The sequence below is a fragment of the Chenopodium album genome, chromosome 25 (genome assembly GCF_948465745.1).
Source record: "Chenopodium album chromosome 25, dcCheAlbu1.1, whole genome shotgun sequence".
NCBI lineage: Eukaryota > Viridiplantae > Streptophyta > Magnoliopsida > Caryophyllales > Amaranthaceae > Chenopodium > Chenopodium album.
Window position 1 is genome coordinate 34,734,120 of NC_137858.1, and position 144,179 is coordinate 34,878,298.

The 144,179-nt window shown below is 36.5% G+C and overlaps 7 protein-coding genes across 8 annotated transcripts in view; 4 read left to right on the forward strand and 3 right to left on the reverse strand.

The window, feature by feature from the left end:
* The window catches only part of LOC145614040 (uncharacterized), a 2,027-nt gene extending 1,854 nt beyond the window's left edge, over positions 1–173 (reverse strand). The window contains exon 1 of the mRNA XM_081669047.1: positions 72–173. Within this exon, the coding sequence (XP_081525173.1) occupies positions 72–173 (102 nt within the window). The remainder of the gene's footprint in view (positions 1–71) is intronic.
* Positions 174–8,313: 8,140 nt separating this feature from the next.
* On the reverse strand, positions 8,314–25,906 carry LOC145613421 (uncharacterized). Of its 2 annotated transcripts, none has more exons than XM_081668522.1 (18): positions 25,722–25,906; positions 25,046–25,168; positions 23,691–23,808; positions 23,266–23,373; positions 23,010–23,128; positions 22,815–22,895; positions 16,067–16,237; positions 15,861–15,930; positions 15,616–15,770; positions 14,359–14,523; positions 14,197–14,268; positions 13,321–13,447; positions 12,888–13,214; positions 12,636–12,790; positions 12,166–12,333; positions 10,194–10,823; positions 9,490–9,627; positions 8,314–8,640 (listed from the first exon to the last, which is right to left on the reverse strand). In XM_081668522.1, the coding sequence occupies exons 2-18, from the start codon at positions 25,160–25,162 to the stop codon at positions 8,581–8,583; spliced, it is 2,781 nt and encodes a 926-aa protein (XP_081524648.1). In that variant the 5' UTR covers positions 25,163–25,168; positions 25,722–25,906; the 3' UTR covers positions 8,314–8,580. The 2 variants fall into 2 exon arrangements, with proteins under 2 accessions (XP_081524648.1, XP_081524647.1); XM_081668521.1 differs by having other exon boundaries at positions 9,490–9,639; positions 25,722–25,905.
* A 33,494-nt stretch (positions 25,907–59,400) lies between these two features.
* On the forward strand, positions 59,401–72,707 carry LOC145615574 (alcohol dehydrogenase-like 7). Its single transcript, XM_081670649.1, has 10 exons — positions 59,401–59,613; positions 59,882–60,018; positions 63,932–63,978; positions 64,171–64,496; positions 65,808–65,890; positions 66,014–66,089; positions 66,191–66,258; positions 66,379–66,474; positions 67,174–67,338; positions 72,465–72,707. The coding sequence occupies exons 1-10, from the start codon at positions 59,565–59,567 to the stop codon at positions 72,576–72,578; spliced, it is 1,161 nt and encodes a 386-aa protein (XP_081526775.1). The 5' UTR covers positions 59,401–59,564; the 3' UTR covers positions 72,579–72,707.
* A 5,212-nt stretch (positions 72,708–77,919) lies between these two features.
* On the forward strand, positions 77,920–82,023 carry LOC145615573 (alcohol dehydrogenase-like 7). The gene is made up of 10 exons (XM_081670648.1): positions 77,920–78,154; positions 78,537–78,673; positions 79,360–79,406; positions 79,972–80,297; positions 80,428–80,510; positions 80,635–80,710; positions 80,812–80,879; positions 81,006–81,101; positions 81,374–81,538; positions 81,788–82,023. The coding sequence occupies exons 1-10, from the start codon at positions 78,106–78,108 to the stop codon at positions 81,899–81,901; spliced, it is 1,161 nt and encodes a 386-aa protein (XP_081526774.1). The 5' UTR covers positions 77,920–78,105; the 3' UTR covers positions 81,902–82,023.
* Positions 82,024–85,487: 3,464 nt separating this feature from the next.
* LOC145614505 (alcohol dehydrogenase-like 7) lies at positions 85,488–93,992 on the forward strand. The gene is made up of 10 exons (XM_081669561.1): positions 85,488–85,581; positions 85,765–85,901; positions 86,053–86,099; positions 90,676–91,001; positions 92,237–92,319; positions 92,403–92,478; positions 92,579–92,643; positions 92,822–92,917; positions 93,312–93,476; positions 93,603–93,992. Exons 1-10 carry the CDS (start codon positions 85,539–85,541, stop codon positions 93,726–93,728), a joined length of 1,164 nt encoding a protein of 387 aa, XP_081525687.1. The 5' UTR covers positions 85,488–85,538; the 3' UTR covers positions 93,729–93,992.
* Positions 93,993–95,911: 1,919 nt separating this feature from the next.
* Positions 95,912–109,313, forward strand: LOC145614388 (glycerol-3-phosphate dehydrogenase SDP6, mitochondrial-like). The gene is made up of 6 exons (XM_081669439.1): positions 95,912–96,313; positions 100,893–101,366; positions 102,820–103,151; positions 105,605–105,765; positions 107,730–107,985; positions 108,452–109,313. The coding sequence occupies exons 1-6, from the start codon at positions 95,965–95,967 to the stop codon at positions 108,749–108,751; spliced, it is 1,872 nt and encodes a 623-aa protein (XP_081525565.1). The 5' UTR covers positions 95,912–95,964; the 3' UTR covers positions 108,752–109,313.
* A 3,788-nt stretch (positions 109,314–113,101) lies between these two features.
* On the reverse strand, positions 113,102–114,785 carry LOC145614490 (dehydrin COR410-like). The gene is made up of 2 exons (XM_081669544.1): positions 114,361–114,785; positions 113,102–113,857 (listed from the first exon to the last, which is right to left on the reverse strand). Exons 1-2 carry the CDS (start codon positions 114,592–114,594, stop codon positions 113,408–113,410), a joined length of 684 nt encoding a protein of 227 aa, XP_081525670.1. The 5' UTR covers positions 114,595–114,785; the 3' UTR covers positions 113,102–113,407.
* Between the last annotated feature and the right edge of the window lie 29,394 nt (positions 114,786–144,179).

A 144,179-nucleotide genomic window follows, 5' to 3' on the forward strand; every position in this document is an offset into this window, starting at 1 on the left:
CCTTCTCTTTATTCTTCTACTTTTGATAATTCCCTGCTTTCTCCTTCTCTGTGTGAAAATGAGCAACAAACCTCGGTCCAAACCTTCATCTCCTCCCCAAAAATTAGTGATTCGAACAATGCTAGAAGCATCATAAGCCCCTTTGTTAACTTACAAAAGGAAGTTGCCTCCATTACCCCCTCCATCTCCCTCGATGACTGAACATGTCCTTCCCTCATCGCCGAGGTCACCTCCAGTGACTTTGGGAATTCCAAATTACAGAGCTATAGCCACTCCCCTCATGCAATCCCTGAGACAGCAGAAATTGGGCTTCAATGCTCAAACCTTGCCTCTTTTTCCAGAAAAACCTCTGATTTCGCCAGCTCTGCCCCCATTAGTGACTCCTCCATCTCCACCGGTGGTGAGACGGTCCCGATCAACATTGGAGGAGCTCCCAAATGCTCTAGTCCTACTGGATGCTTTGAAAAGGAAGGAAGAGGAGTGGATTCTTCCAAAAAGAGTGATCCACAAATCCCTTCCAATTCCAAGAAGAATGCTAGTCACTTCCTTGCGATTCGTAACTCAAGGATTCAACATGGGAGTTCCAAATCGTCGTATATCTCTGTTTTACTCCAAGGAAGAAGTGGTGGGAACACAAGTTCAAGTGACATTCTTCAATCGTCCGAATTGCTTTCGGGAAGTACATGCACTACTAACTCCAATCAAGTTGGAGGATTTGGGACTAATGAACCTCATTGAACATTGGAGGGATTGGGATAGTTACTTTACCCTGACCCATGCAGGGCCGAAGGATATTCCCCAAGTTACTTTACAGCGTCCTATTCCCAATCTGAACATGAAAATCATTCTCTGGAATGTTCGTGGTGCTGCTAAAGATAAATTTGTGCCCATGCAAGGCATATTGTCGATATGTAAAAGCCTAATGTCTTTATTTTTCTTGAGTCTAAAGCAAGTGCAATGCGTGCTAGACAAGTCATGATTCAATTGTCCTTTTCTGATTACAGAACTATTGAGCCAAACGGCACCTGGGGGGTCCGGGTTTTCTGGGAAGGAAATGTCGATTTACTTATCTCCAATGCTATCGATAATATGTTTAATGCTCTTTTCCACTTTAGGAATGATAATCCTGAAGTTCTGCTTACTGCCATGCATGCTCCCTCAGTTCCGAATGTTAGACATGCTCTTTGGAAAAAATTGAAGGATAATATCCCTCCTAAGGATGTCCCTTGGCTGTGTCTTGGGGATCTTAATGAGGTCACTAAGCAAAGTGAAAAATCAGGTGGTTGTATCTTCAAGCAGGGTCAATGCAAAGAGTTTATTGAGTTCATTAAGGATGCTGGGCTCGTGGATTCAGGGTTTAGTGGTAACCCTTTCACGTGGACTAATTGTAGAGAGGGAGCCGATCTTATTCAACAGCGCCTTGATCGTGCTATGAGTAATGTCTCTTGGCTGAATGCCTTTCCTCACACCGAAGTACATCACTTACCTAGATTTCATTCTGATCATTGTTCTATTTTTATTGATGTGATTAATCCTAGAGTTGCTAGCCCCTTTCCCCTTCGTTGTAAAGAGGTGTGGCTCGAGCACCCTTTATTTCATGATTTTTTTCATCAATAGTTGGTCGCCTCCTAATAATAACTTAATACCTGGAATAAACGCTTTCTGTAACAATGTTAAATCTTGGAATCATAATGTCTTTGGAAATTTAAGAAAAGAAAAAAAAAAAAAGAGAATTCTTGCTAGGATTGACGGCGTTCAAATTTCTTTAGCAAAAAATTATTCGAGTTTCCTTGTTAATCTTGAGAAAGAGCTAATTCAAGAATTAGAATCTATTTATAAAAAGGAAAGAATTGTTTGGGCGCAGAAAGCGGGTCTTAATTGGAGAAAATATAGCGATCTTTACACTAAATATTTTCATATTATGGCTAAAGTTAAAAAAATCTAGAGGAAAGATTCTTGCGTTAAAAGATAATAATGGTAGTTGTGACTAATGATGTGGAGTTAAAAGATATGGCTTCTTCCTTTTTCAAAGATATCTTTACCTCCAGAAATTACTGATGATAGCATTCATGATAATTTTGTCCCTAGCTTTTGTATTTCCAGTAAGGATTTTGTCTCTCTTAGTAGAATTCCTATTTTGATGAGATTAAGGAGTGTCTGTTCGTAAGGAACCCATGAACTGTCCTGGTCCTGATAGGATACATGCTAAATTTTTTCAGCATTTTTGGGAAAAGTTGGGAGGGTCTATTTTTGGCTTTGTGGATAATTGCTTTCGCAATAGCTGCATCCCCCTTGAAATTAATCATTCTTATATTTCCCTTATTCCTAAGATTGATGTTCCCTCACATATCTGAGTTTAGACCTATTGGGTTGTGTAACACTGTCTATAAGCTCATTACTAAGCTGAATTCTGATAAATTAAAACCTTTTCTTAATAAGCTTATTGGCCCCTTGCAGTCTAGTTTTGTTACAGGAAGAGGAATTGAGGATAATGTAATTGTCATCAAAGAAATAGCTCATCTGTTTAATAAGGCTAAGAAAGGAAAAAAATATTGCTGCTCTCAAACTTGATCTGTCCAAAGCTTATGATAGATAGCTTGGAATGGAGCTTCATACAAAGTACCCTTTTGAGTTTTAAATTCCCTATAGTCCTTTAGTCAATTTCATAATGTGTTGCATTACCACTCCTAAAATCTCAGTTTTATGAAATGGGGAAATTACTAATGAGTTCACTCCTTCTCGAGATATTAGGCAAGGTGATCCCATGTCTTCATATATTTTAGTCTTATGCCTTGAAAGACTCTCCTCTTTGATTGATAGTAGTGTTTTGAATAAGAAATGGAAGCCCCTCAAGATCTCTCACTCTATAAGCATCTCTCATATCTTTTATGCTGATGATGTTTTTCTTTTTGGTCAAGCTTCTTCGAATAATATTAAAGAAATGATGGATGTTTTGAATTATTTTGGTGATATGTCAGGATTGAGAATAAATCTTAAAAAATCTTCTATCATCTTCCCCAATAAAATGTGTCACAACAAAAGAAGGGAGATAGGGCATCAATTTAATCTCAAGCATTCCTCTTCTTTTGGAAAATATCTTGGAATTGAGATAAGTCCTAATAGACTCAAAGCTGCTCACTATCATTCTCTCCTTGATAAAAGCATGAGTAGAATAAAAGGGTGGCAATCTAAGATGTTGAATCTTGCTGGTAGGAATACCCTAATTAAATCTGTGCTCAACTCTTATCATGTTTATCATATGCATACCAATAATCTTTTTCCTATTTCTGTTATCACTGCTATTGATAAAAGATGCAGGAAGTTCTTATGGAACAAAGTGGATAATATCCATTATTCCCCAAGAATTAAATGGTCTCACATCACCAAACCAAATGGTATTGGTGGCTTGGGCATTAGAAGGCTCAGGGAATGGAATTTGGCATTCATGGCTAACCTAGGGTGGTCTATCTTGACCAAACCTGACAAGCTTTGAGTTAGAATTCTCACAGATAAATATTTCAGAAATAGTGCCTTTTTTATACTGTTTTGCTAACAATTCTCAGTCTCCTATTTGGAGAGATATTATAAAGGGAAGGCATCTTCTTGCTTCTGGGTTGAAAGTTGGTATTAGTAATGGAAATACTACCTCCCTTTAGTTACATCATAGGGTGGGAGAGAATCCTATTTACCTTTATCTTGATAGAGATGTTCCTAATTCCAAGGCTCACTAGTATGTTTGTGACATTAAGGGTGGCAAATGGTGTCTTGATGGTATTTCTTATCTTCTTCCTCAATTTTTAATGCACTTTGATGATGTTGTTTTGCTTAATACATAATTCCATTAAAAAAAAGTCTAGAAAACAATAATGTACTCTATAGTAAATTAAACATTTGTGCATAATTTGATTTCATTTAAAATTCCTTTTAAGGTGATTTTAATCTTCCCTTTATATTTAGCGGTTTGTAAATGGTTTGATTTATAAGAGTTTCGGTTCATAAACGATTCAGTTTGTAAGTGGTTTGGTTTATAAACGGTTCGGTATAAACAAGTTGCAGTTTGTTAACGGTTCGGTGTATACGGTTTTTATCTTGGTTCAAACGGTTTCGAGTTAGATTCAGTTTCGGGTAAGAAACGGTTCGGCTTAATTTCAGTTGGGTTTATAATTGGTTCGGTTTTGATACAGTTTAACATTATTCGGATCGCTTCGATTTCGGGATTACTAAATAACCGTCCAGGTCGGTTTCGATTTCACAAATCAGTTTTTAAACGGTTCGGTTCTCATTCGAGTCGGTTGGTTTTGGACAGTTAAACTGTTTCGGTTTGAAATTTAACAATGTTACTTTTCTCATACTAAGTATTATATAATTCTATGTTAAATAACTTATTATACCGGGTGTTTTGGACGGAATTTTTCCGTCGGAAATAAATGGGCTGTTTTCTAGTAGTGATCAAGAAGACGATGACGAAGGCGAAACCTGTGCGAGTTTGTAATGTACTTCAACCTCGTTCATTTTTGACACAATCTTTCTACACTGCCAAGAGTTTAGATCAACTGCGAAGTAGCAACAAGATTGGAAGAAATTTGTAGGAGCATCCACATTTGAAGTGATAGCATAGCGAAGAAATTCTACTTTACTATTCAAAGGTACAGTCGGTTGTAGGGGACAACGATGACGTGCCCGAGATGAATTGAAAATCCGATACATAGTTATGGTAATGTTGTGTGGTTGATGATGTGCTTCATCTTCTCCATTATAAACCCTGACTTTTGACTTTAACCCTTGAGATCTACACGTACCATGTGTACTTTCGTATATTGCAGCTTCAATGCCTTCTTGATGCAATGGAACCCTCCGAGTATACATTATTGTAGGTTGAAGTTTTTGCTTCTTTCCATGGGCGGAGCTACATGGGGGGCTGGCAAGTGCCTGACCCCCGTAGCCCATTCCCGCGGCCTTTAAAATTTCTATTTGGCCCCTATAAACTTTTACATCATATACAAATTAACTAACTTGATATTTCCTTGGCTTAGTAGTTAACATCTATCCTTGTGTTAAGTATGTTTGGTCTGAGCCTCTTAGGTTCAAGTCCCCTAAACAGTAATTTTTAGTTTAATTTTTTAAAGCAAATTATTTAATCGTTCCTCAAATTCAAAGTAACGAGTTCTTTGGGTTCTTCTCACGCTTAAATATGTTCTTTTGCTCTTCCAATATTGTCTTTTTTTCCTCTTCAATGTTTTTTTTTAATGGTCTTTCCTCTATCAATTCAGTGTTGAAAAAAATAAAACGCATTGTAGTATTCTACTAAAAATATCAAAATATTATCACACCAACCCATACATTGATCAAAGAGGATTGGTTTGAGTGGTAAGTAACTTATTACCGCTAATAAATATAATAAGTTTTAAGTCTGAGCCTAACCGAATGCAAAAAATCCTCATTGGAAAACTACAAGTCAGGTGTTTAACTAGGGTCGCATTTGGAACTAAACTATACAAAATTTGGCCGCCGTAGGTTCCAAATCTATGCAGTTCTTTGCCACTTCTTTCTAAATTTCTATAAAAACTCTTATTTGTTAAGAATTGTCGTTTCCTACTTGTTGTAATTCGATTGAAGGTATGCGTTATTCAGTCTGTTTTATTGTATACGTCCTTTTTTTTTTTTTTTATCGCAACGTTTGAAATTACTCTTGGATCGTTTTTTTTTGTTGGTATACACTGTTGTTTGGCTGTTAATAATATTTGCAATGGTTTTTAGGGATTACATGGAAGAAGAGAATGAATTTGGTGAGCCAAAGATTAGTATTTAGTCTATACCAGAAGCAATTTGTGATAACTCGGGCGAATGCTAATATCGACACATCTCTACATTGCCTACCTTGTTTCCAAGGAGACAAAGGAATTTATGGTCACATAATCAATTCTAGCAATGGGTTGATATTATGCTCGAATTGCCTCGAATGTGATAGATCAATGTGTTATGTTTGTAAACCTGCCACCAAAAAACGGGCCTCGATTCCACATGCCCCGCTTCCTTCCATTTATTCAAGCACCGCTCACACACCCATTGGATTTGTTTGTGATGCTAACTATCTTTTAGATGATCATTCTAGTTAATGGGTTAGTCTAATGTTACTGATGAAATCGCTACATTATTGCAGATTTAGGATCATACGAGCTTTTGGATCTTCTTGGATATCTAGTGCTGAATCGGATATAGACATCTTCTCATCGGAGACTGGGGAATGGACAAGTACAAAAATATCTTGTCAACGCGAATTTGTGGGCTTAGGAAAGCTACGATAGTACATGTGTTGTTGTTTATGATGGGAAGCTTTGTTTGCAAGTAGGACTAAGGGTCTGTTCTCAGTGACTGAACTCAGCTGAACTGAACTGAACTTAGCTGAACTGAACTGAATATTTTATAAGAGAAGGAAATTAGGAGCCGAGCTGAGCTGAATTGAATTTCAACATAAGTGAACAGGGCCTAAGTGTTGTTTTCTATGATCCTTACACTAATAAGATTCATGCTGACATCGATCCACTAAAGGGCTTTCCCTACAAGGATCGTCAGTGTCTAGACGGCATCTGTTGTTCTCGCGGTTATTTGTGGGCTTCTCTGATGCACAACACAAGTCGTACCCTCTTCATATGGAGGCTTAAACAAGATGAAGTCAATCAGTGTTATTGGATTCTCCAAAGACGAGTTAGTTTATCGGACATATTCATGAATGATGCGTTGGCTAACAATTGCCTCGAGTTTGGTGGAGTGCTGATGCTTCACCCTGATTATCCAGCCATCGTGTGTGTTTGTCTTGGATTTCAAGGAGTGATTGTTTTGTGGAACTTGGAAACTGAAACAGCACAAGTAATATGCGTTTCTCCTTGAAACTCCTGTTGTGCCATATCCAATCTCAGATTTCCCGCATCAGGTTGACAAACAGAAAGACAACGAGCACGAGTATACTTGCTACTAGAACTAGCTCAAGGAAAGAAGATTCCAATTCAATGCCTTCGGAACAATGCAAAACTTAATATTATGAAGCTCTTACACTGTAACATCTTTTTAGTTTCCAGATTTAATACTTCTCTTCAATTAGTTAAATTAAACTTTTTTTTTTTTTTTTTTTTTTGCAAGAAAGCGGATTAGTGCATTAATTCAAAACAAGAGAGTTCATGAGTACATATGAGGAAACCTCACAAGGAATAAGGTTTTCCCAAATTTCTTCTCTACCATAAGACACTAATCTAGCTAAATGGAGGGCTACATAATTCCCATCTCTCTTAGTGTGAGACCAAGTAATCGAGTGGAAGCAAGAGCAAGTCTGAGCTATACCTTCAAGGATACTATCCACTGCCGCAAAGGCGAAGGAGTTCTTGTGAGCTTGGAGATCAATTGCAGCGAGTCTGACTCAATGATAGCATCTTGGATGCCATGGTTTTTGGCCAACTGGATACCAAAAAGGGCTGCTATACTCTCGGCAATCAGAGGCTCCCAGCGTGCTTTCAATCTTCTCACAGCAGAAAAAATAGCATGCCCCCTGTAATCTTGAGCTACAGCCCAACCCACCCTTCAAAACTAATGGAGGCATCAACATTGATTTTTAGAGCACCAACGGGAAATGGAGGCATCAACATTGATTTTTAGAGCACCAACGGGGGGGTGGGGGTGGGGGAGGCCAGGTCCGATTACCAGGTTCCTAAGAACAACTAGTACCCCCATAAATCTTTTCCATGTACTCACCAAAATCAACAACCAACCTGCAATGTCTGTAAAGGAGCACCTCTTCCAACTCCCAGGAGTTTTCAAAGACCCATTTGTTGCGCCTAAACCATACAAACCAAGCTAGTAAAAGACTCTTCTGATAAACGTCAGCAGCAAGCCCATGTTTCCAGTAAAGCAGAACATCCCCAAAAGTATCTAAGTTATGCTTAACTTAGTTGCACTTTGTGATCTAATATTATAGTCAATTAATTTTTATGCTAAAAACAATAAAATTAATCGTCTATTAAAAATGATTTCCTTATCACAAAGGTTTATATGTGGCTAGCTACATGGTGTAGCCACTTCACATAATCACATATAAACAATTATTTAAGCAAATGAGGTTACCTTAACTTAGGTAGGTTACTTAAATGAGAAAAAAAAAGTTACTCTAAGTGAAAATTATTCTTTCATTTTTTACTCGAATGAATAAATAGGGTTACTTATTTCTAAATTACTTGATTTCACCAGTATAATAAATTACAAAAAGTTGATTTTTCTTTTTTTTGGAAATTAAATTGATAAGAACAAATCATCCCAAGCCGTACCTTCAACAAAGGCTAATTGTTCATCAAAATATTGATATTTAATTACCGCTCATGGATATACACATGATCTATAATTAGCTGCATGTACTTTGGTACTCGAATTTGTATGAAGTTTTGAACAGCTATTCTAAAGAAAGACTTTCTCACAGATATCAGACTTTCTCACAGATATCATCAGCGAAATTTCAATTAACATCAAAATTCACATCCACTCTTTGGGGGAAAGGAATTGATAGTATTTCACAAACTGACTGAAGACGAGCGCACCTCAAGCAGAATTATCCTGAAGACGGCGACGCAAATCGCAGCGAAGCATTTCCACAAATTGCTACAAAAGGAAAATGTTGCAGGTAAGCAAAGTGTCATTTAGACCATCCATAGATTTACTTAAAAATAAAAAAAAAAAATGCAACAGAAAATATTAAGTTTAAATTAAACACAAAACAAAATGGATCTACGTCGCAGCAAACAAGACAATGGTTCCTAGTTGGTTCATTATAAAAAGGCACAAGGGACAGGTTGCCTATAGTACAAACCTACTGAATACATACACAAACTGAGGTAGAAGGGATCCTTCCTTATTTTTCAGCACCTCATTTGAGCGATACATGCTTGATAAAAGTCAAATTTTGGTGAACAATTTCAGTTGTTTGCCTCTGGTGCACCTTAGTTCTTAGGTTCGTATTAAATGTTAGCCTGAACCACAACATGGAATGGAATAACCTATGTTAAGAGTATGAGGACTTAAGGGGATGACTGGAATGATCTCTTATTATCATTGCCATGGTTAATTGACCTATAAGTCTAAGGACATAAGGCGTTGACAGGGATGATTACCCTTTTTATCACTACCATGCTTAATTGACTACTTGCCTAAGCAAACGTGAAAGTATATTACTTTACATAAATGCAGGTTAGCAATGTAGAAGGTCAGAGAGATGCTTTACAATTTATTCATTAAAACAAGCTATTGAGATAAACATTAAATAAGTTAGAAGTCTCTCTCGGATGATCCACGTAACCCCCTAGAATAGATGTAAATTAGCTTGCTAGAATACTGACTTTCCTTGGTAGTTATCACGGAAAGAAAAAAAAAAAATTCAACATATACTAGAATTTTGACTTCTTAAGAAAATGCTTGGGAATAATTAATAATAATAAAAAAAATGGTACTTACATTAACAAGGTCTTGATTGCTACACAATTCATCTATAACATTTCTTCCAGTAGTTTCAGCAATCTCAGCAGCATTCTGAGCCATGGAACGAAATATATCTTGAGATGGACTGTGAAGGTCAATCCTCTGTACCGCCTCCTGAATATTATTCTGATAGGTATCAGGAGAAAAAAAAAAATTAAATAAAAAATTGCACAATAATAAGTTCCAAAGAATCATAATTTATGAAAAAAGATCATGACACTAATAAGAACAAAAATCAAAATGCAGCAAGCTCCGACACCTTTACTCTATACAAAAGAAAATATTGTTTCAAAGGTGTGAAGATTTGAAGTGTTCTACCCCACTAGAACCAATAAATGAGCATGAAACCAAATTTTGAAAGGAATAAAGAGCAAACTTCAAAAACTACAAATTTCAACACAATAATAGGAAAAATTCGACTTGGAAGACAAATTCAGATAAAGCTTTTAAACTCATCAAACATTACAAGAACTGAGAGCAAATGCCACATAAATCACAAATATAACAAGTGTTTGTAAAATAATACAAGACTTTTATGGCATAATCTGAAGAGAGAGGGGGGGGGGGGGGGGGGGGGAATCTAAGAAATTTAATTTAATTGAGAACAAGCTCATAAATCACAATTACATGCATGATACAACGCACTGACAACTTATGATTATACTTGAAAGAAGATTTACCTGAGATACTGGACGAAATGAACTGTCTTCTAAACTTCTATCATTAGGCTGTGGCATCAGTTGAGGCATCAAGTTTCGCAGCTGTTCATTCTGGACCGAACCACCACCCAGAACTTGAGAAACAACCGGCATCATTTGCTGAATCATACTAGAGAAATCAAGAGTACCATCTTCACCACTCCCCATGCCAGAAAACATATTCCTCATTTCTTCTGTATCAACTTGTTGAGCAAGTTGGTTGACAGTGTTTCTCATTGCTGGGTTTTGTGTGAACTGTTGTAGCATATTCCTCAGAACATCAGGAGAACCAACCCCTGTCTGCTGAGCAACCCCAGACAGAAGTCCATTTAAAGCTGGACTTTGAAGAAGCTGTGACATGGTGCCTGTCACATCTAACTGCCCATCAGAGCCCTGTGCACTAGTTTGCATGCCAGTCATGGACTGCTCAAATCCTTGCCCAGTCTGCCCACTACTAGGATCAGCTAAGCTACTCCTACCAGCAATGCTTCGAGAAGCAAGAGACTGAAGAATCTGCTGGCCACTGATTCTAGCTTCTTGACTCTGATCAGGACTACTAGAAGTTCCAGCTTCACCACTCACAGGATGCATCTGTAATTGCCGACTTCGTCTCTGATCAAAGAAATAATTAATAATGTCAGAAGTATATCTAAAGCAACATACTATAGTTCCTAACCAAAGAGGAAAAGCTCATAAAACTACAACAAAAATGTCAGAAACTCTAAGTAAACTCACTGCCAACAAAATAAAAGTCATAAGATACCAAGGCATTAGGATTGATATAGCATCATAGACTAACCATCAATCACAATCTGTTACACACTAACATTGTCAAAGCGTCCCAATGTCATTGGCACAGACAAAACGCAAATCTAATGACAGACAGTAACAAGATAGCATCAAAAAAATCCATTCTGCTGTGGATAGAAAAAAAGATAGATTTCTCATCAAAGTTAGTTCATTGACAAACTTTCAAACATTTAGTTGATCCAACATTTTGATCAGCAGAAGATACAAGATAAAATCTTCTGATATTTAATGCACCTTGGGTCTCAACTTCATGTTACTATGAATTAAAACCAGCTGAATTAGACCTGGCAAATGGGTCATTCGGGTCGGGTCTGGGTCACGTCATTTCGGGTCAGCTAACATTCGGGTCGGGTCAATTTTGGGTCAAGTATGTTCGGGTCATATTCGGGTCAGGTCAAAATCTGTTCGGGTTGTTTCGTTTGTGAATCAAGCTCAAATCAATAATTTTATACGTTGTATATATTTTGTTATTGTTTTAACAACACTACCAATTCAGTTTATGAGCTTATCTACGATTAAAGATGAACAATTTGAGTTATTTTTGGCATAAAATATTTTAAGTTCAATTATAAGGTAATCTTAGTTCATGTTATTTCAGGTATTGGGTTAGTTCGGGTCAATTTCGGGTATTGGGTCTGTTCGGGTCAAACAATTCGGGTTTTGGTTCGGGTCAGGATCGAGTCAACTCCATTTCGGGTCGGGTATGGGTCGGGTCGGGTCATTTTTGGGTCATGGGTCTGGTCATCGGGTCTGGGTCAGGATTGCTAGGTCTAGGCATCACCGGATTTATTTCAGCAAAGGTTGAATATAAGGTTGAAGGTCATTGTCTTATATAATAATACATTAATACATAAAGAAGGCTCAGCTAATAATCCAAATTATGGAATAAAGGCTTATGTATCACTCATCAGTTCTTTGGAGCATAAATTGAAAAGATAAGAACATACTCTGCAAGATATATTTTTCTTTACAGGAAAAGGCATGCTGTAGAAATTTTTCTGTAATGAAGCTAACAAATAGCAAGAAAGGTGATATTGCTAGCAAATACTTCAGATGCTGGCATTGACATTCAATATATTGGTTCATCACTCGAGAACGAGAAGTTATCACTTCCTTTCAAATGATTAAGAAACGAGCACTTTACCTTGGGCTGCAGACCTCCACCTAAACCAAGTGGAACTTCTTTGGCACCAGTAGACTTGTCAGCTAGCTCTCCACTTTTGCAACTTGGAGAGCGTTCAGCCAAATACGCAGATTCCTCATTTGATTTTGAAGAATCACTTTGAACATTTTCCCTCCTTTCAGTTGGATCCTAAAACACACAAATAACAAATCAACTTTGATAAAACCTCAAAACTCCTCACATTTTCAAATCTAAACAATGCCAGCGGAAACTAAAATTCCTTTAACAGAGCTCCAGACTAAGGTAGACACTAATGTAAGGAGCTTTAACCATACGATTGCATGAAAGATGTATTTAAAATATTTCAAGGAAAGACACGAGTATAATACATGAGGGTCGTTCCTATTATATTTAATTGATGAAAATTTTAAGATGATTCAACTCAATATCTAGCACATTTTATTGAAAGAGACAGTCAAGAATCATGATACCTTTTCAGCCAGTTGTCCAGATACAGATCCCAGGTGTGATTCATGCGACTCCCCACTACTCTCAGAATGAATGGTTTGAGATGGATCAGTAGTATCAGCATTATCTCCACCTGATCCAGCAGCAGAATTTGGGACAACAGGATTCTCTTGCTGTCCTACAAGTTAAAAAAATAATTAAAAAAGAAAACACCTTTGTACGCCAAGCTTAATACGGACCATTAACAGTACAATAACTAGTATTAAGAAAGTTACCAGGAGTAGTCTGATTGTCTCTGCGCATGTTTTCAAGGAGATTTCTGATCTGGGAATTTACTTGAGAAATAACTGATGAAAATGAAGCAGCATCAGGAGATGAGGATGTGGAAACAACACCTATAGGTTGTGACGTAGTAGGAATTGGGGAAACAGCAACAGCTGCAGTACGAGATGGTACAGTAGCAGCAATAACATTCCTCACAGGGAATACTCGGGTTGCACCAGAATCACCAGAGGCACTAACACCACCACGCTCACCCTGTGCTCCTTCTCCACCAGCAGCTCTTGCACCAACCGCAGAGACTACTGGAGAGAGTGATGTCCCTGTATCATGAGCAATCCCATATTAACCAACCTAGATTATGTTTATGTACTGCAGCAGATCAAAATCTCAAGCAGCCTATTTATAAAATAATAGGAATCTTCTTACCAGCATGTATGTGAATGTTAATCTGCCTGGGAGCACTTCCAATTATCCCGACTGGAACAGAAGTTCCCGTATTTGGAGCAGCAACAGCAGGAGCACTGAAAAGTGGGCTGGTCTGATGGGGAAAAGGCTGCATATATATAATAATAATTAAAATAATTTAATGGAAGACCCTAGCAACATACAACAGCCCTGTCAGCATCCAGCTAAACAAAAAATATTTCAAGCAGCAGCTAAGCTATAGATCCAAGCAATTTACATAGATAAATAAAGAAATACTATAGTCTTATAGACGAACAAAATGTAGCAACTAGCAAGTAGTGGTGGAATGCTTTTGAATGACAATTTTGATCTGAGGCATTCCTTTACAAGCATAAAGCACCAAAAGACAAACAAGCAAACCAGCACTTTAGGAATAACTAATCGACAACTATCATCTCTGAACACATCATTATATCACCAACTACTACTAAAAAAATAAACTTAAAAATATAAAAGTTAGGGCTTGTTTGGCATCATTTTTGGTTTTCAGTTTTCTGTTTTTTTGAAAACCAAAAACAGGAAACAAGAAAAAGGTGTTTCCACTTTTCTGTTGTCAGTTTTCAAAATTATCATGATTTTAATAAGTCTATATAATTTTTGTTTCATTATGTGACATATATAATACACTTTTAAAAAACAAAAAATCAAAAAACAGAAAACCACAACGATGCCAAACGAACCAATAAATTATTTCACTCAATTTTAGCAGAGATCAGCTCCAAAGAAGTAAAACACTAACGTCATAAGCCAGGAAAATAACACCAATTCCGCCCTCTTATCAAACCAGTTTCACTAGAAGAGTCACCATCTTAAAACATAATAATTGAAACAACTAACCTGAACCATTATAGGATTCGGTCCCGATGGTGATATGTAGACTGCATGTCCAGCATTAACCACAGCCTCTGCCTGTAAACCAAACCAAGAAAAATGAGGATAAAGCACTCTATCAATTAAATTTGTAATATCAGCTAAGTGTATATGATTGAGAGCACGTACAGGAGACTGCCCCATTCGCAACATTAATATGGTCCGACCAAGTTCTAGCAAAAGAGCACCTAAATGCTGCATTGTTAGACCTACTTGTACTGACTCACTCTGGATCTGACTCCTCACAGAAGCATCAGTTGATCCAGATTCTTGCTCCAACCGTCCTGCAATGTGCTAAATGCATACAATTGCAACAAACTGGTATCAGCATAACAAGTTGGATTTCATAGAAAGAAGGCAAACATGTCACATCTATAATCATCACTTCATCAGTTTATCAATCTTGCACATAGATATACAGAAACTTAGCAAACAACAAATCAAGAGAAGGCAAGAAACAACCAGTGCCACAACGATTGAATTTCATCAAAAATGTAATTCAAAAGTTCACAAAGCCAAAAAGATAAAAATCAGTGTCAGTATGTAATTACAATACAAACACATCGACATCACACAAGATGACATTCTTCACATGGCTTGCAAAGAAAGTTGTATGGAAGAGGGAAACAACAAGCTTCCTTAGGAAATAGCTAGAGAGAACTGAGAGCAGCAAGGGAACGTGATTCAATCCTCAAACTTAAATCAGCTGAAGCTGCGTATTTGGCACATCTAGAATACAAATCAAGGAAACAGACATCCAGAAATCACTGCAACCTAAAGTTCTGCGTGGGGTGAGTGGATGAGAGAGAGAGAGAGAGAGGGGGGGGGGGGGGGGGGGCTAAAAATATATTCTATGATATTACAACCCATAATGACTTATGCTATTAATTTTCTCACATTTTTGTTTCCAGGGAAGCTCGATGGATACCATCTCATCCAAAATCCAATAATAAAGAACACAAGTGATATGTGTGCTTTAGGAGACAGTGGATCCATTATGTGGAATCTTTCATCCAATGTATGGATAATTTAGAATTTAAAATGTTAAATGTGTGTTAAGCTGCTCACTATCACATAATTAATTGTTTTACTATCTACATGAAGCATCATCCTAGTAGGTAATAGCATGTTTTTAATAGAAAAAGTAAAGGGAAACACAAATGTGTATGGTGAAGTGATGAGCTATTTAAAAGCCAACATTGTAGTCCATAAATGTTTAGAAATCAAAATAAGACAATATATCACTACAATCAGCCACCTTCTTCATTGAAAAATCTTACATCTTTTAATCAACTTAGCCCACGACACTAATCTATTCTCAATAAGAAAAAATATACTAGTATATGCAACTTTAAGCAAACAAGAGTACTAAGGTATGCAGCGTACAGAAAGTGATGCAGCAGCTAGACCACTCAGAAGCCGTTCTGCACGTCTCAAAACTATGCTTAACGCTTCGGGTGTAGGCAATCCTCTGGAATTCGAGGGTAATTCCGTAGCTGGTTGATCTGCCAGGCCACTTGGAGATACAGAGGGTTGATATCCTACAGTTATGATGAGATAAGGTTAACAAGGAAAACCAAAATGGAAAAATAGAAAGAAACGATTCAGCAAAAGGTCTTTTGAAATGTCACCATTTTGAGAGAGAAACCCCTCCATGCGACTTATAAACTCAGAAAGTGTGTTGAGTGAATCTGGAATTGGCTGAGACACCAATTATAACAAGCAAGATTATATAGGCTATAAAAATAAAATACGTAGTAATAATAATAAAAAGCAAAGTAACGAGCGATAAAATTAAACAGGCACAAAAAGATAGCGCAAACAGAGAAACCAGTACCATGTTTAGTGAAGGTGGTGGGATTGAGATTCCGGCTAAGGGAACATGGAATGGTTGACTCAAGAATGGCTGCCCAAACTGTGTTTGATTGCCAGCTTGGCTTTGACTCCCATTGCCACCTTGGCTTTGTTCTGTATCATTTCCCTGAGGAAGTGGGCCAGAAGGATTTGCCTACAGTTAAAACAGAAAAATCAACTAACTTTTCAAATTAATCATGCACTATGACATTACATATAAAATTATATTCCATTTGCATTTCAGTCAGTCACATCGCTGAACGTGGCTATTAATTAAAAGTATTGCAAGACCTAGTACAAGAACAGGACACAAGAGCTACCACCTAATTGGCACTGAGACAAGGAAAGAGCGGAAAGCCTGGTGTGAAGGCTTTGTAAGTTGCTGCTCCTCATCCCAACTATCTTGTCTCCCTTATCAAACTTCTAATGTTGTATTCATTTCAAGCCTCCACGGAGTCCACCCCCCATCTTTCCGATATGTACTTATCCCTCTACCTTCATTCCTTTCCGCCCGCCCCTCTAATTCAATTTTGGATGGAGCTGGTTTTGTGTAGTGCTAGTGTAAAACAAGGAGATGCTTATGATGATTCTATGTAAGTAGAATATAGTAAAAAGAGTTTGGTATCTCAAAGTAGTAAATCTGGTGACCGAGCCACCGAGGTGGCATGTGTGTTTTCTAGATGTCCATGAAGGATAACGAATATTTGTTAGCCACTGTGAGTCCAAGGCAAAAAAAACAAAAAAAAGTTACCAATTCACCATTGTTTTCTCATTTGTTTTCTTGGATTCTTCTTTTTAAACCCCAAAGGACAAGCTTAATTACTTAGATCATGCATAACAAGCTCCAGAAATCGAGTTGGATCACATTGTCCCACAATCGTCGGCCAACCTCCCAAGGGTGAGCAATTCATGTATAAACCTATACCCTCCTCTCTAAACAAAAGACCAAGACACATTATCAAAACTATTACACAAAGCAAGGTCGCAAGGATACTCTCAAGAATTATATGCAAGGAGCTGGAACTAGCCACCCAATTGCGAAGAGCTTGGATCAACTTCTGAATGCCCATGTCCAGTGCAAGCTGCACCCCAAAATCAACTTCTAGATCACAATCTTTTTTTTCTCATTTTCAATCACCATTTTCCCAATTTGTTTAACCAAAACCACTCTTTCAATCATTTTTCTTAGGGTTTTCATTTGAATAAGATGGCATGAAAATGTCTTTAATCTTATAGTCTGAGATTGTGAAGTTACAAGTACTCAACCAGTCAACCATTAATGATGATAGCAATTTAAGATGAGATCAGAATAAATAATCAGGTGAGGAAGAAAGAAAAGGAGAGATAATTGTCAAAAAAAATCTTCCATTTCATTCCAAATGAATGTGATTATCTCAAAAGGAGAAAATGAATAATAAATGCTAGCAAATTAATAAACGGAGAGAGCGACGTGCTCAAAATGAGCCAACCTTCGCGTAATGAGGGTACAATCTCATCTTTGCCCCCTATTTTTTCAAAACCGTCCCTTCACAAGCTTAAAAGTTGGTACCAAGTTTTAGAAGGTGACTTGCTACGTGTCACCTTCTAATTGATCCTGTTTTTTTAATTAGCAAATGTTTTTGCATGAGAATGAGGTATTTTATTGTAAGGGATGGAGGAAGAAGACTTTTGTGGAGGACTGTACAGAATAATCACTTTTGGTTCATGTAGCTGACCCTATTTATGGGATTAAGGCTTTGATTGATGATTGAATTGAATTAAAAAAAAAAAAAAAAAATTCGACAACCAACCTTGTCCCACGCCACCCTCCCTTCTCGTTCCTCCACCTGAATGCCACCCCCTTCCCCACCCCCGCCATCTCGTAATTTATACTTACAGAACAACATAGTCATATTGGATCTTATTAGATTTGTCCCAATGATAACAAATGGGAAAAACAAAAATGTCGCAAGTATAAAATAGATATATGAATGAAAGTGTAGGCACAAAAATTTTATGTAAGTGCCACATCTGATCATATATAGGTAAAAAGTCAAAATATTGCCTTAGGTTTATTTGACTATTAATTAAATTCAATTAAATTAGCCCATTTTAATTATTTTAATTAAATTGTTTATTTAATAGTGAAAACCAACTAATGGGTTAAGCTTTTATAAATGAGTCGTGATAACCAAGTCAAAAGCCTAACTCCAATATACATCAAACCCTACCCTAGGGTACCATCACTCTATAAATAAAGCTCTCTCTATTTTATTTAGGGGGAAGAGGAAAACAATTAGAATAAAAATACAAAAAAAGCCTCACAAATAGTCTAAACCTCTCCGGTGAAAACCTCTCATCAAATACTCTAACCCTTTCTAGAGAAAATATCTCAAAACCTAGAAGATCATTCGATGTGTCGTTTTACTCTAGAAGATCACCCGTGGAAGAGATCAAGCCTCAACGCGAAGGAAAGGACTTCAAATCATCAAGAACATCGAAAATCAGTTCAACCTTGACATCAAATGGTCATTAATAGAGATCAGCCCTCAATCAAGAATTCAGGTCAAAGGTCTAAATCAACGTAAGTCAAAGTTCTGCGTCAAATCTTCGAGATCAAGCTTCGACGGCCCTTGTTCGTGAATTACGTCAAAGTCAAGGTGAAGATCGAATCAGAGGATCAAAATTAGAGGTTGAACACAAAATAATCAAATTAATAAAATTAACATTTTTGTTTCATTCATTTTAAATCTACATTTTGTAAATTTAAAATTTGTGTTTACATAAAATATGAAATTTTAATCTTATTACCGAGTAATATTTAGGTATCATACTATAATACAATTACTAATAAGGAAATTATCATACTATTACTATATTTAGGTAAAATACTATCACAATATTATTATACCTGATAATATAATTGTTACTATAATAACTAAAAAGGAAATTATCATTTCAAAATAGCTAATTCAGTGTCAATTAATACACTTAATACTAAATTCAGTCACTTAATTTAGTACAACGGTATACCTCCGATCCATTTTTTACTTTAAAGTTTACACTATACCTTTTAATGCTTGCCAATGCAAATTTTTTATTATAAATATTCTACCGTTCCTTTCATTTTTAGTTTTTAGACTTTACCTTTTTGTTTTTATGCTTGCCAATGTAAACGTTTAATCATAATTCTCCCTCCATTCTTTATAGCCTACTCACTTGCTTTAATTTATTTTAAATCTACCACATATACAATCTTACCCCTTTTACCCAACAATTATAAAACATTTTCACACTCTCTCTTATTTTATCCACCTTTATCTTACACCCACCAATCTTTTGCATTCTCTCCTTTACTTTATCCTACTTTATCTAACCACCATTCTTTTTTAAAAAAATATATTTGGCATGAAGTAACTTTAACAAATTTAACCCCCAGCTTACTAAGCAACTCAAAAGATGATATCTTCCTGGCCTAAACATTTCATCTATATAAATTAAGTGTGTCTCGAGCAAAGTTATCAAAATCGGGATTCTACTTTGAATCGGTGGGTGGGGTAGAATCGAATTGGTAAAATCGAATCGTAGAATCGTACGATTCTACCAAATGTAAAATTGGGCTTCAAAATGTTACAAATGACTACATACATAATTTTATAGCAATGAGAATGATAATAATATATATTGTTAATAACATAATAGTGACATACAAACATAAAATAGTTTTTCAAGTAATTTCTCATGCACATAACTCAAACAATACACTATAAACTATAAAGTCGGATTATTGGTACACATTCTTAACCATGAGAGTACACGACAGTTGTTAAATTATGAAAAAAATAATGTTGTTGACTCGTAAACTTGTTTTCCCTAGACCCATGAATAATAAAAAAAATCCAATAAAGATAGAAAACTAAGTGGCAAGTTAGTTCATTTAACGAGATAGCTAAAGAATGACAACTAGAACAAACTCATGTTATAAAAGTGTTTTTTATATGCCCAACGTTGAGTGCATGAGACTCATGAATACATTCTCATGCCCAAGATATAAATGGTTGGATAGAATCTTAAAAGCTATTTAAATTAATGTTTCATAAGCTTTATTATGATTTAGATTGAATAATATGTAAGTACTCAAGTTAGTTTCAACTATGACACCCTTACACTCTTTACTCTATAACATAAAATATATAAATGATAAAGGTACGAAACCAATTTTATCAGAAAGTAGACTTCAAGAGCTTTCCAATGATATATTATAAGCCTAATTCCGACTTCGAAATCAAAAGTTATGGGTTTCCAAAAATCAGGTTTTTTGTAGGAGTAGAATCGGTAGAATCAGTATAGAATCGTAGAACCGGTACTGATTCCACCGATTCTAACCGATTCTACCGATTCTATGAGCGATTCTACAACATAACGATTCTACTAGCGATTTACATCGTTTAGGTGGATTAGTATTGTAGAATCGTACGATTCTACGATCTGAATCGCGATTTTAATAACATTAGTCTCGAGTATCACCATATAAGTAAACCCTTATAGCCAATGATAGGTTCTAAAACTTCTAATTTATAAATGCTTGTCAAAGATAAGTGGATTGCAATATTTCATAAATTTTAGAACTATCAGCAGGGAGATTATACAAGCTCAAAGAAGGGGAAAATAATGAAAATTTAATATTTTTAGAAGTGACTATGTCCCTCATATTACTTACAATCTTACTTGTCATCGACATCATAGTATGTCACAGATCTTAATATATTACTATAATACTACGTATGTAGTTAGGTACTACCCCCCATTTCACAATGTCCTTGAAAAATACTTTTTGCATAAGAATTAGATGAAGATGAGTGAATACATGTAAATTGTCATTCGGTGTAGGATAGGAGAATAAAATTTGAATATCATTACCAAAAATGAAAAAAGAAAAAGTGTAAAGGGCTAAAATAAGTTGCCAAATGAGGGAGAGTAAAAATAAGAAGGAACAAAAGTAATATTATGCTTTTTGAAATTTAATAGGTCAATTGGCTTAGAACAATACCAACCATCAATGACGTGTGTAAAATAATACGAATTTTACTGTTTGCTATTAGTGGTACCACCTTTTGTACTATATGTACAAAATAGTACGTTGATCACTGAAAGTATTGCGAGCTGTCTATATTTATTATTATTTTTTTGTTATTAATTTTCTGCTTTCTTTTCAAATTTTATATAATGTTAACAATTTCCTTTACAGTACCATCTAAATTAATAATATCCCACACCTTTGTTAGGCTTTTTTTTTAATTGTCAATATGTATTAATTTTTTTTTTTTCAAAATACATGTAGTAATTTTTACTATCACATAGTAGTAAATAGGGTATTTAAATGCATTATTATTTTGACATAATTAGTTTAAAAAATCCAAAAAAAAAAATCCCCACATTGTTTTGGTCGGTGAATGTGGGGAATTTTGAATTTTTGAAACAATTTTTTACACTATTTATATCAACATAACAATCCATTTATATACCTTATATACTATTGTGTGATAGAAGAAATTAATACAAGTACTTTGAAAAAAAAATATTTAAACACATATAAACAATTCAAAAAAAAAAAAAAAAGAAGTCTAACAAAGAGGCGAGGCATTATTAATTTGGATTAAAAAGAAAATTGTTAGCATAATATATTAATATGTATTTTGAAAATAAAACATAAAATTAATAAAAAAAAATAATAATAACTATAGATAGAATAATATTCCTCGCAATACTTTTTGGGTAACTGGCCCTCGAAATACTTTTTGGGTAACTGGCGTACTATAGCAAGTAGTTGAGTTCGTATTATTTTGCACCCACCGTTAATAGTTGGTATTATTTACAATTTTCCAATTTAATATTGTATTAATATTACAAATTGAAAAGCAATCACTTTGTGCCATATTAGTTTATACACTTTCTTTTTTTCCACTTGTCCTATATCAGTTTTTACAATTACATTTTAGTTCAAGACCCCATTATTATTTTACTACAGCCATTTTTCCAATATCAAAATTAGGGTTCTAACACTCTCACATTGAATAAAAGATACTCCAAAACCATTTATCAAATTAATACCACGCTATTTCCTTCCACATCTACCTTTGTAATAAAATTACAATAATACAAACAACTTATCACCTCATACATGGAATGATAAATGGCACACCTTATTCTTACCCAATAAACCCTAGCCTCAGGGCCGATATTGGACATTAATAGTAGTTGCTATATTTATTTGTGATTGTCATTCTGTTTTACTTTTGATATATTAGACTCCACCACTTGTAACCCATTAGAATTTAAAAACAAAAGTAATATCATTGATTATCATTAATATTCAAGAATAGACCACAAAATTGCACTCAACCAGTTTAACTGGAAATTGTAAACTAAACTGCTAAACTAGGATCTTTAGACCTATCTACATCTATTTACATATCATCCAATTGTCACATGATTCTTTATTGCTAGAAATTGTTATGATCACCAAATAGTTAAATTAATTTCTTAATGTAAAAGATACTACTGTTTAGCTCATAACCCTTGTAATTATTATCCCTTTGCCAGAACGGTTCCTGACATAGGTCATCATCAGCAATGCATTGCAAAGAGCCAAAGATGTATTAAAAGTAAAGGATTTCATACAGAATATACATAAACTCATGAGAATCATATACAAACAGATAAAAAAAAAAAAAACAGATAAAAATTCTCACAGCAGCAGTGTTTGGAGCACCAAATGTAGCATTTGTAGTTTGATTGCCAACACCTAATGAATTCAAAACTGCTCCAATAACCTACAAAAGAAAGAGCAGATTTTTTTGTAAACTTCTTGATTACTAACCAAAAGAGAGGGGAAAAAGGCAATGTAAACACAGTATACATTCCACTATTATTTAGATTATACGCACCCGACTGAGATCAGAAGCACCTCCTTCACCTTGATCACCAACATTGAGGGTACCAAGAACAACACTATGGGAAATTTGACCAAAACGATTCCGAGGAAGCCCAGCACTACCATCGATTCCTTATAATACATAAAAAAATATAAAATAAAAAAACAAAAAGTGAACCGACAATGTTGGTCATGCTTCATAGAGATACACTCTTCCCACGAAATACAGAAAGAATATGTAGGATGCAGAATAGAATAACATTACATACCTTGAGTGCCAATGTTACCAGCAGCATCAGTAGAACCAGTACCAGATGAAGTTTGTGGTTGGGTTGGTTGCCTTTCAACTAAATGCAAGGTATCCCCACTTTCCACATCTAAAAATAGTCAAGGAAACACCATAGCAGAAGATATATTAACTCAGCAACACAAATTAGATTCCGACGACAAGGCCACAACGAACTCTTCAACACTTGCCTCGCAAGCGATGATGCTAAACATCAAACAGCAGGTCATACATAGAAAGCATAAAGATAGATTTATCAAATTCACACAATCAAATCTCATCTAGACAACAAGAAAAATATGTTTGGATCTATCTAGACAACAAAGGAAAAACACCTCATGGGGATTCTGCTGCTAGCATAAGATGGAATTTTATAGAAACTAGATATTACAACTAATTGCAGGATACGGTACTCAGAGAGTACGTGTTCATCCTTTAAAACCTTTCCCCTGAATATAAGCCGTTGCTGCCCCACAGGAACACCAACTTTATCAGCAATGAGTCCCTTAAATGAGGACACAAGCATCTGAAACATCAAGATTACAAATATATCAGATCACTGCGTATGTATGCTTAATTTTAAAGACCATATTAAGATAACACCTTATATATATAAATAAGCAACATTAACATTCCAGAAATCTAGACTTCTCATTCCATAAGCCATTTTGGAAAAAGAAAAAATTAAAATTGAACAACCACCATTCTATAATTTTGACAGAAAGAAATAATTCAAATAGAGTCAATCTTACATGATAACAAATCAACAATCAATTTGTTACTGAATACGACACACTTATTCTGGTCTTGCAGCCAACTCAAATAGCTGAGAATAGTTTTACTGGGAACGTGATACAAATTCCAGCTTCGTGAACCAAATTTGTGCAATCAAAACACAATTCTATTCAGTGAACCTCACATGTTTAACAAACTTTAAGACCCAAATAGCCAAGTCACTACAGGTAGCGTTATCCTCTTATTCATGTATCATGAAATGTATCGTACTTCGTACCACAAACCATATAACATTGCTTCCAAATCAATATATACATATAAAAATTAGCAACCAACCTAATACCTTTTCTAGATAATTACATACATAATTACATAAGATAGTGTATTTACTGATGTTATAAATGTGCAAGCTCTTGCAAGACTGGCATAAAATACTTTCAATTCATGAGCAAGAAAAGGTGCGTAGAATTTAAGAAAACCTTCCGTTTCACATAATTATACTCCACACAACAATCTTGAAACCCTCCACTCCAGCCGTTCTCAAAATAAGTTTTTCAAAGGTGAGACAAATAAGTACACAATAAGCTTTGCCAGATATAGAATATAGAGTAAAACTTACCTGAATTATCATTAGTCCTAACCCCAAAATAAGATTTACAGCCAAGCCTTAATAAACTACATGATGAAGACTATCGATGCAAAATCATCAAGTAGATGTTTTTCCAAAAGAATCTTTTCAAGCCTACAGTCAGGTTTTGTATTTGATTTTACAAAAATAATTCTATGTCCACATTGATTCGTTAAGTTAGTTTAATAATGACAGTATTTCAAAACCTATAGCTAAGACAACATTGAAATAACACGATGAGATCTCAATATTTAAATTTTTTAACTTGGAATGTAGAGTCATAAAGCGCGATGATGACATGTAGATAAACATTCCTTTCCCCAGAGAAAAAATTAAGTTAACAGGAAAATAAGCAAGAAGAGTAAAAAGAGGTCAAGATGAAAACAGTTAAGACACCTACATTCTTGTCGACCTGAAAATTATACATCTGAGAGTCCAAAGTCTTGATGTTGAGATCCAAAGTTGAATCAGGCGCGCCACTTGTGCTGGCACCCTCTGTAGATGGCTGCTCCGCCATTATAGTCTACAACGCAAATGGCACCATAACAATTAATCAACTTGCACAAGCTATATAATGATCATGGATATCCAAGACAACCTAAATGCGCACACGACAACAATAGTTCCAGGCGCCAAACAATCGCTTAAAGCATAAATAGACGCTCGAATAACAGATAGAGCAACAACAAATTTCGAGCCATATGTTAGACAAAACCTAAGCCCGACCCTGAGCAAGGGCGGGAGAGGCGGCCGCCGTAAACCGGAGGAAATGAAGTCCATTTTCATGGTAAGGGTCATATAAACCTAAGCCAGCAACACATTAGCAATCAAACTAGATTCAATTATCAAATTAGGTTCCAAAAATCAAGTTAAATTCTACTTGATTAGACATTTGAACACCAAAATTCTGGCAAAAAGATCGTCAGTTATAATCATTCATAAATTGAGTATTTCTAACCAATAATTCAATAATTAAAATAAGAAGAACCCTAAATTGACTATACTGACGATCAAATGAAAAATTAACACTAGATTGTGAAATTAATGTTCGATGATTAAAAGCAAACACATTTTACCTTTAACTCAAAAGCTGGTTGAATGGAGGAGATGGAGGAGAGAAAGCTTAGAAGCAGCTTTAATGGAGATATCAGAGTACGCTTCAATGGAGGGGGGAGAGAGAGAGAGAGAGAGAGGGGTGAAGCGAGACAGAAGAAACGTGAAAAAGGGTCTTCCGGGGAAAAGGAAAATATAGATCTATTAGGACCAAATTTAATCAAGGACACCCATAATAATGTCAGTACAAAATAAACTAAATGCAGGAATTTATTATTAATATGGAAATAATAAAAGACTAAAATATCTTTATTCAATTTTTATAACCCAATATACCTTTTCAACTTGAACGTAAAATTCAACTTAAAAAATCTCCATTTCTAATCCCGTGAAATTTTGCTAATCCCACAAATTTATGCTAATCCCACAAAATTTACATTTATCATCCCTCCCATCTAAGGTAATTTATATGCATAATTTCGTTCTTATTTTTTTATATATAATAATTTTTTATATATAATATTTCGTTCTTTTTTTAGGGGGTTACTGTTGACCCCCCGGAAAACTGATCCGGGGGTACTATTAACCTTAGGAAATCTCAACCAAGGGGTACTATTGACCCCCGAAAATCTCAACCGGGGGTACAGTTGACCCCCGGAAATCTCATCTGGGGGGTAATGTTAACCCCCCGGATTCTTATCCGAGGGGTACTGTTAACCCCCGGAAACACATCCCGACACCCTGTTATGCCCCAAATTAAATGATCCTTACAATACGGAAATTTTATTTTGTTTGATTTTTCATCTATAAATTAGATTTTGTGGGGGGAAAAAATTACAGCACATACCTCAAAAAAATCGTCGTCTTCATTAATGTCCATGAATTTGTATAATATTGAATATTACATAGGATGAAAGGTTGAATACGTTAGAACGTGGTTGTAAATTAAACGGTAGGGATGATTATATAGTTAGGATAGTACAGGATTAAATCAAAACAAGGGCAAAATTGGAATATAATGTTTTTAAAAAATTAACTTATTCTGCATTTAGGTAAAATTGTGCCTACATTTAGTATCTCCCTTAAAAAAATACAAATGTACGTATTCGAGTTAGAAAGAAAGAAAAGGTAGTTGGTAATTATTGAATAGATGGAAAGAGAAAGTATTGGAAAATGATGTCAAAAGTACAAAAAAAAAATAAAGAAAATTGATGACAACTCATCAAAAAGATGGAATATTGTCAAAAAGTATATTCCTTAAATAGAAATAGGCATGTACTCTTTAGTTTTGAACCCCAAAAGGAAAATAGTGAAGGAGTTTATGAGTACTAATTGCGGAATAAACATGAATCATATTCATAAAGCACCTAAACCAAGGATCTCATGCATAACACATAAAGAATAAGAAATTATACCTTTGAAGCGTGATTCCACGTATGATTGAGCATGAACAAGGGAGACAAAGAACCTCAAGTGTGATTCCTCTACTTGGTCCACGGGCACGGATTAAGACCTCCACTAATGCTAGTTAGTTGCAATTGAACCCTTCAACTGACCTTCTACGGAGAAGAGTGAGCAACGAACCAACCACGAACCACCACACGCGCCACTAAGGGTGGCCGGCCGTGGGTCCAAAGGGGGGAGGAGAGAGAGCTGTGAGTTTGAGAGAGAATTAGGGTTTTGGGATTAGGTTGCCTTGTTTCACAATCTACCGTAAGTTGATTATGACTTACATTTTGCAACCCTAGGCATGATCTTATTTATAGATCTCATCTCCAAATAAGAGTCTATGACAAAGCTCAAATCCTAATTCTAATCTAACTGTACTAGGCCAATCCATTTCATAATTAGTTAATTGTTCATGAGGCCCATTAATGGGCGGCCTCTAACTTGCTTAACCCAATACCCTTGTTGTGTGACCTCATAGGATCTATTCTAGCGGGCTTTGGACTATTTGACTAGCACAAAGATCATTGATCATAGTCTAGCAACAGATAATGACGACCCAAAAGAATGAACTTATTATCTCCACAATAGTGATCCTTGATATATCTAGTAATTGCACTTATCGAAGACACAATTCCTTCAAATATGCATGTAGATAAGGACGGAGGGAGTAGAAAGCTATATCCAATTTGTGATAATGTGTGATTTAAAAATAAAACAAAACTAGTTATTGGTTCGGGCAATGTTTGACTCCCGAATCACTATAAATTTGTAAGTTTAAAAAAAATATATAATTCGCGTGACGATGGAACTATTACAGGACGATGGTTCCATCGCGAAACGGCAGGCTTATCGCGTTGCGATGGTCACCATTGTTTCGGGGTTTTTTGTGATTCCCTCGGATACTGGTCACGCTCTGCTGACAATGAGACTCGGACACCTGCAAAATAACGAATATTCCGGTGATCGGAATATCGCCTCCGACGATCAAGTTAGTGATCGGAAACCGGAAAAGGCTAGAGAGATAAAGTAGAGAGAAGTTGGAGCTTTTAGTGCTCTATATTTATGTTACGTCCAAATCCACCCCTCCCATCATAAATGATTGGGGTATTTATAGGGGTGGGAACATGTGCCCCTCTAGGGTTTATGCCCTAGAATCTCGTGACATGATTGGCTGCGCAATCAGAGGTCGCCACGTGTCATGGGGGGCGCCGTTTTACGGCTTTCAAGGGTTTCTCGGGATTTGGGCCTGAGGTCATCAGGGCCTTTTTCTCTTTCTGATGTTGTATTAGGGTATTTAGAGATGGCTGACATGTGTCACCCTGACAGGTGGACACGTGTCTCACTCTCATAGGGCCACGTGTCGCCTTTTTACTAGGCCACGTGTCACTATGAGATTGGGCCACGTACCTGGGGTATTTTTACCCTAAACATTTGCCCCTCAGAGGGGGTGGCTCGTACACTTAATGGCCGCCTCCTCTGATCTTGCATTCTGGACGTCCTGGTACTCTGGGTTGGGTTTGCCTCCCATCTGCCCTGGACGTCCATATACTTTTGATTCAAGGCTCTTTTTGCTACATGGACGTCCATATATTTTGCTCTGGACGTCCTCGTAGTCTGGAATGAGCTTGGCTTCTTGCTCATTTGGACGTCCATACTTTTTACTGGACGTTCTCGTACTCTGAGAGAGGCTTAACCTCTGAGTTCATTTGGACGTCCACTTACTTTGGGCTGGACGTCCTCATACTCTGGGAGGAGTTGATCTCCTAACTACCCAGAGCGGCCACAGCAATGAGGCTGGACGCTCTGATACTCTGGGAGGAGCTTATCTCCTAACTACCCAGAGCGGCCACAACAATGAGGCTGGACGTTCTGATACTCTGGGAGGAGCTTATCTCCTAACTACCCAGAGCGGCCACAGCAATGAGGCTGGACGTTCTGATACTCTGGGAGGAGCTTATCTCCTAACTACCCAGAGCGGCCACAACAATGAGGCTGGACGTTCTAATACTCTGGGAGGAGCTTATCTCCTAACTACCCAGAGCGGCCACAGCAATGAGGCTGGACGTTCTGATACTCTGGGAGGAGCTTATCTCCTAACTACCCAGAGCGGCCACAGCAATGAGGCTGGACGTTCTGATACTCTGGGAGGAGCTTATCTCCTAACTACCCAGAGCGGCCACAGCAATGAGGCTGGACGTTCTGATACTCTGGGAGGAGCTTATCTCCTAACTACCCAGAGCGTCCACATATTTTCTTTGAGATAAACTGGGCTTCCATGATTTCAGACGTACTCTCTAGCTCTTTAATCATGCTGCGTACGTCTGCATTTTTTCTTTTGGACTAAACGTCTGAGAACTGGGCGGACACTTTTTCCTCTTAGATATTCTTCGAGTTTTGGAGACTAAGTGTTGAAGGTGTAAAACTCTTGAATTCGTCACTTAACTCATTTCAACTCACTTTGACGTGCCGTCAATTGTCCGTCTGATTTTTTTCACAAGTTAACAAAACCCTAACGTCGTTCTGTCCCTTTCTTCGAGTAATTTCTCAAGAAATTACCGTTTGAATGTTTAGGCGGGAAAAATGATTTTACCATTTTGCCCCCATGAGTTCATTCTATAAATATGGGAAGTGAATTCTCATTTTCACACTTTACCCAATTGTGAATTCTAGAGAGAAGTCAGAGAATTCTAGTGAGAGAAAGTTATTTTTCCCTTAATCTTCAAGAGCGCCGCCGTAAGTTTGAGTTTTCGGGCATTTTTTGAGTTTTCCGGTCAACCTTCAAGAACTTCACCACCACCTTCAAAGTTTTCAGAACGTACAAAGGTAGGCCGTCTACTTTTTTCTCATTTTACTTTTACTTGTTTTCTTTTTCTTTTACTTCAATTCTGGATCCATACTCGGCTTCGTCCGACTCTCCTCATGAGGCCGGCCGTTCGCCTGGGACTGAGGAGTCTAGAGTGGACGGAGAAGAGTTGTCTCCTCCTTGGAGTGAGTCTAGGTCTGATGTGTACATACTCACCTCCACTTATTCTTCTCTGTCCCAACAGGCAATGGCAAGAACAATGCGTACGCGTGAGCGTCATGCGGCCAGGAACCCAGACGGCAGTCTGGTTCACCCTAGGGTCCCCTATGACCCTAGTAACCAGAGTACAATGGTGGAGACTAACTCCACCACCCAAACAACGACCGCCTCCACTGGCTCTCATCACTTGGCCGTGGAGGTCACTTCTTCCTTCGAGGAACACCTACAAGCTGAAGGCGCCTCGTCCGCTCCTGCTCCGGAACTTAGGTTCCCTCAATTTGCCAGTTCAGTCATGGATGGGGCCGAACTGGTAGCCTGCAAAGATAATCCTTCCAATCCTGGGGCGGACGCTTCTGGTTCGTCCGTCCCCTCTTCTTCTCAACCTCTGCTTCAACTGGGCGGGGCGGACAGACCCTTGACGGGAATTTAATTAGAGAACCGACCGTCCTGCCTATTCGCAGCGCCCTTCCTTCGGGAAATCAGGCGGACGCTGCCAAGGACAAAGGCAAGCGTCCATTAGTTGAGGAGGGCGTTCCTTCTTCCATGGGCGTACAAAGCTCAAGAGGCCGAAGCTCGGCCGAGGCAGTAGACCTGGACAGGGTGCTGTCTTCAGAGTTTGGGAGTGCTCCTTCTCACCAAATGGAAGAAGAAGAAGTTGAGAAAGAGGCCGTGGGTGAGACGGCCGAAGGTGAGGCGGCAGCCGAGGAAAACGTCGCCAATATTGACAACTTCAGGGACCCGTACGCCTGTACAGTTGGGGAGACAGCCCTGAAGTTTTTGAAGAAAGATTTTGAGAAGTACAAGGAGTCCCTCCATTTGGGGGAGGGATTTGAAATACAAGTACCCAGGAAAGCCATTGCTGTGGCTACCTGGGATGAGGAGAGGCCGCGCAAACGGGCGTTTTGCGTTTACAGGGCCGCCTTGGACGTGGGACTTCGCTTCCCTCTTCATCCATTCGTCCGGACAGTTCTGGACGAATATGACATCGGCCACTTCCAACTGACGCCAAACAGTTGGATGAACATTTTTGGGTACTTAGTGACGTGCATCTGCAAGGGTTTCACGCCAGACTTTGCGGTCTTCTGTGAGATGCATTCACTTACTCGGCTGGAGAAGGATGTGGATGGTTGGCTCATCTTGAGTGCGACCAGGGATTACATGGTCGTGGTCGACCGTGTCAGCAAATGGAGGGACTGGAAGCACCGCTTTTACCGCGTCAAAACTCAAGATGCGGAGTTCAACCTCCGCATGAACAAGTGCCGTCCAGCACCTATTCAGCTCGGACGCGGAGACCATAAGCCTGACAAGCCGCCCATCCATCCAAGCCACGAGCACCAGCTTGAGTACTTCAAAGTCAACCGAGTCAAGCAGGGTAACAAAACTGAACGGGTCCCTAGCCATTGGGTTCCTCTTGCCAATTGGCTTAGGGACCCTATCTTCATGTCTGCGTACGGCCTGTACCAGAACATGCCCCAAGGTGGACACTTAGATATATAAACTTTTTGTACGCACGTAGAGTTTTTTAGAAAAATATTCTAACACTTTTGCTTTTTTCTCTTTGCAGCGGAGGCGTACGCAATGCTTGACTCGGCCCAGAAAGGGGAAGTGGAGATGTCCGAGGTGGACTTGGCTAGATACAAGGCTCGTTTCAAGATGTACGAGCAACTCAAGGAGGTAAACACTTAGTTTATTTTTTTTGAGTTTTTCTTTCCTTATTGTTCGTTCTGCTATATTGGGAGGAGCCTGCTTCCTGAGTTTGCACGGACGCTTTACGTCCGTTCAAGCATGCTGGAAGGGAGCTCCTTCCCCATTTCACACGGACGCCAGCATACTCTTTGTCTTGTAAAATTTTTCTAACTTTGATTGTGTTTCTTGCAGTCCTCCTCAACTCCGAAGGCTAGGAGGAAGCAGCCGGCCACGCCCACTCCTGATGCGAACGCATCTAAAAGGAGGAAGACGGTTGCTTCCAAGACATCTTCTAAATCCGCGGCTAAGGCGAAGTCGCAGACTGCTACAACGCAGTCTCAAGGAGAACAGCCCCGGCTGACACAAAGCGGGGTCTCCAAGCCCGTGGAACCTGTTGCTGATCAGGTCCACGATGAGTCCGTCCCTTCGGACGGTGGGGATAAGTCAACCCCAGAAAAAATGACCGGCCCCTTCACGATTGCGGGGGTCGAGATAGTCAAAAAATCTGACTGGCTACATGCCAGTCAGTCGGCCAGCGATGCTGATGCTGGTCGTCCAGAAAACGACGGGGAGGCCTCTTTGCCGCCTCCTCCCATCAATCTCTCTCCTCCAAGCTTCTCCACTAGTTAGCCTTTCTTCTTTCTTTATTTTTGTACATCTTTATTTACTTGTACTTGTAAATTTTAGCTAACTCTTCTTGCACGGTCGTCCGCAGATATATCAGAGGAGATGCAACTGAGGATGCCCGGCCAGTCACTGACTGGTGCGGACAGGAAGGCCATGCGCGAGGCCATGGTTCGCGCGGTCCCCCAAGCGCAGCGTGACAAGCTGCGGGGGATCAATGAGGGGTTCCTCGGCCCCATGCTTAACTATAGTGCCGAGGTACGCTTCTATTTCATCACATTTTCCTTTCCAACACTTAGCGTATTTTCTTGTTATTTGACTAATTTTCCTTCTACTGTCCGCAGCTTTTCCTCCGCTTGAACGCCTTCCTTGACTGGAAGGATAAAGAGAACAAGCGGTTGAAGCAAGCTTGGCTCGAAATCAGGAAGGCCGAGGATGCTGTAACTGGGACGGCCGCCGTCCAAAGGGTACATTTTGAGACCCAAATAACCGCGCTGTCCGACAAAGCGGCGCGGCAAACAGAGGACCTGGTCAAACTGGGCAAGGCACTCGAACAAGAGTCCTTGGCTAGGGAGGCCTTGAGGGTTGAAAGGGACGAGGCCGTCCTGGAGAAGGAGAAGTGGAGGTTGGGCTTCGAGGCGTCTGAAGCCTTGAAGAGTGAGCTGAAGTTGGACCAAGCCAACCTTAAGTCTGCTCTAGATGAAGCGGACGCGCTGAAGGTCGAGGTTGAGACCTTAAAGAAGTCCATTGCGGACTATGAGGAGCAACTTAAAACTCCTCGGCCACCCAGCGCGGAAGAAGTCGTCCGCATAGAGCAAAATGCTGAAGACAGACTTAAGGCATACTTCTTCGATGCCTTTGACTTGATGGTGGACGAAGGTGAAGCCGCCTATTATGAGGAACGCTTCAAGAAGCGGCTTCAGTACGTCTGCCTCAGAGAAGAGGCAAAGAAGGCCGGCATGCCTCCTCCTGAGCTAGTAGTTACTTCCCCCGAGTCCGGAGAGGACGGGGATGATGAGGAGGAGGAGGCGAACGATGGGGCTGCCAAGGCCGAGGATGCCAAAAATGCGGAGGAGCCTGCCAAAGATAATACGGCTAAGTGGAGCTCAGGTCCTCCAGCAGCCGTCTGCTCAGCTTTCAAGCTTTCCTTCTTTTTTCCGCTTACTTTGTACTTAGCTTATTCTGTACCTTTTTTTTTGTTTTTAATTTGAAGCCGCCTGTTAGAGCGGTATTGTAAACATTTCCGGCCGCCTTTAGAGCGGTCTAATCAATGAGAATTTTGTCCGCTTTTTGAGCGGTTTTTCAACTCTGTTTCATACTTGGCAATTTTTTTTTTTTGCAATTTTGTGTTTTTTGAATGATTTTCGTACGTCTCAATATTATGCCTTTTCGTACGTTCCTAGGGGTATGCCCCTTTATTCGGTGTTCGCCTAGTCCATTCTCTAAGTGGTTTGATTAACTTGGTAGTTTTTATGCCTTAAAGGGTATGACGACTAGCAAGTTAATCAAATCATAGTAATGATTGCCCTTGGACTAGGTGAAGCACCGAATCAATTTAATTGGCCGTTCGGCTATCATTGTACGAGTAGTCCGTTGAATCTATCGCTCGGACGCACCCTAGAAATCCTAAGTATTATCTCAACTTAGAGATTCCTTGCTCGGCCGGGCCAAACGCCTATGTATACCCTTGCCCTATTTGTAAAGGACACTTGCTTTCTACACAAGTTCGGAATACCTTGCCTCAGTCGTCCGCCTAGAATTGGGCGGACGCATTGTTGTCTGAATTAAATCAGTTTTTTTTTTTTTTTTTTTTTTTTTGTGGCCGAATTGCTATATTGGGAGCAACCTTGCTTCCTTTTCACTTCGGCCATTTAGTAAGAATGATAAGTCGTGTTGCTATATTGGAAGCAACTTAGTAAATCATTTCATTCGGCCTTTAATCATAAATAATAATATGCAAATAAATACAAGTAAGACAACAAATAGTTCAACAATGCCTGACTTTTCATTAATTTTGTCAAAAGTACATTGTTGTGGCCGTATGGCTTTAATTACAAGGCTCGGTTAGTAGACCTAGCTGTATACACAGCTTTTTGGCTAAGTACTTAAAGAAATAAAAACTTAAACATGATATTTCTTCAGATTGTCAGTGTTCCATGTCCGTGGGATCTGACGGCCATCAATTGCTTCAAGGCGATATGTGTCGTCTCGGACTTCTTCCCTGATTCGGTACGGCCCCTCCCAGTTTGGAGTCAACTTGCCGTCCTCATTGGCTCGGCCAACAGCTTCCATTTTTCTCAACACTAGATCCCCCATTTTGAGCGGCCGCTTAGACACTCGGCGGTTATATGCCCTTGTCATCCTTAAGCGATAAATTTCATGCCTAAGCGCCGCATTGCCCCTAACTTCTGGAAGAAAGTCTAGGGCGGTCTTCATGGCCTCCCAATTGGCCGATTCATCATAAAGCATTACCCGCAAAGTGGGCTCGTACATTTCAATTGGGAGTACAGCCTCAGCTCCATAGACCAAAAAGAATGGAGTCTCTCCTGTAGAACTCTTTGCTGTTGTCCGTATGGACCATAGCACATTGACCAACTCGTCTGCCCATAGGCCGCCTGCCTTTTCAAGCTTGCGCTTGATCCCATTTGAAATCAACTTGTTATAGGCCTCAACTTGACCATTGGCTTGTGGACGGCCGACTGAGGCAAAACAATGAGTAATACCTTGGTCTCCCAACCATTCCTTGAGTTGGCACGTCTCAAACTGGGGTCCATTGTCGAACACCATTGACTGAGGTACCCCATACCGAGTGATTATGCTCTTCCAAATGAAGGCTGACACATCCGTCCATTTAATACCCCGGACGGCCTCAGCTTCAACCCATTTAGTGAAGTAGTCTACTACCACTAGTACATATCGTCTCTGGCCAGATGCAGGAGTATATGGCCCCAAAATGTCCATGCCCCATTTAGCAAAAGGAAGCGGACTACTGATGGCTGATAGACAATTTACTGGACGATGAATAAGGGTTGAAAATCTCTGGCATTTGTCACATTTTTTCACCATTCTCATGGCGTCCGCATTCAAGCTCGGCCAGTAATATCCCAAATGTGTCGCTTTTTTAGCTAAGGCTCGTCCTCCAATATGTGAGCCACAATGTCCCTGATGAAGGTCGTCCAACACTTCATGCCCTCTTTCAGGAGTTATACACTTAAGGTAAGGCTTCACAAAGGCTCTTTTGAATAGCTCCCCATCCTTCATCTCGAACCAGGCCGCTCTCTCTTCATTAGCCAACTCTCTTTTGGATCGTCCGGAAGTATTCCATCCCTTAAGTAGGAAATAATTCCGTCCATTTAGGTTTAACTTCTATCTATTATCTGAACGGGCTCGGCATCAATGCTCCTTTTCTCCTTTACTTCCCAAAACACTGATCTCGGAGTATCACATGATGCCGAGGAAGCCAATTTGGAGAGGGCGTCCGCTTGATGATTTTCTGAACGAGGAACTTGTTTGAGAGAGAAATGTTCTAGGCCCTCGGCCTCATCCTTAACTAGATGCATGTACTTCATCATGGCCGGCTCTCTGGCTTCGAAGCCACCATTGACTTGGTGAACTATTAGCCGGGAGTCCGAGCATACTTCAACTTCGGTTGCCCCGGCCGCTTTACACATCCTTAGGCCGGCCAACAATGCTTCGTACTCAGCTTCATTGTTTGACGCTTGGAACTGAAATCTCAATGCATACTCATACTTGTCTCCCTCAGGAGATTCACATATAATACCAGCACCACATCCGGTCGCTGTTGCACTACCATCCACAAACACTTTCCAGACTTGGTCCCCGGCCGGCTGAAGATCAGGCCGTGTCATTTCAGCCAAAAAATCCGCAAAGGCTTGCCCCTTGATTGCCTTCCTTGGTTCAAACACAAGGTCAAAACCTCTGAGCTCCAAGGCCCACTTGAGCATGCGGCCACTTGCCTCTAATGTTGAGAACGGCTTCTTCAAGGGTTGGTATGTATAGACCACAATTGAATGTGCCAAAAAGTATGTCCGCAGCTTCTTTGATGCCATGTACAAGGCCAGACCAAATTTTTCAATTGGGGGGTACTTAAGCTCAGCATTGTGAAGTACATGGCTGATAAAATACACTGGGACCTGATGGCCGTCCCTTTCAGCAAGAAGGACGGCACTTAGAGAGTGTTCAGAGATGGCAAGATAGATATATAGCTTCTCATTCCTGAGCGGACTGACGAGGCGAGGCAATGTATGCAAGTGACTTTTCAACTGTACGAATGCTTCCTCAGCCTCCTCTGTCCACTCAAACATGGCTTTCTTCTTAATGGTTTGAAAAAAGTAACGTCACTTATCCCCTGACCTTGACAAAAATCTTCCAAGGGCTGCTAAACAGCCGGTCAGTCTTTGCACTTCCTTGATTGTTCTTGGAGACTTCATGTCAAGGACGGCTTGAATTTTTTCAGGGTTGTCCTCAATTCCACGTTGATCAACCAAAAATCCGAGAAACTTGCCGGACTCAACACCAAATACACACTTCTTTGGATTTAACATCATCTTATGCCGCCTGAGTTCGGTGAATGTTTCTCGTAGATCCTTGAGATGATCGGCCGGCTCTTTTGACTTGACAATCATGTCATCAATGTATGCCTCCATGTTCCGGCCGAGCTGGTCTCTAAAGACTGTATTAACAAGCCTCTGAAATGTAGCAGGGGCGTTCTTGAGGCCGAATGGCATAACTTTGTAACAATACAACCCCTGCTCGGTCACAAACGCTGTTTTCTCTTGATCTTCTTCCCACAAAGGAATTTGATGGAATCCGGAGTATGCGTCCATGAAACTCATTAGGGCGTGTCCGGCCGTAGAATCAACCAAACGGTCAATCTTAGGCAAGGGGAAGCTATCCTTAGGACACGCCTTGTTCAAGTCCGTGTAATCCACGCACATCCTCCAAGTCCCATTCGGCTTTTTCACAAGAACTACATTGGCCACCCAATCTGGGTAGAAGCATTGCCGAATGAAACCGGCGTCCAGCAGCTTTTTTACTTCTGCTGCGGCCGCCTGATTCCTCTCTTCTCCGTGATTCCTCTTCTTCTGGCGGACAGACTTTATCAGAGGATTCACGGCCAACTTGTGCACGGCCAGATCAGGACTTATTCCTGGCATTCACCAACTTCAAATGCAAACACATCTTTGAATTCTCTTAACAGCTGAACCAACTCATCCCCAAGCAATCCCAAGGATATAGTGCCAACACTAACTGTCCGTTCTGGGTGGTTGGAGTCAAGCACTATATCCTGGTGGCTGCCGGCCGGCTGGGGCCTCAACTCATCTGGCCGGCCGACAGTCATTAATTGCTAGGCTTCTTCTGCCCTGGCCGCCTTACGCTTCTGGCCGACCTGGTATGCTGGGAGTGAGGTTCCTTCTTCCTTTGGCTCGGACAATTTAGGGCCGCGTGCTGTTGGCTTCACGGCCAGCTGATTACATTCCTTAGCCATTTTCTGACTTCCTTGAATTGTTCCAATTTTTCCGTCCGACCTTTTAAACTTCAGCAACATCAAGTGGGGCACTATGACCGCCTTGGCTGCATTGAGAGTGGGGCGGCCAAGGATGACATTGTACCCGGTTAACTCTTTTACCACAAGGAAACGGACGACCATGTCTCTTCCTTCTCCCTTCTGCCCGAAACGGATGGGAAGGTCAATCCGTCCGACTGGATGAATGATATTCCCCCCAAATCCTACCAAGGGGTAAGTTATATCCTTGAGAGCATCTTCTGGGAAGCTTAAATTCCTCAAGGCAGAGAGGCTGATGATATCGGCCGAACTCCCCGTATCAATCAATATCCTTCCCACCTTCAAATTCGCTATCTTCCTTACAAAGACCATGGGATCATTGTGCAAAGCCCTGACCTCTCCACGGTCAGCCTCACTTATGATCACTTCAGGAAATGGCTCGGCCTTAACGGCGTCCGTTTGCATCACATTTGACAAATTTCGAGCGTCCTGCTTGATTCCTTTCATGGTAGGGCCGCCTGAAGCAAAGCCTCCTGATATCACGGCCACAAAACCTGAATCAGTGCTATTCCCATCATCTTCCTTGTCATTTTTCTTATCACTTTGTTGCTTTTTCTCGGACGTGTTGTCTGTCCGTTTGAAGGTGAATTTGGACTTGGTCACATAGGGTTTCAGCAGACCCTTGTCGGCCAACTTATCCAACAGCCTCTTCAGATTGATACACTCGTTCGTGTCATGACCTACATCCTTGTGGTAATGACAATACTTGTTCTTGTTTCTGTACTGGACTGAGCCTCTCAAAGGCTGAGGCTTCTCAAACTCAAACTTGTCTTTTATCTCCATCAAAATGGAGTAGCCATCCTTGTTGAACTCATACTGAGGCTCGTACGTCTTGCTTTTCTTTGACTTGGGTTGCTTGTCATCAGCCACCCAGATTTCTTTTCTTTTGTTTCCTTCTCTCTTTCGGCCGGCCGAGTCTTGCTGAGAAGATTGCTTCTTCTCAGCCCCCTTGGCCGGCTGTTCTAATTTGGTGAGCGAAAAAAAGTCCGCGGCCTCAATATAGGCTTCGGCTTCCCGCAATACACCTGCGTATGACCGAATCTTTTTTCTTACCAAATCAAACTTAAAACCATTATGCCTTAATCCCCGGAGAAACTCTGAGTAAGCCATTTCGTCCGGAAGATTATGAATTTGGGCTTTTTCTTGGTTAAATCTTTGGACGTACGAGCGTAGTCCTTCATTCTTTCCTTGGACAATTGTTGCCAAGTTGAGACTTGTCTTTCTTGGTGGGATGTTGTATGAGAAGTTTCCCACAAACAACAAACTAAGGGTGGTAAAACAATTGATGCATCCGGCTGGAAGGCTGTTAAACCAATCCTGGGCCACCCCTTTGAGAGTGGCCGGGAAGCACCTACACCATGTAGCATCATCTACACTTTGCAAGTACATCAAGTTCCTATACGAGGTAATGTGCTCCTCTGGGTTGCCCGTACCATCATAGGCACCCACTAGTACACTCTTCACTTTTGCTGGTTGAGGGGACGCTAGTATGTCTTGTGAAAACGGAGGCGGCTTATCTCCCAAATTCAACAAACGCATTAGCCAATCAATAGGCTGAGGCTGAGCGGACGTTCCGGCCAGGTAGGGGGCTTGGCCGAACATCTGACCATACGGCCCATATTGCCCAAAGACTTGGGGAGTCTGCTGTATCAACCCATTGAGTACTTGAGGGGGCTGATATTGTGATGGCTGAATTGGAACGGGAGTGATAGTATGAGCAGCTTGACTTCTGCTGGAAACGACCGTGTTGGTGTATTGGGAGAAAGATTGGTTGGAGAATTCATCCGGCATGGTTGGGGTAGAGGTCGTGTCAGAGTATGCGGCCCTCTCCCTTTGCTTGTGCCGAATGTAATCCCTTGCGTCCTTGAAACGCTGTGACGGCTCAGTCTCAACTCTTTTCGGCTGTCTGCCCCTCCCCCCAGCCGACTGTGTTTTCGCCAGCAGGCTAAAGAAGTTGGTTCGTGGGACTCGGGGAGACCTTCCATGCGGACGGTGACAGGGTAAAGTCGTATCCCCTAATCAAAAATAATTACCTAATTCACTAACTAAAGTAGATAGGGAAGTAGGGTCGATCTCCACAGGGAAACAAGTCTTTTTACTCCTAATTAAATATTATAATCTAAATTATTTAAGTGACCAATATTAAAAGTTGAATATGAAACTAAACTAAAAAGAGTAAGAAAAGGGAGAAAATAATATATAAAAGGATCTAGGGTATAGGTTCACCAATAAATAATATTCTGGGGCAAAATAGGGTAATCAATCATTGACATTGCACAAATAACATGATTAACAGGCTCTCGCAATTTATTAACCAACATAGACCTAACAGGCTCTCGCAATTTACTAGATCTAAGTTCTTATTGAAAATAGCCTTTAATATCAAATTAACATCTGCTCGATTCATCAATTTAATATCGCTATACTTTTACAAGCCGCAATTGTAAAACATTAAAACAATCCAATAAGAAATCATCGTGCAATACCAACAATCAATAATAGTCAATCATCAATACATCAATTAATCAGATTGTAAAGGGCTCTCGCTACTTATTACAATCACACAATTAACTTATCGGTATTAAATCTCATCTCTCGAATCTTGACTTAACCATTTATAAATTAACTTGCCTATTGAAACTAGACCTAAACATTAATTCTCATCTCTCGATTCTTGAATCAATATTGTCAAACTCATGCATAAAAGATAGGCCTAATCTAGTCACAGAGCATTAAATCAATCAATAGGAAATTAATCTAGCATTAATAATCAACAACAATAATTTACCCCTTCATATCATTTATTAGATCCCCATGAACCCTAGAAATTAAACTACTCACACATTATTAAATATAAACTAAACAAAGCAATAAAATAAATCATGATCAAAGGAATAAAATAAATAACTAAGTTTAAGGGAAGAGAAATCGTCACCAAAGTAGATCTGGAATTAATCAAAGAAATAAGAACAAAAGTTTAGAGAGAGATTAAGAGAGAGAAAACTAAGTAGAGAGAGAAAGTCTAGGAGAAAGGATTAAGAGAAGAAGAAGAAGATCCCCCCAAAAGAAGAGACGATCTAAAAACGTATTACGGAGGAGTATTTATACTCCGTACAAAAATCCTAAACTAAAACAAATTAATACGACTCTAATCGTCTCCTAAATAAACACGCGCCCGATCGGGCGAGGCACCGCCCGATCGGGCGCGCCTTTTTATCTTTAATAGCTATCTCGCGCCCGGCCGGGCGCGTCACCGGGCGCTTCTCCCGCCCGGCCGGGCGCGCCTCCGGGCGCCAGCCTTTTTGGCCGGCGGATCATTTGGGCCAATATTTGGACTTCGATTGGGCTCCAATTCTTCGGGTCAATCTAGGTTTCCTCTTTGGGTCTTGAATACTCGGTCCAAACGCCCCGGTATCACCTCTACCGAGCCCTTAATCACCGGTTCGATGGCTCCAACCGGCCCTGGGCTATAAAATCTGGTCGTGCTTCTCCAGTGCTCGTGATTGCTCCTAAATATCTCGGGAAAATACTCCAAAAGCATAAATCCCTGCAAAAGTCAACCAAATCTACGAAAACACTAGAAAACACCAATTAGTAATAAAAGTGGCTCTAAAGAGCCAAAAACACTACTAATTATGACCAAGGGACGGGGGTAAAATACTATATAAAATGGATACATCAGACGGCGGAATGGGGTGTTACCAGCATCAGTTGCGTTAGTCTTGTTGTTGGCTTTCTTGGAAGTGCCTCCTCCCCCCTTTTGCTGGGTAGCCGCCAACTCCTTGCGGAGCTTAGTCAGCTCGGCCATTAGGGTAGCTGGGGTGACAGGAGGTTGTTCGGCCTCTTCAAATGAGGCAGTCAAAGGATTGCTTGAATGTATGGTAGTACGTATGTCTTCTACATATCCATCCTCGCCTGGACGAGGACCAGAATTAGGTGTCTGACCATCTATTGCCATAACGGACGAGTATCCCCACAGACGTCGCCAAATGTTTCGGGGTTTTTTGTTCCCTCGGATACTGGTCACGCTCTGCTGACAATGAGACTCGGACACCTGCAAAATAACGAATATTCCGGTGATCGGAATATTCGCCTCCGACGATCAAGTTAGTGATCGGAAACCGGAAAAGGCTAGAGAGAGAAAGTAGAGAGAAGTTGGAGCTTTTAGTGCTCTGTATTTATGTTACGTCCAAATCCACCCCTCCCATCATAAATGATTGGGGTATTTATAGGGGTGGGAACATGTGCCCCTCTAGGGTTTATGCCCTAGAATCTCGTGACATGATTGGCTGCGCAATCAGAGGTCGCCACGTGTCATGGGGGGCGCCGTTTTACGGCTTTCAAGGGTTTCTCGGGATTTGGGCCTGAGGTCATCAGGGCCTTTTTCTCTTTCTGATGTTGTATTAGGGTATTTAGAGATGGCTGACATGTGTCACCCTGACAGGTGGACACGTGTCTCACTCTCATAGGGCCACGTGTCGCTTTTTTACTAGGCCACGTGTCACTATGAGATTGGGCCACGTACCTGGGTTTTTTTACCCTAAACAACCATCGTTCTGCACCACAGATCAAAGTGCTGTGCCAAAACTTGAACGTCATCGCCATATGTTTTCGGTCATTCTTTCGAAGGTTTAAGCCTAAAGTCTTTTAGGTCGAGCATATTCATTCATTTATTATGAGGTTATTTTAATCAACCAAATTAATTCAGCAAAGTCTTTTAGCCTTTGAGTTAGTATATAAAATTCATTTGTATAAGAAAACATGTCAAGAGAAAGGTTTTTTTTTTTTTTTTTGACAAAAGAGAAAGGTTATTTGAAACACAAACAAGCTATGCACAAACAACCATGTAGTCACAACATGATAAAATGAGTTTACCACTGTAGTTCTCTAAAGTCAAGGATTTTGATGTCCAAGAGGATCCATGGTTAAGACTCCGGATGCGTCGCACGGAAGCCTTCCTTAGAAGGGTTGGTGCGATGAACAGGACCCCGCGAGTTAGACTCAACTCCATGGTTTGGTAAATTCAACAAACTTTGATGCACCATTATTGCTGGAAGGTAGGGACTAATGCCTGGCGATAGCCTTGTCGCGAAACGACAGGGCAATCGTCCGGCGTTGGTCACTATCACCAAGCGACAAGTCTGATACTTTGCAACAACTTCATTTTTCCGATTTTTGTAGCGTCATTTCGATTTTAGTTGTGAAAAATACTAAACAAATTAATAACAACTACTAGCATGTTACTAATAACAAGCTAAGATCAAAACATTAGCCTAAACATGATACAAGAAATCAAAATGTTATCCTAAACATGATTTCTAATAATCAAAGAGAAATAATAAGGGTAATTAGATTACTCACTTTGACGCCTCAACCTTCTTGCTATTAAAACAATACACACATTAGTAAAATTCAAGAAAGTTAAGTCAATAAAGTAAATAAATCAAAATATGAATTGAAATATAAATTTGGGACCAAACCCTCAAAACTATCAACCTTTCACGCCGAGTATGGTTTGGGTTATTCGAATCACGCGATGGAGGTATTGTGTTTGCTTTTGGATGTTTAGGCTAAGAGCATTGGTTTAAGAATTCTCTCGAAATCTGGGATGAGGGGATTTTTTAGGCTCATTGTGGCTAATTCGTAATGATTGTTGATGACAATTGATGGTTGTTGGTGATTGGTTTTTGATGAGTTGGATGATTTTAAATCAAGGAAAATGACCTCTATTTATATGGAAAAAGAGAGTTTGGACGATCAGAAAAGACCAAAAGTTCTAAACAAATAGAACAACTATTGACGCGACGCGATAGGATTGTCGTTCCACGTTGGCTATTGTCGCGTCGCGTTAGGATTGCCGCTGTGCGATGGTTTTGACATTGTGTGTTGGTTCTAGAAGATAGAAAAGTCATACATAGTTTGATTTCTAATGTAATTATGTTTACATAAGATATCCGAACGTCTTTGTATTTGAATGGAACAAGGATTGTCGTATGAGAAGTTTTATTCAATGTCGAACTTTTTTAATCTTTATCTTTTCGGGAAGAATATATAGATTAGAACCTTCTAGACGATCCTAACTAATTTAGGATTGGGAATATGATCATATAGGGCCTAAATAAAATATTTGGTTTCCATATAATCATTAAATTAGGTCATAACTAAGGTAGACCTAGGTTCGGTTTGGGTTCAATTTAATATTTTGGCCATATCTCACTCGTTTAAAGTCGGTATTTGGGCTTATAATATATTGTTGGAAAGCTCTTTTTGAGCCCAATCCAACGAAACAATAATTGGACTGAGAATATGGACCTCAATAATCAGATTTGGATGTTTTTATAAATTGGGCACGAAATGAATGATTTTGAATTACACGAAATGGATGATTTTGAGTTTAAGGACATGAAATGAATGATTTGAGTTACAAACACTTTAAGTAAGGTTAGGGATATGGTCAAGCTAAGGCTCACGGAAACTTCACGTGACCCTTCGACTCTAACCGAACTTGTTAAGTATGTGAAGGTACTCATCACTGGGTTTGGTTTTTGGGGAGACGCAATCAGGTGTCTACAAGTATTTTGAAAATTTATTAGAAGAATATACTTATGAAAGTTATATAATAAGAGTGTGATACTGTGAAGATATTGTGTGTGCATGGTGCATCTATAGTAAAGATATTGTGTTATTAAGATAATGTATATGTAATGTGTCCTATCTAATAGTAATGATTCATCAAATAAAAAAAATCTAATAGTAATGATATTATAAATTTTTTTTAGAAAGTGTGATTATACACATGTGTATATTAAAGAATCAATTTATTATAATCAATTTACTATAACGAATCAGTTTATTATAATTTCAAATCAAATACATTCATTGTTATATAATGTTTCCTATTGTGATATTTATATGTTTAAATTTTTTTAATCAAAATATATTCAAATGTATACTTGATATATATTAATAAAAATTTTATAGTGAAATATATTATACTACCTCCGTTACAGGTTATGTGCAACGATTTGACATAAAGTAGAGAGAGAAAATGTCTAATCGTTGCACATAACCTGTAACAAAGGTAGTATAAGGAATGGGATTGTTTAATTTTTTTTTTTTGTAAATAAAGGGGATTTTGTTGGGAAAATGACAACTCCAAGAAGTGACACGTGTCATTCTTGGTGTTTATTTTAGTATTATGTTATTGTTTAAATTTGAACAATATCTTACATTAAGTCATTAATTCGAATGTTAGTTTATACTCTTATATGTATTTTTCTAATCACACATGAAAAAATTCAAGTATATTACAATATTGATTTTGTAAATTAGTGTTACAATGATAAATGAGTACTTTATATCTTTAGTACTTCTTTTTTATTAGCAGGAAGCCTGGAATAACCATTAAACTAGTCAATCCAACAAACTCAAATGAAATAATAATGCTCCACATAAACGAGCCTTGTGATACTCATGGTTGTTGACCATGACAAATATAAATACCGGCCCAAGGCCCTACACATTTGTTTTTTCCACAGCAGCGGTTGGTATCGTCGCAGTAGTCCCCCACATGCCCGCATTGTTGCTTGGGGTCTACAAACAAAGTTTTACGAAGCATATTACTTTAGGAGTAAAAGTGACAAAATCTGACTCGACTCAAAACAATTTGATTTGAACCAAATTATCACAATCTATAACTTTATACTAAAGGCGAAACCAGGAATGACACATGTCATCTCCTGGTTAAAAAATTTCCCTCCAAAAGTTTTTTTTTTTTTTTTTTTTTAATTTTTTTTAGCCAAAGCTTCTCAGAGAAGTTTTTAATATATACTATATAATAATATTTCACTTCCTATTTGATAAGTATATTCCATCTGTACGCATTCAAAAAAACATATTAATTTTTTTGTACAATTCTATGCAATGTAATTATTTTCTATCTATAACTTTGTAATGTAGTTATATTTATTTTTATTAGTCGCGCACATATTATTCTCTCGGTATTCTTTAGTGTGATAAATTTTTTTAATATGCTTTGTGATTACAGAATTTTCATTCGATTTTGCAATTAGGAATAATTTTTTATAATTAAATAATAGTGTTAAACTAATGATAAGTATTAAGTAATAAAAATACCGTGCATGGCAATAATAGTATTAAACTAATGATAAGTATTAAGTAATAAAAAATACCGTGCATGGCACGGGACTTAACCTAGTTTTATTATTAAATGAAAATAATGACATAGTTTGCCACTTACCTTCTACACATTTGTGACCAGCACCTTTGCTGCACCTATATCCCAGACAACAATTATTAAAAAATAAGAAAGATGAATATTTTTCTCCGGTAATATCACAACTTTCAGATTTATCAACCATGATTTGCACTACAAAAGTTTCACATATAGCATCAATCTGTAGGGTTAATAATCTTATGATCTATTTCGTGTACGTATGCAATAATAAATCAAGGTAATGAACATGAATTTGTGTTGTAAATTTATAAAAGATTCAATTCAGACACTAAGGCCCATGGTACATAATGCCAATTGACCTTAATTTATGATAAAACCAGATTTATTATAATGCTACTTTATTTTTTGTCAAATTACACTCAAATTTATTCTCATTACCGCCATCAATTATCCACTACTGTATCAAATAGATCATTAGTACTTAGATGATAAAGTTTATCTAATAATGATCAAAACACCCACAAAAATATAGTGGATTTATTGATTACATCATACAGGGCCGTTTCTGAGATTTCGGAGGCCCAGGGCGAACTAATATATTGGGGCCCTATATTTATTTATTTAGTCCAAAGATTAGGGACCTAAAAATTTAGTAGTATGTACTTTTATTTTATTGAATAATAATAGTATGTATTTTATTTCTTTATGTAGGAGGAAATTTCATTTCATTATTACTTGAAACAAATAATCCAATTTTATTTAGTTGTTGTAAAATAAAAACAAATCCTAAGAATATTAAAAATTGAACTATACATAGGCTACAAATATAAAGTAATATTTTGATATTATTTATTTTAAAAAAAAAAAGTTATAGCATATATATATTTATCAAAATAAAGTGATGTACAAATTTAATTCGTACAAAGGTTTTTGACAACCTATGCAGATACAATTGTTTAACTATCTCTCTAACAAATGATATCAGTCACTAATATGTTCATTATCTAGTATCTTAGCAATTCTACTTGATTACAAACAATTGATTGGGTACAATATTAAAAATAAATAATAGAAAATGAAAAAAGTTCTCCACTTGTATGAATTATAGATATGATATTAATTAAACTATGAAATTTGATAGGTAATACTTTGTATTGTACTATACATAGTGAAACACTTGTATGAATTATAGATATGAAAGAAAATGAAACAAAAAGTTTTTTATTTTGATTAAGATAGTAAAGAAGTCAAAGAAAGAGTTGAAAAAATACCTTATTTGAAAGGAAATCACCCAAGAGAAAAGAATATAAATAAAAAAAAAAAAAAAAGAATACAACCTAAGTATCATCGAACCCACGACCTGACAGATAGCATGATGTAAAACTCACCAAATGCAAAAACCCATCACGCCATGCTCACAACAATGTTACCATGTGCAGCCTAATTTGTTTTATACACATATTAATAACTTAGAAGTTAACAAAATTTAGGGCCCTTAGTTTCCGTGGGCCCTGGGCCACCGCCCCGGCTGCCCTGGGTCAGATACGGGACTGGCATCATATGTGATTACAAAGAAATCACTCACATACCTAGAGCCAGGATGAAAAAAATGGCTACTACATTCTTCTTGGATTTGTAGAAAATCATTTTCCCCTCCATTTCGAGTGATAGATTTAGTAGACTATTAGTAAATAAATTTATTAATTAATCAAATTATTTAGAAATTTTTGTCTTATATAAAGGATCACCGCCTATTTATATACAATTTTAACTGGTTTAATTTGATATCATTCTCCTATGTACCTATATAATTAGTACTACAGCCTAGCAACCAACATCGGTGGTAGATGTTGATAAATTTGGATTTTTTAACTTATCCATCCATCAAAATATAAGCATCAATGCATGTGTTATTAAGCATTTTAATTAGTGTCTTCTTGGAATTTGTCATGAATTCGTTGGAAGAAAATAAAAGTCCTTATATATCACTTGCAGAAGATTTTTCACCAAATTCACCAAACTTAACACCAGCTACATCCGAATCAATTTCAAGTCGCATATCTAGCTTATGATGGTGGTATACTATGTGCTAATATTGATGTTGTTATTGTTGTTAATGTTTGAAAAGTTACACTATTTACATTCTCTCATTTAACCCTTTTTTAATTTACTTGCACACTTTTTATTTCACGCTTGCTAATACATTATTTCAATCACTAACTAGTTTTTGGGCCCGGGAGATGCCCCGGATTATTACATGGAATTGAACATTAATATACATTGTAATGTATGATTTAATTTTCTTGTAATTAAATTTGTTGTTTATATTGTCATTTGCTACATATTAATATTTTGTATTTGAAAGATTGCATAAAAAACTACATAGCTTGGTGGTAAGATACTTAGTTTTAGAATTAGGGGTTGTGGGTTCAATTCTTGTGGAGAACTTTTTTTTTTTTTTTTTATTATGATGAGTCCATGACATGGAATGAAAAACAAATGGAAGGAAAGCCACATGGCGTAATGAATAGTTGAGTACGTGACGTGACGTAGTGAAGAGGGTTTACGTGACACGTGGACGTTCTTAGGAACGCCTTTTAATAGATTAGTATAGATGTCATTAACTATATACTCCCTTCATATTTTTTTTTTCAAGTGAAACATTTCTCTTGTGTACGTGTGCAATGCAAAACTTTGACCATAATATCTTTATTTATTAATAAGTAAAAATTCTAACAATTGAATCTAATAATTATTCATCAAGACTACTCTAACAAGTACTTACACACACTACATTTTTTTCTTATGTATAAATCACTAACATAGTCAATGTAAATTAAGTGAATAATGTAAAAAGTCAAAACCTTTCACTTAAAAAATACGGAGCGAGTATTATTAATATGAAAAAGTTACAAATATTTAATATTATGAAAATATAAATAGGGATAAATCTAACAAGATTCTACATGCTTATTGTAGGGAATATTTCAAGCACTATAATCCCAAGCTTGAACCCCACTGTGATCATACACTTAAGTATGGTGGCGTCTAAAGGGAAAGAAAAGAGAGCAAAAGAGTTGCCAACAAGTTTTAGAAACTTGTAAACCGTTCACGAGGTGAAGGTTACACCCCTTAACGATCCAGGAGATCGTCAACTCCATAAGGTCTTGAACCAAATAGGGTTCGGAGATGAGGGTACGCATCCAATCTATAAAAGAAGGGACTCGCCTTATAAAATAGACCTCTACTTTATTCTACTCGTATTCATGTGCGTTTTTTGACTAACATGCAAACGTTAGATTAACCCTAAACCTATTTAATCTATGTTGGTTGAATATTAATGCACAAATAAATCTATTTTTGGCGATCACTTGAATTAAAATCACATTAGCCTAAACCAAATTATTAATTATCTTATTAAGCGTGATTTCAAGTACAAATTCCCTTTAAACATGCATAAAAGGCGTGATCAAGCAATAACAACAATATATAATATCAAGCAACATAATAATAATAAGCATAATAATAATCATGTTAAATAATAAAGCTTAAATATAATAGCAAGATCCTAGGCATGATTCTAACAAGATTAATAACAAATCCTAGCATGTCACTAAACAATAAAGATCAAAGCTTTAAACCTAACATGGTACTAACATGCTATCACGATATTAGAAATAATAAGAGGCACCCTAAACATGATACTAGAAAGCAATAAATAACATCTTAACATGATACTAGGAACTAATAAATAATAAACATGCTTTCTACATTGAAATAAAATAAATAGTAAGCTAATCTACTTACTTTGAAGCCTTATACCTCTTTCTAATAACAAAATACACGCGTTAGTAAACTTCAATGAAATAATAAAGAATTAAACAATTAAATTAAAGAATTAAAGAAAGTTTAAACTGGATTTGGGACTAGACCCTCAGAAAATTATAAACCTTGCACGTCTAGGGCGAAGGCAACTTCGAACTTGGCTAGATGTTTCTAAGTCTTGTGTATGCGGAATTGTGTTTGTAAAAAGCTAGTTTAGAAAGAGAGAGAGAATATCAAGTAAGCCTTGATGAGAGTTGATGATAAAAAACGGAGGTCAAGGACCCTATTTATAAGAAAAATAGTCTGAATTGACAGAATTTGATAGGGAATAAAACTACACGTTGTCGCCAGAAATACACTCTGTCGCGAGGCGACAAGGTCAGTTGCCAGGCGACAGACTTGTCGTTTGGCGACAGCCTGGCTTTCACGCGCTTTCCACGCGGAATCCGACTTTTAACCAAATTTGATCTACGGAATCCGTACGGAAGCTAAAAACGTATAATTAAAATAATAATATAATAATAAAATAATAATATTTTATTCCAAATAAAAATCCATCTTAATATAATTATTAATCCTAACTCTATTAGAATTTAAAAGAAACTTTTAGAAATTTTTAGAAAATTATAATTAATCCTAATAATTTTAGGAATAATAATTAATATTGGGCCCTCCTCTAGATCATTAGGCCGTATGTAAATAACAAACCGGACCCAATTTAGTATTTTGGCCATAACTTCCTCAATATTCATCGGAATTGGGCTTATAATATATCGTTGGAAAGGTCTTTGCGAGCCCCATCCAATTACACTATTATTGGACCCTTACTACGGACCAAACTAAACTGGATTGGATATTTTTAATAAAATAAGGTTGTTTTCAAAAACAGAGAGAAGAGAATTTTAATAAAAACTAAACCGCAACACTTAACTTTTCACACTTTCACCTCATTCGATTATGGTTCGACGTGAAAGATTATTCATCACTGGGTTTGGTTTTGGGGAGACACAAATGGGTGTCTACAGAAGCCCCCACTTTGACTGAGTTTGGAGAAGCTTAGGTTTTGAAAACAAAAGTCAAAGTAGCGATAGGGACGGAGAATGATTCAGAATGTTCTGCGATCCTAAATCATTCTTATAACGCCGATACCTGCAAACTAATGTTAGGTAAACAGATAAAGAGAGTTAAGAAACGCGTATCTTACACCGTCGAGCACACGTCTCTGAAAGTAACCGTTTTCTGCTGTATCTTGTTGTTGTGACAACTTCCACAATACCTCGTGAACGCCATCATTGAAGGTAACATTACTTCGTCATCTTCAATATTTTTGGTGACAATCCTCCACAGTACCTCGGGAACATCGTCGAAAATGACCGTACTTCGTCATCTTCAGGGTTGTGACAGTACTTTGCCACGGCAATACTTCGCCGCTATAGACAATCTCCTCCATACCTCGGGACATCATCGAAGGTGACCGTACTTTGCCATCTTCAGAGTTGTGACATTACTTCGCCACGGCAGTATTTCGCCGCTATAGACAATCTCCTCTATACCTTGGGATATCGTCGAAGGTGACCGTACTTTGCCATCTTCAGAGTTGTGACATTACCTCGCCACGGCCGTATTTCGCCACTATAGACAATTTCCTCTCTACCTTGGGACATCGTTAAAGATCACTTTACTTCTTGATCTTTAATATTGCTATTGTGCCAATATGTCGGCGCTTCCGCTGTTTGTGAACCATTACTTTGGTGCTCTCGCTATTTATAAACCATTATTTCTGTGCCTTTACTATTTATGAACCATTACTTTGGTGCCTTTATAATAAGCCAATACTTAGGCGCTTTTAGCCAAGTGAGACGATCTTTCATCAGGTCGATCACTTAAGGTGATTGTAATCGAGCCGATTACTAAATCATGTCAAATTTCTTAGAAGGGCTAACTGGCGTACCAAGGAACCCAAACTGCTGCACAAGGTCCACATAACCAATATTTGGAGCCCCATATTTTGTCGCCGCTCCAGCGCTAGCCAGAAATACATGTCGTCGCGATTTGTGCCTGTCGCCGCGCGACAAATCTTTCGTTTGGCGACAGAATCGGGTTTTAAAATACCCGTCTTCTTTCTTTCTCATTTCCGCACTGCTGCTCTGCTTTCGCGTTTTGCTCGAATCTTTCAATTTGGTCGTTTCCTTACAACCAAATCTACTCAAATCTTTTGCAAATTAAAGCTCTTCATCTCTAATTTACTAATCCATATAATTTGCTCAAACTTCTCTCATCTTGGAAGAATCTCATATATCTATATTCGCGATTCTTTCTGAAAAAATCCGGGAATGTTTTTGCTTGTTTGCTCTTTGGAAGTGATAACTTCCTATGCCTTAAAATTTTATGGTAAACCTTATCCTTTAAGATTTTACCGAGTCTGAGCTGATTTCCGTAGAGATTTTCTATCTTGGGAAATCCGCGATTATTACCGATTATTGCTTGATTATCGTTAGGCCGATCGTCAATCCAACTACAATCGGGCCGACTTTAATTGATTTGCTCAGCTGCTTGCGTCCTTTTTCTTCAAATCTTTTGTAAAGATTACTCGTCCTAGTATACCTGCATTGATATCTTGGACTATAGGACTTTGCTCATCTTTTTGCAATTATTTTTAGGGTTGACCTAAGACTTAGTGTTGCTTGACTCACTGACTTGACATGACTCGACTCAAAGCATTTGACACATGTGGCTTGACATGACTCAAGGTGTGAACTTGACTTAATGATGACTCACTACATATGACTCGTGTGTGCACTCGACTCGATGTGTACACGACTCAAAAAACAAAAAATTTCCATCATTTTTGTGGAGGGTACCGACTTTCTCCCGAAAAAGAAAGGCGTGAAAAAAGAATCGAAGTGTTTAATGGTGCATGCGAATGAGCTAAGGCAAATATATGCGTTTGATACTATTCCTCAAGGTGCAAGGAGTAATTCATCCTAAACTATCTTAGTTGACTCGATTATGAAAGTATTTAGGTAACTTAGGCGCGGAGGCTAAGTACTTCATACTTCCTGATACTATGATGATGATTATGATAATGAGTAATGTTGATATGACAAAGTATGCTTCAACGTTGTGTTAAGATTTCATGACAAAGGGTTCCTAAGGGAAGGACTATTTGGTCATGTATCTGTGATGCGTGTGAAAGTGACACTAAAGTTTAGCTGTAAAGGCTAACGGTGTGGAAAAGTATATTTTGAAAAAGATTCAAATAATGGTGACTCTTAGGCTAGGTAAGCTAATGACGTAGGGATCAAGCCCCCAAGTCTAGCTCTAAGTGAATAGGGATGAGCATAGAAGATCCCTTGACATGATCATTGTGTAAGTGTGTGAATGTGAATACGAATGCATTTTTATTACGGCCGCACCTCAATGTGAGGTTGCCTACGTATCCGTTAGGAATCAGGCCAAACGTAGCTCTAGCCGAACCTCGCACAAGTGTGTGTATACCTCAAAAAGGTCTTTTTAAGGTTTATAACGTGGTTAGGCTAATGGTTAGAGAAGAAGGGAATAAAGGCTCAAGACCCTAGATAAGCCCCCAAGGTGTGCAACCTTGCTTTTTGAATCTTCATATTTTTATGCTTGAGGTTTTCTCACTTTTGAGCTCTCTTTCTTTTCTTTTTTTTTAATTTTTTTATTTTTGCTCTCTATTTATTTTGCTTTTGTATTTTTTCATATTCACATTTTTCTTATAAGTGTGGACAATCCCGATCATGCGGTCTATCACTCACTTGGCATTCATGTTTCTCAGGCACGGTACCGAGCACTCGATAAGAGACGCAATCTGAGACGTGTTCTTATCAAAGATATTTTCATATCAAAGACATTGGAACACTTGCCATTTTGTACACTTTTATTTATTTATTTTTTATTTTATTCTTTTGAGATCACTCAAGCTTTTGTATTTAGAACTTGCATAAATTGCACACCATCCCATCCCAAGGTTAGGTAGATGTGGGTTAAAGAAAAGAAGGGTCAGTCGTTAGACGAGGCTCAAAGTGTTTTATCAAAAAGGATTGTATATTTGAAGTGTAAAAGGTGAAAATGATAAGATATGGCTACAAGAGGTGCCTCAAATCATTGGTATACCTTGTGCTTAATTCGGCGATTTTTTTTTTTTTTTTTTTTTTTTTGCAACGCAATGATCATATGCAAGAAAATAAAATGCTCATTATATTAAAGGGAAAAAGTAAATGAAAGTCCTACAAAGTAAAAACTAGAGGAAAATGAAAGGTGCCTATGCTAGACTTATTGGGGAAAGGAATAAAAAAGAAATAGAAAAAAGAGGTCACGAAATCTTGTCGTTAAAGCTCGCCTCTTGTCTTGTGCTTCATCATCACTCGATCTTCTTGCCATTTAGGGGTATGGGAAGTTTGTTGTTGTCAATTAGATATTGAATGACTTCTTTTAACTTCCAACAACTCTCAGTAGTATGACCCCTGCCTTGGTGATACTTGCAACGTACATTTGGGTTCCAACTTGGTAATCTCTTCTCAAGTGGGGGATCTTGAATCGTCCAATGGGAGTGATGAATCCTTTGGCATGGAGTCGATCGAAAGCAGTATCATAGCTAATCCCGATAGGAGTGAAGTCTTTCCTTAGTTGCTTTTTAGATCTTTGGTTGTCTATGGCTAATACTTCACTGAGATCAAAGGTACTATCATTGTTACTGGAGTAGGTGTTTTCGGAAGAAGAAGGATGGTCGCTCTTCTTTCCTTGACAGCTACTGTCGTCATTGTTACTAATCTTGGCCTTCTTGTTGCGCGAGATTTGAATCAATGAGATTTGAATCAATGAGGGTTTGAACGCGATCTTTGAGGGCGAAGCATTCTTCGATAGTGTGACCACAACCTCTATGGTATTGGCAATAAGATTTTGGATCCCAATTGGGAGACCGTTTCTCAGGCAATGGTTCCTGACTGGGACCAATGGGGTGAATGAGACCTTGATCCTGAAGATACTCAAAAGCTTCATTATACGTCATTCATATTGGCGTGTAATCATCAATGGTCCGTCTTGCCCGTGGCTTAGGAGCATTGAGTTTTTCATTAGATCCTTGACAAGAGAAAAGGAAAAAAGGACGATCCTCCTTTTTGTCTTTTCGGTGTTGACAATGAGAATTTTGTTCGACGACTGTTATTCGGTCTGCTAGTCCTTCTATCGTACCCATAAGCATGATAATAGTATTCCGTAGTTCATGAACATCCTCTTCCAGACTTGACGAGTTATTACTTAGGGAGATTTCTTCTTCACTGGCCATTATTACAGTTTCTTTATCGAAAAGTGTTGTCTTGGCTAAACGCTCTTCTCTCCTTGACCAAGTACTGTGGAAAGGGAAATTAGGGATGAGCTTTTTTTTTTAATTTATTATTAGTTTGACTCAAGCTCTATTCAACATGCAATAGATGGGAAGAGGACATGGAAGGAAATAAAAATAGAATGGACCTTCAACTCAAATGACTGAAAAAATGACTTATGCATAAACCTAAGACATGGTCATGGTGACATATACAAAGTGTGTGCTAAGACTAGTGAGTGTAGGTGACATGTTATGACTTGTGTCATGACCATGTGGCTAGACAATGTGACTATACTCAAGCAAAGACTAAGTTAAGACTTCACGTACGTGCACTAAACTAGACAGGCTGTAGTATTTCAGTCATAACTTTTGATCTGTGACTCTGATTGGGACGAAACCGACGCCAAATTAAGGATAAAACTCGGGGCTACAGATCCATAGGTTATACGACTCGTAGTTCTTCCTAGAACTCCGGCTATGACCGAAACAAGTTGATGCATGTGCAGTATACGGGAATAAAAATTCGTATTGACTAAAATGAATTATGACTCGATTTTAGGCTAATTCATTAGTTCAAATTAATAAATTAATTAAACAAAGTCCTTTAGTCATTGGTTAGTTTATTAAGACTTATTTAAAAACACAAGTCAAACCAAACGGTTAGTTTAGTCACATATAACCTATGCACAAGTAAGAGATGCACAAGTAGTCAAGTAGTCACAATATGCTGCAATGAGTTTGCAACCTAATTATGACTCTAGTTCTCTAAAGTTCAAGGATATGGGTAAGTCAAAGAGGGTCCATGGTTATGAGTCCGGATGCATCGCGCGGAAGCCTTACCTTTGGAAGGGTTGGCGCGTATGGATGGGACCCGCAAGTTAAAAACTTGCTTCCACGGTTTGGTGGATTCACAAACTCGGATGTACCCGTCGTTGCCAAGAGCGTTCGATTGGGTAGATGGAGCATGAACCCCCAGAAGGTTATGGCCATATGTAGAACACATATGGGTTTCAAAAAAGTGAGAAAAACTCAATCAGGAAGTAGAATCGAGCCAACAGTACTAGAAATGGTCAAAACAATAAGGCAGAGTTCTGGCTCAGTATTGGAAGAACTTGGCGCCATACTATAGGGACTGTCGCCGCAAAAGTACCCCTTTCGCTAAGCGACAGAACTGCCGCCAGGCGACAGAAGCACTTTACAGGCGACAAGCCCTGTTTTCTAGACGCTAGTTCCTACATGCCTTGGCAGGTATCTGTATTCTTAGAATTTTCCAGATTTCGCAGTATTATTTCGATTCTAGTTGTGAAAGATATTTCTCAAATTTCCTACGTGTAAAATCCTGACTCATTTCGGATGGTCTATCCAATGAGGACCTTTTTTATGCATATGACAATAATGCTAATCAAAATTACGCACATGAAATACTTGGAACTTTTCGAGTCTCATCCGCTCATTCTAAATTATTGCCAAAATAAATTTCAGGAATTGAAATAGAAATCCTCCCCAGCGGAGTCGCCAAAAAACTGTAGGGAATATTTCAAGCACTATAACCCCAAGCTTGAACCCCACTGTGATCATATACTTAAGTATGGTGGCGTCCAAAGGGAAAGAAAAGAGAGCAAAAGAGTCGCCAACAAGTTTTAGAAACTTGTAAACTGTTCACGAGGTGAAGGTTACACCCCTTAACGATCCAGGAGATCGTCAACTCCATAAGGTCTTGAACCAAATAGGGTTCGGGGATGAGGGTACGAATCCAATCTACAAAAGAAGGGACTTGCCCTATAAAATAGGCCTCTACTTTATTCTACTCGTATTCATGTGCGCTTTTTGACTAACATGCAAACGTTAGATTAACCCTAAACCTATTTAATCTATGTTGGTTGAATATTAATGCACAAATAAATCTATTTTTGGCGATCACTTGAATTAAAATCACATTAGCCTAAACCAAATTATTAATTATCTTATTAAGCGTGATTTCAAGTACAAATTCCCTTTAAACATGCATAAAAGGCGTGATCAAGCAATAACAACAATATATAATATCAAGCAACATAATAATAATAAGCATAATAATAATCATTTTAAATAATAAAGCTTAAATATAATAGCAAGATTCTTGGCATGATACTAACAAGATTAATAACAAATGGCTAAGTGAAATAATCGACTGATGCTTTTATAGAATCTTATGAATCACGCGCGGCACTATCCTAGCATGTCAACAAACAATAAAGATCAAAGCTTAAAACCTAACATGGTACTAACATGCTGTCACGATATTAGAAATAATAAGAGGCACCCTAAACATGATACTAAAAAGCAATAAATAACATCTTAACATGATACTAGGAATTAATAAATAATAAACATGCTTTCTACATTGAAATAAAATAAATAGTAAGCTAATCTACTTACTTTGAAGCGTCGTACTTCTTTCTAATAACAAGATACACGCATTAGTAAACTACAATGAAATAATAAAGAATTAAACAATTAAATTAAAGAATTAAAGAAAGTTTAAACTGGATTTGGGACCAAACCCCCAGAAAATTATAAACCTTGTACGTCTAGGGCGAAGACAACTTCGAACTTGGATAGATGTTTCTGAGTCTCGTGTATGCGGAATTGTGTTTGTAAAAAACTAGTTTAGAAAGAGAGAGAGAATATCAAGTAAGCCTTGATGAGAGTTGATGATAAAAAACGGAGGTCGAGGACCCTATTTATAAGAAAAATAGTCCGAAAATTGACAGAATTTGATAAGGAATAAAACTACACGTTGTCGCCAAAAATACACTCTGTCGCGAGGCGACAGGGTTTGTTGCTAGGCGACAGCCTGGCTTTCACGCGCTTTCACGCGCTTCCACGCAGAATCCGATCTTTAACCAAATTTGATCTACAGAATCCGTACGGAAGCTTAAAACGTATAATTAAAATAATAATATAATAATATTTTATTCCAAATAAAAATTCATCTTAATATAATTATTAATCTTAACTCTATTAGAATTTAAAAGAACCTTCTAGAAACTTCTAGAAAATTATAATTAATCCTAATAATTTTAGGAGTAATAATTAACATTGGGCCCTCCTCTAGATCATTGGGTCGTATGTAAATAACAAACCGGGTCCAGTTTAGTATTTTGGCCATAACTTCCTCAATATTCATCGGAATTGGGTTTATAATATATCGTTGGAAAGATCTTTGCGAGCCCCATCCAATTACACTATTATTGGACCCTTTATTACGGACCAAACTAAACTGGATTGATTTTTTTTAATAATATAAGGTTGTTTTCAAAAACAGAGAGGAGAATTTTAATAAAAACTAAACCGCAACACTTAACTTTTCACACTTTTACCTCATTCGATTATGGTTCGACGTGAAAGGTTATTCATCACTGGGTTTGGTTTCTACACTTATAATTTTTCTTAATTGTAAATCTTCAAATAAAGCTAATAAAAATGGAATATGTTATTACAAATTTTTATATATGACTGGTCGGGGTTACTTATTTAGGGGTTACTTATTCAGGGGTTATTCTGTTGGTTAGGGATTACTTATTCACAGAAAATCCTAGCTCCGCCACTGTGGATAGGGGTTACTCTTACACAAAAAACGCACTAACTGAATAAGTAACTCCTAAGTAACTTTGGAATAAGTAACCTCGGCAAAAAGACGTTAACTAACTGAGTAGCCCAAGAATAAGTAATCCTTGGCCAAATAAGTAATCCCTAAATAAGTAACCTCGACCCACGGTGTGGCTAGCTACACGGAAAAACACCAACACATTATATATATAGGAGGAGTGGAGGGTGTTTGACAATCAACAAGACAAGACTAAAAATTACTGTATGTCCTTCTTGCATGTCTTCACAGTAGTTTGGCTATTTGTGCGTATGGGTCATTATTGAGCATGTTAAATAAAACTTTGGAATTTTCTTTTTTTCTTATCCAAAAGTTGTAGAACCAACTATTTCCAATTCAGATTTTTCTTATTGAAAGTCAAAGTAGAACCAAAATTTCTTTGGTATTATATATACTCCTTCGGTCCTTCCTTATCCCGTCTTCTCATTGTAATTAATGAATTATTAGTTGATTACTTATAACATTGCAAGAGAGAAGCATATGGCAGATGTGAATGGCAACACCGCAGGAAAACCTCTTCGTTGCAAAGGTAATTTAGTCTAATACCTCCCTTCATTATTTTAACCTTTAAAGTTTGAATCTTACCACAAGTGAGGGTGCTTAAGTCGAGGATCTCTTAACCTTTTCGGTTTTCCCCCTACTCTCAAGTGTCAGTTGTACTTGAATTTAGTTAACGCATATACATTATTTACACTATAAATGCAAATATTAATTTTGTACAGAGGAATGATAATTAGTACTATAGTTAGAGTGCGTGCATCTTATGGGCCAGTGTTTAAAGAATTGAAATAATGCAGCTGCAATCGCTAGAGAAGCAGGACAACCACTAGTGATAGAGGAGGTGATAGTGGCTCCACCAAAAGCCCATGAAGTTCGGATCAAGATCATTTGCTCCTCACTATGTCATACCGACATCACCTTCTGGAAATTAAAGGTATGTATACTTTAGACTTTAGAGGGTGATATCCCAGCTATTAATTGCAAATTTCATTTTTCATTGAAATTGTAAAATTTATTCAATATATAGTTATGTATGCTTTAGATTAAACGTGCCTGCAACTTGAAAAATATTTTTAATATGTTACACATCTCCCATAGAGCTATCAATTCAAGTGTTCGGGTCGGATTTGTATCAAGTACTCAATTTAGGTCGGATCAACGCAGGTCTAGTTAATTCGGATTAATAGCATTATCCAAGTCGGGTTAAGGTTGGGCCATGTTCGAGTCATACATTTAATTGGGTTTGGTTCTTATTCAAGAAGGGTCAATAATATGTGGGGTTAAATTCGGGTCAGATTAGTAACAAATCAGGTTATATTCAGGTTACTACGGGTTATGGTAGATTACCCTCCTCTAAAATTGTATTGAATTGTTTTTTTTTTTTTTTTTTTTTTTTGACAAGATTGTATTGAATTGTTAGTGAATTAGAATTGTTGCTTGTGATTTTGAGAATGCTCATACATTTTTTTTTTCCTTTTAATTTTATGTAGAGATGCAGCTGTACTGTAGTATGGGAATTATACTTGGGACATAAAATCATTGTCTGACGTCTATAGTCTTACCTTCTTGATTACTCTTTTTGTATATTGCGCAAACAACTCGTCTTAAAATTTTGCAGTACGTCATGTGATGTTGTATCTAGAACTCAATTACTCATATTACTATGACAGTGGCCTGGCCATGTTTGGTAAATGGCTTTTGGCTGGCATTTTGATTGTTTTTTTTTTATTTTTTTTTATTTTTTGGGTTTTTTTGTGTGTGTTTTTTTTGTTTTTTTTTTTATCAAACAGCCAAAACACATGTTTGATAAATGGTTTTTTAGCTAAAAGCCGGGTTTTTTTGCCAAGACTAGCTTTTTGGTTTTAGCTTTCTGGCTTTTCATTAGACAAATTAGTTTTTTATCCTTTCTTAATAATAAATAGTTAATAGTAAATAGATAGTAGTTAATAGTTAATAATTAATAATATTTAATAATTAATAATTGATTATTAATAATTAATAGTTAATGATTATTGATAATTATTAATAGTTAATGATTGATTAATAATTACAAACTAATAATTAATTATCAATAATTGATTATTATTTAATAATTAATAATTATCAGTAATTAGTGATTATTACTTAACAATAATTTATTTGTACTTAATAATTAATAGTTAGTAATTTACAATTGGTAATTAGTACTTAATAACTAGTACGGGTAGTTAATAATTGATTATTAGTAATTTCAGCAATCTATAGTATTAATTAATAATTAAAAATTAGTAACTACTCTATCCGTCCCCAAAATTTCGACCCTTTTGGCCTAATTTTAGTCCTAAAATGATCGACCTATTTGCGTTAAAATACCCACCAATTTACAGCAATATTTGTGCAAAATTAGCTTCCCCATATAAAATTTTGTTTTTTTTTTTTTTGGTATTTTTAATACTTTATATCTCTACTTTTTTACAAACCCATGTAAATTTCTTCAAATATGTTTTTATTTCTTTTTATTTAAGTTTCTTAATAACTGCGAAATCAACCAAAAAAGGGTCGAAGTTTTGGGGACGGAGAAAGTAGTATTTGATGGAAGTCCTAGCTGTTTAGCCATTTGTTGTTTGGTTCAAGAAATAGTAATGCTATTCTCTACTCTTTTCTATAAAAAAAAAATGCTATTCTCTACTCGATATTAGAGTATATCTGTAAATTACTTTGTAGATCCTACCATTATGCTTAAAATCAAAGAACATGAACACTAAATTTAACAATAAATAGGAGTTAAGCTGATCGAATGATCGATTTAAAGCTAAAGTTACATAATACTATGCAATACAAGAAGTTTTTTTTGGTTAATTTAGGAGTTTGAACGTGATGAACACTTTTTATTAAAAAGATACTATGCATAAGTTATAAGTGAGTAGTGATGATCTAGACGAAATTTGATCCCATATCTTTAATCGAACTTTTTTTTAATTAATTTGCTAGCGTATCATCCACTAAATGCCATAATTATGAAACCACAAATCATTGATTGACTAGAGAACAAGAAATGCAAGGATTAAAAGGTAAGGAATTGGTAAAATAGTCATGAATCTCATGATTTAACCACCAGCCCTACCATTGTCCAAAGATAAATGAAGCACTTTTCAATTGGACATACAGCTATACTCCATCTTCTATACAGTATGGACTATGCTACTCCAACTATTCAACCTTCTTTTGTTCCTTAGGCTTTTCTTTTTAGCCCAAATCAATAATTGATTGTCGGCCTACCATATATGTCCATCAAATCCACTATTCAATTTGTATTTTGATCATTTGAAGGTTTTTTTAACATCATCTTGGAATTTTTTTAAAAAAAGGGACATTTATAAATACTTGTGAATGTGAATAGGTTATTGAACTTCAATTTGTTGATGCACTTATATTTTGGTATTCTAATGCATGCCTTATCGGTATCCCTACTACTACCTCCGTCCCCAAAAGTTCGACCCTTTTGGCCTAATTTTAGTTCCTAAATGATCGACCCATTTACATTAAAATACCCATCAATTTGCAACAATATTTGTACAAAACTAGCTTCCCCATATAAAATTTTGTTTTTTCATGTACTTTTATTACTTTCTCTTTCTACTTTTTTACACACCCCATGTAAATTTATCTTTCCAATATACTTTTACTTATTTTTATTTAACTTTCTTAATACCCGCGAATTTAACCCAAAAGGGTCGTTCTTTCGGGGACGGTGGGAGTAGTAATTAGTATTTAATAATACTGATAATAAATGAATAAGAACACATAATAATGTCCTTTAAGGTCATTTTACTTAGTTACAGTCAACACCTAACAGCTAACAACTGATTTTACCAAACATATTTACATACAACAAATGGTCAAACACCAAATACTAACAACCAATCAAACAAGCCAAGTTAAATAGCCAGCAACCAACAGTCAATTGTCAAACAAGGCCAATATGACCCTTAGCTTATTACTAGTTACTTTTAAAAACCTGAGCAATAAATGATGAACTTTATAGCTTATTAAATCTAGCCAATCTTTTGTGGGGAAAAATAATTGTTTTTCCCATCTAATGTTAGAGAAACTAATTTGTATGAGTATAGTGAGACAAATGTTTTCTTTAGGAGATAAGAGTGTGATTGTGTTTGATTAATGCGGAATAAATCAATGAAAAATAAGAACGAGAAAAGCAATAAAGAAGATAAACAAAGAAGACAAGGATTTACGTAGTTTGGTCAAAATAGACCTACATCCACAGGTGGGGGATTCGAGAGGTTCTTCACTATAATAGAGAAAGAACGAGATAATAATACAAGGAGTCCTAAATCTAAAGGGGCTCAAGAGGTATAATCTAATTGTTCAACTAAAGAGCCCTTTTAGGTTTTTATAACACAAGGAAACCCTAACAAAAATCCCTAATCGGTTTCCCAAGTATTCTCAAATAGCGGTCATAGAAAAGACATAATTTTAGGAAATTATCCCTAAAATAACTAAGCTAAAACCGGACCAAAAAAAACACCCAACTCGTCCAGGCACGGACGTGCTATGTCGAGCACTTCGTCAGCATCGTTTCAACTTCGTCAGGTTTTCATAAAATGGTCGTAACTTTCTTGTCTTTTATCCGAATTGGGCATATGACCTATCGTTGGAAAGCTAAGCTGTTACCTCCAACTTGAATCACCTCAAAATCACTTGTAGTTTGAGAGATATTTGCATTCAAATTCTTCCCTATTCGATTTCGAGTCACAATCTTACAGTTTTTAATTGAGTTGGTTGAAATTGATGCACATGGATTCACTTGGAAGCTGGGTAAGATAATTTTGTTGTGTTTTCTTTTACAGGATTTTCCTGGATGCTACCCAAGAATCTTAGGCCATGAGGCTGTTGGGTAAATACTTGTAGCAAAAACTTGTTAGAATTTTTTTTATACTACTATTTTTTGTGTTTATGGTTATCAACTTATTAATTTTTGGATCAATTCTCACTTATATGTCATTGGATTACTTATTTTGATGCTATCATCTTTGGATAATAATTGTTATACACTTGAGCCTTGACACATAACTCGCGTCGTAAATAGGATCGTAGAAAGTGTAGGAGAGGAAGTAGATGAAGTGGTGGAAGGCGATTATGTGCTACCAGTTCTCGTAGCAGATTGTGGGGATTGCAAAGATTGCAAGTCTAGCGAGAGCAATTTGTGTTCAAAGCTGCCATTTAAGGTCTCTCCGTGGATGCCTAGGGAAGATAGCAGCAGATTCACTGATTTGAAGGGGGAAACTCTGTTTCATTTCGTGTTTGTTTCAAGCTTTAGCCAATATACTGTTGTCGACGTTGCTCATCTCACTAAGATTGACCCATCCATTCCTCCCAATAGGGCATGTCTTCTAAGTTGTGGGGTTTCCACTGGTAATATCTCTATTCTTATGCCGTATTCTTTGCCTCATATTGATAAGCGGTCGCAAACCTAACAAAAATACACTAATGATAAAACTAAATAAGAGATAATATGAGATCCTTATTTCCTCTCGAAGACATGATATAAGATCTTTGAGCGACGTAGCTTCCTACTCCATGATTATCATACTTAAGATTAGCCAACCATAATCCTTAATCCATTTGCATCTAAATCACCTGAAATTCATCAAAACACACAAACGGAGAGTAGTAGAGCATAACATAAGCAAATAATGTAAAAATACACCTTAGACCTCTAAATCTATAAGCAATTGAGTGTTGATAAGCACCTAAAATGTGTAAAAATTAGGACCTATCACATATATACAACATACCTACCTACCTACCTATATATGTATGTATAACAATACATTTTGTGTTAGATATATAAGATGGCAAGTTGAAATTTTTACTACAATATATGAAGAAAATGTTGTAAATAAAGGAGTAGTCTATTACAAATAGTATAAAAATATTAAGCAAGATCGAAAAGGTGATCTCACAAAAAAGGAGTGAGTATGGTGTGTCGTGAAGCAAATTCACTGACTTGAAAACGAAATTCCGACGCAACCGGGGTGCTCAATTGTATTCGTCGGCACGTTCCCTAAGGCTAACACACCACTTCCACTCAAAGGCACTTTTGGGTGGAAGGTTGGAGCCAAGTAACTTATGCCCAATATAGAGTATGTGTTTAGCTTGTGTTTGATATGTATTTCTCAAGTGTATGTAAAATAAAGACTTCTTCTATGTATAGAAAAACAAAGAAGAAAAATCCCATCAAACGTCAAGGGAGATGAATAATCAAATTGATGGTGGTAATTAATCTCCTTTAACATTCTCATAAAAGAGGAAGGTTATAAGAGTTACACAAGAATATAACGTTGGTGATTTATCACCTTAAACTTCCAATTGAATGAGGTGTTATGTGAGAATTATTCAAGAAATTAAGAATGGGAAGTAACATCTTGAATTCCCTTTCTTTATTCCAACAGAAAAGACTAAGGGTCCGTTATGATTACCTTATTTTCACTTATTTCATGTTCAGTTCAGGGAAAATAAGTTATGTTCATTCAATTACAACAAAAATAAGTTTTAATAAGCTAGATTTAATAAGTTTTGATAAAATAAGATAAGTTCATAAAAACCAGGGGAAATAACCCTAATAGCATGTGAGTTGAAGTATGATATTATGCATGTTACAGATACATGTTAAAATAAGATAATTCTAAACTGGTTCAGCTCGATTAATTTCGTTCGTTCTAGGGATTGGTGCTGCTTGGCGAGCTGCCAATGTCAAACCAGGATCAACTGTTGCTATATTCGGCATTGGAGCTATTGGACTAGCGGTACATCATTGCTTCATGTTATGCTAGATTTGTGTGTTTTTGTGTAGCGGCTTTGGTTATTGTTGCATTTCTGTTACTGATTATGAACAGTAATGACACATGTATGTTGTTTTTGGCGTGAAGGTGGCCGAGGGAGCAAGGCTTTGTGGAGCAGCAAGGATAATAGCAATAGATATAAACCCTGAAAAATTCGAATTTGGTATAATTTCAATCTCAAGTCTATTTAGTTTTAATTTCCATCCCATAACATAGATTTTGTAGATATTATGGTTTTGATAATTCGTTTATATGTTGCTTCAGGTAAAAAGTTTGGAGTTACAGACTTTATCAACCCGAACAATTGTGAGGATAATAAGACTATCAGCCAGGTCTTGGTTCTTTTCCTTGTCTAACAAATAAAACCAACTTTGGAAATACAATATACAAGTGTATTAGTTCTTGCATTGACATTTCGCCGCCTCATTATTTGGCTTTCATGTGTTGAGCAGCTTATATGCGAGATGACAGATGGAGGTGCTGATTACTGTTTCGAATGTGTAGGAAAGGCATCTTTGGTACAAGAAGCTTATGCTTCATGCCGAAAGGTTTTTCCTCATCCTTTTCCTTCTTTCTTACCCTTAGCATAACAAGTTCAACATATAGTATATTGGAAAATTTGTTTGGAAGGGACATAAATGTTCACGATTTTGTCTAGATTGACCTTATATGTATAAAGTGATCTAAAAGGACCTTATAAGTTTATTTTGTTGTTTGGAGGGACCTTTAGGTCGGATTTGGGGCAATAATTGACTTTTTTCTCCGACGTTGATCTCTTACGTGACCTTAAAAAATGATCTCCTTTCCCTTTTTTTGCCACGATTTCCCTCCAATTCCTCCTCTCTTCTAATCCCCAAATGACACAAATCAAAATAAGGGGATTTAAAGGAAATTATGGAAAAAAAGGGGGTCATTTGTTAAGGTCACATGAGAGGTCAACGTCAGATAAAAAAGTCAATTATTGTTGGATTCAGACCTCAAGGTCCCTCCAAATAACAAAATCAACTTATAAGGTCCTTCCAGACAAAATAGTGAACATATGTGTCCCTTTTAAACAAATTTTCCTAGTATATACTGTATACAGGTGCATATTATTGTACATGGATTAGCTATGGCACAAATCATTCTATATATACTCAAAATGTGAGTTTTGCATTGTGATTTCGAGGAATCGAAGAAGAGATGTTTGAAAATACACACACGTTGTATATATATAAAGCGTATTGCTTATCGATTGTATGTTTTAGGGTTGGGGGAAAACCATTGTGCTAGGATTGGACAAGGTAGATGCACAATTGAGCTTCCTTTCTATGGATGTGCTGCTTAGCGGTAAAACTATAAAAGGATCAGCATTTGGAGATCTCAAGCCAAAATCTGATGTTCCTATCCTTGTAAAACGTTATTTGGACAAGGTAAGTCGTTAGTACTCCAATTAAATAATTGTTGGTATTTGCTTCATACTTTCATGAAATCATAATAAGATAATAATGATATATGTAATCTTTGGTGCTTAGTACCATGTACAGTAGTAATAGCAAAATCTCATCTCAAACCCTTTTCTATAAATACGACAAGTTGGGCACTGTGCTTATGAATAGTAAGTTAAGTTATTGTGCTTGGGGTGATTGTTTTGCCCTTCCTTTTTGGCTTCCTTTTTGCTGCTTTCTTCTGCATTCTTTATTTGCTTATAAATATTTACTATCTCCATTAATCACAACAGTTTGACTTTTATACTATTTATACCTTACTTTTAATTAATGAGTATGCGATCTATAGAGTTATGTTGATGGATCTCTATTATTTAAATTAATGAAGTAGCCAAGAAAGATGTGTTTCGATCACTTTAATTTGTCTTATATAATCTTAGCGCTAACATATTTTAGATACAGAGAGTGAGGGATAGCTTAGGTGGTTATAGCTTTATTATTCTCGATTTCAAGATATCTAGAGATTAATTCTCATTATTCACACTTATAACTATTATTAAAATAACAACCGCTGACATCATTTCTTCCCCTAAGTGTACACATGTCAAGTTCTGGTAGGAAATTATCCCACCTTAAATATATGTGATGTCAATATGTCACCATTTTCTAAAATTTCTATCTTTTTGTTATTTGATAAAATTTTGGTTAGTTATTTCACTAATACTGCAATTAATACTCCAATTTTTTTAATACATATGTGTAATTTTCATTTTTTTTTTCTTTATAATTTGAAATTTTAGTGTATCTATTAACTATTACTAAAACAGAAGTTACTGACGTCATCATTGTCCACGTGTTGCTTCCTCAATAAAAAATTTCCCGCCTAAATGCAATGATGATGTCATCCTTTTTTTTGGGTAGAGTTATCATATTTGACATTTTTGAAATTTAAATATTGGAAGCTTCTACATTACAACTAAAACCTATCAATTTATCTTAGGACATTAAAACTGTAACACCCCCAAATCTCCCTCTACGGAAATACTAATATAATACGTATAATTATACCGTAGAGATAGACTTAGGCGTATTACCGCCGCGTGATTACGCAAGGCTACTCAACTTACTAAAAATAACAATACTTTGCAGCGGAAACTTCAATACTCTTCTTTATTAATAATAACCATAAATAGTAACCAAAGTCATGAGTACTTAAAATGGATACAAGACCAAATTCCTAATTTAGTGAAAACCAATCCCGGGACTCCAATGCATCATTTATTGACTCCAACCTGAAAATAAGCAACACTGCTTACCATTACGGTAAACAGGGCGAACCAAAACAAATAAGAAGTACGAGTTAGCAAAATATGCTAAGTACGATAAGTGCAAGATAATTAAACTCAATTTATTCGCAAACATGCTTTAAAATCGATTTCCAATAAATAATCCAATAATTCCAAACTCATGGTTTAAAACCAATTCTCAATAATTCCAATATCAATAATCAATAAAACCAATTCCAATTATTTAAAAACAAATTCCTCATATTAAAACCAATTCCTCTCCCAAGTGTGCACACCCCCCAAGCTAGTCTCCTTATGTTACAAGGCTAGCTATTCTTGAGGAAAGACCCGGTCATGCAAAGTCCAAGGCCTTATCAATAAACCAAATCCGCATAGTGGGATTACCAACATGCTTATAAAGCATAAATCCATGATTCAATAAATCCTCTTTTAAATCCAATAATTCAACCTTTAAAAATAATAAATTCAACATGCTTTTAAAATCAATCCTTTTTAAACATGAATAATAAATTAATTAATCAAAACATGTTATAAAATCAATACTCCAATTTAATTATTAAAACCAATCCTTTAAACATACTTTTAATTCATAAACCATAAATCAATTCAATTTAATTCAATTCATCATAAAATCATTCAAACATGTTATTCAAATCGATCACTTTCAAGGTATCTAGCCACCTAACGTACCTTGATCTTCACTTAGCCAACAACACTTCAAAAGAACTCTCAAGTAGCTTGATCAAAAACACCCTACAAATAAATATAACCTTAATCAATATAAGGTTAACAAATAATCACAAATAATTAAATTAAACCCTCCCAACTATATGTACATGAACCTCTTAAATTAATTCAACATGAACATTATTAAAATCTGATTTTATATAATAATAATTTTATATTAATCTCCCATAATAATAATAATTGAATAAGAGAAAAGGAGAAGAAAAGAATTGGATTTGCGTAGGAAATAATAGGCAGAACTTTCAGAGGCTATAACTCCTTTGATATAGCTCCGAATTGGGTGATTCTTGAACCTAACCTCAAGGATTTTTTGAGAGGAACAACTTTCTGTGAAACGTCACTACCCCAAAAACTGACCAGAAGTACCCGAAAATTGGCTTCAAAGATGAACGGGATGATTTGTATAAAATTGAGGAGAAGAAAAGAAGAGAATTGGTGTGAAGAATGTGAGAGGTATGAAGGGGTATTTATAGGCTAGTATGAGCATGAATTATGGTAGGAAAATGTAGGAAGAATTATGGTAATTAGGGTTTAAGAGATTACTTGGAGAAGTGAGCAAAGATTTAAGGAAAGTTTTGATATTTGAAGGGATTGTGTATAATTGAATATGGAAGGTATGTATGTCATGAAAAATATTAAGGAAATTGGAATTGCTTGGGGAATAATTAAGAAGAATGAATGGCAACAAAATATAATAATTGGATATCAAAAAGATGAAGAATTAGAATTATGGAAAATAGGAGATTTTAGGGAGATAATTAAAAATGCAAATTACCAAAATATTTTCCCAAAATCTTTATGGGATGGCCGAAATTATTGAGCTTTCCTAAGCTCATATTTTCGGCCTTCCTATTTAGTATTTAGGAATATATTTTGCTAGTTTTAAGGAATTAAAAATAATTGTGTAAATAATATATATTGTAATAAATAATTAAATAATAAAATACCAAATATTCACCAAATAATTTAACTTATAAAATCAGATTTTATACATAAGAAAATCTGAAATTATTAGCTAAATAAATGGGAATTTCGGACTTATTAAAATAATAATAACATATAGCTTTTGCCTTAATTAAAATATCCGAAATATATAAATAATCTGGTTTTTAAAATAGGATAAATGGATAATAAATCTTATCCTAAATAATGATTAGTTTTCAAAATATTGTTGGCGCCAAAATTCAAATATTATTTTGGCTCCAAATAATAAATTTACTAAAATACCCTTTTTATAAAATAATTCCTAATTAATTAATTAGGAAAATACGTATGAAAATACGGGGTATTACAAAAACAGTTTTAAATAACACACTAATAAATGATCTTCTACATTGAACTATGAATTAGAGAACGTTGAACATATACCATATTATAATTTTGAAGAAAATAAAAAATTATTAAATTACAAAATATACGTAATTCTTGTTTATATTCATGTATAATAGCGATTCATTTTTAAAATGTACAAATTAAAAATAGGTTTTATATAAATCGTGCATCACACAGGTTCTAACCTAGTTAAATAATATTTAAACTTAGTCCAATAACTTCACAGTTGTGACAATATAACAATTTTACTTGTTAAAAACATGCATTGCACGGGACTAATAGTACTATATATGAAAAGTTAATAACCTTATGAAATCATATATAATTTAATGACCCATTTAACAACATATTTAATGATAAAATTTGTTTTTATTACATTACTAAAAAAATTATGGTTAAAGTTTATTTATGAGTAGTGAAAAAAGTCAAACATGCATGTCAATTATTTCGGAATAAAGGGAATACGGTATATCATTTTTGTTTTTATTTTCTCTATATTCCTCATTTATTTTTTTGGTGTGCAAAGAGTCTTAAAGACAAATAATGTAGACGTGATATATCATTATAGTGAAATACCACTTAAAATTTTAATACATTGTTTAAATTGAGAGAATTGGAGGAAAATGAAGAGAACATAAAATAAGGGATTCATCCTCCTTCCTTTAGATAGGAGAGAGTGGAGGAGAAAGGGAAGGATTCATTTTTTCCTCCCTCTTTAATAAACCAAATCCTTTCTTTAATTTGTTGGAAAGATTTATAGAAAAAAATGGAACCTTACCTTCTTTCTTCCCTTGTATTCCTCCCCTTTCTTCTTCATCCATATCTTCCCTTTCTCTTAAGTGTTAATTAAACTAATTTAGCTTATGATTGGTCACTTATGTTAGTATATATGTAAAATATTTTTGAATTAATCAAGGAAACTAATTATATGCACACATTGACTAATACAAATACAACAATTAATCTGTGTGGCTGAACACATCGTGTAACAAGGTTTTTTTTTTTTTTTTGTAGGGGTTACTTCTGTAGGGGTTACTTGTATGAGTTACTTATTCAAGGTTACTTGTAGGGTTTACTTACTCAAGGGTTACTTATTCAAGGATTAGTTATAAGGGTTACTTACTTAATTGGTTAGCTCATTTTCAGGTACGACAAGGTTACTTACTCAGGGGTTACTTATTCAAGGGTTACTTATAAGGGTTACTTACTCAGTCGGTTTTCTCATTTTCAGTATGAGAGTGACCCATGACTGACCGAGTAACCCTTGTATAAGTAACCCCTAATTAAGTAGCCCCTATAATTTAGTAATTTACCCCTGACTAAACGACCCCAGAATAAGTAACTAAATAATTAAAAAAAAAAGTAACTCTTACAAGTAACCCCTGACCAAACGAGTAATCCCAAAATAAGTAACCCCTACCCATTAAAAAAAAAAGTAACTCTTACACTAGCCCCTGGCCAAACGAGTAACCACTAAAAGTAACCCCGGCCACACGGTATGACCAGCCACGTATAAAAATTTGTGAAACAAATAAATATATTTACATGTATTTCTACTACTACCTTCGTTAATCCCAATAAATGAATTTGTTTAAAAGATCTATAATTTGAGGTATTTTTTTTTTTATTTCAAAATTTTCATATCTCACAAATAATATTCATTTGTTGCAATTAAAAAGTAACGAACGTAGTATTTATATTTTAATTTGCCCTACTTTCTTGCAGGAAATTCAACTTGATGACTTTGTGTCACATGAGATGAAACTGGATGAGATTAATAATGCATTTGAATTGCTTATGGAAGGAAAATGCCTTCGATGTGTAATATGGATGGATTAAGAATGAAGTTTTTTATCCACTAATTTTATGTATAAATATTGTAATCTATGAAAAACTCAGATAATGTAATAATGACGTCTTGCAATTTTCTATGTTCACATATTAAATAAATCACAGGCTATTGTATCAGTCAAGCTTGACCAATAGTTTGGTCAGTCCACCCGTAGTTAAGTGCGGCAGTGTTTTGGTGGTGCGCAGCTTTTCTACATCTCTTGCCCTTCTCTTTCTCTATCCATCTTTTCCCTTCTCTGTTTCTCTCCTGCGATTTGGTGGTGCGATTGCAGGTGTGGAGTTTGCAATTTACAAGATTCGGCAAATTTCCATTTGAATCCACCAACGTTAGCCTTAATTTAGGTTGCCGGGGAGTTCGATGGTTCAATAGCTACTTCAATTGCTGAAATTCGTTGCTTCAATTGCTAGAGTTTGTTGGTTGATGTGATCTCCGTCGACGTCCTTCGTTTGTTAATGGCAAACATCTTCGCCGACGTCCTTCGCTGCCTCAAATAAATGAGTTTGTTGCTTCAACTGCTGGTTGCTTCAATTGCTAGGACATCCTTCGTTACGTTCATTCTCTTTCGCGAACTTCTCTTGTTCTCCTCCCATCCACGTGGCAGCTGCGGCGAAGGTGAGATGAGGATTGATTTAATGGCGGAGATGAGGTTCAATTTGCAGCCAAGTGATATTTTTTCATGTGTGGAGGTAAAAATGCAAATGGGGGTATGATTAATTAGATATATGACATGCTTAATTGAATAAATGATATCATTTATTTCTTGGCTGATACCATTTATGTAACACCCCCGATTTACTAATTAATAATAAACAAGAATAAAAGGAAAATTAACAATCTTTAAATAAAATTGCGGAAGCATATACCTAAATCGGAGGTATTACCGCCACACTCGACAACCTGTCAAGTGTTAAGGCTTACAAAAATCCTAATAATACAACCCAATAAATCTAAGTGAGCTATTTATACAACTTTACAAACTCATTATAACATACTAATCGAAACACTTGAGCTCCTTTAGCTACGATCACTTGCTTAGAATATCTTGACTGCTCACCATTATGGACAAATTCCAAAATAGATCGTCGCAGGGCCATCATAAGAAAAAGACATGGTCGCAAACACAAGTAGCACAACAAAATAGCACACACGTCAGCAAAAAGCTGAGTAATCACCACTTATCAGAATACAAAGGATAATAGAATAATTAATATAACCAATCAATTAAACAATGTAGTTCGAAACTACATTACACATATACACCTCAAGATGAGTAAAATAACTCCCTACTCTAAAAATAACCTTTATCAATCTCAACCTCGAATATTAATACGAACTTTTACTCAATTAAATCCTCTAACCAATAAGTGTGCCACGCTCTTTGTTTTATACCTAGCCTTGGACATGAGTAATTTGAATAACAAACCAACAAGTATAAAAACTTGAATACTCTCAATAACCAGAAAAACACCTTGAACCAGACCACATACGGGTCAATTCCCATTGTAGGGTACCATAGAAAAATAAATAATAAAGATTGTACCTCATTCTCAACTCATGATTATCATCCTCTTACCAACATGACAAGGACTAAGCTATATAACGCCGAGCCTCAAACCAAGAATAAAATAATAATGTTTACCCTTTTGATCTCATGGATCAAATAATCATTCACAAACTAATAAATAATATCTCAATAATGGCACATGTTCCCAAATTACATAATATTTCAATTTATAAATATCTCAACTCCTAGGGTAATCAAACTAGTACCCAAAAGTTATTAAAACTCAACCAAAAAAATAATATTAGAAACCCTAAAACCTCAAGAACAATACTCCTTAGAGCAACAACATTAAAACCCTAGCATAGCTGTATATTCAATTATGTACAACAAAAAAAAAAATAATACGATACTCAAATCTAATCAAATCATATAATACCATAGTAATTAATCATATATACAAAGAGTACAAATAATAAATCATATCACACATAACAATACGAAAATACAAACATCTCAAAAATATAGTGTGATTACCTTTTGATCAACAAATTACAATTGAACTACGACATACGAAGCAAGACATGAATTGACCGACCTTGCATGTTCAATCTACAGCCTTCACAAAATTAAACAAACATATTGTGGGGGTTTCTTTTTAGATCAATGAATAAGGTAATGGAAATTGGAAAATGAAACAAAGACTTTTAACAAGATTCAATTTTGGGCTTGGTTGATATGATGAATCCCACGCACAAGAACAGGAAAACGGCTTCGACTATTTTTTTTTTAATATAAAATATTTTTTTTAAGGGTTAAAGAATATTTATAGGGTTTAAAATAGTTTATGATTGTAGAGCCATATTTAAATAAAATAGGGTTTTAAAACTTTCTAAACTCTAAATTAAAAAAATATGAGATTAGGAAAGTTGTTTAAATATAACTATTTTTTATAAAATGTAATACATTAAATCATAAAATATTCGGGTATTACAATTTATAAGTTAGATGATATCATTTATTAGCTGGATGGTATCCTATATTGACTATATGATATTATTACCGGATGATATCCTCTATTAGCTATAAGATATCATTTATGATTGTGTCTATTATGATATCCAGATCTATTGGCTATATGATATATCATTCATGATTGTGTCTATGATATCCTTTATTGGCTAGATGATATCCTTTATTGGTTCCATGATATGATCATATCATGGAACCAATAAAGGATATCATCCAGTCAATAGAGGAAATCATCCAACCAATAAAAGATATCATATAGCCAATAAAGGATAAATCATCCAGCTAATAGAGGATGTCATCCCCCAATCGAGGATACCAAATATGTGCATTTCGTCAGTCTGAACTAACGAAACATTTCGTCAGTCCGGACTGACGCAATACCTTCTCTAAATAAATTAGTATCTAGTCCGCACGATGTACGAATTAATTTTTGGCTAATATTAATTTTTTTAATTAAAGAATTGTACTATTTTGTATTTGAATTGTTCATAGATTTTTGAAAAATTTGTCTAGAAGGGACTTATATGTTCACTATTTTGTCTGGAAGGACCTTATATGTTCAAAGTGGTCTAAAAGGACCTTATAAGTTTGTTTTGTTGTCTAGAGGGACCTTGAGGTCACATTCCAGTGAATGACTTTTTAACTCCGGCGTTGACTAGTCACGTGACTTAAAAATTACCATCCCTCTTATTTTTTTTTCCCTTTTTTACCTCCATTCTTCTTTCTCCTCTGGTATTCTCTGATGAATAATCAATGAAGGAGTGAAGATTAAGTCCAGAATTCATTGCTCTCATCATCTTCTCTATTTTTCATGTTCAGTTGCGCATTTATACTTCAAAATTTTTTCTAGCTATTTTTGGTCTCCATTGGCGAAAGGGAAAAAGGGGCAAAAACGTGGCAAGGAATTTATGTTCTCTATCCAAAAAATCTATAAAACTAGGTAAATCAACTAAATTGAACTTAATTTTGTAAAACTAGGTAAATCAACTAAATTGAACTTAATTTTGTAAATGGCGAACGAAAATTAGGGTTTTTGGAGTATTTTGCAATGTTGTTTTTTGTGAACGAAAATTGTTTGGTTGCATGCGTGTATGTTGAATTACTTGTTGGTAATTGGATTCATAATTCTTGGAAATCATTTGTTTAATTGGATTCATGAATTGAATTTTGCAAACAACTTAACTTAATAATCTTAAAAGATTGGGATTGGGGAAAAAAAACCCGTAAGCAATGCTCTTACCTGATGCGAAAAAGAATTAATCCAAAGATTCTTGCTTGAATATCTTCAAAAACTTAAGGAACACAATTGATTAAATTGATGAACCCTAGTTCGTGAGGAGAGGGAAGCAATTTGGGGAAAAATCTGGGCAAATAAGGGGAAATGGAGGGAAAAAATAAGGGGGGGGTAACTTTTAAGTCACGTGTATAGCCAACGCCGGAGTAAAAAAGTCAAACGTCGGAATCCGACATCAAGGTCCCTCTCGACAACAAAACAAACTTATAAGGTCCTTTTAGACCACTTTGAACATATAAAGTCCTTCTAGACAAAATAGTGAACATATAAGTCTCTTCTAGACAAATTTTTCTAGAATTTTTAAAAATCAAAACATATTAAATATAACTTGCATTTCATTGGTAAAGTAGGCTTACTATTGTGACTTTTACAAAACGAAAGGAGCATGAAAATATAAATCGAATATCCTCCATGACTATACTTTCCATGGTTGCAAATCTTCTTCAAAGCTAGTAAAAAAGAATCACATAAATAGTGTAAAAGTCAACAAGGTTCTTTTTTTTTGTTGTGGCCAGCCACACCGCACGTGCGGCAAAGTGACACACACTACAACACTGACTTAGTAACCCTTAATTTAACCGATTGAGTAAGCCTTGACCGAATAACCCCGGCCACACTACCCCTAACTGAGTAACCTTTAATCGACCTAGGGCCTGTTCACATTTACTGAATTAAGCTGAACTGAACTGATTAGAGCTGAACTGAACTGATTGGAACTGAACTGAAAAGAATAATTTATGTGAGAGGGAAATTAAGAGCTGAACTGAACTGAACTGATTGGAACTGAACTGAACTGAACTGAACTGATCTGATTAGAGCTGAACTGAACTGAAATTAAGTAAATGTGAACATGCCCCTAGTAATTCCTAATCGGATAATCTCGACCACATCGTGTGACCAATCACATAAAAATTGTGAAAATTCAAAGTATTGCAAGTAATAAATTAATAAAATATGGAGAAATTATTTATTTTGGATAAGTATTTACATACTCAAGTGAGTATTTTTAGGAGAGAGAGAGTATTTTTTGCAATGTATACCAATAAGTTGGTATCTAAATTTAGCAAATCCAAAAGAAAGTGTGGGTGTCTTGTCAATATTCTAATATATTTTGTAATTTATTTAAGTTTTATCTTTTTTGAAAAAAAACTTATAATATTTGATATGTTTGGCGGGCCATAAATTAAAATTGACATTTGTATACTTATAGAGAGTCTCACCGGACTTCACATGAGTTGCTAAATTAAAAAGTGTGTATGGTATCTTCATTGGAGGTAAAAAAAAACAACTCATTTTATATTTCAATACTAAAATTTGAGTCTCCCCCTTGGAGATGCTCTTAGAAGGAGTGTTTTAAATCTGTCAACGAAAGGAGTTTGGCAATGAACAAGACAGCAAGTAATTATTGTAATTTCTGTCCTTGCACGTCTTAAAAGTCATTTTCTCATTTTGGCTACTTGTGCCGTTGTGCGTATAGGTCAGTAATTAGACTTTGGAATTTTCTTACTCAAAAAGTAGAACCAACTAACATTTCCACTTTAGATTTTTCTTATTGATGAAAATTAAAGGGATTGGAACCAAAATTTCTCTACCATCATATGTACTCCTTATTTGTCTTTCTCGTTGTAATGAATTATTAGTTGAAAACTGATAACATATATAGCAAGAGAGAAGCATATATATATATATGGCAGATGTGAATGGCATCACTGCAGGAAAGCCTCTTCGTTGCAAAGGTATTCCATTTTTAGTTTTAAACTTTACTTTCCGTCTTTAATCTTTATTTGTTTAATTTATCAACCAATACTTTCGTCTAAAAAAAAAAAAAAAAAAAAAAAAAAACTCCTTGCCTATATATGTAAAAGTGTCTGGCTCACAAATACTCAGCCAAAAAAACTAGAAGGGTTGAATCATGGTTAGAGCCATTCTCCTTGCCGTTAAAAAAAAAAGCTCCTTATGTTTGAATTTAGTTGTCGTATATACATAAATTACACTATAACATGAAGTCGTGAATGCAGAGTATTAATTTTGGATAATGGAATAATGATTAGCATATGTAGTAGTAAGAGCGCGTGCATTATTTGGGCCAGTGTCTAAAGAATTAAAATAATGATGCAGCTGCTATCGCTAGAGAAGCAGGACAACCACTAGTGATAGAGGAGGTGATAGTGGCTCCACCAAAAGCTCATGAAGTTCGGATCAAGATCATTTGCACCTCACTCTGTTATAGCGACATCACCTTCTGGAAATTAAAAGTATGTTTATGATTATCCCACCAATTAATTGCAAATTTCTTTCTTTTCTTTATTTTTTATTTTTTATTTTTTATTTATTTTTATTTTTGTTTGAAATTGCAAATGAGGTTCAAAATGCTTTATATTATGGCTTTAAATTAAACGTTCCTGCAACATGCAAAATACATTTAATATATGTAATATGTTACACATCTGACATCTCCCATCATTATAATAATAATATTAATATTATTATTTTAGTTTATTATTAATGTATAATGCTAACACATCTTTCGTTTCATAATCCATAAACTCATAACATTTTACACTATTGATATGTGAGCTTTGAATATTATAGCTTATACAAGTATTATTACCACGGAATAATATGTATATAGCCATTTATGTGAGGATTTTTGGGCTACTATGTTATGCGATGTAGACACGTAGTATGTGATTGTGTGAAAGACTTTTTTAGTGATGGATTGAGCAATTTCAATAACTAGGGACATTGTAAGGTTGAGATTTCCTTACTTTTCCTCCCTCTATCAAGGAGTCTAGTCCACTAATCCGGACCGAGTTGACTTGTGAGAGCGAGGTTTCAGGCTAATAAAAGAATTCTTCTTACGTACTAACCAGGTTACTAGTGAAAAAATATTGTGGCTAAGATCCGATCTAAGCTAATTTTGTTGTGTTTTCGTTTACAGGATATTCCTGGATGCTTTCCAAGAATCTTTGGCCATGAGGCTGTTGGGTAAATTACTTGTAGCTATAACTTTATTTGTATTTTTGTCATAATATTATTTTTTGTGTTTATGGTTATTTTTATTTTGGATCATTTCTCACTTATATGTCATTGGCCTTATTTTTTTCTTTTTTCTTTTATGCTTATATCTTCAGCTAATGTATTATGCATTTATGCTTATACACATGAGACATGACACATACTCGTAGATGATATAATTAATGGAGTAATATTTGAGATTGTGTGTGTGTGTGTGTGTGTGGGCGTGTGGGGAGGTAGGATTCAAGTCCGATCCAGCATTAAACAATCGATTGGACTAATAATAAATGATTTGTTGTATTATGATCCTCTCAGCTTACATTTTGGTAGTTGTTACTAATTGTTATGTACAAATTACATAATCTGTTATAAGAATGAATGTGGGAATAAAGAATGATGGAGTAAGAAATATAGAAACAGATCATACACTGAAAAATTGACAAGTAAAATGGCTGGTGCGACATTGTCACTTATCATAATGAATTGGTGATTATGTTTATGTAGCCACATGGACTAACTAACTAATCGACTGTAGGATCGTGGAAAGTGTAGGAGAGGAAGTAGATGAATTGGTGGAAGGTGATTATGTGCTACCAGTTTTCATAGCAGATTGTGGGGATTGCAATGATTGCAAGTCTAGCGAGAGCAACTTGTGTTCGAAGCTGCCATTCAAGATCTCCCCGTGGATGCCTAGGGAAGATAGCAGCAGATTCACTGATTTGAAGGGGGAAACTCTGTTTCACTTCTTGTCCGTCTCAAGCTTTAGCCAATATACTGTTGTCGACGTTACTCATCTCACTAAGATTGACCCATCCATTCCTCCCAATAGGGCATGTCTTTTAAGCTGCGGGGTTTCCACTGGTAATATCTCTATGAAGTTGCATAGACTAATATTATGTGAAGTAAAATATTATACATGTCACTGATACATTTTTAATTAAATTCAGATCATTCTAAACTGGTTTAGCTTGATTAATGTTGTGCGTTCTAGGGATAGGTGCTGCTTGGCGAGCTGCTAATGTGAAACCAGGATCGACAGTTGCTATATTCGGCATTGGAGCTATTGGACTGGGGGTACAACATTGCTTCATGTTATTTGTGTGCTTTTGTGTAGCTATGGTTAATTTGTAAATATTTTTTACGTTTCTGTAAATTATTATGTGCAAATGACACGTGTACGCTGTTTTTGGGCGTCAAGGTGGCTGAGGGAGCAAGGTTTTGTGGTGCAACTAAGATAATAGCAGTAGATATAAACCCAGAAAGATTCGAATTTGGTATAATACAGTATAATTTCAATCTCAAATAATCTACTTTATTTTCCATGACATAAATTTTGTAGTTAGTATGATTTTGATCTTATTATATGTTGCTTCAGGTAAAAAGTTTGGAGTCACAGACTTTATCAACCCGAACAATTGTGAGGATAATAAGACTGTCAGCCAGGTCTTGGTTCTTTCCCTTATAAACTAACACAGCTAACTTTGGAAATGCAATACTACACAAGTAGTTCTTGGCATTTCGCTGTTGTTTAGACCTCAATGTAATGGTTGGCTTTCATGTATTGAGCAGATTATATGCGAGATGACAGATGGAGGTGCTGATTACTGTTTCGAATGTGTAGGAAAGGCAACTTTGGTACAAGAAGCTTATGCTTCATGCCGAAAGGTTTTTCTTCATCCATTCCCTTCTTTCTTACCCTTAACATAGCGAGTTCAAGTATACATGTGCATCATCATACATGTTTATCGTACATGTTAACATGTACAAGCTATATGGAAGTAATGGAACAGTGGAACACAAATCATCCTACATATAAACTCTTAGAGAATTGTGAGCGAGTTTTGCATTGTGATTTCGAGGAATTGAAGAAGAAATTATTGAAAAAACATACACCATACACGATGTACAAATCATAGCTTATTGATTATATGTTTCAGGGTTGGGGAAAAACGATTGTGCTAGGAGTGGACAAGCCCGATGCGCAATTGAGCCTCCTTTCTATGGATGTGCTGCTCAGTGGCAAAACTATAAAAGGTTCAATTTATGGAGGTCTTAAGGCAAAATCTGATGTTCCTATCCTTGTAAAACGTTATTTGGACAAGGTAAGTTCTTAGTACTCGAATATTGGTATTTGCATGTTAGCATTTGGTACTTTGCTTTATACAATTATACTTTCGTGAAATTGTTAATTTGATAAGAATACATTAGTATTTTTATATTTTAAAGAAGTTATGAGTTTCTTTTATAAGGTAATTATAAGTTATGAGTTTTGGTACTTTGTATTATGTATAGCACTATAAATCTATAAATGTTTCTACAAATCATATTTTAATTTGCCCTATTTCTTGCAGGAAGTTCGACTTGATGAATTTGTGTCACATGAGATGAAATTTGACGAGATAAATAAAGCATTTGAATTGCTTATGGAAGGAAAATGTCTTCGATGTGTTATATGGATGGATTAAGAAGTTCTTTATCCATAATTTGATGCATGTTGTGATCTATGACAAACTCAAATAATGTACGAATGATGTTGGACAATTTTCTATGGTCACATATAAAATAAATAAGACTTTTAATCTCAAAAAATTCGTAACGTTTTGTTATATGAGTAACATTCATTACTACTAGTGATCCCTTTAAACAAAAAAATATAACTAATCTTTGTAGAGTTTACTACATGAAAAGTAGGTTAAATTTAAGTTATCACAGGAGAGTTAAGCAAAAACTGTTAATTAAGGGGTAACTTCATATAAATCCACTGGCGGAGCCTGAGGGGGACAACTGTCCTCCCACTTCCCAAAAAACAAAGTAGCTATATACTTCCTCCGTTTCTTTTTAGTTAACACGTTTCTTTACTCACGTTTGTCAATGCACAAATCAAAACGTTAATATCTTTAGTTACCGATAAGTAAAAATTATAAAAAGTTGATATTTTAAAAATATATACCGTGACGAATCTAACAAGACCCCACATGACTATATTTTTCATTACGTATAAATCACAAAACATGGTCAAAGGGGAGTGTGTAAGTAGTGCTAAAGTCAAAACGTGTCAACTAATAAAATACGGATGTAGTATATTATTGTGTGGGAATTTTATAAGATACAAAGTGGATGGTCTGGTGGTGAGTGGAGAGTAATTCTTTACAAGAAACCAGAGTTCAAACCTTGTTGTTAACGCATTTCCTTCCTTCCATATTTTTTTACCTATATTAGGGCAGTTCAGTTCAGTTCAGCTCAGCTCAGCTCACTTCAGTTCAGTTCAATTCAGTCCAGCTGAGTTTAGTCAATGAGAACATGCCCTATGTATATATATTTAAAAAATAATTTTATTATGATTTAGCATGAAAATCCCCTAAATTATGTTTGTCATAGGAAATTATAAATTATTAGTATTGCATTTAATAACCTATATTATTTAATGTTTGAATGTTTCAAAAATTTTCGAATTCATAAGCGATTATTTTTGTAGGAAAACTTGATATATGATGTTGAATTTTTATACTTCATATTTTGGATTTTTTTTGTTGTACACGTTAACTATTGAAATTTGGTGTATTTAAGTATTGGTGTTTTTTCCAGAATATTTTTGTCAAACTATGTAATGTTATATGTCCCCCCGATTTAAAATTTCTTGCTCCGCCACTGTATAAATCAACAACTTTTCACTAAATGCAAACTCCACGCACATACCACAGTTTTGATAATAATACAAAATGTTATTCCCTCCGTTTTAAGATGGTTTTCTCACTTTGACTATACATGTTTGTCAATGCATTACTTTAACTATATTTAAATATTTTTAATATATATTAGTAAAATTTATAACAATAAAATATTAATAAACTACTCATTGAGACGAATCAAACAAGATCCAACACGATTATGTTATGTTTAGCAAGTATATATTAAAAATTATTATGAAGGTGCTCTCGTCTTATGAATATATAGTATCAAGATTCCAAATGAGAAGATTATTATGAAACGGAGGGTTAACCTTTTAGTTTATCTCTATGACTGTGTATAATTACATATTTACTTAGAGCCTGTTCTGATTTACTGAACGGATTGGAGCTGAACTGGACTGAATTAAATACAGCTGAAATGAATTATTTATGAGAGAATGAAATTAGGAACGGAACTAAACTGAACTGATTGAAGCTGAACTGCACTGAACTAGACTAGTCCTTAGTCAATTTAAGCTTTAGTTTGATCGAGTACAATAGTTATTTAGGGGGTAAATATATTAACATATATGGGTCCATTACATTGAGTTTCTGACTTGTAGCATCAATGGATCATGCAAGTCTGTAACCTTTGGAAGTGATAGCAAATGGAGTTGTTAATTCTTTAAAGCATTGGAACTCATATATTAAATGGAGTTGTTGTTATTAACCCCCAAAATTGAAGTTGATTGAGACATGTCAACCATTCATCTTTTCAATCAAAATTATATACTAATCAAAATTATTAATATGCATTATTATGTGATATACTGATAGAAAAGTATGGGAAAGCATCAAAGCATCTTATAAATAAGACCAAACAGAATAGACGACAATCAACTAAATCAAAACAGCCAGATCAAAGTCTTTCATTTAGATAACAATATATTTGTAGTTTAGTACGATATATGGAAATAGAATAGTTTGTCCACCGGCTGTCACAACACTCACAAAAGACAAGACCCACAAGAGGTGTAAAAAACCGACTCGAACTAATCAAACTCAATCCAACTCAGAGTCTATTCTGTTCATCTTATTTTCACTTATTTGAGGTCTATAAACTTAAGATTAATTTCTGATAAGTTTAGCTCGTGAAAAATAAATTCTAATAAGTGTTGTCTAAGCTCAAATTACAAATAAAATAAGTTTTAATAAGATTAGATAAATAAATTAAATCAAATTAATAGAACACATACCCTTAAAAGTGATCAAACTAAAAATTTTAAGCAGCATTAACATAATAATTTAGCATGATTCAAATTTGACTAGCCCGCACCCCAAAATCCCCCACACAAACCCAACATATTGACCCGAATTGAAAAGTAATGCATTGGTACAGTATCTATCATCTTCAACGTGTTAGTCAATCATGTCCGTCAGCTATTAATATTTTAATAAAACCTTAAAGTTTGGGTTTTTGAAGTTCTTAAGATAAAATGACATCTTTGGTATAACACGTTGTAATGCTGTATAGGACCGTCGGAGACGATGAGACAAGCAATATATAGTTGACTCTATGAGAGTCATGACTAGTTGTGATCTGAAGTTATACATTAGTTGTTTTGTCCTATGAATATGATGTCTGAAGGGTCCTTTTTATTTAAAAAAAAATGGACTTCTTTCATATTTATATATTCAGTTCAATGTTAAAATAAAAGATTGAACATCCATACTTCATATATATGATCTAATTTTCATTCCTATTTACCAAGTAAGTTTTAGTTTAATGGAAATGCAATCATAATCGTGAATAATCTAACTACTCCATGTATAACTACTCCATGTATTTTAATACTTGTAGATTAACCGTGAATAATCTTTACAGTTGACTAAGGACATGTTCTGATTGACTGAAATGAGCTGAATTAATCTGAACTGAATTGAATTGAATATTTTATGAGAGAAGGAAATTAAGAACTGAACTAAACTGAATATTTTATGAGAGAAGGAAATTAAGAACTGAACTTAACTAACTAAATTGAAAATAATCTAAAGAGACAGGCCCTAACCACTTTCGATTTTAAAATTTAATTTAGTTTTGTACTAGTACACTTAAGTCCTAATTAAGTTTCTTCTTCGTATGTAATTTGTAAATCGATCATGTAAACAATACCGGAGTCGGGAGTATGTATTTTAGAATAAAATTAACGATCAAAGTTGAACCTCAAAAATAATCACTCTTCAATTTAAAGTATTACTGAGACATACATGAGGGGGTTAGCCATAACGTATTAAATTATGCAAAGCTGTATGATGTTCAGACGGCCCCATCATACTATAAATACCCTCTTCCCTTGAAACAAACCAAGCAGGAGATCTCATAATCAACATCAACATTCCAAACCCTCAAATAAATTTTAAAAAAACATCAATCATGCCATCTTCATCATCAATTGGGAAGCCCATTCTTTGCAAAGGTATGTAAACACATACTTGTACCAAATAATCATTCTCAAAATAATATATCAACTACTAGTATTACTATTAATTAAGTTATAAATGTTCATATCATAGTTAATTAATTTTAATCAACCACGCTCTACTATCTTATAAATTAAACTCATCGTTTAATTATGGTTGTGATTGATTGAAACGCGCAGCTGCGGTAGCTAGGGAAGCAGGGAAGCCGTTAGTGATAGAGGAAGTGACAGTTGCAGCACCAAAATCAAATGAAGTTCGCATTAAAATTCTGTGTACTTCTCTTTGTCACAGTGATATTACCTTATGGAGCTTGAAAGTATGTTCTAGTATATATTATTTCCTAGCCACTCCCTTTTTCTTTTTTTTTTTTTTTTTGTATGTTTAGCGTTGACTAAATATTAGTAACACGAGTGATTATCTATTATGATCGTTGATTATATGATTTTTTTTTTTTATTTTTTTTGAAGGATCCTCCAGGATTTTTTCCAAGAATTTTGGGTCATGAAGCTGTTGGGTAATTTTCTTCTGTTCATTCATAATTTGCCAATAATATTTACTAGATTTCTTTGATTATTTTACCCTATTTTGTTTTTTGGGATGGTGACATGGATGATGGATGGGGGTGAGGAAGAAGAAAGAGGGGTGTTTGGAGAAAAGGTCATTTTCTTATAAAATTATACAGTAAACTTCTAATCACTTGAATATGAACATGCAAGGAGAGAATAAGTGGTAATTTATGGTAAGTCATATGAATTCTATGTTTGACCCCATCTACTGGTCTTGGTTAATAAGGGTAAAGTCACATGTTTGATCTATACGATAGGATATCACAAGTTCAAATCTCATCTACCCCTCTTTTTAAGTGAAACTTATTTCGTTTTACGTATATGTAGACTAAAACTGTATTCACATGCATGTCAAGGCCAATGAGTTCTCATGTTAAAGGGCGTGATAGATTGTATATCAATCCTTGTCTTCAATCATCAAATTAATCAATTAGTTGGGTTGGTATAAGGAAATTATGTATAAGGATTAAGGACTAAGGAGTACAATAATATAAATTAGTAAACTAATGGTAAATTATTCCCAATTATGAAAGATTCACATTATGTAGATGATAGGAGTTGCTAGGGAAAGAATTCATAATTGGTGTGTTTGCGAAAATTTTCAAGCTAGAGTAGTTGTGGGAATCATGCCCCAAAATTATCCAAGTTAAATAAGAGTAATGATATACCAAATACGGAGTATCCAATTGTTAGGTCTGCGCCTATAATTATTTGTTAAAATCATGAGTACCCATAATTGGTATAGCTTGTCTTATTTAACATGTGAGTTTGTGACCCATGTTGCTGCCGCGTAATGTGAAATGTGTATCACTTTATTATGTCAAAAAATATTAATCTTTATTAAATGCACATACTCATATGGCCGGGTCATAAATATGAGTATTTTACTAGAATATTGGGTCATTTATTACTCCCTTCATTTTATTTTTCCTTGATTTTTAAAAAGGAAAATTTGACTTTTGCTACCTCAAAAAAAACATCAATTTCACTTTTGCTACCTATCAAAACTTTTATTTTATTTTGCTACCTAACACTTGCCCTTTTTTTAAGTTTTGCTACCACTTAACGGATTCCGTTAAGTGGGTCCACAACGACACGTGTCGTGTTATTATTGGCCCAAAAAAATTAAAAAAAAAATTAAAAAAAGGAAAAACCTAAACTACCCAGCCACCACCCCCTTCCCCCCACCTCACCGCACCCCTCCCCGAAACCACCAGCCGCGTCGCACCACCACCCCCTACCCACCGGAACCCTTCCCCTCCCTTTCCCGCAACCGCCTTGCCCCCAAAAACACCAATCAGCCACCTTCGCACTCCAATTGCGCCACCATTCAACATATTAATTTCAACATTTTAGAGCAGCCCCGGCCCTGTTCCATCTCCACCACTCACGCAACCTCCCTTATTTCCCCAATTCACCAACAGCTACAACAACTCCTAGCAGCCCCGACTTCACCCAAAATCAGGCGCCATAACTGCAGCCATTCGCCCCTGCTCCAGCCGCAGCAAACACCGAGTTCACCACCGCACTCACACCGACTTCAACGAATTGGTGTTTGAATTCGTGGTCGTTTTTGGGTAGGGGGTGGTGGTGCGTTTTTGGGTTTGGTGGTTTTTGGGGGCAAGGCGGTTGCGGGAAAGGGAGGGGAAGGGTTCCGGTGGGTAGGGGGTGGTGGTGCGACGCGACTGGTGGTTTCGGGGAGGGGTGCGGTGAGGTGGGGGGAAGGAGATGGTGGCGCGGGGGTGGTGGCTGGGTAGTTTAGGTTTTTCCTTTTTTTTAATTTTTTTTAATTTTTTTGGGCCAATAATAACACGACACGTGTCGTTATGGACCCACTTAACGGATTCCAAAGGGCAAGTGTTAGGTAGCAAAATAAAATAAAAGTTTTGATAGGTAGCAAAATTGAAATTGAGGTGTTTGTGAGGTAGCAAAAGTCAAAATTTCCTTTTATAAATTACTACGTATATTGATATCTTGTTTCTTACTCCCTCCATCCCCGAAAGAACGACCCATTTGGGTTGATTACGTGGGTATTAAGAAAGTTAAATAAAAAGAACTAAAAATATGTTGGAAAGATAAATTTACATGGTGTTTGTAAAAAAATAGAGAGAGAAAGTAATAAAATTACATGAAAAAACAAAATTTTATACGGGAAAAGCTAATTTTGCACAAATATTGTTGCAAATTGGTGGGTGTTTTAATGCAAATGGGTCATTCTTTTTGGGACTAAAATTAGGCCAAATGAGTCATTCTTTCAGGGACAGATGGAGTATGTTTTAAAGGATTGTTTAAATAAGAAAATATAGTAGAGAAACATGTGACGATTACAAAATTAAATTATATGGGGTCGGAATATTTAAAGAGCCGAAGAATGCCGAATTTAAACAGATAGAATGAAGAGGAAATTGGGACAATCTTTTAACTTGGGTTGAAAGATCCAAAATTTTTAAAAATGGGGTGTACCAAAAAAAAAAATGGTAATTTTGCTAGCCAATGTCTTTTTGTGAGCTAAAAGCCTATATAAGAATATAAGATAATGAATATATTGCTCTGGTCAAAAAGAAAAATAAAAAATAAAAGTAAAAGATGGCTAAATCTATACTAATATATTAAAAGGCGTTTATAAAAATGTCTATGCGCCACGTAGCCTCTTCCAAATTAAGTCACGTCACTTCACCTACAATTCATGACGCCACGTCACTTCACAAACATTTGACGGCGCCATGTCACCTACCCAACATCTCCACATACCACATCATCACTAAATAAATAAAAAAATGATGATAAGAGGATTTGAACCCCAAACCACTTACAACAAAATTGATTCTTTAGCCATCTAAACTAATTATCAAACACGCTATAATTATGAAAAAGAAATATATATAACTTTAAACCATATGGTTTAATTACAAAAAAAAAAACACGTATTTATTTTCTACTTCACTCTTTATTCCCTACTTCGTACTTTGCATATTAAAAAGCGTTCCTAAACCTCTTATTACACATATTACTATTTAACCATCCCAATATCAACTATGTTATTTGTATAGAAAAAAAATTCATATAAGTGCAAACCACAAAGTTCAATTTAAAAATAAAAAAAACTATATTTAAAGAATAACTCAATTTTGGTTTGACAATGACAATTGCAGTTTTGAAAAGCCTTCTAAAAAATTTATTGATTGTACGTCTACAACAGTAGCAACTCGGGGCAACGCCCGGGGTCACTCACTAGTTTAATTATTAAAAAAAGACATAAGATTGGCCATTTATAGTGTGCCTAATTACAAACTTTACAAACTTTAGCTTTGTTTCAAAAAAAAAAAAAAAAATTACAAACTTTAGCTTTAAAACACTGTGTTCATCAACTTCCTGTACTCATACTGTCATACATGGTTATGATCGAAATACCCACGTCCACAAATTATTCGAAAAAACTTTAAACCGCTAACATGCTAGCGAATACCTGTTTCTTATTGATTGAAATGCAGGAATGTTCTTAGAATAAGTAGAGAACTAGAGATTAATAAAAGGGCTTGTTCACTTCAAATTAATTTCAGTTCAGTTCAGCTCCAATCAGTTCAGTTTTATTCAGTTCAGCTCAGCTTCAATCAGTTCAATTCAGCTCAGTTCAGCTCCTAATTTCCTTCTCTCATAAAATATTCATTTCAGCTCTATTCAATTTAATTCAGTTCAGCTCCAATTAGTTCAGTTCATTTCAGTTCAGTTCAGTTTAGTTCAGTAAATGTGAACAGGCCCTAAGGGTCTGTTCTCTTAAGCTTATTTTCAGTTCAGTTTAGTTTTTATCTTAATCTCCCTCTCTCATAAAATATTCAGTTCAGTTAAGTTCAGCTCCAATAAGTTTAGTTCGGTTTAGTTGAGTTCAGCTCAGCTCAGTCAATCAGAACAGGCCCTAAGGCTGATAGAAAAAGAAACGAACATGGTGTACTAATTTTAACGAGTATAAAAGCATTAAGCTTTTTACTAAGTTTAGTAAGTAAACACTATATATATATACGAAGTATATGGCTTGCTAGGTTAGCAAATTTTAGTTGTCCGACATTCATGAATCATGAGGCTGATGTTGGTCTGATAGATGTCTGGATGGTGTGTGAGCTTGACTATACAAAATGATGGCTACGTAACTAACTGACTATCACAATATCATGTTCTTCTTCGTTTACAAACAAATTGAATTATGTTGTAAACACTTTCATCATTCTAAATTTTACAAATCCATGGTATGTTTTTTTTTTGGAATTCCTAGCGAGGACTGTATTGTTTAGAGCAAAAACGAAGTAAGAAAAGTTAACTCGCTACAATCTCAAAGGTAGCTTATTATTTTGGGACACCACAAAATATAATTGGTTGTTTGATTTGATGTAAAAAGTTGTAATGCCATGAAGTTTAATTTTATTTCACAGATTGAAAATGCCTTAATAATATAAGTAAGATATCTGTATTGTGAGTCTGAAAACAGGCTATTAAGTATTAACACTTGTTTTTGGTACTTGCACTATATAGGATTGTGGAGAGCGTAGGTGAGGGTGTTGAGGAATTTGCTGAAGGAGATTTTGTTATGCCTGTATTTTTGGCAAATTGTGGAGAATGTACTGACTGTAAATCAAAGAAGAGCAATCTATGTACGACGCTGCCATTTAAGTTATCAGCTATGATGCCAAGAGATGAAACTAGCAGATTTACTGATTCTAAGGGAGAATTCTTGTACCATTCTTTGCATGTTTCGAGTTTCACTGAGTATACGGTTGTGGATATTGCTCATGTAACCAAGGTTGATCCACGAATTCCGCCTAACAGGGCTTGCCTTCTTAGCTGTGGAGTTTCCACAGGTAATTTTGTTTGCATTTCTAGCTTGGTCAATGTGTTTATTCCTTATTTCTTAATTTACTACTCCGATTCTTCATTTGAATCATTTCACTTTGTATACCATATTCATTCTTTGAGTCTTTGACATGTCGATATTTGTACAGGGCCGTCCCAGACATTTTCGGGGCCCTGTTCTAATCCTAAAAATTGGGCCCTAATAAAAAGATACAGTACAATTTTTTTTCAACTCATCTATGAAAATTTCTTAGATGTATAATTAATACCAAATTAATAACGTATGTAATTATTAATTAAATTAATAAATGAAGGTAAAAAAATAATAGAAAAAACTTGTAAAAAAATTGATAGAAACAAGCTATTAGTTTAATTAGCAAGTGTTCACCTTCGAAATATTGAAAGCTCCATTGCCGCTTATCACAATTACAGGTTACCGATTTCTTTTACTTTTTACTTAAAAATGTAAAAATAAGCTCAAAGCAAATCAAAGTATTGGGGAAAAAGACAGAGTAAATAACACATACCTTATATATGAGTAATATGACTGATTCATTGAATGGGTTTTGATCTTTTACCGAGTAAACAATGATTAATCCAATTTTTGGTGTATGGAAAAATTTGTTTAACATATAACTAACCATTGAAAGAGGATTTGAATAAAAAAAATAATAACCATTAAAAGAGGATTTGAATAAAAAAAATATAACCATTAAAAGAGGAAGGTGAACCCGTGGGAGTATTTTACTCCTAGGAAACTTCATGTTTTTTTGGTATTAGTGTGAGAATTAAAGGCTTATTATTAAAGGAGAGTTATTAAGATTGAAAGTTTATTTATGGGAATTGCAAATTGACAGAGGTAATTATGGAGTAGATGGATTCGGAGAATTGATTTGTAAACGTATTCCTATACATGCTGCAAACTGATTTTCTTTTTTTTTTTTTTTTTTCCTTTTCACAAAACTGGGCTCCAAGCGAAATTGGGCCCTTAAAATTTCGGGGCCCTGTGCTGAGGGTCTGTTTGCACAGGCCCTTAGCCGGCCCTGTATTTGTAACATATCAATCAAAGCCTTAATCCCATAAGTGGGATTTTTACATTACTTGACTTTGAGTGTAAGACCTTTTAAGCTTACTTCACTATACTAATGTAAGGAGAGTATATGAGCTTTGGAATCGCGTTCTTTATGAGCCTAAAACACACACGTCTAGCTTGCAACTTCTGACAGAAAAATTTTACCTGCAGGGGTGGGTGCTGCTTGGAAAACTGCACAAGTTGATGAAGGCTCAACAGTTGCTATATTTGGCCTAGGTGCAATTGGATTAGCGGTATGAAACTTATTTGCTTCTAATTACGACAAGCCAAGGGCTGAGGCAGGACTTAATCTTGTGGCCTTAATGCTCTTATGAAGGTTGCAGAGGGAGCAAGACTTTGTGGAGCTACTAAAATCATTGGTGTAGATATAAATCCTGCCAAATTTGAAACAGGTAACCTTTCTCTTTTTTTCGGGCTGTACCATTTGTAAATATGTGTTATGAGATGATCTTATAAACGTTGTATCGTTTTCATCATGCTTTTTTTCTGCAGGAAAGAAATTTGGACTTACACATTATGTTAATCCTAAGGAAAATACAACTAAACCTGTCAGCGAGGTACGGTGTCACTCCATTTCAGTTTTCACCTAGCTGGTGTTTACAGATTATCTGACTGTTCTTTCTTTGTTCAGACTCTTAATTTTTTTATTCATAACAAGTCTAACTCTAATATATGCCTTTTTATGTCTAGTGTTTGTGTGAAATGTGGTTTCTGACATGCTATTACACTGAACAGGTTATTAACGAGATGACAGATGGGGGTGCAGACTTCTGCTTCGAGTGTGTGGGCATGGCGTCGTTGGTGGAAGAAGCTTTTGCTTGCTGCAGAAAGGTCCTTCTCTCTGTTCAACCTAATAATGGAAAACTAATATATAGGTTTTAGGTTTGAGTTGTTCAACTAAGCAAGAACTATCACATTATTGTGTAACAAGATAAACTTTAAACATCTAACATGTTAGGTACTTAACACACTATAACTTTTACGAAATTTTCACTAAAATAAGTGAAGATAATATAAAGTAGGACTCTAAGAGAAAGAAACACACTCACCTTTAAATTTTCGACTATTTTATTGGATGTTAGGTGACTAATATGTATTCCACTTAGGCTTAAATAAGCCCAATTCGACTATAGATTTAATTGTTGTGATCAAGCCGTTACTTATGCTTCAAGTGTGAGTTGATGTCATAAACGGAAGACTAACGCTTTTACCTTGAATATGCCAGGGTTGGGGGAAGACGGTGGTCTTAGGAGTCGATAAGCCTAACTCAAAATTGAGTCTTGGCTCTCACGACGTACTACACAACGGCAAAATCCTTACAGGTTCACTATTTGGAGGTCTCAAAGCCAAAACTGACATTTCCACTCTAGTTAAGTGGTACTTGGATAAGGTAATGCACGCAATTTTATTTCATTTTTGCTATTCTTACCTATAATTATGATCAGAATGTAGATAATTTGCTACATCCTCTTACAAATTTGACATACTAATTCCTCCTGCTAACTTATTGTAATAGAAACTGCGATTGGATGACTTTGTAACGCATGAGATGAAGTTTGAGGAAATCAACAAGGCCTTCGAGTTGCTCATCGAGGGGAAGTGTCTCCGATGTGTGTTATGGATGGATAAAAACGAGGAATAAGCTTTCGAAAAACAAATGAAATTTCCACATGATGAGCCTAATAAACTATAATGAAATTGTAGACCCTTTTTTCTCTATGTATAACGAGTAGTTTAATTTGTCTTCAATCTTGAGCTTGTGAAATTTCCCTAATGAGACTGTGCAATATGCTTTCTCCTGCTTTACAAGTAAAAAGTTCAAAATTTTCATTTCTAAGAATCTAAGGAGTATAAGATCTTGTACCCAAAGATATGGTTGAAGTAAGTATTTATTTTTTGCTTCTAATGCACTACATGTTTGACATTCATTTCCCTCCATCTTTGTGTGCGTGTGATGCACTCCATTAAACGAGAAAATGGTAGAATTAATGTAAAAATAATTTGAATTTCCTGTTTATATATTTGGTGACTCTCATCACAAGTTTCATTGTGACCAAAATTTGTGGAAAAATTAAAAGTGAAACGTCGAAAACTTGACTTTTCAGCCGGAATATGTCATTATGGTTCTCTTTTTAAATAAGATTTATTTCATTGACAAAAAATAATTAAAGTTAGGTTGTAGTTCAGAATTTGACTTTAAATCAAAGTAATTTTTAACAATTAAAAATAATTTCTTACATTGGATTTTTTTTCAATGAATTGAGGTAATTGATTGTCATTGAAAAACATTAATTGTAATCGCATGCTTGGATTGACAGTAACAAATAAATTACTAGTAGGATAATAAAAGTCAAACAAATCAAAATGAAAGTGAATATTGGGGTTGAGGAGATGATGGATTGATGGTGGTGTAATGGTAAGAAGTTTTACTAGTGATGACGTGGTTGATAGGTGAAAAACATCTTTTATATAGGTGTACACATAGAGGTATGTGAACCAAAAAATAATAGTACACCGGTGTATTACTTCCGGTCCAAATTACTCGCAACTTTGGGGTATTATTTGTGAGATATAAAATATTCTCATTTTTATTTAATAAAGAAAGGGAACTTTTATTCTCATTTTATAGGTAAAATAGTTACCTTGTTAGATTAGGGGAGTAGATAACCGATAAATTCGATAATGATTCCTCCATCTAACCATCTCTCTTTTTCTCATGTCATAATTACCTTATTTTTATGGGTAATACTATATGTAGCCCTAAGGGTTACAAATAAGTATAAATATATTTTTTTATTTGGTACTCCTTATTAGTTTAGAAAGGTATGACAAAATCACGTGCAAATCAATGTAATTAATAAATATATTTCCGTAATACTTTTTTCTTTTAGCTTTTTATTACTGTAAGCTCTGAGGGATATGTATAGCATTTTCGTTTATTTATAGAAAAAATACACTTTAGTAATCTTAACTATAGCCGATTTACTTTTAATAATCTCAACTAAGGTTTATTATCTAATAATCCTAATTATGCTATGTGTTTGCCTCCAGTGGTCTCAATAACCGGTAACCTTATCTCCACCATAGCAACACCCAGACGCAACCAGACACTACTCCTCACTCAACCAGAAACTAACCCAAACCATCTTCTCTCCACCACCGCAATCGAGGCACATCCCCTCACTCATTCACCGCACCAACCCATGCAACCCCTCACTCACCTTAACAAGTAAATCACCGATAATTAGAATTATTAAAGTGTATTTTTTCTTATTTATAATTACTATCTCCCTACAACAACATATTTTAATCATATTTTCCTAAGTTGACTTTTATTACCCTTTAATTTATTACCCCAATTCAAACATGGCATAATAAATTACTCCCCTATTATGTTTTCAAAAAAAAAAAAAAAAAAAAAAAAAAAAAAAAAAAACTCCCCTATTACAATAATGTTTTTAATTCTACCTCAAAAAAAAAAATAATGTTTTTAATTCAATGTATCCATGATCCGCGGGCAGGATAATAAATTGATAGGCGCGTTACGAAACTAGCTACACACGTGGCTTAATCCCATTCAATTCTATTTTATTCAAACTTTTAAGCATTACCAGTGGACCCGCGCCTGAATATTTAATACCGCTCACCCTTCCTTTTTTGCTGACTGTATAATTACACCTTCCCAAATTACCAAAACACCCTCATTCCCACCCCTAATTTTCCACAATCACAAGGGTATAACCGTCAAATCAACCCTCAAAATAACCCAATTAAAAAAATAAATCTAAAATTTCACTCTAATAATTTCTTCCTCCATCACTTTCTCTCTCCTAACACACACACACACAAACTTTCTCTCTCCTCCATTTCCATCATCAATGGCTTCAACGGCATTCCGTCTCCGCCGTATCGCCGCCGCATCCTCCGCCGCAACAATCACATTTTCAGTCTCATCTTCCAGAAATGACCGCGGAACTACTGTGGGACCCGAAATTCTGGCCAAAGTTTCCGACGCTAACGCCGTCGTTCCGCCTCGACGGAATCAAATGTCGGCGTTGTCCGGTTCCACCGCCGACAAACCGCTTGATGTGCTCGTGATTGGCGGTGGTGCTACCGGGTGCGGTGTTGCGCTTGATGCTGCTACTAGAGGTCTTCGTGTTGGGGTTGTTGAGAGGGAGGATTTCGCTTCTGGAACTTCTTCTAGGTCTACTAAATTAATTCATGGAGGTTTGTTTAATTTGTTTTTGTTTTTAATTGTTTGATTTTTGGGATTGTTGTGATTGTTTTGATTTGGTCAAATTTGTTGGGCGTTTTTTAATTTATGATTTTATGGATTCTGTACTGCATTGGAATTTTGTTTTGGTCAATTTTGTTGGTGTGTTGAATTATGGTTTGACTGGACGTGTTTTTTCCGGTTGTGATCGGCACTTTCGGGTGGTCGGTGTGCATAATGGTGTATGTAAGTGTAATGCCTTGTTCTTATAGGGGAAATAGGTGACAATTTCCGGGAAGTTTTAATAGATTTCGATACGGCCAGGTAGAAAACATGGGTATGTGATGCTTTTGATGGACTGCGGTGGTTTCTCGTATGGTTGTGGTGGTACATTTTTGTAGTGGTGCTTTGGAAGGTTATGGACCCTTTTCGTGGTACCTTGAATGATTTGGGTGATATATAAGGCGGTTGGGTTGATGGGGAATGTGACTGGTGATTCTGGGGAATTCCCTCGATTGAGAAATGGTTTTTGCATTGTCCTAGCTTCCCACATATGACATGAGTTTAGTGAAAGATCCCTCGTAGTACTTAGGTTGTATTTGTACTCTTTCCTTTAGTCGATTTTAAGAGTGGTATTTTGAAAACACCATTTATCAAGATTTGAGTAAAGGTGGGAAATTCTTTTGGAGATTTTGAAAGGGTATTTGTTGATTGATATCTATGGATGGGAATAATACTTTATGATTTGGTTAAAAGCTTGCAGTAGAGGTCCTTTCAGTCTTTTTTATGGTAAAGATGCAGGCAGTATCAGGATAATATCTATATAGTCACATTGCTTCTGCTAGCTGAGGCTGCTTAGCTGTCTCAACATCCTCCCCCCTGTCAAGCTGGAAGGTGTGATGATGTCATACAGCCCCCAGGCTGCTATATTGTCTGTTTAGGTGTAGGTAGTAATTGACTAGAAACTAGTTGATTGAAGTTCCTGCTATTGGATGCTGTCGAAACTAGATGATATAGCCTGTGGTAGACCAATTTGAAAGAAGACAACATGCCCATATAATACCGTGCCTTGCAATTCCTGCCACATAGATTATTTATTATTAGTTAGATATGCTGGAATGCATGAAGATGAGGTTGCCTAGGTTGATGCATGAACTGATATTAAGACTGATTTTCTTAAGGTAAACTTGGTCTAGTATCTTTGTCATTAAATTAGGTTAATAATGGTATCAAACTATCAATGCAGTTTTACTGACATTCTCATTGCTATCTTCACCTTGAGTAGCTCCTTGGTGACCAACTGAACTATAGTGGTTACATACTACTTTAGTTTAAGGAAATAGCTGCCCTAATTTTTTTTCTGCTTAAGAGAGTCATTCAAATGTTGTTTGAGTGCTAAGGGTTTTTAATTTATTTATGTTCTTAACCTCCACAAAGAGATATTTTGCAAAAAAAAAAAAAAAAAATGATCATTTTTGGACTGTGAACCTCTGAATTGTGTATCCCTCAATTGGCCTGGTAACCATATCCTCAATGCTTGTTTAGAGTCCTAATTAGATTTCGAGAGCTTGCAGACTTTGTTTCTCTGGGCTTGTTACTCACCTTTTGGTATTTTAAACAATTTGTCTCTCAATTCACCATGAAGAATTACGTTGTTCAAGTTTAGTTTAAATCTTGGCTAGCCTCTTGAAGCTGCTAAGGCAATGAGACATCTGCTTGTGGCCATGTTTATTGAGAGTTGTGCAACACTTGGGCGGCAATTGTTTTATCAGAAACACAAATAGTAGAGCCATCCCCTGCTGAAGCTCTTTTCTCTTCTTTGATGAAAGAAGCATTTTTAATTATTAGAAGTTGAAATGTAATTGATAAACCATGTCGGATCTTTCACCTTGGTTAACAGTCATTATCCAAGTGACAACCTGCTGTCAAATTAGCAGACTTCTGAGTCAGCTTAAAAGAAAGTGCGGAAAGATAAAAGCAAGTTGACATCACATTGCCTTTTAAAACAGCAGAGCTGTATAATCCCATAAAACTAAGGAAAAATTGAAATTTATAATCCCACCTTTCCCCGATCTGCTCAAAATAATCCCACCTTTCCCCGATCTGCTCAAAATAATCCCACCCTTGACATCAATATTCTTAAAACAGGTCTTTTGACCTACAACCTGTTTAATAGGTTAATTTTTTTTTTCCCCCTTCTCAAATCTTTCCCCTCCCCTTACAATTCTTTCTCCATCACTGCTATTAACTCCTCCCTCGCCATCTCACGCATCAACACCACCAACAACATTATCCACATTCGCCATCTCTGCCTTCAATCTACTCGTGGAACACCCACAACCGTATCTCCACCTTTCCAAGCAACTACTCATTAACAAAACAACAATAGCAACAACAACAATTAACACACAAATTGCAGCACTCCCAACAACAATCCAAGCTGCAAACAACAACCAAAGCAGAGTAATTATTCAAGGCATGAATTGGGCTCGCATGAACCTTCCACTAATACTCCTGAATTTTAACAAAAATTAAACTTAATTATAAACTAAATGTAAGATTAAAGATTAAAATTTTGTAAGTAGAAGCCTGCAATTCATTAGCTTTGACTCAATTATCAACCCAATCAAATGAAATTCTTCTTGCATAAGAATATGGACATCATTGTAGCACAGACAAATGGGATTTAATTAACAACATCATCACCCCCCTCCCAAGTACCCAACACTCGCCTTACCATTATATTCCACATCCCAACAATGGCAACCACCATCAATCAAACAGCCACAATTAAACAATTGACCAAATTATTATTAAAGAGGTGATGAAATCGTGTGGCTACAATTAAACAATCGACCAAATTGACGGCTATGATTTGTTGATGATGATGATGCTCGTGATTTGTGTTGATGAATGAAGTTCCGTAAAGTTTAGACCGAATTGTTGGCTATATTATTGCGAAAGAGGTCATGAGAAGTGCGAGAGGGAATGTTTGGTGTCGTGTTGTGAGGAGAAGCAGGGTGTAGGTGCTGCTATGGTGGTTGTGACGGGGAGGAAAAACATGAGAGAGGACAAAATATTTATTTATTTTTTTCTTTTTATTATGAAAAGCCATAACCAATGAAAAAATGACACATTTCAAATTTACCTGCTAAATAGGTTACCAAAAAGTCCCAACAGGTAGTGGTCTGTTTTACGAATATTGATGTCAAAGGTGGGATTATTTCTAGATTATTCAAGGGTAGGATTATTTTGAGCAGATCGGTAAAAGGTGGGATTATTAGTTTCAATTTTCCTAAAACTAAGAATATAGAGTAAGCGTCTCTTCTACCTCCAGCATATCAGGAAAGCAGAGATTTTGATTATTCTGCTATATCCATAATGCTTCCTTATTCTAATTTTTTGTGGTACTTAGGCAGCTTGATGAACTTGTCAATTTAGAATCCAAGTCTACGATTTTTAAAGCCATTTTTTTGTTGCTCATTGATCTTAAGTGTTTTACTCCATATTTGATTCACTGGCCAGTAAACATAGTGATGTTACTGGAATCATTTAAGCAGGTTTTGTCCCAGTCAAAAAATGTTTATATGTCAAAAAATGTTGTGCATGGGAAGAAACCGTAGAATGGCTTTGCTAGTAAATAACCCCTTCGTTCCTTTTTGATTGACCCATTTGAGCAAATTTCGTGGGAATCAAGAAGAGGAAAGAGGAAGCAGTAAAAGTACACTAAAAATTACATTCACATGGGATTTGCAAAAAAGTAGAGAGAGAAAGTAATAAAAGTACATGGAAAAGCTAAATTCACATGGGAAAGCTAACTTTGCACAACTATTGTTGCAAATTGGAGGGTATTTTAAAGCAAGGTCAATTTTAAAGGGATGGAGGCAGTACTATTTTAAAACTTATATTGCTTACACTTTTTTGGCACACGCATTTAGTTGATGACTAAATTTATATGCATTGTGTGTTCCTTGTGCTAGGAAGGTCTTTTGTGACGAAGTTAGTCACAGAAGTCCAGCGACAAGAAAGTGGAGAATCTGATGCTATAAATAAATGAAGGTGCATGTATGGAAAAGTTTGCTGATTTTAGTAAGAGAACTGTACTGGGAGGAATCCACCCCTTGAAGTGTGGTTACGTGTAGTTAGCTTGGGTTAGCTATATCCAATCTTCTAATTCTTCTTATTCTTACTTTTGCTCATTAGTAAATGCATAAACTGTCTATATAATTTATTTAGCTAAGGAACTGACCTGATTTCTAGCAGGCATCTGGCTTTTAAGGATGTACTTTGGTAGATCTAATTCAACAAAATTTATGTTTTGGGAAGTTTGGGTTACTCTGTAGGGATTGCTTGTTTTTTTGCTGCAATATTATTCTTGGTTGGTTAATATATAATTATATACCTTTTTAACAAAAAAATAAATTATTTCATTCTTGGTATGAAGGTCTGGGTGGGCCCTTAGTCTGAACTTTTTGAAGAAAGGGTAAATGGCTGCGTACACATTGTTCGTTTTCTAAGCGTAAACTATTTTCTTCTTCTTTGCATAGCAGTGTTTGTTATACTTATTGCATACTTGTGTCAAACTATACTTAGGTGTACGCTACCTTGAGAAAGCTGTATTCAATGTTGATTATGGGCAACTGAAACTTGTCTTCCATGCACTTAAGGAACGCAAACAGCTGATAGATAATGCTCCACATCTGTGCCACTCTTTGCCATGCATGACCCCATGCTTTGGATGGTTTGAAGTGGTATACTACTGGGCGGGATTGAAACTATACGATCTAGTTGCAGGGGCAAGATTGCTACATCTATCAAGATATTACTCAGCACAACAGTCTATCGAGCTCTTTCCCACTCTTACAAGAATGGGAAATGATAGAAGTTTAAAGGGCACCGTAGTGTATTATGACGGGCAGATGAATGACTCTCGACTTAATGTTGGTTTGGCATGCACAGCAGCATTAGCTGGTGCCTCTGTGCTTAATCATGCTGAAGTTGTTTCATTACTTAAGGATGAGGCTGATGGGAGGATAATTGGTGCAAGAATACATGATAATCTCTCTGGTATGTATGATATATTCTGTTCACATGTTTCCAAAACTGTGTAAAGTAGCATAGAAGTCTGTTTAGATATCAAAATTTAACTGTTTTATAATATTCTCTTCATGTCAGAATTTCATCTTTTGATTGAATTCTGTCCAAGATGTTCACATTTATTGATGTTTTACATCTTGTATTGCTACCTCCTAATTCCTGCATTTACCCATGCTTCCTTTCTTAAGTTGGTGATGCATTTGAATTCCTTCAGCTTGCTCAATTAAGTATATATTAGTTATTGCATTGGTGTTTAATAGTGACTACTATCATAGCATTCATATTCTACTGTGTTAAGTAATAGTTGTGTTGGTATTGTAAGGCAACAATTATAAATTTATGATGGAACAATTGAACAAAGAATGAAGCTGGTTAATTTGACACAAAGGGTAGGAGTACTATTTAATAAATGATGGTATAGGTGTGTGATTGATCCCTTTAGAATTTTGAAATATTCTTCCATGTCCTTTATATCAATAAAAGCTTGTCTTTCATACCTTGCCCTTCTCTCTATTTTGTGTGGTATTGTGGGCATGAAAAGAAGTGATTCTTTGAAATGTAAATTTTTGGTGGATAGTGTTAGTCAACAAAGTTATTGATGTTTATTGTACAAACTCTTTTTACTAGTAAATGATTGAACTCTATCATTTTGAGGCTTCTAAACCCTATGCAGTTTGCCTTTCTTATCAAAACATTATCTCTATCCCCCTTGCAATCTTTATTTGAAAATATTATGTAGGGCTAATTAATTGTTTCTTTATGGTCCCAGCGCACTTTCTACTGGTCACTGCTGTGATTGGCTCTTTCTGTGTCTGTGCCGCCTGTGCACATTAGAATGTCCCCCCTTCTCATTTTTTGTGTAGTCTCTGTGTCTGTGCTGCCTTTGGGCACATTAGAATGTACATTTGTAAAGGAGATTATGTTTGAGGGTTGCTCTCACTGGTAGAAAAAGGGTTAAAGGAGGTCTGCTGCTTGTAAGGTTGCCAGCAGGCTTCAAGGAATAAGGAGGTGCCATTGTAAATATAATGACAAGAAAGTGGAAATCGTTGGGGTTTCTGTTTGTATTCATGGATAGGATTGAGGAAGTGGAAGATCTGATGGGTTAGGGTACATTGTTTTGAGTGACACCTCAGGTTTGTAGTGAACCACAAAGGACAGTGATTCAAATAGGATATGGGTCATATGACTCTAGGCCTTGAAAATTTACATTAAACCCCCTTAGGACTTTAATAGCTAATCCTTCAGACATTCACATTAAGCTTCTTACTTCTTGTGTGGCTATGACATCTCCAAGGAGTTTCACTTTGTATGGAAAAACCTGAATTGTTTTTTATATTATCACTTTGTAGTGCATAATGCATTTGGTTTGTTGATAATGCATATAAACTGTTTCTGGTATGATTCTTACATCCTAGTTAATCAGGTGAGGAGTTTGATACATATGCTAAAGTTGTGGTAAATGCTGCTGGGCCTTTTTGTGACTTTGTTCGGAAACTGGCTGATAAGGCTGCGCCACCAATGATAGCTCCTAGCAGCGGGGTACATATTGTTCTCCCTGACTACTACTCTCCAGACGGGATGGGGTTAATTGTTCCAAAAACTAAGGATGGACGTGTTGTATTCATGCTTCCATGGTTGGGAAGGACATTAGCAGGGACTACAGATTCTAATACTGCCATCACAATGCTGCCAGAACCACATGAGGATGAGATTCAATTCATATTGGATGCTCTCACTGATTACCTCTGTATCAAGGTTAGCGTCATTGTATCTGTACACATGTTTCTAAAACTAGTCTAATAGGGTTAGCCTTGTGATTTACTGGGTGTTTATATCACTGCATGTTCAGCGTAAAGTGCTAACACACCAATAGAGAATTGCGTTGTAAGAAAAATGAGTTGTTACATTGATTGGGGTCAATGTATAAAAAAGCTCAAGGGGCTCCATGGTGATTTAAAGTTCCTTGCACGTTAGGCGCACCTCTGTTTGTGCGCCTTTCGCTTCATTGAAACCGCTTTGCCTAGATGCTAGATCATTAAAGGCAGATGACCCCTGATTCCTTGCACCTCACTATCTCAGGCACGCTTTTTCAAACACTGATTGGGGTCCTGCTGTCCATGACTGTAGAGTGTAGGCATGTCTAAAACACGCACCTAGGTGATGCAACAAAATACTATACCGTGCCCATGATTATCCCAATTGCTGTTGACAAGGATTCTATTAAAGTGAGGTTTTGGGGTAGTGGGACTTGTGGGAGTGTAAGACTGGGTCAGATGTAGATAACTTAACGTATGATAGCAATACTTTTTTTAGCCTTAGTACAATCTGATGTACTACCTATTTTTTTATTATTTTTTTTTTCTATCTCTTCTAGCATAGTTCCCAATGCAATATTGTAATTTTAATATCTCAAGCTATTAATTAAAAAATATACTCGTTAAATTATGAAAACTGTAAATATCAAGATGAATACACTAAGATCCCACATGACCATGTTTGGAAGTATTAAAAAAAGCGTTAAATTGTTAGATTTCATCTTTCATGGAATCTATTAAGATTCAAATAGGACAAACATTCCTCTGTAGTGTGCTATTTTTGCATGACTTTTTGGTCTGAAGTGCAATTGATTAGCCTTTTAAATTAGCAAAAAATAACACACCTGAGACATTACTTTAGCTCACTGAAATCCGAAAATCAAAAATAATAATGATAATAAATTGATAATTAAAGATGTACTGATTTCATTATATGTTAAAGACTAAAAGATTTTACTATTAGAAACTAGTGATGATGCATAATAATGAATAAGACTATTTTGTATGAATAAGAACAGTGAAGATTATGATATTTCATAGACAACTTACAATTAATTTGAATTATTTCAAATAAAATAAGGTTAGATTAGTTCATACAAAATAAGTTCAGTTAATTTATCAAAGAAAATAAGTTTAGACAATAAAATTAAGATTAATACTAACAAAACATGTATATATAATATAATATACTACCTTTGTTTCCAAATGTTAGGATTGTTAGCCCATTTGGAATCTTGAGAGACTCCATGGAAAATGGAATCTATTAATTTAACCTTTTTTTTTTTTTTTTTTGGTAATTCAAATAAAAAGTCATGTAGGGTTTTGTTAGATACATCTCGATTTGTAATTTCTTAATATGTACGTACTAATTTTTATTTTTTTGTTATTATACATAGCTTGATTTATTTAAATTACAATATTGCATTATAAATTGTGCCAAAAGCAAATGGGACAAACATGAAAATGGAAGGAGTATATTTATCTACTAAAAATTAGTAATCAATCTTATGATTTATCATATTTTATAACATTCCATTTTTTATCAAGTTGGTATTTTATCACATTGGTAATCAGATTTATTAGAATGAAATAATTAAGAAATTGGTTGTTAGATCCAACTAAATTGAAATTCCAAATTTAATAATTGTAGCAAAGAGCTTTTTGTTGTTTTAACTGATCAATTATCAAAAAATCATTTACAACTATTGATGTAAATATAAGTTGTAATAATTTCTGTTGAGTTCAGATAAGTCTAAACAAAGTAAGTTCCAATAAAATAATTTCATACTAAATAAGTCAAATAGGACAGACCTTTAACAATTGTCATTGATCAATGAGTAACATCGTGCCTAGAAAGGTTGGGACTGTTTGACTATTTTTCCTGTACAGCGGGAGTATGCTTAATTATCTGAATTGTGTTGGATGAAGAAGCATTAGTGTAAAGTTGTAAACTCCTGAAGATAGACCATATAGTTTAGCCAATGTAATATTATCTTAATTATCTGAACTATCTGATTTCTTTTCCTTTTTTTTTTTTTTTTTTTTTTTTTTTTTAAAAAAAAAAAAAGGACATTCCACAAGGATCAATATAATCCTGTCCCAGCTCTGTGTATCTTTAAAGTCTTTATACTTTGTTGTTGGTGGATAAGATTGTTGAGCTGCTTTTAAACACATGATGCACTTTATGTACTCTTATATGTAGTTACTTCTGTTTGATATCTTAATATAAAAGCTTTTTCTATTTTTATGTTACAGTTATAATTCCTACTACCTGCCCATGTCATCATTCTGACGATAGTTTCTAGTTTCTTGGAGTTGGACCTTCTGGTGATGGCAACAAAAAAAAAAAAAAAAAAGTTAAAGTTATTCTGTTTATCTGTATGTTTGGGATAGGTACGCCGAACAGATGTTCTCTCTGCATGGAGTGGCATTCGCCCGTTGGCTATTGATCCAAGAGCCAAGAACACAGAAAGCATATCTCGTGATCATGTTGTTTGTGAAGATTTCCCTGGTTTGGTTACTATCACCGGTGGAAAATGGACCACATATAGAAGGTATTTTATTTCTTGTGTGCTGGTAAAATTTTGCTCTTCAATTTTCATTTTGTGTTTAAATATTTATATTGCTGTGGAATTTGATTCAAGACTTTGTTATGGGCATTCATTGTATGCTTTGTGAGCTCTGATTTCTGCTGTGGAAATTGTGTTCTGATGCTTCTAGTGAGATGTTGTCTTATATCTAGAATATTAGCTAGCTTTAAACTATCACGGTAAAACTTACTATTTATGTGATGCACAAAAGAAGCAAAAACATGACATTACTTTATCACAAAATTCTTGCGATTCGATTTAAATACAACTATTAACACTTTTAGGCCACCTTTTGGTTAGCCTCATGAGCCCATTTTTTGTTATGTAATGTTTAAAGAAAGTCCCACGACAATAATGTCCATAAACATGCTTTTTCCTTCTCAACTGTTTTTTATAAATTTTCATTACAAAGAGTTGTAATGGAGTAAAAGGAACATTTCTTTACAAATTATTTTTTCTCCCTCAATACAGTCAACCTTGGCACACATGCCAATGTGTGAATTGAATTTGACCATTGATATATATATTTAAGCATTTATAAAATTGTTAAAAGTTAATATTCTTTAATAACAATTAACATGATATTAATAGTTTTTCATACATTCCTCAAAAGTATGTGTTGTGAAATAGGCGACATTGTATTTGATTTGTGCGGAGCAAATCAATGATATAATGAAACTGAGAAAGCAGTAAAGAAGATAGTCAAAGCACACAAGGATTTACATGGTTTGATCAACTAGACCTACTCCAAGGTGGGGGATTTGAGAGCATTTCTTCACTGTATTGGAGAGAATGATAGGAATATACAAGGAGTCTCTATTGGCTTAAAGGCTTAAATCACCCAATGGCTTCTTTTTTAACATAAGGGGACCCTTAAAAAACCCTAAATTACTTCCGAAGTATAATCATAGTATCCGTCAAAAGTGAAGCCTTATATTAGGAAACATTAAACAAGCAATGCCGCGGAGATGTAAAACCGCCAATTGGGGCATGTGAGAATGCTCAAATTTTGAAGTCGCATGCAACTCTACGCGCAACACTTAACCTTGCGTGCACCCTGCTCTGCTCTAGGCTCTAGCTATTTCACCACTGCCTCATTTGCTGCGTTTGAGTTTGCCTGTATTTCTTCACGCATGGAGATACTTGATTATGAGTCACACCAACAATATGATTAGTAAATAAAGTCAAAGTGTGTCATACAGAGGGAGTACACACTAACAAATGGGTTAAGGATCTTCATGGCACTTTCCATGCTATCTTCATGGTATGGATACCTTTTCTTGGACTTTTGAATAGATTTAGTTTTTGTTATATGCTGGGGTAATGATGAGGCTTGCTAAGTCTCTTTGCCAAATGTTCTCTGGAATTCTGGATACAAAGCTGAAACATGTATATATGCCTTGATATCAAACTCTATCACTTTATTCCTTATCAAAACTTTACATGATTTTGGCTCTAAATGAATTGTAAACGACTTCCCATACTTATATCAAGAATTTAACAACTACGAGTGAAATGAAGAGTATGGTAGCCATGGAATAAAAAATAAGTCGCTTCTGCAATTCTTCTGAATGACTATGGGTGCATAGCTTGTGTGGCAATGAGAATTTTGCCTACTTGTTTTGTCATTATCTGGTATCACCAAAAAAAAAAAAAAAATTAAATAAAATAAAATATACTGTTGTGCGGATTCAAGTTGTGTGCGTCTTTTTTATGTAAACAAGACTTAAACAATTTGTGGTAAATTCTGGGTGCAGGTGGTGTTCCTTCTCTAAATTAGAATAAGTTTTTTTGTTGTAATTGTACTAGTATTATTCTTCTTCACATATGATTGGGCTCTACATGGTCTCACCCTTATCTTTTTTTTAAGCATTAACTGCTATTGTACTCTCTGGCTCTTTTTAAATTTGTTGTTATGGTTGCTTTAGCATGGCTGAGGATGCTGTTGATGCTGCAATTAAGGCCGGAAATCTTAAAGCCAATGAATGCATGACTCATAACTTGATACTTACTGGTGGCCATGGTTGGGATCCTGCCAACTTTACAGTTATTGCTCAACAGTATGTCCGAATGAAGAAAACGTCTGATGGAAGAGTTGTTCCTGGTGTCATGGACACTGCTGTAGCAAAGCATTTATCTCAAGCATATGGTACATTGGCTGAGCGAGTGGCTTCAATAGCTCAGGTTAAAGCTTTGATCACCCTATATTTTTTCATTTACTTGATTTTCTTCTTTCTTATTGTTTTGCTCTGAATCAAAACATTAAATGGATCTCATAAAATAGTATAATAATTTGGTACATGACAAAAACACACTTTGATCAGTGTAAATAATGTTTATTTATTCTTAAAAATTCCTTTTTTAGCTTCTTATATGTAGCCCTTGGGCTATGTTTATCATTTTGCTGAATTTTAAACAAATAAACTGAACCAAACAGAGGCTGAGAGAAGGCCAAAACAATTTGATAACTTTTACTCATTTAGAAATATACTTGTTTTATTTGGGGAAGGGGGTATGTGCACCGTGTAACCTGTACTATTTGGTTATATATCATGTTCCCTTAAAGTTTTCCAATTGTCAACTGGTACCCAGAAGAGTAGCTACTGGCTAATTTAGATGTGAGGTGCTTATTTCTTTCTTTTATCTTCAGAATGAAGGTTTGGGCAAGCGCCTTGCCCACGGATACCCTTTCCTTGAAGCAGAAGTAGCTTACTGTGCTCGATACGAGTATTGTGAGGCTGCAACTGATTTTATTGCTCGGAGATGTCGGCTTGCTTTTCTGGATACTGATGCAGCTAGTCGGGCTCTGCCCCGCGTCATTGAAATACTAGCAGCAGAACATAATTGGGATAAATCTAGAAAGAATGATGAGTTTAAGAAGGCTAAGGAATTCCTGGAGACCTTCAAATCATCAAAAAATGCTCAGTTTCATGACGGTAAACATGAGTAGGATACCTATTTCTATCTTCGATTTACCTTTTGGATTACAGAAGTACTCAAGAATTTCTAACTATTGGCAAAATTGTTGGCATTGCCCTGCATCTTTTGGTCGAGATGTGTTCTTCTCCAAGTCTTTTCCATTGGGCCAGAAGTTGACCCTTTTTTTAACAAATAATGAAACACCATCCCATAGACCCATACTATATTACCGGATTCTGTAAAGTCTAAACCACACATAATACTGTAAATGCATTTTTTACTTGTAGCATTCAAATGCATCTTTTCTGACATTAGATAGTAGCCTGAGATTACAATTTTCATCTCAAATAATGTGTTTTTTCTTTTGGGGGTGGGGCTGTCTGAGTGCTGCTGAAGTAAGCTGCGTTCGACCCCAGACATCTAGCTCGGAAGCAGCGGATGTAGAAGCCATCTTGACCTTTGAATCATGTATTCCGTAGCTTATACTGTATTAGTGATAAATCTGATAGTATGTGCAACGCACAGGGATAGGTATTTTGAAGTGCTTCCTTTGTGCTGATGTAAATTTCGGCATTGCCTTTATTCATGCTATTATGTTATTATGTTGTTCTTTTAATTGTCAATACAAAATCATGGTGGCCCAACATCACCAGACAGCAAAAAGAAAGTCAGGTAATTGTAGAGCTGTGCACCAAAAATTTAAAATTGTACTATTTCTGGAACAAGTTTCTGGTGCAAGCTTAGTGGAGGGTGAACCTCAAGTTTTAATTATTGTTTTTGTTTTACAAGGATAGATAAATAGGTGAGCTATTGTAATTAATGGTAAGAAGATCTTATTAAACCCGCTCCTCTCACGAATTAGTCAATTCAACTATGAAAGTTAATGCTTGAGAGTAATAAGGGAAGGTAAGAGAATTACAGACTTCCAAGCATGTATGGTCAATGGGGTCAATGGTGGGGCTCGAATATGTAACCTCAATGTCTTTTTAGGAGTTTTCTACCATCTCCATTAAGCATGCTTGGTTAATATAAGCTTGTATATGATGATAAATGCTAAGTTACTTTAATTAATTATATCTTGCTATGTATAACTTCAACTTCAAATTCTAGATCTTCAAAATAATTTTTGTAATAAAATTTTAAATCGAGTCATTTTAGATTTTTAGTTAGTTATATTTAGAATAATTTCTATTTAAACTTGATGACGACCTTATACAAAATGCCAACAAGCAATAACACGAGTCATAAATCTTAGGTGGAACTTATCCTAAAGTCTAAATAACGAGGGAGTTAGTAAGTAATCATTGAATAATTGTCTTAGTTATCTTGATATTGATCCAAAGTCACCATGTGTATATCAATATATCATCACATGAATCAGTGGCGGATTCAGGATTTTCAAACTGCTGAGTCACCATCAATAATTAATCACTTGTTTCAATCCAAAAATTATATATATATAAAAAATATATTTCACCAAAATGATTTCAATCCAAATATAGGACATAAAAATCCATACTACAATAGAACTTAAAAATTCAATCTTACAAGTTCAAAGTACGTACTCCAAATAAATAGCATGATACAAACAATGGTACTATAAAATTATTACATTAAATTAGTAGTAACTTTATGATTCTTTACTTAATTGATAAGCTTTGTGGGGAAATATTAAAATTGGTTGCATAAATATAGTATAAATAGAAACAAGAATTATTAAAAAATTATACGGAGTACAAAAAAAAAAACAAAAAAAAACAAAAAAAAAAAAGAAAAAAGAAGTGAATAACTTAAGAGACCTGTTATTTAATATAACAGGTATGTTTAATAAAAAAGACCAGCACAACAAATATTTCAATGTCAGCAGAAAAGAGACCGGTTATCTAAATAACTGGTCTCTTTGATATTTAAATTAAAATCGGACAAAGCGCTAACTAGGTAGGCGGCAGCAATAGCAGCAGCAAAGAGACCACCTATCTATAATATGCGGTCTCTTTGATATTTTTTTTTAAAAAAAAAAACAATTTTTTTTTTTTTTTTTTTTTTTGCTGGTGAGTCACGTGACTCACCATGCACATGAATAGATCCGCCCCTGACATGAATTCTCCAAAAATTGGATAAAACAAGATAATTAGTCACTTAAAATGGATAATACGTGGTACTTACTATTAATTTTCTAAAACGACATTTAATTGATAGGAAAGTGTGACAAGTAGTCGCCTTTGTTACGTAAGTCTAGTCATTCATAAATCATCTACACCACCATTTATAACTTCATTGAATAAATAAAATTAGCTTGTGTAAGCATAATCTGTCACAGTTTTGGAAGTTTCGTGACTTTGTTGATTAGTTGGTTACTTGGTTTCTTAATTTAACAATTAATTTTGATTATGATTCACCGATTTCCTATTGGCTTGTAAAAGGATCAGGTATGTTGTGAAGAAAATAATCGGATGCAAATTGAATTTATATGTTCATAAAATCATAAGGATAAGTTATGCACCAAATTGTAAGAGGATCAGTTATGCACCAAATTATAAGGATAAGAAATATTTCAAAAAGGCAACATGTACAACTAACATAGACTCAAATTGATCTAATGTTGAAATGTATCACCACATGTAAGTGTCCCACATTGATTGAAGAAGTAAGAGTTAAACACTTTATAAGGCTAAAGGGCTACTCCTCCTATTGTCATATGATTTTGGGATGGAACTTCTTTAGACTTGTGAAGTAAACTCTCTCTTGGTTTGCGGGTGTGGCCCAAATCCGCATTTAATATGGTATCAGAGCCAGGACCACGGTTTGGGACCTTTAATGACTTGAGTATATTGTCAGGCCCATGGTTTGGGACCTTTAATGGGACCTTACATGTGAGGGGGAGTGTTGAAGTATATCACCATATGTAAGTGTCCCACATTAGTTGAAAAAGAGAGCCTTAAACACTTTAGCTAAGGGGCTACTCCTCTTATTGCCATATAGTTTTGGGATGAAACCTCTTTAGACTTGTGAAGTGAACTCTCTCTCTAATTTGCGAGTGCGGCCTAGGCCCGCATTTAACGTCTAACAATATTGTTCCAAAAGGGGATAGGGGATGACTCGAAACATATCCAAACCGAAATCAACTCCTCTTGACAATATATAGAGTATAAAAACTTGTAACACCAGACAATATACAGAGTATTTATTTCGAAATTTAATGATTAAATCATACTCTATACATTGTTTGGTGTTACAAGTTTTTATTTTAAACTCTTACCCATGACCATCAAATGTATGTTCCTAACTTTGAGTTTAATAATGTAAATCTTTACTTATTCTTTAACTTATGCACGCTCAATAAAATCGGGTGTTAGATAATAGTTGAGTTATTTTAACTTAGGGAATTGATGGGCTATAATAATTAAATTGTTTCTTAATGTGGTAATCCCTTCTTCTCACCAGTTCTCACAACTAAGGGTTCGTTTGGTATCGTTGTGGTTTTCAGTTTTTTGTTTTTTAAAAGTATATTATATATGTCACATAATGAATCAAAAATTATTTAGACTTATTAAAATCATGATAATTTTGAAAACTGACAACAGAAAAGTGAAAACACCTTTTTCTTGTTTCCTGTTTTTGGTTTTTAGTTTTCAAAAAAACAGGAAACTGGAAACAAACAATGATGCCAAACAAGCCCTAAAATATTTAATTTCTCCTTTGAGTTGAGTTTGCGCAATATAGTAATATCATTTTTATTTTCCTCCCTTTTCTTTTCTTTTTATTTCTCCCTTATTCTTCTTTTTTTTCTTCTATACACGTGCCATTGACAATAGTTCAAAACTCTTTTAAAACCATATGTCAAGAAAAATAAGAATTTTTCCTTAAGATTAATATTTAAACTCATGAAAAGGGATTTCGACTCAAATGAAAACATTATTATAATTTAAAATTGGGCGCAATATATATGGTTGATACGTAAAAATACCATGAGTCGTAATCATGAAGAGGATATTATGATTTAGAGATGAAAGCGATATAATGAGTTCAAAGAAACATTTCTTCAAGAGACTTCTTTTGAGCCTAGACAATTCAGTTGGATGCATAATGGGCCCAATCAAATCAATCAACAAGGGCTAACAATGTTAAAAGTAGGAAAAAAATTCAATATTCTAAATCAATTAAAGCATTGAAATTGAAACTTTATCTAAATGTAATTCTTGTAACTCAATGCAAAAAACATGAATAGGGTATAATCACTTTCTTTTTAACATCGTTTGAAAGCTTCAATTTTCTTTTCAAAAAGGAATAGGTACAATCATTTTCTATCACAAATTAGTATTTAAGAGGTGGCTAAACAACAAATGCTAAAAACAATTTTATGGACTTTGACAATTTGACATCATTAACATACATTCATGGTAAATATTGCATCATGGATTTCTTTACAACACTTGTAACCAAAACAAACAAATACTTCCATATATACATAAGCACATAATTGTACTTACACATACATCAAAATGAAAAACTCTTAACCTCAAAACCCACAATAATACTCACAACATTACAAAACATTTTAAAAAGAAAAACCAACAAACCATCCACTTGTTATCTTTTCCATTTTTTTTTTTAACATCAAAATAAAAACTAAATACCTAATTTTATTAAAAATTAAGCATAGTTATCATATTCATAATTAATTACTTTAGTAACCCTCCTTTTTCTCTTCATGTTCCTTCTTCTCCTCAGCACCATTCTTAGAGTGGAAGCCAGGGATTTTGTCCTTGATCTTGTCCAAGAAGCCCTTCTTATCCTTATCACCCTCAACACTCGGCTCGGCCGCTGCAACCGGAGCAACGACCTCGTGTTCTTCGGCCTTATCCTTATGTTGACCGGGTAGCTTATCCTTGATTTTGTCAAGGAAACCACCCTTCTTTTCCTCCTCTTGGTGGTGATGTTCAGGTGCAGGGTAAGATGGCTCAGAGTATACATGATCTTGCACGTGGACCTTCTCAATTGGCACGTGTGTTTCGTGATCATGTTCTTCTTTGTGTCCTCCTAGTTTCTCCTGCATCTTCTCCTTCAAACTTTGTTTCTTTTCTTTCTTTTCCTTCTTTCTCTTCTTCTTCTCTTCATCATCTCCTTCTTCATCGGACTGCAAATTACACAAATAAAATTTATTATTAGACAAAAATCAAAGACATTAATAACACTGATTGACACGTGAACTTATTGTAAAGTTCTAATTTAATACAACATTTTTTTTTTTTGTTATCTACCCCATAACTTAACTTATTCGACTTAATTGGACTTAATTGACTCGATTTCACTTTTGCTTTGTTGAACCTAGTCGGACATGATTAACCTAAAACCCGTCTTTTTTAACTTTAAAAAAGACACACTTTTAATTTTAGAGTTGTTAAATGACCAACTCAATTAAAAACTTAAATTAATGGTTAAGAATCAGTTTATATACTCTATTAAAAGTTAATTTAATTAAGGTGTACATATCAAAATTGTTAAAACATTAGTAATCATCATGTTACAAAAATTAAACAACTAAATAATATACATGACTAAGTAAACTTTTAATTGATTTTTAACGTGATCTATTAGGATTGTATATATCAAAACCGTAAAAAGTTAAAAAGAACTTACAGAGCTAGAGCTAGAGCTATCAGAGCGATGGAACTTCTCAACAAGTCCAACATGTTTCTTCTCCTCAACGGGTTCGGAGACGTGCACCTTCTCCATACCGGAGGTGACGGCCACGGTATCGGCCTCGGACGACTTGTGACCTTCACCATCCTTCTTCTTCATGAAATCAAACATGCCACGATCAGTGGTCTCAACGGGTGCGGGTGCCTCATAGTTGTTCCTCTCATCAGCCATACTTGCTAGCTAGCTAGATAAATTGATCGCACTAGATAAATATATGTAACGCTTATACAATTATATGATATAAAAACTTTGGTTTATAAAATAATATGATATGAAGTGATAGAATGAAGGGGTATAAATAGTAGGAATAAGTGTAGAAATGAAGTGATACTTCTCGTGGTTTGATGGGTTTGCTTTTTAGTGTGAAGGGGGTGTTACCGGTTTTTATAACGTTTTATTTTACGTACAACGCGGTTTCAACACAACCAAGTTTAATTCTTTTTTACTTTTTGCTTTGTTTATTTTATGATTAATTATTACATTAATAATAGAATTAATTAATAATGTAAACTACAAAAAAGTGAAGAGTACATCTGAATCTTGTAACCGACGTGTTGAGGTGATCCGGCACTAATCTTGGGTTTTAAAATGTTTACGTACTGTCATGTTTCATTGTCATGAAATAGTAGTCCCCAATCTCCCCATACTTTCATGCGCTTGCAAATCATCATCAAGTAGACAAGTAGCAACCCTTTTAATCTTTCAAGATTTTTTTAATTAAGCATTTTGGTTCTTAAACAAGTAAGATTTTATTTAGTTCATCTTATTTGTACTTATCTAATCTGATGTGATCTGATCTGATCTGATTTGATTGTCTGATTAGACCAAATTTTGGCCTTATTGTATGATAAAATATATAGATATATCCATTAGAGTTTATTAGATTCGTAATAATGTGTATTTTATTAATACTTCCTCCGTTTTTTGTTAGTTGCATCAATTTTGTAATTGCGGACTTTTAGGCATATTTTTGGAGTAAAAACGAGATAGAGAAAAATAATGAGGGTCCATGTGATAGAAGAGAGAGAATTCATTAAGAAGGAAAGTGATACATCTTAATTGAAACTTTCATTTTTAGAATGTGATGCATCTAACAAAAAAACGGAGGAAGTATGTAGTTTATATAAATTTTTTTCATTACAATATCAAAGATATTTATCGATAAAAAATCGCACATTAAACGATGATCTAAACTTTTTTTTATCTGATTTGATTAGAACTTATTTTTTCTAATAAATAAGTAAAAATAAATTGAACTAAACAAGGGCTAAGTATCCCGAATGATAGCCCTAATTTAATTTTTATTTTTCATAAAAAAAAAAAAAAAAATTCAAGGGAAATATGAGTTATATGATATTATGGTATGATAAGTAATTGCTATAAGATATTTAAAAATACTAAATATTAAGAGAATGTTTGATCCTCATAAATTAAATATTTCGTATATTTTCTACCTAGAAATTTAATAGAGTAAGTGGAAATGTTAATATTATTCTGATGTTAGAACTCGTGTAATTATTTTAGGATATAAAATTCTAGGAATTGACTATTTGACATTGATATGGAGGGTTTACAAGAGAGGAGATAGTTACATAACACATAATTTTTCTTCTATTGTAAGTCATTGTTGTTAAATTTTAAGATAACTAGGGATTTCAATGCGCTTTGTATGGTTAGTTCTTTGAAGATAATTATTACTAATAGCCTTCATACCCTATGCTTGTTTGTGTAGTATTATATTAAAATTATTTGCGTGTAGACGATAAGTGTGTTGGATCGATGTTGTGTAGTTGTGCAATGTTCAAAGCTTTAGTTGTGCTACTTTGATTTAGTAACTAAACTGCAAAAAGATATTGAGTTCAATTTAGAAACATCAATCTAATAATAACTATATGGAGAGAGAAAAGATGATTTTACATTATAATTAAATGAACATAACTTTTAAATCAATTTAAGGAATTCAAGAAGCCAATTAAAGGAATCTAACATGTAAAACTATCTATAAGAGTTTTGTTAAACTTTTTGTAAGGTATGTAGGGATATGAAACTGAGCTTGGGTATCGACAAATATTCAAGAAATGACCCAAAATTAGGGGGGGCTGGAGACACTAAGGGTATGTTCCGATTTACTGAAAATAACTGAACTAAACTAAACTGATTAGCGCTGAACTGAACAAAATTAAACTGAATAGAGTTGAAATGAATTGTTTATGAGATAAAGAAATTAAGAACTGAATTGAAATTAAGTTGAACAGAACAGGCCCTAATTATCAATATTAGATTTTTCATTCCCAGATTTTTTTTTTTTAACTTAATCTACAGGTAAAACTCATAATTTTGTGTTTTAATTTTTTTCTTTTGAGGGAAGTAAAAGCCATATTTAATTATAGTGGGGTAATAAAAAGTTTTGATTACCAAGGGTTGAACAAATGTACAAACTAAAATCAAATTAATAGATAAATTGAAAAAAAAAAAAAATATATATATATATATATATATATATTTTGTAATCATGTAAAGCCAAGCGCTGGTAAGTGTTAAAGGAGATGTTCTTACACGGTGTCAAAGCATGGCGTAAGCCAACCAATAGGAAGCTCGCCACGTGTTCTCCGTCTGATGGTATGATTTATGTGGGACCCAATTCATATGTCGGCTTGAATAAGATATTTTACTACACGATATAACCCGTAATCGGCAAGGTCGGTATAAGTGGGGCCTCAACCAATCAATATTTGACACGTATTACACATCACTAATACGTTAGAAGAGTTTTCGAGATTTGAGAATTGGTAAGGTACGGCTCTGCTGTTTCCCGCCCCCTAAACTTATCTTCCATTTCTTTTCTCTTTAGACTCTCAGAGTCTAAGGTAAAGGTGGGCATGGCCGTGCCGACACGCGGGCGACGCGAGCCCGGCACGGCACGACCACTGGTACGGCACGGCACGGCGGCCCAATTGTGGGCCGCGCCGTGAACACAAATGTTGAAATTTGGCACGGCACGGCATGAGCACGATCGTTGGCACACCGGCACAACCCGCTGGCACGTTATTTTTATAATATATATATCGATTTTGTATAATATATATATTTTTAAAAAATAAAAAAAATTAAAAAACCGTGGTGGCCCACGGCACGGCCCGCCAAGCACGTGGGTCGTGCCGTGGGCTAGGGTGTGCCAAAACTTGGCACGGCACGACCCGCCACCAAGCTGGCACGACACGGCACGAGCCCAACCCCGGCACGGCCAAGCACAGCCCGCGACGGCACGGCACGGAACGATGCCCATCTTTACTCTCAGGGGATTGTTTGGCAAGTGGGAATTGGGAATTTTAATCCCAATTGAAAAAATAAGTCTTGTTTGTTTGGTGGGAATAAGAATAAAAGAAGGTTGGAAATGAGATTATCTAGGGAGGGTAGGTAATAAATGGATGGGTGAATTTCCAACATTTTATTATCTAGGGATTGTAGGTAATAAATGGATGGGAATGGGAATACGGGAAAATGACATTTTTGCCATTAATGATAATAATGAAAAGAATGAAACAATAATCTTAGTAAGGGTATTCTTGTAAAATTGTTATTTATTTCATATATATTCCCACCCACAATCCAAACAAGGTATTGATATATTTTCATGTATTTCCATCAATTAATTCTCAATCTCATTCCCACTTTTTAATCCCCAAACTCCCATTCCCACAATCCAAATGCCCCGTCAAGGTCATGTTTTCAGACATGGCAATCCTGACCCAACTCTGATGACCTGACCCGATATATACTCGACCCGAAAATAAAGTTGACCCGATCTTGACGTGACATCCAAACTGGCCCAACCCGAAGTTAAACCGATACGAAATTGACCCGAAGTGTTTGACTAGAACAGATTCGATACCCAAAATTGACTTGAATAGACCCAATACTCGAAATTGACCCGAACAGACCCAATATCCGAAATGTCCTGGACTAAAATTACCTTTTAAGTTATAAATGAACTAAAAATGGCTTGTGCCAAAAACAACTCAAATTGTTCATATTCAACCGTAGGTAAGCTCATTAATTGAATTGATAGTTTTTATTATAACAATAAGAAAAAACATATACTCCGTGTAAAATTATTGATTTGAGCTTGATCCACAATTGAAATAACCAAAACATGACTCGACCAGATTTTACCCGAACATACTTGACCAAAATTGACCCGACATAAACATACCCGACCCGAAATAAACCCGACCTGAACTCGATCCGAAATCTAACCCGAATTGACCCGACCTAACACTCCCAACCCATACCCGACCCGAATGTTAGCCGACCCGACCGAGACCAGACCCGAATGACCCATTTGCCAGGTCTATGTTTTACTGTAAAAAATAATACGGAGTACTACTCGCTTTTCAGTAAAAATAAATTTAGTTTAGTAAAGATTTCTTCGAAGTTATTATAAAGATGAAATATATTACAAAATTAATAAAAAATAATAATTTTAATTAAGTTGAAATAATTTCATTTTATTAAAAATATGATTAGAGAACAAAACTTTAATTAGGGCCCGAGCTATGCTCGACTTTTGATACTCCGAATTAAACTTGAAGATATGTAATTTAGTCTTCATAAATTGGTTATTGATTTTTTTTTTCCGAAAAAAAAACAAAACAAAAAATTGGTTATTGATTGTTGATATGTCTATTTTATATAGTGTTTTACCCCCGTCCCTTGGTCATAATTTGGCATGGTTCACACACAACATGCCAAACAATAATTTTTCAACCATTAATCCATCACAAATAAATCATGCTTTCCAATTTAATCACCAATATCAATAATCCATAATTTTCAATTATAATCTTAGCATGATACTACTTGGGATTAATTAAATCAAGCATAGCATGATATTACATCACCAAAATATGCTAACTACGCGTACGTACCTTGAAAACGATCTTAAAATCGCCACGACTAATAAAAATCGCTCACTTCAAAGTCTCCTACAATTTAAAATCATAGAAGAGTATTAAAATCCACTCTACACAAATTTCCAGCAATATATACTATTATAAAACCCCTCATAATTTAATTAAAATAAGATGAAATTATATTTAAAGCATCATACTTTAATCCCAATTAATGGGTAATTAAAATTCCTTAAAGAAATTTGATTTTAAATGCTCTACTAAAAATTCCAGCACTATATTTTAATTAAAATTTGCTGCAATTAAGCCTTAAAACACTCTAATCAAAAGGTCTAAACTATAATCATCATAATCCTTCAATAATTTACAAATCAAGAACCTAGGGTTTCAAAAATTGGGGCTTTTTAATTAAAAACATAATTTGAAAATTAATTGACATACTACTCATAATCAAACATCAAAAATCAAATCCCAAAACTCATAGTTAATATTTATATCTAGGATTAAAGCAACAATTAAAACAAAAGACAAGTTTTTTTTTTTCGAAGAGGAGTGTGGCAGCGGCAGCCACCACGCCTGTTGCCAGCGACGGCCGCTGCCTGCTGCTGGCGGCCGGCGGCCACTGCTGCTGGTGGTCGGTGGTGAGGGAGGGTGGTGCCGAGAAGGGGGAAGGGGAAAAGGGGATAGAAAAAGAAAAATAAAGAGAAAGGGAGAGAAGTTTACCTTGGGTTTTCTACACTCTGGGCAAAGTCTGATTTGCCTCAAGTGTTGAATATTTATACCCCTTCTCTAGAAACCCTTCTCCCTAAACTTTCCTCTTTTAATTTTCCTAATCCCTTCCCTAATAAAACTTGTTAAAATCATACTTTCCTAGAATAAACCCCAACTTTTATAAAATAATAATTAAATAAACTTTTCTTTTTATAAAATACTTCCAAACTTATATAAAATAAATAATTAAAATGCCATGATTAAAACATTAAAATTATTCAAAAACTTTTACAAAATACATATTTTAAATAAAATATGTATAAAAATACGGGGTATTACACCTATGTCTTTTATTCATTGATTTTCCCTATTCTTAATCTTCGTAGTATAGTTCCCTATAATAATAACAAATTGGTTACTTAATAATTAAAATTACTTTTAATTAAGAATAAATTGACTTGTTTCTATGTGGTTCGACCCTTCTTCCCTATCTGCATAGTTAGAGGACTTAAGAATTATTTTTGATAAGAAGATATGACTTAAGCCTGTCAATTGTTAAAAAAAATACTTTTAAAGTTGTAAGATATTTAATGCTTTTTAGGAAATATAAATAGATTGACAATAATAATAATAATAATAATAATAATGATGATGATGATGATGATTAGGTTTAGGAGGGAAAATTTATTTTCTATATAAAAAAAATTAAAAAATCCACTTTAGTACAGGTATATATAGATTACAAGCTAAGATTAGTCTAGTAGGAAAGATTGTACCTTCCAACCTTGAAGTTAAATGAAGGGTTTAATCCCCACTAAAGACACTTTGGGGGCGATACCCTTTCCCCTCACTCTCAAAGTATTTGACAAGTAAATACTAGACCAAAAACCCATAAGGATTGAGGTATGGTCAAAATCCTTCTCCTTACCTTAAAAAAATTAAGTTTTTACTCAGGCTTTATTCAATTCATCTTATATACAATTAAATTGGAGAAAAATTAATTTAAATGAGATAAGTTTAGCCTTATATATTTTTTACAATATCTTATGGATAAGATTATTAATTAAATAAAAATTAGTTTTGTACATGTATTATACATATATTGTACATGTATTGTAATATATATTTATATATATTTGTTTCATCTATTGTCCCATATGAGTTTGTGTAAATTAAATTTGTATATTGGACTCGTATTATTGTTTTCCCATGATAATTAATTTAATTATCTATCTTTTAATTGTATGTATAATCTTTTACAAGACTTATGTGGGGTCGATTGACCCCATGATTTAAACTTGAGTTCGCTCATATCATTGTTATTTATCAATTTTAAATATTTATAATTTTGATTAGAGGTTAAAGTTCGAAACTTCGCCCCCTGTACCTTTTAGTCTAAGATCCACCAATACTGGTTGTCATAGATCACGAATTACCAGGCTTGTAGATCCTCTGCGTAGATGCTAAGATACCATTATAATTGTACTTTTTGCGGTAATCAATTATTTTCAATTTTGCATAATAATTAATCAATTTTACCACAAAGTTTTTTCCCACACAATATGAATTATATATTTGCTAACTCTTGATTGTTATCATTATATATAAGGGGTTTCCGGATAAGGACTCACAATGATCCTTACAACTTGGTGTATGAAAAAGAAAGGACCATATATATATATATATTTTTTTTATTGTTTTCAATTTTGATCTGGTCATTTTTTGTTGTGACTTTTTTAGCCCTATCATTCTAAATGAGAAATTATATATTAGAAGGTATGTACATATTATGTTCTCAAAAAATAAAAAGATATGTACATATTATTTTCTTATTGCTGTATTTGATGTTGTAATTAAATTATATAAATAATCGAATTCTTTATGTTGTAGCATCATGGTAGCTATAATCATCGTTAGTGGCGTGTACCTTGTTATGTGGGCGAAAAATAATGAAGCCTCATCAAAATCGTCTGAAAGATCAATTAGTTTAATTAGGATACCATGTATAAATAGTTGTAATTTGTATATTATTAATAGGCATATATAATTAGAAAACTAGTATTAGGGTTGTATAGTTTATTATGTTATTTAAATATTGTGTGAATAAATTTTACTACATTAATGGAAAATGCATGAAAGCTATTAGAGTTTGTCATGCATCCATCTGCGTAAATACCTTGTTTGCTTGGATAATAGCTTTCATTTGCAGGGATCATGCGGGTACTTGGATTCAGGGAGCGGTCATACATTATTATGTGTCTGGACCTAACCTGGCTGAGTCACTAGGAATTCTTCACTATGTCAAGTGGTGCTCAACGCATAGTGTCTAAGAAACCACCATCATATATTCATATTAGACTGCAAAACATCCATACAAAGGATAAATGATGTGTGCGAAGGATAGTGGTGATGCCCTAACCAACGTATATGACATATATATGTAGGGAGAATATACATAAGGCACACAAGGAGAGATCATCAAGTTCAAGGTGTCGTTTGGTTTGTTAAATTGAAATAGATTGGTATGGATTATGGAATTTCATACTTGTTGGGAGGTATGGATTTTAAACCCCATACTTGTCTAAACTTGTTTGGTTTATTCTTAGGAATTGTTTTTACAATTAATTAAAGGAATGAATTGTGAATCTTAGGGGGTAAGGTGAATATGAGATTCTAGGGCTAGGGGTGAAAATAAACCCTTTGATTTGAGATTCCATACCTAAATTTGTCTTAACAAACAAAGAAATTATGGAATTTAACTTCATTTCAAAAACTCCAACCAAACGACCCCTAAGATATTTTAAATGCAATGTAATTAATTTGATTTCTAGATTTTGGTTAGTTTTAGATTGAATTAGAATTTAAAATAACCACTTTGGTAAATATTTTTTCTAAACTAGCCAAACACACTGTAAATGTTGTTCCACATTACAAAATGAGGGAGCAATAAACTTGAGATACTTCTAAAACCAATTGGGTTTCTATATATGAAACATTACATAACTTATTCGAGTTAAGTGTTGTTTTACTCGCCTAATATAGATAATATTCTGTAGTTTAAATTTAAGTTCAATAAGAATAAGTTTAGTTGAGTGAAAATTAGTAACTTTGAAGAATAAATATAATAGAGAATAAAAACAATTATTTTTTGTTTAATAATTAGTTCAATGAAATCGATTTCAATTTAACAAAAATAATGTAGACAATATGTCTTGCAGTCTTGCTAAATCAATTATCGTTTTAAAATTCTTATAGGGTTATATTTTACTCAATTGATTATTAAATGAACAATTATTATCTTTTAATCAATAACTAGTGTGTGTCCTGAGTGATGCCCGGATTGCTAGTTTTTACTTTGTACTTTTTTATTAATTTGATAATTATGTTCAACTGTTTGTATATCTAGTGTGTGATTCGGGCGTTACCTCGGATGTTACGGTATATATATTTTTTTTAACCTCATATGTATTTATTTTCTAATCCTGTGAAGAATAAATAAATTAAATAACCGCTAATTTGAAAGGAATATATAATATTAATTATGTGAAATTTAAAACACTAATTAAAAATTGGTTAAGATAGTAAGTGTATAACTTTTATTTGTTGGAGGTTGCGGACTTGCGGGTTTGAATCTAGATCAAACCATAATTTATTTATTTTGTTAAATGAAGTTGCAAGCTTACGTGTCGCATGCATTTTGAATAGTGACGTGGCACTGTGACATGGTGTCATATGTGTTGAAAAGTGTCACGTGGCACCGTTTTTTTAAAAATGAACGCCTTTTAATATATACTTTTTATTTTATTTTATTTTTAAATTTGCATCACTTGGTGATGCATGGAGTTTTAGGAGTGTAACTAGTTAATGGCCCGGGCGATGCCCCGGGTCATTATAAAATTTATTACTTTGATCAAAATATATATTTTTTGGCTTGTTTGTCACTAAGAGTTTAAGTGATTTTATTATTTTTTTTTAAAAAAAGGTGATAGTTTAAGTAATTTTTTGTTTTTATGAGCTGATTTGACTATTAAAACAATTTTTTTGCATTAATAAATATAGGGTAAATGATAAATCAATTAATTTGTTGTTAAAAAAATTGATAAATCAAATCTATAAATTTGATGTCAATATATACACTACGTACTTAGTAATGCACAAAAAAATACTACGTATTACTCAATAATCACAATTGTAATACTTTTTTTTTAAAAAAAATAATCACAATTGTAATATATGTATATATAAATCAACTCGTTTATTCTATAATTACAATTTTATTAATTAATGCACAAAAAATGGAATAATTTTTAATTTCTTACAATTTTTATTATTGTGCAATTATTTAGGAGTTACATTCAAAGGGAAATTTAAATAGGGTGTTATGCACATGAGGAGTTTTTCAATTAAACTTAACATTAATACTATTAATGCATGGAGTTTTACAATCATTTATGGGCTGATATGATGTGGCGCCAAATGGCAAAATCGGTGACACATGGCAAAATAGCATGTTTTGCCATGGGTTTTAATATATATACTAGTTAGTGACCCGGGCAATGCCCCGGGCTTGTTTCTCTTCCTCATATTCAATTACATGAAAAATAATTACATACATTACATCTTTTTTGTAAAAAATAAATGTAATATCGTTTCAAATTGGATGCACAAATAATCATCAGACCAATATTCAACCACTGAGCATAAGTAGTGAATAATGAAAAAATTTGCGCGCACTAACTTTGAGTGAACTATAAAGAAAATCAACCAATGGAATCTCATATTAAAATATAGCAAATCCTACTTATTACACAATCATCGAACCAAAATGCTCCTTATAGCTTAAAACATATATATAAGACACAATTAATTTGGAGTGATTTATTAAAAGTGTAAAAATATAAGTTAACTGTGCAAACTATGTAGTATATATATCTATTGCATGTTAAGTAGGTAGAGCAAACAAATACTCACCTAGCACAATACGTAAAATGTTTCTCCAAGAGGCCAGGTTTAAACCGTTTAGTGTGTCATTTCCTTGGATAGTTAATTTATAGGGATAAATATATTAAATACATATCGGTTACATATACTTCATATTACAAATTAAATGGGTCAAAGCAATTTAAAAACATTTTAATAATTCAACTATTCAATTGTGACCAAACTAAATACTAATAATGGTTAGTTTATTGGTTTGCAAGTAACATCTTCTCTTAATTTAAAGTTGAAATCAATATTTCATCAATTGATCATTATTCTTAGGCATAAATCAAGCACATTTAAGTACAATAATACAATTGCAAAAATAATAATGTGGCAAAAGATTTAAAGTGATGTGGCGAAATGACAAAGAAGAATTGACAAATGACAAAATGTCACTCCTTGTCTTGGAGTTTTAATAATAATATAGATATTATATTGTGAGTGGGTAAATAGTTTATTATAGTGAAACTTAGATGGGGACCATTTAAGAGAATGTATGTGAAAAAGAGTATATATTTTATTATATAAGTGGGGACCATGGTGGAGAGAGAAATGATAAAGTAATTTAAGTGGGGTTTAAAGTAGGAGAGATAAATAATAAAATATAGTATAAAGTTACTAAATAAGGAAGTGATGCATTTATTAAAAAACCACCATAAAAGGGAGTGATGCATTTAAAAAAAAACGGAGGGAGTAGTATAGATATGAGCAAAAAAATACTCTTACGTGCAGTTTGCACCCAGATGTATAAAAAATTTTTCCAAAGATAATCGAGTTTATAAGGCTCTTTTATCATCCCGTCTTGTGTGTGGATGGTCGAACCATGTGGCCGCTTGTCAAAGCATAAAGTTACCCCTATAACACTGACTAAGTAACCCCAATAACACTGATTGAGTAAGTCATGTAACTAACATTGACTGAGTAACCCTATATTACTGATGAAGTAACCTCTGTAACATTGACCGAGTAACCCTATAACACTAACAACTAACGAAGTAACCTCTATGATAACTAACCACATACTACCTCCATTTCATAAAATCTACAACAATTACCCAAAACGGAAACTACACATTATGTGCAACAAACCAAAAGTTTTCCCTTTTAGTAAATTTTTTTGTGTAAAATAAACCATATATTAACTTATTAACCCAAATTAATTATCCCCAATTAAAACCTCAACCCACATTCTATCTCCTCCTTGTCAACCACCTCCACCACAAACATCACCTAACTTTTCTCTCTCCTCCCTCTCAACCACCAGCAATACTTTTCTTTCTCTTCTCCCTTTTCTCTCACCACGCCGTCCGTTCTCATCATAGGCATAGCCGCTGTTTATCATCGATTCGCCACCCGTTCTCACTGATTCGCTGCCCATTCTCTTCTCTCTTTTCCGTTTTCCCTTTTCAAAGTTTTCAATTCGCAATTAAATTGGGTAGGGTTCGATAATTTTTGTAACCAATAAGGGTGAGGTCTTCGTGGTTGTGCGTTTTCGACCTTTGTGGTTGTAAAGTGGGTTTCAGATCTAAGTGGTGGTGATGAGGTGGGGTTTCGATTTGTTGTTGGTGGTGAGTTGGGGTTTTGGTTCGTTGGTGTTGGTTGGTAACTGGTGACCTAGGTTTCTAGTTTGTTAATGCTGGCTAGTGACGGCGTTGCGGTTTGTTTGGTGGTGTGGGATTTCGGTTGGTGGTGTGGGTTTAGGGTGGTTGTGGTAAGGTGGGCTGCTGTGGTTACAAGGTGGGTGAGGTGGATTTTAGGCATGTTTCGAAGCTTGTGGTGGTGACAACATGGGTATATGGTGGTTTCGGTGGTTAGGGTGGCGTAGGTGTTTGTGTGGTGGTTGTGCGGCCGATTGGTGTTGCTGGTGGAGTATGTGGGTGTTGGCGGTGGTGAACTGGTGGAGTTCTCTTTTTCTCTCATCCAATTAATCACATGTCCCTCTATTTCCTAATCTTTGTTTAAGAAATTTTGTCTTGGGAATTGTACAAGCTAGTTTGTTGCAGATTTTATAAAACGGAGGTAGTTTAAGAATTTGTTTTTAATGTTTATTTAGTTTTTTAATTGTTTTATCGGATAATTTAACGGGTAATGTTGGAATTTATGTTGACATTGGACAAAAAAGTACATTCATCCCAATTCTTTACTTTCGTAACTAAAGATAGAAAAAAAAAAAGAAAGAAAGTAGGAATAATTAACATGACAAATGGTCGGTTTGGTTTTAGGCTGGTCCATATTTTAATCTCCTTAAACAGTAACTATGGTTTTCCTAATCTTAATCAACTTTCTCTTCTTACTTTCGGTTAATTGCCAATTTGCCATATGCTTGTATGTTTTTGTCTACTTGTGTGAATTGTATTTGTGAAATCTGAAGTCATCTCATTCTTTATCCCTTTGAGTATTTTATGTCGTCAAGATCAGTGGCGTATGTAGAATATTTAAGGTGGAGGGCACTAAATAAAAAATAAAAATAAAAGGCTTGTACAAAGACTTAAACTCAAGACTTTTAACACAAATTCAATGCATTAACACTATGATAAAGGTCACAAAGCTAAGATGATGTTATTTATTGCATTAAAATGTATTTAATCTATAAAGTTACATCATTAATTTAATAAAATTAAAAAAAAATAAAATAATGGCGGGGTCGGTGCCATCCAGGCCCCTTAATAGCTCCGCCAATTGACTTAAAAGGACCATGCCTTTATTTAATACGGAGCAAAATAAACAACTTTTTTTTTTTTTTTTGTTTTTTTTTTTTTTGGAGGAAAAATAAACAACTTCTAAAACAATAGTACAAACAACTTCTAATAAGAAGTCTACGGTGTCTCATATGGATTGAATTTTGTAAAACAAAATTATACGAGTAACTGATCTGTCCGGATTGTTATTACTACCTCCGTTACATATTAGTTGCAACTTTGGGGATTATTTGTGAGAGATAAAAATATTCCAAAGTTGCAACTAATATGTAACAGAGGTAGTATAATTTTTTTATACCAGTACTTAACTGACTAAATTTGAGAGTGAGGGATAACTTAAGTGGCTAGAGCTCCCTCCCGGTTACAGAGATCCTGGATCGATTCTCACCCCGCCCTTGTGGCTCTCTAAAAAAAAAAAAAAAAAAAAAACTGACTAAATTTTATAGATCTACAAATTCACCGATACATTTTGTTAAGTGATATGAATGATTATTACTGTAGTAAAACTGATTTGTTATTTTGTACTGTAATACGAAGTACGTTTTTATATTACTGTTGTTTGGACAATTGGATGGTCCATACTTCATAATTTACTTGATTTTTAATTCTACTGCACTTAGTCAGTGGCCCATTAACAAAACAAAGCTTATAAAAGTTGGGCTGAACAACATTATACAGTGGGCCAAAAACATAGTGGATCAACAAGGATTCTTACAAAAGCCCTTTTAGGGTTTTTATTTTTTAATAATAAAAATGTTAAAGGTAAAAGATTAAACTAGAAAATAGAAATCATCGTATTTTAAAAGATCCTTGCAAAAGCCTTTTAAGTTTTATAAATCGCCAAGAATTAGTTTCCAATCATGAAATACGTAGAAAACTAGGAAAATCATTGTATCTTTAAGGAGAAAGATTTTACTCCTTTTGTTGTTTTTTTTAAAAAGCATTTAACTCGTTCCTACTCAACCTAAAGATATTCCAGTATAGAAACACTCTCCCTACACAACCAAAAGATCCAATCTAGTTGATTGATCCGCCCCCCCCCCCCCCCCCCCCTTCAAGAGTATTAAAACTTAACTTTGATGAGTTCGTTATCAATTATTCTACAATTGTAGTCGACAGGAGTTGTGATTTAGGAGATACTTATCACTAATTCTACTTAAAAATTTGACTCTTATAAACTTAATCTACTACCTCCGTTACATGTTATGTGCAACGATTAGACATTTTCCCTCTCTACTTTATGTCAAATCGTTGTACATAACCTGTCAAATTGTTGCCAAATCTTTGAACATTACCCATTGGGCTAATAAACATACAATAAACAAAGGCCCACCTAAACACACCAAACTTCTGAATACTGATTCTCTCTCTCTCCTGTTTGGGTCTTCTCTTCTGCTTTCTTCACACTTTGCGCATCTTCTTCTCCGACGATCCCAAAACCTCCATTAACGGACCTTCTTCTTCTTCTTCTTCTCTGAAACTCCCATCATCAACAATTACAATTCATCATTCTCTCTCCTCTTCGATTCATCTTTGAGGAGGATTGAGAAAATCGAGAGATGATTACGAGGCATAATCTTGCGGAGCAGCTCAGAGAGTACCAGGTTCGATCCAAACATGATTGGGCTTCTGCTTCCTTCTTCTCTTCTACTTCTAATTTCACTTCTAGGTATTATTCTTCATTTCATTACTGTTTTTTCGATTTTATGTTTTTAATTTTCCAATTTTGTGTTGGGGTTTTATGATCTGATCGCAAATTTTGTTGTTATTTTAGATCTGTTACGACATTTTGTTTGAGAATTTGGTTTGATTTGTGTAATTTTTGATTTAAAACTTGAGAATTTTAGTTTTGAGTGGAATTGAAAACTTTTAGGGTTTGTTGAGCTTGATGAAATTTGGATACTTGGTCGATTGATTGGGGGTAAATAGATTTAGATAATCTTTGGATATGGTTATGTTAGACTTTATATGGCACGAGGAGTCTATTGGGTGATTTTTTGATTTAATATACTTGATGATTTTTGTTGATATTGAGCTGATCAGAGCACACCCAGAAGTGTTCTTTTAAAGAGAAAATGAGGCTGTAGATATGTAGTTTGGTCCATTATTGTACAGAAATAATTCGATACAATTCATAGTGTTGTAGTGTTGCTTTATTTGTAGCCTTTCCTCGATTTCTCTTAGGCTTTGTCATTCGATTCTGTCTCCATTGGAGGTTGTTTATGAGCATGAAGAAACAAATGATTGGAAATGGGTTGTCCTGAGCCTGATGTATTGGTTGAATTTAACTAGTGTTTACTTTTAGCTTCGGGTTGCAAATTTGTGGTAGTTTCAGATCTATCAAATTAAGTTGTTTGCGTACTTGATGTCTTGTGATGATGCTTTTCATTTCTCTTTAATCGAAGATGAATCATAAGATATTTGCCGTTTTTAGCATATGTTGAAATACATTGGCCTAGCTACAAGGTGTTGGATGTTGGTCTTCCATGGTAGTCGTTTTTTGGTAAAACTCTAAACTATATTGTTTCTTCAAAAGAACCAAGTGTCCCATATAGACAATATAAAAAAGCCTTTACCCACTTTATATATGCCAACCACCTTGTAACTTTGATTAGGAAAAGCAGAGGTATGCTCTGGAAAATGCACATGCATGCGCATGAGGGGGCTTGCTCGGGCATGTGGCACGGCGCGGCGTGACACGTTACTGGTGTAGGTGTCTTTTTAGTGCTATTGGAATTATTATTGTCTTAATGGTATAACGCCCGCATTCAATGTTCCAATCTTGACTAATTGGTTCTACACTCGATTATTCTCCTAGGAGTTTTGGAAAACATTTCACCGAACTATTCCTACATTATATGACTACTCCCTTGTATTTGATATATAGTAAGCCTAAAGTCTAATAATGCTAAAGATATTTGGGATGCCCTAAAAACTTCGTATGATACAAATGATTTTGGAACCAAGAAATATGGTTATAGTTGTTGGCTAGATTTTAATATGACAGATGATAAAATTGTTATTAATCAAGTACAAGAATATGAACATTTCTGTGCTGATATTATTGTGGAGGGTCTAGAAATTTCTTTTAAGCCAACTACCACCCTTTTGGGAAAGTTATGACCATTTGTAGCCAACTACCATCGTTTTGGGAAAGCTATGTCCATTCCAAGCCAACCAAATAAAGGTCTTTGATTTGATTCCCAATAATTGCCTTTTTAAAATGTCAAAGTAATAGTGTCACGGTCCGGGAGTTTGGGCCCCGAAACGTGCGGCGCGCTCTAGCCTTTTGGCGGCAAGAACGCTAGCCTTGAGCGGAAGAAGGGCTTGTGAGCACAAAGCAACACAAGCGGGCAATAGAATCTCAGGAGCACTCCCGTCTATCTGGGCGACGGAGTGTTGGTAGTCGGGGCTTGTGACGGCCGATACTTCAAAGCGGGCACAAGCGGGTCCGAACCACGAGTCCTTAGCGCATCAAGTTGGGTTGGAGGGGAGCTAATATGCAAGTAAGACACAATATCTATAAAGGTCTAACAACAAACAAGCATAAAAGCAAGGCAACACTTGGTAGAAGGCTTTAAGATTTCATTAATCATTCGCCCTCTAAAGAGCTTAATGTAGTACATGCATAGAATCCCTAGTGAACACTGAACTGACAGTAACACAATAATGGGACATATGGCCTAGAAAACATAAACTAAACTCTAAGAAAGCATCTAAAGGGAAACAAATACATCAAAAGGAGTTGGATTCTAACATCCTCCCCCACTTAAGCTGTCGACGACCTCGTCGACTTACAAGAGTTACAACCCAAAATAAGAAAATCCTAACTATCTTGAGTCTATGGTGTGCCGTTGATGCGGCTGGCTTCTTGAATCTTCGATGACTCTGGAGCTGGATCTTCATTGTTGCTGAGGAGCTTGTCTTTGGGGTGGCACTGCTCGAACAACATGTTGAGAGCTTCATCTCTGAATTTCCTCCTGGGAGCTGAATCTTGTTGGTTTTGATGGAGAGCTGCTTCCTCGATCATCTGTTGGGGAGCAGCTTCTTGAAGACTAAGGTGGAGAGCTTCGAGTTGTGGCTGGTGCCTCTTAGGTGACCATTTTCTTTGTGATCCCTTGCACGTGACCTGCGTTGTTTGCTCAACCACAGTTTTCCCTCTCTCTTGGGAGGTTCTCCTTTGGTGTCTCTGGGCTCGTTGCTCTTTGCATTGAACCGGATGGCTGATTCTGGTTTTGGCGGGTGTGTATCTGGGATGTTGCCAACTCCATGGGCTTCATCTCCCGCTTCTCTGGGTTTCTGGTGCGAGCTTGTTTCTTCGATATTGCCTTCTTCTCAGGCTCCATCACTCGCATTGCCGAAAGGTATCGGACTTCTGGTTCTTCTTGAGGTGCTATCATTCTCATAGCACTTAGGCGTCGTATGGACCCCATCTGGTATGTGGGCTCCTCATCGCTGCTAGTCTCTTTTGTGGCCTCCTGAACGGACATGGATGACAATCTCTTTTGGATCTTGTCAAGTTCTCCTTTATGCTCGCAATCCCACCATTTGTGTGGACCTCGACAAAGTATGCAGTTTATCGCCCTTGTGTTCGCTGAGGATGCGGCGGCCTTTGAGTCTCTTGAGTTGTGGGAGGGGGTAGATGTTTGTCTCTGGGCATCACCACCTCCACTTCTTCTATGATATGTATTAATGGTGTTGGACGATACTCGTGAGCCATTCTCTGTACCCTTTGGAGAGCTTGGAGACGGACTGTTAGAGCGTGTTGACGTCCCACTTGATTCATTCTCGGATTGACGACCCTTCCCCACTGAGTAGTCCATCAATCTCTCAGCAGCACACATAGCAACAGCGAGGGTATCAATATTCTGCCTCAAAATCTCTCGCCGCGCCCAATCCTTTAACCCGTTGACAAAATTGAACACACGATCTTTCTCATTCATATCTGTGATGTCCAACATTATCGCCGAGTATTCCTTAACATAGTCGCGAAGAGAACCCTTCTGGCGGCACTCTAGCAACTTCATCCGCGCAACAAATGCTGTGTTGACGGGGTAGAATTGTTCTTTGAGTTCCTCTTTGAACTCCGCCCATGTATCAATCTTTATCCTTCCTGCTTCGATATCTGCGTGCTTGGTGCGCCACCACAGCTTAGCATCTTCGGACAAGTACATGATGGCAGTATCCACCTTCTGATCGTCATTGAGTTGACATATTCGGAAGTACTGCTCCATGTCGAAGAGGAAGTTGTCAACATCTTTAGCGTCTCTAGCGCCACTGTAGTCGCGGGGTTTGGGCGGCTTGATCTTCGCCACACCAACACCCATTGCGTCTCTGCCCACAGTGCGCGTCAAGGTAGCACATTTCTCAAGTGCTTCGTCGGCTTGTCCTTGAACAAATTGCAATTGTTCGCGGAGGGCATCTCTATCAGCCATCAATTTCACAATTTGCTCGGCTTGCTCGTGTACAATGACTTGGAGCTCGGCCCATTTATCCGCCTTCTCCTCGAGCCAAGCGAGCCTTTCTTCTACGAATTCCATCTTCGTGTAGCCCTCCTTGGTGCCTACACGGGTTGCTTGCGACGAGGTTTGAGCCTCGGCTCTGATACCAACTGTCACGGTCCGGGAGTTTGGGCCCCGAAACGTGCGGCGCGCTCTAGCCTTTTGGCGGCAAGAACGCTAGCCTTGAGCGGAAGAAGGGCTTGTGAGCACAAAGCAACACAAGCGGGCAATAGAATCTCAGGAGCACTCCCGTCTATCTGGGCGACGGAGTGTTGGTAGTCGGGGCTTGTGACGGCCGATACTTCAAAGCGGGCACAAGCGGGTCCGAACCACGAGTCCTTAGCGCATCAAGTTGGGTTGGAGGGGAGCTAATATGCAAGTAAGACACAATATCTATAAAGGTCTAACAACAAACAAGCATAAAAGCAAGGCAACACTTGGTAGAAGGCTTTAAGATTTCATTAATCATTCGCCCTCTAAAGAGCTTAATGTAGTACATGCATAGAATCCCTAGTGAACACTGAACTGACAGTAACACAATAATGGGACATATGGCCTAGAAAACATAAACTAAACTCTAAGAAAGCATCTAAAGGGAAACAAATACATCAAAAGGAGTTGGATTCTAACATCCTCCCCCACTTAAGCTGTCGACGACCTCGTCGACTTACAAGAGTTACAACCCAAAATAAGAAAATCCTAACTATCTTGAGTCTATGGTGTGCCGTTGATGCGGCTGGCTTCTTGAATCTTCGATGACTCTGGAGCTGGATCTTCATTGTTGCTGAGGAGCTTGTCTTTGGGGTGGCACTGCTCGAACAACATGTTGAGAGCTTCATCTCTGAATTTCCTCCTGGGAGCTGAATCTTGTTGGTTTTGATGGAGAGCTGCTTCCTCGATCATCTGTTGGGGAGCAGCTTCTTGAAGACTAAGGTGGAGAGCTTCGAGTTGTGGCTGGTGCCTCTTAGGTGACCATTTTCTTTGTGATCCCTTGCACGTGACCTGCGTTGTTTGCTCAACCACAGTTTTCCCTCTCTCTTGGGAGGTTCTCCTTTGGTGTCTCTGGGCTCGTTGCTCTTTGCATTGAACCGGATGGCTGATTCTGGTTTTGGCGGGTGTGTATCTGGGATGTTGCCAACTCCATGGGCTTCATCTCCCGCTTCTCTGGGTTTCTGGTGCGAGCTTGTTTCTTCGATATTGCCTTCTTCTCAGGCTCCATCACTCGCATTGCCGAAAGGTATCGGACTTCTGGTTCTTCTTGAGGTGCTATCATTCTCATAGCACTTAGGCGTCGTATGGACCCCATCTGGTATGTGGGCTCCTCATCGCTGCTAGTCTCTTTTGTGGCCTCCTGAACGGACATGGATGACAATCTCTTTTGGATCTTGTCAAGTTCTCCTTTATGCTCGCAATCCCACCATTTGTGTGGACCTCGACAAAGTATGCAGTTTATCGCCCTTGTGTTCGCTGAGGATGCGGCGGCCTTTGAGTCTCTTGAGTTGTGGGAGGGGGTAGATGTTTGTCTCTGGGCATCACCACCTCCACTTCTTCTATGATATGTATTAATGGTGTTGGACGATACTCGTGAGCCATTCTCTGTACCCTTTGGAGAGCTTGGAGACGGACTGTTAGAGCGTGTTGACGTCCCACTTGATTCATTCTCGGATTGACGACCCTTCCCCACTGAGTAGTCCATCAATCTCTCAGCAGCACACATAGCAACAGCGAGGGTATCAATATTCTGCCTCAAAATCTCTCGCCGCGCCCAATCCTTTAACCCGTTGACAAAATTGAACACACGATCTTTCTCATTCATATCTGTGATGTCCAACATTATCGCCGAGTATTCCTTAACATAGTCGCGAAGAGAACCCTTCTGGCGGCACTCTAGCAACTTCATCCGCGCAACAAATGCTGTGTTGACGGGGTAGAATTGTTCTTTGAGTTCCTCTTTGAACTCCGCCCATGTATCAATCTTTATCCTTCCTGCTTCGATATCTGCGTGCTTGGTGCGCCACCACAGCTTAGCATCTTCGGACAAGTACATGATGGCAGTATCCACCTTCTGATCGTCATTGAGTTGACATATTCGGAAGTACTGCTCCATGTCGAAGAGGAAGTTGTCAACATCTTTAGCGTCTCTAGCGCCACTGTAGTCGCGGGGTTTGGGCGGCTTGATCTTCGCCACACCAACACCCATTGCGTCTCTGCCCACAGTGCGCGTCAAGGTAGCACATTTCTCAAGTGCTTCGTCGGCTTGTCCTTGAACAAATTGCAATTGTTCGCGGAGGGCATCTCTATCAGCCATCAATTTCACAATTTGCTCGGCTTGCTCGTGTACAATGACTTGGAGCTCGGCCCATTTATCCGCCTTCTCCTCGAGCCAAGCGAGCCTTTCTTCTACGAATTCCATCTTCGTGTAGCCCTCCTTGGTGCCTACACGGGTTGCTTGCGACGAGGTTTGAGCCTCGGCTCTGATACCAACTGTCACGGTCCGGGAGTTTGGGCCCCGAAACGTGCGGCGCGCTCTAGCCTTTTGGCGGCAAGAACGCTAGCCTTGAGCGGAAGAAGGGCTTGTGAGCACAAAGCAACACAAGCGGGCAATAGAATCTCAGGAGCACTCCCGTCTATCTGGGCGACGGAGTGTTGGTAGTCGGGGCTTGTGACGGCCGATACTTCAAAGCGGGCACAAGCGGGTCCGAACCACGAGTCCTTAGCGCATCAAGTTGGGTTGGAGGGGAGCTAATATGCAAGTAAGACACAATATCTATAAAGGTCTAACAACAAACAAGCATAAAAGCAAGGCAACACTTGGTAGAAGGCTTTAAGATTTCATTAATCATTCGCCCTCTAAAGAGCTTAATGTAGTACATGCATAGAATCCCTAGTGAACACTGAACTGACAGTAACACAATAATGGGACATATGGCCTAGAAAACATAAACTAAACTCTAAGAAAGCATCTAAAGGGAAACAAATACATCAAAAGGAGTTGGATTCTAACATCCTCCCCCACTTAAGCTGTCGACGACCTCGTCGACTTACAAGAGTTACAACCCAAAATAAGAAAATCCTAACTATCTTGAGTCTATGGTGTGCCGTTGATGCGGCTGGCTTCTTGAATCTTCGATGACTCTGGAGCTGGATCTTCATTGTTGCTGAGGAGCTTGTCTTTGGGGTGGCACTGCTCGAACAACATGTTGAGAGCTTCATCTCTGAATTTCCTCCTGGGAGCTGAATCTTGTTGGTTTTGATGGAGAGCTGCTTCCTCGATCATCTGTTGGGGAGCAGCTTCTTGAAGACTAAGGTGGAGAGCTTCGAGTTGTGGCTGGTGCCTCTTAGGTGACCATTTTCTTTGTGATCCCTTGCACGTGACCTGCGTTGTTTGCTCAACCACAGTTTTCCCTCTCTCTTGGGAGGTTCTCCTTTGGTGTCTCTGGGCTCGTTGCTCTTTGCATTGAACCGGATGGCTGATTCTGGTTTTGGCGGGTGTGTATCTGGGATGTTGCCAACTCCATGGGCTTCATCTCCCGCTTCTCTGGGTTTCTGGTGCGAGCTTGTTTCTTCGATATTGCCTTCTTCTCAGGCTCCATCACTCGCATTGCCGAAAGGTATCGGACTTCTGGTTCTTCTTGAGGTGCTATCATTCTCATAGCACTTAGGCGTCGTATGGACCCCATCTGGTATGTGGGCTCCTCATCGCTGCTAGTCTCTTTTGTGGCCTCCTGAACGGACATGGATGACAATCTCTTTTGGATCTTGTCAAGTTCTCCTTTATGCTCGCAATCCCACCATTTGTGTGGACCTCGACAAAGTATGCAGTTTATCGCCCTTGTGTTCGCTGAGGATGCGGCGGCCTTTGAGTCTCTTGAGTTGTGGGAGGGGGTAGATGTTTGTCTCTGGGCATCACCACCTCCACTTCTTCTATGATATGTATTAATGGTGTTGGACGATACTCGTGAGCCATTCTCTGTACCCTTTGGAGAGCTTGGAGACGGACTGTTAGAGCGTGTTGACGTCCCACTTGATTCATTCTCGGATTGACGACCCTTCCCCACTGAGTAGTCCATCAATCTCTCAGCAGCACACATAGCAACAGCGAGGGTATCAATATTCTGCCTCAAAATCTCTCGCCGCGCCCAATCCTTTAACCCGTTGACAAAATTGAACACACGATCTTTCTCATTCATATCTGTGATGTCCAACATTATCGCCGAGTATTCCTTAACATAGTCGCGAAGAGAACCCTTCTGGCGGCACTCTAGCAACTTCATCCGCGCAACAAATGCTGTGTTGACGGGGTAGAATGGTTCTTTGAGTTCCTCTTTGAACTCCGCCCATGTATCAATCTTTATCCTTCCTGCTTCGATATCTGCGTGCTTGGTGCGCCACCACAGCTTAGCATCTTCGGACAAGTACATGATGGCAGTATCCACCTTCTGATCGTCATTGAGTTGACATATTCGGAAGTACTGCTCCATGTCGAAGAGGAAGTTGTCAACATCTTTAGCGTCTCTAGCGCCACTGTAGTCGCGGGGTTTGGGCGGCTTGATCTTCGCCACACCAACACCCATTGCGTCTCTGCCCACAGTGCGCGTCAAGGTAGCACATTTCTCAAGTGCTTCGTCGGCTTGTCCTTGAACAAATTGCAATTGTTCGCGGAGGGCATCTCTATCAGCCATCAATTTCACAATTTGCTCGGCTTGCTCGTGTACAATGACTTGGAGCTCGGCCCATTTATCCGCCTTCTCCTCGAGCCAAGCGAGCCTTTCTTCTACGAATTCCATCTTCGTGTAGCCCTCCTTGGTGCCTACACGGGTTGCTTGCGACGAGGTTTGAGCCTCGGCTCTGATACCAACTGTCACGGTCCGGGAGTTTGGGCCCCGAAACGTGCGGCGCGCTCTAGCCTTTTGGCGGCAAGAACGCTAGCCTTGAGCGGAAGAAGGGCTTGTGAGCACAAAGCAACACAAGCGGGCAATAGAATCTCAGGAGCACTCCCGTCTATCTGGGCGACGGAGTGTTGGTAGTCGGGGCTTGTGACGGCCGATACTTCAAAGCGGGCACAAGCGGGTCCGAACCACGAGTCCTTAGCGCATCAAGTTGGGTTGGAGGGGAGCTAATATGCAAGTAAGACACAATATCTATAAAGGTCTAACAACAAACAAGCATAAAAGCAAGGCAACACTTGGTAGAAGGCTTTAAGATTTCATTAATCATTCGCCCTCTAAAGAGCTTAATGTAGTACATGCATAGAATCCCTAGTGAACACTGAACTGACAGTAACACAATAATGGGACATATGGCCTAGAAAACATAAACTAAACTCTAAGAAAGCATCTAAAGGGAAACAAATACATCAAAAGGAGTTGGATTCTAACATCCTCCCCCACTTAAGCTGTCGACGACCTCGTCGACTTACAAGAGTTACAACCCAAAATAAGAAAATCCTAACTATCTTGAGTCTATGGTGTGCCGTTGATGCGGCTGGCTTCTTGAATCTTCGATGACTCTGGAGCTGGATCTTCATTGTTGCTGAGGAGCTTGTCTTTGGGGTGGCACTGCTCGAACAACATGTTGAGAGCTTCATCTCTGAATTTCCTCCTGGGAGCTGAATCTTGTTGGTTTTGATGGAGAGCTGCTTCCTCGATCATCTGTTGGGGAGCAGCTTCTTGAAGACTAAGGTGGAGAGCTTCGAGTTGTGGCTGGTGCCTCTTAGGTGACCATTTTCTTTGTGATCCCTTGCACGTGACCTGCGTTGTTTGCTCAACCACAGTTTTCCCTCTCTCTTGGGAGGTTCTCCTTTGGTGTCTCTGGGCTCGTTGCTCTTTGCATTGAACCGGATGGCTGATTCTGGTTTTGGCGGGTGTGTATCTGGGATGTTGCCAACTCCATGGGCTTCATCTCCCGCTTCTCTGGGTTTCTGGTGCGAGCTTGTTTCTTCGATATTGCCTTCTTCTCAGGCTCCATCACTCGCATTGCCGAAAGGTATCGGACTTCTGGTTCTTCTTGAGGTGCTATCATTCTCATAGCACTTAGGCGTCGTATGGACCCCATCTGGTATGTGGGCTCCTCATCGCTGCTAGTCTCTTTTGTGGCCTCCTGAACGGACATGGATGACAATCTCTTTTGGATCTTGTCAAGTTCTCCTTTATGCTCGCAATCCCACCATTTGTGTGGACCTCGACAAAGTATGCAGTTTATCGCCCTTGTGTTCGCTGAGGATGCGGCGGCCTTTGAGTCTCTTGAGTTGTGGGAGGGGGTAGATGTTTGTCTCTGGGCATCACCACCTCCACTTCTTCTATGATATGTATTAATGGTGTTGGACGATACTCGTGAGCCATTCTCTGTACCCTTTGGAGAGCTTGGAGACGGACTGTTAGAGCGTGTTGACGTCCCACTTGATTCATTCTCGGATTGACGACCCTTCCCCACTGAGTAGTCCATCAATCTCTCAGCAGCACACATAGCAACAGCGAGGGTATCAATATTCTGCCTCAAAATCTCTCGCCGCGCCCAATCCTTTAACCCGTTGACAAAATTGAACACACGATCTTTCTCATTCATATCTGTGATGTCCAACATTATCGCCGAGTATTCCTTAACATAGTCGCGAAGAGAACCCTTCTGGCGGCACTCTAGCAACTTCATCCGCGCAACAAATGCTGTGTTGACGGGGTAGAATGGTTCTTTGAGTTCCTCTTTGAACTCCGCCCATGTATCAATCTTTATCCTTCCTGCTTCGATATCTGCGTGCTTGGTGCGCCACCACAGCTTAGCATCTTCGGACAAGTACATGATGGCAGTATCCACCTTCTGATCGTCATTGAGTTGACATATTCGGAAGTACTGCTCCATGTCGAAGAGGAAGTTGTCAACATCTTTAGCGTCTCTAGCGCCACTGTAGTCGCGGGGTTTGGGCGGCTTGATCTTCGCCACACCAACACCCATTGCGTCTCTGCCCACAGTGCGCGTCAAGGTAGCACATTTCTCAAGTGCTTCGTCGGCTTGTCCTTGAACAAATTGCAATTGTTCGCGGAGGGCATCTCTATCAGCCATCAATTTCACAATTTGCTCGGCTTGCTCGTGTACAATGACTTGGAGCTCGGCCCATTTATCCGCCTTCTCCTCGAGCCAAGCGAGCCTTTCTTCTACGAATTCCATCTTCGTGTAGCCCTCCTTGGTGCCTACACGGGTTGCTTGCGACGAGGTTTGAGCCTCGGCTCTGATACCAACTGTCACGGTCCGGGAGTTTGGGCCCCGAAACGTGCGGCGCGCTCTAGCCTTTTGGCGGCAAGAACGCTAGCCTTGAGCGGAAGAAGGGCTTGTGAGCACAAAGCAACACAAGCGGGCAATAGAATCTCAGGAGCACTCCCGTCTATCTGGGCGACGGAGTGTTGGTAGTCGGGGCTTGTGACGGCCGATACTTCAAAGCGGGCACAAGCGGGTCCGAACCACGAGTCCTTAGCGCATCAAGTTGGGTTGGAGGGGAGCTAATATGCAAGTAAGACACAATATCTATAAAGGTCTAACAACAAACAAGCATAAAAGCAAGGCAACACTTGGTAGAAGGCTTTAAGATTTCATTAATCATTCGCCCTCTAAAGAGCTTAATGTAGTACATGCATAGAATCCCTAGTGAACACTGAACTGACAGTAACACAATAATGGGACATATGGCCTAGAAAACATAAACTAAACTCTAAGAAAGCATCTAAAGGGAAACAAATACATCAAAAGGAGTTGGATTCTAACATCCTCCCCCACTTAAGCTGTCGACGACCTCGTCGACTTACAAGAGTTACAACCCAAAATAAGAAAATCCTAACTATCTTGAGTCTATGGTGTGCCGTTGATGCGGCTGGCTTCTTGAATCTTCGATGACTCTGGAGCTGGATCTTCATTGTTGCTGAGGAGCTTGTCTTTGGGGTGGCACTGCTCGAACAACATGTTGAGAGCTTCATCTCTGAATTTCCTCCTGGGAGCTGAATCTTGTTGGTTTTGATGGAGAGCTGCTTCCTCGATCATCTGTTGGGGAGCAGCTTCTTGAAGACTAAGGTGGAGAGCTTCGAGTTGTGGCTGGTGCCTCTTAGGTGACCATTTTCTTTGTGATCCCTTGCACGTGACCTGCGTTGTTTGCTCAACCACAGTTTTCCCTCTCTCTTGGGAGGTTCTCCTTTGGTGTCTCTGGGCTCGTTGCTCTTTGCATTGAACCGGATGGCTGATTCTGGTTTTGGCGGGTGTGTATCTGGGATGTTGCCAACTCCATGGGCTTCATCTCCCGCTTCTCTGGGTTTCTGGTGCGAGCTTGTTTCTTCGATATTGCCTTCTTCTCAGGCTCCATCACTCGCATTGCCGAAAGGTATCGGACTTCTGGTTCTTCTTGAGGTGCTATCATTCTCATAGCACTTAGGCGTCGTATGGACCCCATCTGGTATGTGGGCTCCTCATCGCTGCTAGTCTCTTTTGTGGCCTCCTGAACGGACATGGATGACAATCTCTTTTGGATCTTGTCAAGTTCTCCTTTATGCTCGCAATCCCACCATTTGTGTGGACCTCGACAAAGTATGCAGTTTATCGCCCTTGTGTTCGCTGAGGATGCGGCGGCCTTTGAGTCTCTTGAGTTGTGGGAGGGGGTAGATGTTTGTCTCTGGGCATCACCACCTCCACTTCTTCTATGATATGTATTAATGGTGTTGGACGATACTCGTGAGCCATTCTCTGTACCCTTTGGAGAGCTTGGAGACGGACTGTTAGAGCGTGTTGACGTCCCACTTGATTCATTCTCGGATTGACGACCCTTCCCCACTGAGTAGTCCATCAATCTCTCAGCAGCACACATAGCAACAGCGAGGGTATCAATATTCTGCCTCAAAATCTCTCGCCGCGCCCAATCCTTTAACCCGTTGACAAAATTGAACACACGATCTTTCTCATTCATATCTGTGATGTCCAACATTATCGCCGAGTATTCCTTAACATAGTCGCGAAGAGAACCCTTCTGGCGGCACTCTAGCAACTTCATCCGCGCAACAAATGCTGTGTTGACGGGGTAGAATGGTTCTTTGAGTTCCTCTTTGAACTCCGCCCATGTATCAATCTTTATCCTTCCTGCTTCGATATCTGCGTGCTTGGTGCGCCACCACAGCTTAGCATCTTCGGACAAGTACATGATGGCAGTATCCACCTTCTGATCGTCATTGAGTTGACATATTCGGAAGTACTGCTCCATGTCGAAGAGGAAGTTGTCAACATCTTTAGCGTCTCTAGCGCCACTGTAGTCGCGGGGTTTGGGCGGCTTGATCTTCGCCACACCAACACCCATTGCGTCTCTGCCCACAGTGCGCGTCAAGGTAGCACATTTCTCAAGTGCTTCGTCGGCTTGTCCTTGAACAAATTGCAATTGTTCGCGGAGGGCATCTCTATCAGCCATCAATTTCACAATTTGCTCGGCTTGCTCGTGTACAATGACTTGGAGCTCGGCCCATTTATCCGCCTTCTCCTCGAGCCAAGCGAGCCTTTCTTCTACGAATTCCATCTTCGTGTAGCCCTCCTTGGTGCCTACACGGGTTGCTTGCGACGAGGTTTGAGCCTCGGCTCTGATACCAACTGTCACGGTCCGGGAGTTTGGGCCCCGAAACGTGCGGCGCGCTCTAGCCTTTTGGCGGCAAGAACGCTAGCCTTGAGCGGAAGAAGGGCTTGTGAGCACAAAGCAACACAAGCGGGCAATAGAATCTCAGGAGCACTCCCGTCTATCTGGGCGACGGAGTGTTGGTAGTCGGGGCTTGTGACGGCCGATACTTCAAAGCGGGCACAAGCGGGTCCGAACCACGAGTCCTTAGCGCATCAAGTTGGGTTGGAGGGGAGCTAATATGCAAGTAAGACACAATATCTATAAAGGTCTAACAACAAACAAGCATAAAAGCAAGGCAACACTTGGTAGAAGGCTTTAAGATTTCATTAATCATTCGCCCTCTAAAGAGCTTAATGTAGTACATGCATAGAATCCCTAGTGAACACTGAACTGACAGTAACACAATAATGGGACATATGGCCTAGAAAACATAAACTAAACTCTAAGAAAGCATCTAAAGGGAAACAAATACATCAAAAGGAGTTGGATTCTAACATCCTCCCCCACTTAAGCTGTCGACGACCTCGTCGACTTACAAGAGTTACAACCCAAAATAAGAAAATCCTAACTATCTTGAGTCTATGGTGTGCCGTTGATGCGGCTGGCTTCTTGAATCTTCGATGACTCTGGAGCTGGATCTTCATTGTTGCTGAGGAGCTTGTCTTTGGGGTGGCACTGCTCGAACAACATGTTGAGAGCTTCATCTCTGAATTTCCTCCTGGGAGCTGAATCTTGTTGGTTTTGATGGAGAGCTGCTTCCTCGATCATCTGTTGGGGAGCAGCTTCTTGAAGACTAAGGTGGAGAGCTTCGAGTTGTGGCTGGTGCCTCTTAGGTGACCATTTTCTTTGTGATCCCTTGCACGTGACCTGCGTTGTTTGCTCAACCACAGTTTTCCCTCTCTCTTGGGAGGTTCTCCTTTGGTGTCTCTGGGCTCGTTGCTCTTTGCATTGAACCGGATGGCTGATTCTGGTTTTGGCGGGTGTGTATCTGGGATGTTGCCAACTCCATGGGCTTCATCTCCCGCTTCTCTGGGTTTCTGGTGCGAGCTTGTTTCTTCGATATTGCCTTCTTCTCAGGCTCCATCACTCGCATTGCCGAAAGGTATCGGACTTCTGGTTCTTCTTGAGGTGCTATCATTCTCATAGCACTTAGGCGTCGTATGGACCCCATCTGGTATGTGGGCTCCTCATCGCTGCTAGTCTCTTTTGTGGCCTCCTGAACGGACATGGATGACAATCTCTTTTGGATCTTGTCAAGTTCTCCTTTATGCTCGCAATCCCACCATTTGTGTGGACCTCGACAAAGTATGCAGTTTATCGC

Coding starts and splice junctions, on each gene's coding strand:
- LOC145614490 (XM_081669544.1), bottom strand. CDS start 114,594: ATGGCTGATGAGAGGAACAACTATGAGGCACCCGCACCCGTTGAGACC. Junction 113,858..114,360: donor ATAGCTCTAGCTCTAGCTCT/GTAAGTTCTTTT, acceptor TGTAATTTGCAG/TCCGATGAAGAAGGAGATGA.
- LOC145615574 (XM_081670649.1), top strand. CDS start 59,565: ATGGCAGATGTGAATGGCAACACCGCAGGAAAACCTCTTCGTTGCAAA. Junction 65,891..66,013: donor TTGGAGCTATTGGACTAGCG/GTACATCATTGC, acceptor TTTGGCGTGAAG/GTGGCCGAGGGAGCAAGGCT. Junction 67,339..72,464: donor TAAAACGTTATTTGGACAAG/GTAAGTCGTTAG, acceptor ACTTTCTTGCAG/GAAATTCAACTTGATGACTT.
- LOC145613421 (XM_081668521.1), bottom strand. CDS start 25,162: ATGGCGGAGCAGCCATCTACAGAGGGTGCCAGCACAAGTGGCGCGCCT. Junction 12,334..12,635: donor CTGGACAACTGGCTGAAAAG/GTATCATGATTC, acceptor TGTGTGTTTTAG/GATCCAACTGAAAGGAGGGA. Junction 8,641..9,489: donor GCAATCAAGACCTTGTTAAT/GTAAGTACCATT, acceptor TTCCTTTTGTAG/CAATTTGTGGAAATGCTTCG.
- LOC145614388 (XM_081669439.1), top strand. CDS start 95,965: ATGGCTTCAACGGCATTCCGTCTCCGCCGTATCGCCGCCGCATCCTCC. Junction 96,314..100,892: donor TACTAAATTAATTCATGGAG/GTTTGTTTAATT, acceptor AACTATACTTAG/GTGTACGCTACCTTGAGAAA. Junction 101,367..102,819: donor AATACATGATAATCTCTCTG/GTATGTATGATA, acceptor CTAGTTAATCAG/GTGAGGAGTTTGATACATAT.
- LOC145615573 (XM_081670648.1), top strand. CDS start 78,106: ATGGCAGATGTGAATGGCATCACTGCAGGAAAGCCTCTTCGTTGCAAA. Junction 78,674..79,359: donor TCACCTTCTGGAAATTAAAA/GTATGTTTATGA, acceptor TTTCGTTTACAG/GATATTCCTGGATGCTTTCC. Junction 79,407..79,971: donor TTTGGCCATGAGGCTGTTGG/GTAAATTACTTG, acceptor AATCGACTGTAG/GATCGTGGAAAGTGTAGGAG.
- LOC145614505 (XM_081669561.1), top strand. CDS start 85,539: ATGCCATCTTCATCATCAATTGGGAAGCCCATTCTTTGCAAAG. Junction 85,902..86,052: donor TTACCTTATGGAGCTTGAAA/GTATGTTCTAGT, acceptor TTTTTTTTGAAG/GATCCTCCAGGATTTTTTCC. Junction 86,100..90,675: donor TTGGGTCATGAAGCTGTTGG/GTAATTTTCTTC, acceptor TGCACTATATAG/GATTGTGGAGAGCGTAGGTG.